Here is a 139,098-nt window from a genome sequence, read left to right on the forward strand (position 1 = left end):
CCAAACACCTCCTCTCAGATGCTCACCTTTACCTGCTGGCAAGGGGACACCAACTCAGAGGAGAGCTTCAGAAGCAGGACATGGTGCTTGGGCAGCCTTGGGATAGGAAAAGTGATTGCTGAGCCTGCTCTCATCCCACCTGAGGCATTTAGGGGTCAGAACCAGTACTAGAAGCGTGTCTAGGAGCAATTTGGTACGAGTGAATCTGGATAGGTGCAGTATCTATTTTCTTGGCAACTGCTTTCTGAAACAGTTGAAGCTTCCATACTGTTGGGTTTGTAGGAAGTCCTAGGTCATTGTTGGTTCAGAGGGTCTCAGAAGGCACGGCCTTTACTGAGAGGCTCTGCCAGACCTGAACTGGTTACGGTTGGGCAGTGAGGTAGAGACCAGCATAGAGAAATGCTTACTGGTGGGAAGTCAGGATTCTGGTTCTCTTTTTTGGTCTGAGACATAGGAAGATTCTCTGTTTTCTCTGCCACCCAGGGAATATCCTTCTGACCAACGCGGCAACAGGAAGTGGCACCATTTTCACGGGGATGGCATTGCAGCAGGGCAAGCTCATCCTGACGGCGACTTTCCCAGCTGGTATGCTAATGACGCCCATTCTCTCTGCCCCGGCTGCCCCAACCTTGGCCGTCCCCATCAAGCAGGAAGTGGCAGTGACTACAGCAGCAACTCCGGGGAACAGTGGAGGCGGCAGTGTGTTTGCACCTGGGGCTTCCTCTGTCCTGTCTCCTGGAATCTCCCCACTTTCTGCCTCCGAAAGCAGTGGGCCAACTGACTTGGCATTTGGCACGGACTCTGGACAGGGCAACCTCCTTTCAAACTTCTCTCCGCAAGAAAGCCTGACCATATCCCAGCAACCAGTGGTGTGGTCCAGTCCAGTCAGCATGGACCTCCAAGGGACTGGCTCTGAGGGACTGTTTGGGATGGACAGGAGCCCCATGGAGGAGCAGAGTGGCCTGCTCCAGCTCCCTGAAGGTGAAGGCCTTTTGCTGGATGCCTCTGGCAACGACCCCATGGATCCCGAAGCTCTTGATTCGGATGAGAAGGTGCTGACACAGCTGCAGTCCGTACCGGTGGAAGAGTCTCTGGACTTGTAAAAACAGGCAGTCTTGGGCTGAAGGAGGTGGGCCTTCCTTTCACCTGCAGGCTGCCTGCAGAATTGCCTTCTAAACTAACTTTTCACCCCTGCTCCTTCCGTCTCCCAAACCAGCTCCTGATTTGGGAATTTTAGAAGTGCCTTTGATAAGGGAAACCCTTTCCCACCTGTGTGTGTGAACTTGAATGTCCTGCAGTCCAAGCTGTGGCTGCATCTTTTTTTAGGGGTGGACAAACACCACTGTCCCAAAAAAACCCCCACAAAGGGTAATTCCCATCCACACCACCCCATCCCTTTACTTTTTTAACACAGCATGTAACCTCTTGTCCGGCACATGAGTGTCACCTTCTGGCTACCAGCACCGTGGCAAGCACTCTTTCAGTTGTTTCACTTGGAGGCCAAGGGCTGCTTTTATCTTCCTATCCCAGCTTGAGAACAGGGTGGGGTGTTCCCCCCCCCAATTCCTGCCTATTTAGAAACTTTGTCTAGTAGTTTTCCATTCATGACACAACCTGGAAAGTTAAATGTATTCCCTTGATTGGGAGAGCGTTCCAGCCACAAGCAGGACTTTCCGTTCCCCTCCATGGTGCTAGGGATGGGGTTCAGCCACTGGTCTGATACCCCAAATCCCACTTTTGAGGGGCAGGGAAAATACCCAGTTTCCCAGCGCTTGGCTCCTGTTCCAGTTATGGAGTGGCTGAACTGGTCCTCTGAGCTGGGGAGAGAGGAGGCTTAATGCATTGCTCCTGATTGGCTTTTAGACCATGATGTACAGTGCAGTCCTGGAGAGCTGCTGTATATTTTCTACAACTGAACATAACAGAGCACCCTAGCACTACAAAACAATACTGACAGTCCTACAGTAGGGAGCAGTTAGTCCCAGGGCAGACGATCCTGGATAGAGTCTCTTTGTTGTTGTCTTTACAGTCTGATGGCTTTGTCTATGAGCTTTCCAGCATATAGTGCAGGTGAAAGAGCAAAGGAAAGTCAGGACAAATAGTTTCTATGGTATGTGAATGATATGGAAATGTGCTTGTTTGTATGGGATTGGATTCAGCATAAGAGAACCTACAGTTTCAGGTGGGGAAGGGCAGAAAGTAGAAACAGGTAAGCTAGTGGATTTCTGGTTGACTTGGCAGTAGCTCTGCAAGGGTTTCTGATTCCAACAACAGACAGGCTCTCTTCCCTACTCTGGTCCACTGATACTAGGCTGCTGAAACATATCTTCCAATGGGAGGGGCAGGAACAAGGCGTGAGGGTTTTTTTTTAATGCAAAGGGACTGGGAGCTTAGTTCTGGTACTGAAAACAAATTTCTGGCCTGAGCATATGCGTATGTTCCTTAATTCTACAGGTGCATGTGTCTGCTGCAGACAAACCTCGTGGTATTTTGCACCTGACTGATTGATGAACCTTAAGGTCCTAGTAAAAAAAAAAACAGTTTAGGTCCCATAACCCTAAAGTCTGCACATGCCTTATTTAATAGTAGGCTTTGGTTATGGATTTACAGTCTCTAGAGCAAAATGAGTTCTAGCCACACCATAAATGCCGCCTATATTTGGGGTCAGAGGCAAAAGTCATGCATTAGTCATGGACGCTTTGGGATGGTGGGGGTGAAGGAGGTTGTCTGCATGACATTTTTGCCTTTCATAACTGTATCATTCCCTTAAAAAACAGCTGCAAATTTGAGTTCATCTCAAATTTTCCCCAGGGCTAAAGTTTCCTTTGTAACTTCCAAACACTAAAACTAGCAAACAGTCGGTCTTGTTTTTGTTTGTTTCTTTTCTAGACACAGAAGAAATTCTATATATATATTTAATATGTGAAATATTCTATTTTTAGAAGAAGAGTCATTTACCATCCATTTTTCCCCCCAAAGTTCCTGTAACGCAGTGGCAACTCTTCTTCCTTTTATATATTTAACGGTCTTTTTATCATGAGGATAAAAGAAAAATAATGAAGTTTTTATATTAAAAAAAAAAATTGTGTATAGCATTTTCTCACACTACATCCAAGTGATTGCGGGAGAATCTGAAGCTCTTCAGCAATACCTGATGTCAACATGAATGTCTTTGGGACGCTGGTGCCAGGTTGCAGGAATGAAAAATCTTGGGCCTGTTGCAGTCGTGAACTGAACGTGGAACCTTCCATCAATAAATGGACCTCCATAGAGACAGTTTGGGAATGGGAGATCCTCAGCTATCACAGAGCAACTATAGTTCTTGAAAATACACATGGTTGCATCCAGCTATTTCTCTGTTGTCTTCCAGACACACTACCCCTGCGATCTTTTTGCTTTCACTATGACCGCAATTTGCTTGTATTTCTGTATCCGACCATTTCACAAAGCTTTTTGTCCAGGTCAAATGGTACACCTTATTCAAAAGTCTTTGTCCTGGGGGGACCCAAATAGTATTTCAGTTGCTGGAATGAGCTCTCCCCACCCCCCACCCCAACCAGGTACTTAATAGCATCAAACATTTTTCCAGAGTTTGTGAGGAACAATCATTTCTACAAGATATTTTTTATATCTTTTCAATTTTTAATGTGTATTTTGTGTCTTTTATATATTTTATATATATAAACATATTTTATCCTAAAGCTCTGTAGGTGTCTGTATTCATGCTATTACTGTATCAAGCTCTGTTGGAATTTCACATGAGATACCAATTTTAAGAGTTAGGAATGAGGGAAAACTAAGGCTGCAAGCCTAACCTCACTTTCCTGGGAGTAAGTCCCATTGAACACAATAGGACTTACTTCTGAGTAGACCTGCTTAGGCTTGTGCCCTAAACCCTTGTCTTGAAGGGGTCTCTAAATAGTTCATGCACAGTGGCTTATGGTTCCAGTGTGTTTTGTTCTCAATCAAGTGTGTGTTTACTTTACACCGCAGAGGTGCAGAAACGAGCAAATTAGAGTTTCAAGTTTCTAGTCCTTAAGGTGAACAGAGATTGGTTTGAATGTGGTAGTTGGCATATGAATGGATGCTGTCTCTGGCTTGTGCTATTGCCCTTGCTAATTAAGCACCCTCATTCCTCACAGAACCTTAATTAGCAATATTAGGGCCCAATCCTATCCAATTTTCCAGCTGCAATTTAGCCCTGATGTTAGGAAACAAACATCCCATTACCTTGAGGGGGCCTCTGACTGCCCCTCTGCTGTAGGATGCAGTGCACGCCCCATTGACACGGCTGCTAGAAAGGTGGATAGGACTGGGTCCTTAGTCCTTAGTGAGGTATGAATTTAGGGAAACACAAACAACGGGATGAGCCAAATGATTCCTGTTGCACTATCCCAAATACCATCTTCTGTTGTGCTTATAGCTCTGCAGTACCAGCCCTCCCTAGCACTGCAAGAACATTAGAGCTTTGCTGAAACAGAGCAGTGTCAGAAAGTTCACCATTTCCAACAGCAGCCATCCAGATAGCTCTGGAAGTTCTCAACCTAGGCATGAAATCTGACAGCTGCTTCCAGCTGTCCATCCCTAGCACTGAATACCCGTAAACTAACCCCTGAAGGAGGTTTTGCTGCCCCTAACCAAGTCATCTTCCCTAACTTTTCTAACTTGGCAGAAAGCTATCTACAACAGGGGCTGTTGCCACAACTGTTAAAAGTTTTCTTTCTTACAATGCTATATATCCCCTGACTACCAGGGATCAAGTTGGCAGGGCCAGGGATTCAAGTGATCAGTGAGAGCAACGAGAAAGTTTGAGGGCTACTGTGGAGGTTTTGCCATGAACAAGCCTTTTGGGGATGGAGTGGGTGGTGTGCTGATGAAGTTTCTGCATAGACCTGGTTTGCTGCTGTATCCGCTGCTGTCTCAGCTCTAATACAAAGCTTTTCCCTGAGAGACTGCTGGGACATGGTAAGGCGATCCAGGTTGGATAATATTACTCAGATGGCTGTGTAAGCAACACCAGCTGGAGTGGGAGGGTGTAGGGGGCTTTTCTTGTCTTCTGAATGAGCTGGGAAGGTGTGTGGAGGGGAGAGACCTCTCAAGCAAGATTAACCCTTTGCGATAGCCTGGGGGGGAGACGAATTCAGCATCTGTTGTAGGAAGGGTGAATTGAAAGTTACTATAGAGTGTAATGGGGGTAGAGCCAGATAGTGAGGAAACAAGAAGACTCACTATTACTAGTGGGATAGCGGGAGGCCCAAAGAAGCTGCAATGCCAGATCTGAGAGTATTCCACAAGTGGCAAAATTCATAATTTAGTAGCTAAGAACCCAGCACAGGACCAGTGATGCTAAATGCCCACTGTTCTATACTAGTGCTAGTGAAAAGCAAACCGGACGTCTCCTCTGCAGAGGCGTTCACCCCCCTACCCTAAATAAAGCCCTAGCCTGCGTGAAAGGGGTTTCTTGAGTGGGTCCCACCTCCCTCCCTCCTGGGTCAGTCCCTCCTCCCTATTCTGCCCCCCCTCCGCCCAGGAATGCTTGCCCTTCCTGCCCGCCCCCCTGGTGGCCAGGGCTTTAACTGTGCAGGCCTCCCGGTGGCAGTGCTTACTCTCAGGGTGGCCAATTTGCAACGTCTAGCTGAAGCACCAAAGGATCGGGCTGCCCAAGCGGTTTGTTTCAGATCTGAGTTCAAATGTTGATCGCCTGGGAAGCATCTTGGGCCAGAATCACCCATTCAGCCAACCTCACCTTACAGGGTTATGAGCATACGGAATAGGGTAGGAATCTGGTACATGTCCCTGATCTCTTCAGTAAAAAATAATATAATAATAATAAAGGCATGCTTCGCTTAATGACCTTCTGCTTAACCATGACCATGATCGAAGTACAACAAAGAGACTCTTAATGCAGTAGTCAGGTCTCCCATAGTCTGCAGCAGAGCATCTGTTTAAACCAGGGATCTCCAAACTTTTTGGCTAGAGGGCCACATCAAATATCTGGTGTCGTGTTGAGGGCCGGAAAAAAAAATTAAATATGAAGTTTTAATAAATAAAAGATGGAACTTAAAAGACTGAATAAATGAATGGGCTCATTCATTCAACCTCTCTGGCCCTCAGAGCACCCTCCCGATGCAACCAGAGCACAGTTCTGGTCATGTTCAGTCGCTTTCAGGGGATGAGAGGCTGACTGCAGGCTGGATAGAGGCTTGCCGCGGGCCACATCTGGCCCCCGGGCCGAGGTTTGGGGACCGCTGGTTTAAACAACAGAGGGGCCCTTAATGCAAAGAGGCAAACTATCTCCAGTAGCCTGTGCAGCTAGCTAGTGTCTGGCAGGGAGTGTCTGCTTACACAACAAAGGCACTTGATTGGGCTGAATGATCACTTAACAACCTAACTGCATAACAATGGGGATGGGAATCGGGATACCCTTCATTAAGTGAGTCACACTTGTATACCGAAAAACTTAAAAGAGTGAACAAGTTTCTAGTCCTTGAGGTTTTGAAGGTAGGTGGTGTGAAATCTCCAAAGAGAGGGTAGCTCAGTGGGAAGGATTGTGTCTTACCCACTCCCTTGCTGGTGCCCACCAAGAATCCAGGATCCGGCTTTTTCCTGGGAGCATTCTAAAGCAAAGCCTCTCTTTTCAACCTTTCCTGGTTCAGGAGGAGCACTGCTTTCTCCCTGCTACCACATAAGGCCTCTTGTTATTTTGTCTTGCAACAGGTTATTTGTCTGCCAGCTTGGTGGGAAACTTGATCTCCGCCTGGGAAGAGTAAGGGGGCAAGGCGAGGAGACAGCAGAGGCAGGAGCTCTGGTTAAGGGGGGAGCTGATTTGTCACCTGGCAAGGCCAAGAACAAAGAAAGGAAAGCATTCTCTTCGTGCAAGCCAATTTGCCACCTGGTGAAAGGCACTGAACTCCTTTTTCCTAACAATCAAGAATATTTAAAAAGGAACCAAAGAACATATTGTGACCCCCTGCCCCCCAGTCTGATAGCTGGAAAATAAAAAGATTAGTTTGAGAAAGTTCTGCACTAAATGAGTGGAGAAGAAGTCAACATTTTACTACTGAGTCTTGTTTTGTAAAAAAAAAAGAAGAAGAAGAAGTAGTTTCTAGTCCTTACGGATGTTAAAATAAGTTTGAAAGTGTGTGGCTGAGTGGCTGGTGAAAGCTCAGGAACCTGGCAGTGGTGGTGGAGACATGCTCAGTAAGATTTTTAGCAGTCTACATCTTTGTTGCTTGCCCAAAATAACAGTATGGAAATAGCACACTGCGTTGATATAAGGTGCAGAACTACAAGGTCTGGATAGCACACAGCCTGGGTCATGCAGATATGGGGAAGAAAAAGAAAAAGCAGATATGGGTGGAAAGCTGGGCCTTTCCTCTTGCCTCCTTGTGCACCCCTCCGTAAGGGGCATCTCACGTTTCTGCATCCCAACGACCCCTCCGCAGACAGCTTTACCATCCAAGGGTAACGGTGGTAAAAAGTCTCCCTTTTTTCTTGCTGTTCTTGTGGAGTTGGCCAATGGCTGGTCACAATTGCAGCCTGCGTGGGCTGGCCTGTAACCGATACCCCCTAGACATCTTACCCTAAGCGACCGTCTCTAGAGCCTGAAAAGATCATAAAGCAGGCAGAGAGAGCAAGAGTGAGGGAGAAAGAGAGAGAAAGTCCTTACCAGCAGAGAGGAGTGAAGAAGAAAAGGGGGGATATGGCCATCCCAGAGAGAAACTTGCCGGGCCTCAGACTTGCCTCCGACTCATCTTGTGTTCCCCTGCTTTAGTGGGGAAAGGTCCGGGTTCCTCTTCCAAAAAGGCAGGACCACCTCCTGTTGCCTGCAGTAAGGGAATCTGGAAAAAGGACTATCCCTTACCGCCTACACTGTCTTTCAGGTGGGACTTCGTGTGAAAGTATCTCATGGTTGTGGACCTTCCGAAGCAGGTTTTGAAAGTCACAGCAGAGTTTCGGAGCTCCCCCAAAGGGAGCCATCTTTTTCCTTCCCGGCCATGAATTTCGGTTTCACCCAGGAGCAAGTGGCGTGCGTGTGTGAGGTCCTACAGCAAGGGGGCAACATTGAACGTTTGGGCTGCTTTCTGTGGTCGCTGCCAGCCTGCGACCACCTGCACAAGAACGAGAGCGTCCTGAAGGCCAAAGCTGTGGTGGCATTCCACCGAGGCAACTTCCGGGAGCTCTACAAAATCTTAGAAAGCTACCAGTTCTCACCGCACAACCACCCCAAGCTGCAGCAGCTGTGGCTCAAAGCCCACTACATCGAAGCAGAAAAGCTGCGCGGAAGGCCACTGGGGGCTGTGGGAAAATACAGGGTGCGGCGTAAATTCCCCCTGCCTCGAACCATCTGGGATGGAGAGGAGACCAGCTACTGTTTCAAGGTAAGACTGTCGAGATGGAGGCTTCCCTGGAAGGGTCTTTGAGCTCTCACGGAAACCATCACAGTGACCATCTCCCACGTACGCGATACTTTGCAGGCACAAAGCCCACAATTTGTTTTTGCAAAGCTTTATGACTTCGATTAGCAAATTAGGAGCGCTACTGAGTTTTTCTTCTGGATTATTATGCCTCCTACCTATTCTTTTCTATCACACATCCTTTTCAGTCAATTCAGAACAGGCTTGCTGAAATAGCGTCTGTTTCTTTATTGGCACTAGTTATGTGTCCTGAAGTCTCTGCACCAACTCCCTGATGTTCCTGTATCAGAACAGAGCTCCTACTCCTTACCCTGAATACTCTTTTCCACTCTCTCAAACACACACACAAACACACATGTGTGAAGTTGCCTTAAGCGGTCCAGCCAGGTCCTTGGTCCTGCACACAAACAAGCAATGAGCGGCTCATCAAGGTGTCAGGCAGAGAAAGAAAATGCCAGAGATTGAACCTTGGACCACTGCATGCAAAACAGGGGCTCCACCACCACCCCCCAGCCATCAACCAGCTGCTCACACAAGCCTATCTGCTACCCCTACCCTTTGTCTTGTTCTCCCACTTCCATCCCACCTTCCTCCCCCTAGAGCTCCCAGACCACTTAGGCTGTGCTACCCCCCCCTCCCTTTCCTTCAAACCACTCTGGAACACCAACCTTTCCACAAAATGTATACAAGAAATGTTTGTCTCCCATTTTAAGAATAGTGCTGGGGGGGGGGGTGTGCCTGAAACAGAGCAAATCTGCAGCAAGCGGGTAAGGGGGGGTTCAGCACTCTGACTTTGCTATGGTTCCATGTGGTCAAAACTTGGAGTGTAATTTCCTTGGGGCAGAGTCTGCTCTGGTTTGTTTCCAGTGCACTGACAAGCAACAAACAGCCTTCTTCCTCTCTGTCTTCCATACCATTTTCCCTACACAACTAGCAGTACCCAATTTAGTAGTAATACCCAACTACACAAGTAGTACCCAATGTAATGGGAGGATGAGAACCAGAATCACATAAAAAAAAAACATCAAGTTCTGTTAGAGGCTCGAACGAACAGGGAGGACTCATGGTGTTTAATAGAGAATGCATTCTTAGGGGGGAATCCTAGAAATTCAGGGCCACCACTCAAGTCCCTCTTCCTGGTAGCCACTCACCTAATGTCAGAAGGCAAGGACATTCAGAAAAGAGCCCCTGGTGATGATCTTAACTAGAGGGCAGGCATGTTTACACAGGAGGAAGCTGTCATTCTTGTTTGGTTCTGGACTTAGTTCAATGTCCTCTGTTCTCATACAGGAGAAATCCCGCAGTGTGCTACGAGAGTGGTACATCCACAACCCCTACCCCTCCCCTCGTGAAAAGAGGGAACTGGCAGAGGCCACCGGTTTGACTACTACCCAGGTCAGCAACTGGTTCAAGAACCGGCGTCAGAGGGACCGTGCAGCCGAGACCAAGGAGAGGTGAGGGGGTCTCCCTGCCAACATGTCCCCCAGGCCTTTGCGATGAAACAAAAGGGCTTTGGGGCACAGTTTTCCATTGTTCACCAGTACAGCAGGGGGAAAAGGGAGGAAGGAGGTTGCAATGCTGTAAGCAAGAGGAGGAGAGTAAGGTGAACAATGTCCAACAGACTCAAGCCCGAAGTATGAGTGAATGAGAACAGTGGCTCCCTGGGACTCTTGAAGGAGGGGGGCAGTGCCCACAAAAAGACCGTTAGGATGGACCACCTCCTTGTTGGCTTTTCCACCTGCTCTCGCTCTGTGTGAGGCTTCCCATCTCCCCTGCACAGGCAACTTGCTCACTCTCTACATTGAACATCAACTTCCTAATTATTATAGTTAAGGCACAGATACAGTGACTAGGAATGATCTCCTGGGCCCCCTTCGCACTGGCTTCTCTGATATCAGCCATTCCTGTGTCCTCCTCTCCCAGCCCCTACCCTGCAAGGAAGAGCCTCTTCCTCTCCATTTCACGCCACCAGCCCCTTCTCCACGAAGCTTTACCTGGACCAGGGGTGCCCAAACTCCGGCCCTGGGCCACTTGCGGCCCTCGAGGCCTCTCTATGTGGCCCTCAGGGAGCCCCCAGTCTCCAATGAGCCTCTGGCCCTCCGGAGATTTGTTGGAGCCCACACTGGCCCGACGCAAATGCTCTCAGCGTGAGGGCAACTGTTTGGCCTCTCGAGTGAGCTATGGGATGAGGGATCCCTCCACTGCTTGTTGTTTCATGTCTGTGATGCAGTAGCAGCAGCAAAGGAAAGGCCAGCCTTGCTTTGTGCAAGGCCTTTTATAGGCCTTGAGCTATTGCAAGACCTTCATTCATTCATATAAGTTCATCTTTAATATATTCATTTATGCAAACTTATGTAAATTTGAAATGTAAATTAATTTGGCCCCGATACAGTGTCAGAGAGATGATGTGGCCCTCCTGCCAAAAACTTTGGACACCCCTGACCTGGACTATTGCAGCAACCTCTGTTTCAGTGAATTTTACAGCTTGCTCCTTCCGTTGTCAGATCCTCTCCAAGTTTAGTGCTTGTCTTACAGAGAGTTCATGGGCCCTGGCTCTTTGGTTTTTTATTCTAGCCTGCTGACTATTTTTACAGGGGGCGAATAAGATGGCTAAATCGGGGAGAGTTGGGAGCGAGACTTGTAGATTTCATTAAGCCCCCACCCCATTCTCTCACTTTTGAGCACTGCTCCTCTTCCTCTCTTTGTCTTGTCTGGCTTAAAACCTCTAGAAAGCAAAAACGCCCATTTAGGTAGCCTTCCAGGTACAGAATGCAGGTACAATCATGTGACCTGCATCTGGGTCACAGCTACATCCCAACCTGAGTGGGTTTTACTAGCAGCAGTAATGTAATTTTCTTATTTTTTGTTTTAAGTATTTTTAATAGAAGTAGAAAGAGAGGGGATGTGAGTGAATGAGTGAGCGAGTGAAAGGAAAGAGAGGGGAGAACAAAAGAAAGACAAAAGGGCCAAGATCTATAAGTGGATCTCCCAACTTTTTCATTTTTACCTAAAAACAGGGGTAGGTAGCAGAAGGGAGTGGCTCTCAATTTGATCAGTGGTGCTGGACTAATGTTCTGCACTATTTCATCGAAGTGGCTATTTAGGCGCCCAGCAGATAAGATGGGTCTCCTCCATCCTGCCTGATCTGGTACCAGCAGAAAAGCAGAAACATGGGGGGGGGGGAGGGCAAGGAGTAGGGAGACAGAGAAAGTCATGCAGAAATACCTGGACATATACATTTTAAAAGAAAAAAAAAGTACATCCCAAACTCAAATTGCCTCATTTTGTAGTCTAGTTTTAAAAGCAAACCCAAGTCTGAAAAAGATGAGGACGACTTACAAAAGGTATTGGTGCTCATTACCCAGCCTGTACCACCCCAGGACCCATTGCTCTACTTGCAGGACTGACTGCTTAACAACCTGGCACCTGGGAGCAATGTTTTCTTCTTCTTCTTTCTGCAGGGAGAACAGCGAGGGTGGCACTCTGAAGGAAGGAAGGGTCCTGCCAGGAGACAGACACGTCATCCCTAGCTCAGATGATGAGAGCTCTCCCATTGACAGTCCTGCAGCTCATGTATCCAGCCCCTCGTTGCTCTACCCTGGTTTGCCTCTCTCAGCTCCCCCAGGAAACTCTACAGCCTGTGCCCAAAGAGTGGATTTTCTGCAGCATCAACCACTCCACCACAGCCTCTTGGGGCCCCTCACTTCCACTCTGGTAGACCTGGGGTCCTGAAAAAACACCTCTTCCTTAGGGTATTGGTCCTTTGTCATAGCCCTTCTACCCTCTTTTCCACCCCAGCACAAATTTCTCATCTTGACCCAGGGGAGAGAGGACAGTGGTGAGAAAGAAAGGCCTATACATACATTGGCATTTGAAGCCTCTACAATCTAAAATTTGGTCTTAACTTTGCACATTCCCCAATTCTCTACCCTGCCACAGTGGCCCCACCCTTATACACTTACACTAGTTAACTGCTACAGATCATGAGGCTCACTCTCCTTATCTTGTTCATGAAATATTCATGGGGCAAAACAAAGGTAGTTCTACTGCAATGGAGCAATGTAGAAGTGGTTACCACTGAAGTTGCTAAAGGTGTTGAACATAGGCGTAAGTGTAAGAGACATAGGCGTATACCTCTGGTAAGCATGGAGAGCATCCAATTAAGGATAATTAGAACCTTAGTGTGGACAGCTGAGCAGGTGCAAACACCCATCCTCTGGAGGGAGCAAGAGTGCAATTAAAGTGCCTTTTAAAGGTGCCAAGAACCTTAATGACTTTAATGGAGTGCTTGGTAAGAGATGGTTTGGGGGGATATTAGAATGAACTCAGGAAGGTAGGTGTAAAATGATCACCTGCTCCAGTCTAGTTTCCATTCTGGCTGGCTAAGGTGATGAAACAAAACAGGGCTCCTTTGGCAAACATGCTCCACAAGAAGAAACGTCACTGGATTTGGGATAGGATTCCAAAATGCGTTCCATGAAGAGTGTGGGAAGGGCCATCCATAGGCATCAAGGCCTAGTTTGGTTGCTTCTTTCTACTCAGCCCTTTTATTCTAGCTCAAGAAGCCAAGTTACTCTGTATTGCCAATTTTCTAATAAATGAAAAACTGCACAGAGTGGGGTCCTCTTGTATAACAACACAAAGATATCATGTTCTTCCAGGGGCAAATTCACAATTCGCAGAGCCACTCCAGCATCTGAACAGCAAGGAACTACTGACTGTGTACCTCTTTTCTGTGTAAATCTCTGGGACGGAGTCTACTCTCCATTTCATGACAATTCTATAAGCAGCCATGATTAGCTTACAAAGAGGAGTGCTGAAGCTCCAACACGCATGGAAGTCATTCCTTTTGACGCAGTGCCTTGCCTTAGGTGCGAAAAGGCACTCTGCACATGCATAGCACCTGGAAATGCCGATCTTGAGACCTCTGCATGCACAGCAGAGGCTTTATCACTGAGCTATGCTCCCAGCACATGCTCTTCTACTAAGCTTGAGCTCCTCCTCTCGGCTCCCAGCTCAGATTTACAATACGGACTTGAGCAGCTGCAAGAAGTAATTGTTTTACATTTATGGAATCTTGAATGAGTGAAGGGGCTCAGTTTAGGTGGGGGCAGTGAGCCAGATTATGGGTGGATTATATGATAGAATATGGTTTAAGTAGCTCAAGCACAACTGTTTTGAAGAGGACAGATGGCAGCTCTGCTGACTGCCAGAACTGACAATCAATTTGATATCAGACTGATGCTCTGATTCCTGGTCCCAATTAAGGCATATTTCAACAGAAGGTTGTACCTCCTCCTCTAAGCAACTGTTTGCACTTCCCAGAGGTAGGTGGGCAGGGGAAAGCATCTGCCTCGCTTTCGGCGCAACTGATTGTCAATCATAAAGTGTAGTGGGGAGGAGAGGCACAGAGGCACAAACTGTTATACTTTAAAATTAGCTTTTATTTTAAAAATAAATAGAGGCAATGAAGAAAACGACCAATAAATATATAAATACAGCATGAATTAAATACAACAGTCAAGTCTCTAACAGAATTTCAAAATGCAAATTGAACATCGAGGAGAAAAAATTTAAGAGGGTAATTAGTGGCTGGCTGAGGACCTCCCCTATCAGGATATAAACCAACCAGAAATGTCATACAGAAAGCCTCTGGGGTTTCCTCTTTCACAGGAACAATCCTGATATTCTACCTTCCCAGTGTGAGAATAGTGTTCACTTGTGTCACCTCAAAATCAAGTGAACCTTTGAAGCCTCGGTTTTTGCCTCCAGACTGTCCCTGAACCACAGGTCAAAACTACAGGCTCATTCTTTCTTCAGGACCACATATAATGAACAAGGAAGACAAAATGCTACCCCAAGCAAACTCTGAACTCATTAATGTGCACCAGGTAAAAACAAAGGAACACATGCCTTAACACAGTATGAAACAAAGCATCAAATTTGTCAAGGGGGGATTGAGTCTATGTGGACATTAAAAACTGCACTTTAGGGCACAGTGAAATGTCCCATGAAGCTGAGGCACCAATAACGAGGTCAACTGGGCTGGATACAATAAAATGAGTTCCTGAGTTCTGGAAGGGGGAAGAGGAGCTTTGGCAATAAATAGACATTTGGAATTTTTAAAAATGGGCATCTAGCTTACTGCCCATTAGATATTTTGGGAAAGGCACAGTTTAAAATGAGGGGAATCCTTTTTAAAAAGTCACACAGATCCATTTCCCTTCTCTAAACTGCATTCACTCATTTCAAATGGAGTAGCATCCAAGATCAGGGCTATGGCCCATGTAAACACCCAAACTTTCATGCTGTCAAATGGTCTGCCGTAGTGCTTTCTACCAAATTATGAATTAACCTCCCCTTTACCTGGAATGCCTCCACAGGGACTACCAGTATGCCCCAGACCACCAGAGGCCTGCTTTGGGATACAGGTTGGAAGCAGTATCAAGCATGTGGCTGCATGCAAACCCAGAAGTTCCAAAGGAGCACATCCTCCTGAGGCACAGCAGCTGATGACACACTGATGGCATCAGGATATTTACAAGGAGGAGCAAATGGACATGGGTTTCTGCATTAGTGGTGGCAACAAAGCAAGCATGGCCCCCTCCTCTTTGGCTATTTCCCCTTAATAGAGACCCGTCAATGGGGCCCACGGAGCTTCCATTGCCTGGTGTGTTGCAACAGAAGGGGATGGTGAGTGCTACATCGCAGATTCATTCAAGTGGGAACTCCTAAACCGTTAACAACAGCCCAGACAGAGGCACCCTCTTTTCAGCAGATGGATAAACATTCCCATTATGGCGTAATGAGTCAGGGAATAAGCAAAGAGAGGTCATTAAAGTTCTGGGAGCCAGGAAGTGACTTCTCAGCCAGCAGCAGGTGGAAAGGTTTAGGCGGCTCGGGGTCCTCTTCGCCACTGGAGAAGTCATCCCTTACAATGCGATTATTCAGGCGGCTAAATCGACGAGCTTTCATGCTGAAAGAGAAAAAAAGGTAGAATACTATATATGCGATAAGATTATTGCTTAAGGGGTTATTTCCTGCTGACAGTTACCAGTAACAGCCAAACAGAGAGAATCAGCCTGGCTTCTGTAAGGGTAAGTCTTTCCTCACAAACCTTATAGAATTCTTTGAAAAGGTCAACAGGCATGTGGATGCGGGAGAACCCGTGGACGTTATATATCTGGACTTCGACACGGTCCCTCACCAAAGGCTACTGAAAAAACTCCACAGTCAAGGAATTAGAGGGGAGGTCCTCTCATGGATTGAGAACTCGTTGAAGACCAGGAAACAGAGTGGGTGTCAATGGGCAATTTTCACAATGGAGAGAGGTGAAAAGCGGTGCCCCAAGGATCTGTCCTGGGAACGATGCTCTTCAACCTCTTCATAAATGACCTGGAGACAGGGGTGAGTAGTGAGGTGGCTAAGTTCGCAGACGACACCAAACTTTTCCAAGTGGTGACCAGAAGTGATTGTGAGGAGCTCCAGAAGGATCTTTCCAAACTGGCAGAATGGGCAGCAAAATGGAAGATGCGTTTCAATGTAAGTAAGTGTAAAGTCATGCACATTGGGGCAAAAAATCAAAACTTCACACATAGGCTGATGGGTTCTGAGCTGTCTGTGACAGATCAGGAGAGGGATCTTGGGTGTGGTGGTGGATAGGTTGATGAAAGTGTCAACCCAATGTGTGGCAGCAGTAAAGAAGGCCAATTCTATGCTTGGGATCATTAGAAAAGGTATTGAGAACAAAACAGCTAATATTATACTGCCGTTGTACAAATCAATGGTAAGGCCACACCTGGAGTATTGCGTCCAGTTCTGGTCACCATATCTCAAAAAGGACATAGTGGAAATGGAAAAGGTGCAAAAGAGAGCGACTAAGATAATTACTGGGCTAGGGCACCTTCCTTATGAGGAAAGGCTACGGCGTTTGGGCCTCTTCAGCCTAGAAAAGAGACGCTTGAGGGGGGACATGATTGAGACATACAAAATTATGCATGGGAAGGATAAAGTGGATAGAGAGATGCTCTTTACACTCTCACATAACACCAGAACCAGGGGACATCCACTAACACTGAGTATTGGGAGAGTTAGGACAGACAAAAGAAAATATTTCTTTACCCAGCCTGTAATTAGTCTGTGGAACTCCTTGCCACACGATGTGGTGATGGCATCTGGCCTGGACGCCTTTAAAAGGGGATTGGACAAGTTTAGGAAATATCCATTATGGGTTACAAGCCATGAAGTGTATGTGCAAGCTCCTGATTTTAGAAATGAGCTATGTCAGAATGCCAGATGCAAGAGAGGGCACCAGGATGCAGGTCTCTTGTTATCTGATGTGCTCCCTGGAGCATTTGGTGGGCCGCTGTGAGATACAGGAAACTGGACTAGATGGGCCTATGGCCTGATCCAGTGGGGCTGTTCTTATGTTCTTAAACTGCCATAGACACATCACACAACCAAGCTAGCATCAGACAGTTAAATGAGGTTGCAAGAATTGGCTTGAAGGGAAATTCACATATTAAATTTAATAACTTTCCATGAAATTACAGGGGAAGACAGACTAGTCATAAGTTGATTCCTATTGTAGATTAGTGAGTAAATATTTTCAGAGGCAGGGTATAAACAGAATTAATAAATAATATTAGCTACACTGTGTGATTGTGAAATGATACATGACATCTGCTTATTACAGCTGGATGCATTCAGGTTATCAAGACAGATGTAATTTTGATATGAAATTCACCCACAGAGGAGCACTGGCATTGGGGTGAGGGAGAATGAAAAATGGAATTCATTTTCTTATTTGGTTAGGAACCTGGGAACTCGAAGCCAAGAGCATCCCAATGTCCTAGGAGGTACAGCGACATATTAATCATTGGGCTGTCCTAACCACTGTCCTACAGGACCAGCCAGATCTTGCAGGTACCAACAGCAGACGTACCAATATGGCTTCCGCTCCTGCTTTGTCATCATGCGCCATAGCTGGGCTAGCTCTCTTGTGGCAGCTGTGGAAGCCATACCTGGGCAAGCACTACCAAGAGAAAGAAACAGCAATTTGGTCATTCAGACTTGTGAGAAGTACATACAAGAGGCACTGCCAATGACTCCATGTCCCCTCCATGATAGAGTGAACAAGGTTGCCATGGCAACCCTCCCCCTCCCAGGTTGGCCTTTTTCAGTACATAAAAATGGATAGCAAAAACACACACCTGAATGAAACCTAACCCACCATCCTCCCACCTCCCCAATACATGCTGTCTCCGTCTGTAGCTACAAGGATGTTTTGCAAAAGAAGACGGTCAGTCTTAGAGGCACCTAGAATTTTATCGCAGAAACAGTAGGCAAGTATTTGGTTGCACTTCTTCCAGGCCCATGTTTGCCTAAGCACTGGGCAGAGTTGTCCAGGCACTACTTGTGACGTCATGCTATGCTTTCCTGCTCCCTGGCTACAGGTTCTTTGATAAAATCATCAGAATCTCAACTTTCATAAATAGGACAATTAATTTTGTTTTAAAGCATCACCTTGCAAAGTTGCTGAGAAATAATAGCATAAGTACAGTCTGAGACAGAACGATAAAGTCCTAGAATTAGGGGGCTTCAAAACAAATCTCAAACTTTTCAAACTGGTAAAACATCATCAAACTTTAATTGCAATAAAGAGCAATGCAGCTGTCACATGCGAGAATGATTGGGATGAATTGTCTCAGTGGATGCCTCTCCACCTGCCCCCACTACTGGTTCATCAAAGCCCACATCATTGCCTGGGTATTTTTCAGAAACACTGCAAGTTCTACCTCTTTGGCCTGGCCTTTAGGCTCGTGGTTAAGTCAGAAAAGTGTGGGAATTTTTCAGTGATATAGGGCCTAATCCGATCCAACTTCCCCACACTGATGCAGCAATGTCTACAGGGCATGCACTGCATCCTGTACTGGGAGGGGCCTTGTGACCTGGGCCGGGCCCGGGCGAGGGGCCCAGGAGAGGGGTGGGACTGACAAAGCCCTGCCGAATCTTATCCTCTGTGTCTGGTTACAAAGCCCGACCCACAAGTTCTCCCACAAAACAGCTGGCACAGACTGGAGTAGCCCCATTGTGGGGACTGCACCCGTATTTGGGGCAAGGGGACAAATATTCTCTTCCCCTGAGGAGACCTCCGGCAACCTCCGCAGGGCCGCAGGATACAGCAGTCACTATTTTGGCACCGCTGCACCCAGCAGCTCCATCAGGAACAGGACTGGGCTGCCCACCACCCTGAGCCTTCAGAATGGGGCAGGCTAAAACTCAGACCAAACCAATGAACTTGTGCTTAAAGGCAGATAGAATCCCAAACAATGTTTTGAACCTGCTGCATGGTGACACAGAGTAGCAGGCTTCTATAGGCAGTCCTAACCCCTTATGTCAGTGCTTTCCAGCACTGACATAAGGGCAATGCAGCTCTGAGATAAGGAAAGAAACATTCCCTAACTTTGAGGAGGCCTCTGTGAGTGCCACCGAACTGCAGGATGCAGCACACGTCCCACTAGCACCACTATGGTTAGGACTGCACCCTAAGTCACACAGAACCATTCTTCCTGCCTACTTACGGAAGAGTTCTGTGTATTTTGAAAGCCTGTATCCTACTAACACAGTTGGACCAACTGACCGAATTCAGCAGAATTTTTAGGTCAGTCAGACAGATGTGCAGGATTTGAAAAGCAGGTGTATCATCATTATCATCAACACCACCAACATTCTCTGGCAGAGTTAGGGTACTGGGGTGTTAGCTGTGTAAAGAGTTACTCAGGCTGAGGCTCAGAACAACTGAAACCATTGCTGTTCCTCAATTTTATTTTAAATTTTTAAAACTTTGTACATGGCCTCAAGTACTTCTTCGTATTTAGAATAGTAAAAAAAAACAAAAAACCTGCAAGCTGTGAACCAGGAAGTCCCTGGTTCAAATCTCAACTTAGCCATGAACACTCTAGGTGGCCTTGAGCAAGCCCCTGTTGAGGATAAAAATAAGGAATAATGTTAAAGGATTACGGAGGCAATTGAAGTATTTGGGCACTCTGCTGTACGTACACTTGTTATTACATCCACCAAAAAATCAAAATAGGGAGGGATCTGTGTTGCGTGAAGAACTAATACGCTGGTCAACGGTACTGCCTGAACAGAGTTTGGTCCCTCCAAAAGCTATATTGGTTCTCACCGGATATAGTGCTTGCGGTTCAGGCGGCAGAACATGATGAAGCCATTGACACATTTCTTCTTCAGCTGCAGAGGAGAAGAGATGCTGTGTTTCTCACAAACTACTGGCCGACGCTTGTGCTTCGGCCTCCGGCCCACTTTCTTCTTCTTTTGACAGGCCACCTGGGACAGCTTCACCCTCTTGCACGGTGTCCAGGTACTGTCACTATTCTCATCGCTGGAGGACACGGGGCATTCTGCCCTGGTGGTGGTAGCCTCCTGACAGGACCAAGTGGAAGCAGTCAGATTCATCCAGGTTTAGAAATCTCTTCAGATAACCACCAAAGTCTTATTATTCCTGAGACTTTTTAAAGAAAGTTGATCTAACTGAACTAATTTAACCTCACCCTTTTAAGTAAAACCCTCAATTATTTTAATTTTCATTTTTTTTTTGTAATACTGAGCTGTGTGTATTTGTAACACCACAGAACAATTAAACCCCTTCTTTTCAGAGAATTCATGACATTGCACAAGTTAGCGGGGAAAGCTTTACATATATTTTTAATGTCATTTGGTGGTCAGTTGTAAACCCCTCCTCAAAAAGGTGTAGGAAGATTAAAACGAATCAAGCAAACAGACCCTCTTCAGGGTCTTGCCCCTCTGACACACAGATAACACACAGAGTCCCCTGCCCAATCCCCACCTCCTTAAGGAACTGCTTGTTCCATGAAGATGTGATCGCATTCACTCTCGACAGGGGGCTGGAATCACTTTTTCCCGTTTCGCTGTAGGAAAGGTAGCAATGATCCAGCGTGAATGCTGACTGGAAGAGATGAAGAAAGAGGTCAGAGGTTGGGGCCTTCAGCAAGTGGAAGAAAAGGGGAGGAGGCAATGCACCAAAAAAGAAGTAAAAAGAAACGTGACATTTCAAAGGTTTTACTTCCCCAGCAAACTGCATCTGAATGTTAGCTGGCTATCAGTATGCCAAGGTACAATCGGCAGTTACACTGTGCCTGCTTGAAATTTGGCACCAGGCACAGATATAGGAGGCTGTCTCATACTGAGCCACACCATTGGTCCATCTAGGTCAGTACTGTTCATAAGGATTTCCATCTCCTGAAGTTTTCAGCAAAACATGGAGTCTATCAACAGCATTAGCCATGGTAGAGAACTACTCCCTCCATGCTCAGAATCAATCCATTTTTTTCATATCAGATGCTAGAGACAGAAAGGAGTGGGTGGCCATCAGCTTCATGCCCTGCTTGTGTGCCAAAAGCATAATGCAGGACTAGCTGGATCCAATGTTAAGATGTATGCACATTTTTCAACGTGCAGAATTTTGCAAGCCATGTAATTCAGCCTGTCTTGGCACAGAATCTTTACACACGGACACACTCATACAAAATACTTGCCTTCCTCAACAGGGTTCCTGAAAGTGTCTGAGAAAAATTACTAGACTGAGGAGAAAGATACATATCTTCAAACAACACTGCAAAGAAACAAAAAAGATTATCTAAATTGTAAACCTCTTTCAAAATAAGCCATCCACTTCTCCTCAATTCAGTCTGATAATACCGATAAATTTTAGTCCTTGACTACAGGACTTTAAGAACACTTAACCTAAATACAGTGGGTCCTCCACAGACACCAAGCCCATAGCTGGAGGGCCTCAGAGACCTCCTGGACGCAACCAGAAGTGACTGCATCTCAGTCACATCCAGGAGGTCTTCTGAGATGTGGAGAGGCTGCGTGCCTATGCCTCAGAAGGCGTTCTGGAAGCTTCTGAAAGGCATTTCCAGAGGCACCATTCAGAAGCCTCCAAAAGGCCTTCTGAGGTGCAAGAAGACCGCATGCAACCTCTTCACACCTCAGAATGCGACTTCTGATTTGCCAAGTGCCTCTCCCCAGTGGATTTCACTGTCCACTGAATTCAGTAGCCACAGGGTGACCTGGAACAGATCCCTTGTGGATACCGAGGGCCTACCGTACTAGTTTCCTTGCTAGATATTACAGGTTTCACTGTCCTTGGCTCTTTCAAATATCACATATGTTCTACCACCTCAAACTGGTCTAATTCTAAGGATATATGAAGGGTGTACCAGGTTTGGGCTTCTATGGCCTTCCACACACAAAGCAGTGAGGTGGCTAGTGCCACGACAACCACATTAAACCCAGTGGAGCTTTTCTCTGTTTGTATCACAAAGACACAAAGTGAATCCGGAACCAACAAGCTTCATGAATTATCTAATTCAATGGTTTTCAAGATTTCAGGCTTAGAGAATACTTTCTAAATCAACTGTTTGTTGGGTACTGCATGATGTTGGGTTTTTCTCATTTCACTTCACATGGTGATGTCAGTGGGCATATTGGTATTACTATTATTTATTCAGTTTATACACGGCTTTAATTTCCAAAAAGCCTTATTTGTATAAAGATTTTTAAAATCTACAGTTAAAACAGTAAGGCAGCAGCATCAGACTACTATAATCTTAAAACATCAAAACTCTAAACATGAAAAGCCTTCCTAGACAACTAAATTTTAAGGGTTCACCTAAATCTGATTCTCTGGGCAACCCTGTAATGCTTGGGGCTCAGTGCACAGCAATGGCAAGATGGAAGGAAGTTAGTACAGCAATACCTAGAGACTGGGAGTAGGAAGGCAAAAGAAGGTGCAGCAGATGAGGTGGGAGAGAGCAATGAGAGACACAGATTGTGCCTTGGAGCAGCAAACACAGCTGGGTCCCTCCTCCCTATCACTTTACCTGGGGAAAGTTCTTCCTGGCTGCTTTGCAAGATATGGCTGGGGAGCAGCCGAGCAGGAGAGGAGAACAGCGAAGGGCTCAACCCCAAGTCTGAGTAAGTATTGACTTCAGCTCCAATCCCAGGAGAACACAGTTGCATGCTTCCTGTTTTAACGAGAGAGAATGCTATTTAGATAAATGTTTTAACTTTTACTTTTTAGCAGGATACTAAATGGTAGCCTCAATGGACCACAACCATCAACTGCCCCTCAAAGGCAACTCAGCTTGAACTCTGTCCCTTCTGAACTTTCAGCCTCCCGGCAGCCTTGCTGCCATCAGTGATGCCTTCCCTAGATTTGCTTGTGACTTACCAGGGGAAATGCCCACAGAGGACTGAGTTGAGAGCCAAGGGCTGGTGCCAGTTCCTTCTTCCTCTCCATCTTCACAGGAGGAATAGTAATGTACCAGTTCTTGCCTGAAAGCACAACAGAAACAGTCACCAAGCTAGGCATCACCTCCAAAGACAGCTACTGGATAAGTTTAAGGTGTCAGCAACAAAAAGAATGGCACAGATTGATTAGTGAGAGACTTAGGACGCAATCCTAACCAACTTTTCAGCACTGGCACAGTGGGGCATGTGCTGCATCCTACAGTTGGGGGGCAGTCACAGAGGCCTTCTCAAGGTAAGGCAATGTTTGTTCCCTTAACCCTGAGTTGCACTGTCCTTACCTTGGTGCTGGAAAGTAGGTTAGGATGCACCCTCTGTGAACTAAGGTCCTAATTTGGGCTTATAGCATAGTCTTCATGCATCTCACAGTACTGGACAAGTTGGCTGCTGTTGGTCTACATTAGGGATAAGTAACTGGTGGCCCCCCAAATCTCCCTGTAGTCCCACTTATAATGAACTTAGGCAAAGACAAAGAGTAAAGGGCTCTTTAACGTTGCCACCCTTTATACACATCATCCGCTGACTCCTGTGAATAAACTTCCTGGGGAAATGAGAATGAACAGCTGAGAAGCATAAGGTGTTTAAAAGCCCTTCACCTGTGCCTCAGTTTCCCCAGGAATGCTTCTGTAGACACAGCCAATGCTGCTGCCATTCAGCTCGGGCCCCAAATAAAATGTGACTCCTGTTAAACACGAGTTACAGACTGGAGACCTAGTCCAAAACTCATAACCACACGGCAACGTGTCTTTTTACACTCTTCCAACGCACCAATTATCCACTCTCTGTTCTTACTTTATCAGTGAATGTCCAGGCTCTTCAGTGTACTGCCACAGCTTGTCGTAAGCTACTTGTGCCACACAGGCAGAAAACACACTTTTGTTCTTGCTTCCCCCTTGGTCGCTACTGAAGTTCCAGTCTGCTGACAAAAATTACAGTGGAAGGAGATGTCAACACTTTTTGGAACTTCACAACCTGTGAGCTATGGAGAGCATGTTTTTGTTGCGATAAACAGAACCAGATACAGAAGAGGGTTTTGAGGTCTCAGCTGTCTCAGCTGTCCACACCTGAATTTCTCTTAGAAGTAAGCATCAAAGGACTGGTATGACCCTCTGGGTCAGCTCATATCTCTGAGCAGACCAGCCAAGGATTGTGGATTTAACAGAAATCCATTTCCTTCCTGTCAAAGTGCAATAGGACTGATGAGAAAATATATTTCACATGACAAAAGCATTTCTATTTGTAATCCATCTTGCTCTCTCTATGCAGTCAACTAGCTACAATTCTATCCTAATGAAATTTCTGTGTAACTTGAAAGCTTTGTTGGTTTCAAGAGATTAAAATGAGTTGGCTGAATGTTAAGGACAGACAAAATAATGCATCTTTTCATGTAATGCACAGTTAACTTACAGAATTCACCACCACAAGCTATGGGTTTGGCCACAGGCTTAAGTGATTTGTTTTTTTAAAGGAGCTTGTGGAAAAATTCATGGAAGACAGGTCAGTTGACATCTGCTCCCAATGGGAGCAAAATGAAGCTTTCACCTTCATGGTAGTGTACTCACTAGAAGCCAGAGATAAGCATCACAGAATTGCCAACGCTCTGAGGCTTCTGGCTGACCAGTGCTTGCAACAAGAAGTTGGATAAGATAGACGTTTGTCTATCCAGCAAGGCTCATCTGATGCACTCATCCCAAGAGATACATGGTCCAACAAATTATGCAATAGTTCTGATGGAACCAGTCTTGAAAACAAGACTCAGACTCCTTTGACCTGACCCATATTTCACATGACAAGCTCAAATGGCCAGGAAGGAAGAAATCTCACTCGGCTAGTCATTTTGCCCTCACTCTTCATAGGGAGTTATACACAAAACAATGAATAAACCACAGTTGCAGTGTGGAATGAGACTTCACCTTCACCAACATCCAGGAAGGTAGCACCTCCAGGCTGGTAAGATTCTGGCACTGGAACTTGGAAGCTGGAAAAGCAAGGCAGTTGCTTCTGGGAGGTCAAAAGGACTGAGGACGCATCTCCTGTCATGGTCAGGGTCTCCTTCCTGTATGTGTCAGTTTGGGAAAGACCCTTGCTAGTCTCCAGAGAAAGATGTTTACATGCTTTCTTGCTTGCTCCTCGCCGCTCTGCAAAATAAAGGGATACTGAAATTACTGAAGACGCTGATGGCAGGTATCACAGCTCAGCTGCTACTTCCAGCAAGAGAACAGTGCCCTAAGCAAAGGCCACTCTTATCCCTGTATAGCACTGACACAAAAACCACTCTCAGCATCCACATACGTCCCTCGGCTGCCCGATCTTCCTTGGTTAACTTTCTTCACCCTTCTTTCCTCTGTGCCTAGCCTCCCCAAGGACACATACATCCGGTAACTCGTTTTCCCCCTTTGCTGAATGTTGCAGGCACCTCTTCTCCAGCACGCCTCTTGCACCAGAAGTGCAGCAATGCAAGTAGCACATAATCTACAGCCAGCCCATTTTGGCCCCTGCCCTCAGTCATGCTGGTTTGGGGTAAGTGTGAATTGTACAGGCTGAAGATTCCCATTAGTGTGGGATGTGAATTATGGAAATCAGAGACACTTGCAGTGACTATCATGAGAAGGTAGGCAGAAGGAAGGGACCACAGACAGGAATGCCTTTACAGAATCCAAAACTTAACCTGCTTTACGGGCACGCCTTTTCTTCCTGGGTTTCCTGCAGATGCCCATTGGCTTGGATTTCTTTGCCCGTGGAGTAGCTTCTCTTTGCCCTCTCTTCAGGGCAGATGTCACTGCCTGCTCAGATCCTTCTGTTTTTACACAAAAAAGAGCAAACTGGATCATAAACATTTTTCTATTAGATTGCTCGATACTGAGCATCAAGAGCTATTCTGTGCAGCCGACACCATTTGCTCCCCTCTCCATCTGCACATCCCAGTCAGTTTTGGGAAGCTGGCTTCTTTCTTTTATCATCTGCAGTGCCTGCAGGCTCGCAGAGCATTCTCCCTTGCGAGATGCAATGCATTTCCATCAGCTCTGCTAGCAGGCAGGTTTAGTGGCATTCCCTACTCAGAAAGAAGATGTACCTGTGACAGGAATTATGTGGAGACATTACATAATATATTTTTTTATTGCCCACTGCATGACACCCTTCGTAAGAACTATCTGGCTCCACTGCTGAACAAAATGCAGGGTTGGGAGGATTCATTTAAATTACAAACTCTTCTTTCTATAGGGGAAACTGACTCTCTTGCCAACTTTGTTTCTGGGATACTGGCAGGACGGAATTCTGGATCTTCTGCTATATTATGGTAAATGGGGGAGTGGGTATTGGATGATTATTATTGTTTTATTTTATTGTTTCTGTGTGTGTGTTCTGGATGTTTGTTTGTTGTTCTGTATTTCCTTTATCTATGCCAATAAAGGTCTTATGTATGTATGTATTTTTCTATTGTATGCCTTGGTCTGTTCTCTGCATTGCTTCCCTATTTTTCCTTTAAAAAAAAAAGATTTTTTACATAGCTCACACATATACAAATACCAGCTTCAACTTCAACTAACTAACATAGATAGAAAAAGCACACACTGTGTTTTACATCCATATCAAAACTCTAAATATACAGTTAGAAAATCACAAATCACTTTGAATCACATCAAAGCTATTATCAATATCATTTCTATACAAAGTTTTGAACAATCTAAAACTACTTCTACCCATAACTAATCTCGTCCATTTGAACATACAGAACATTTTACTAATCATTACCCTATAATTATATTGCTGCCTGACCTATAATTCAATGCCTCATGGCATCCTTCATCAGTGACCTAAATCAGATTGCATTCACTACTCCTATCCACAGCCCCTTAAATGTTTAATTTATTTTTCAAATACTCCACTATCTTCTTCCATATTTCTAGCCTACTGACCTACTTTCCCGCTCAATGACGTGCTGTCATTTTCAACAGAGAGGTAATTCCCCTTAATTTTCTTAGATATTCATCTTTCCATTTCTTAGCCCATTCACAGTATCGTTCTTTACTGTTTTCTTCTAAATTAAGTTCCACATAATTCAACAATCAAAGCAAGGGATTTGCTGCTATCTACAAAACTTGCATCACCTTCATTTTGCTATATAAACCATTTTGTGAAATTTTTTTGTTGGAAAACAATATATAATATCTTTTCATTAGTATTATTATTCCAGTAATCTACGGCCCTTAGGCAGTCATGGCCAAGTTACTTCCCACCATGCCTGAACACAGATCTCTTTGGCAGATTAATTAACTCTTTAGTAGCTGCATCTCTTTGTTTTTACTCCATAACACTCACAGCATTAAGTCATTACGGCTTCTCTGCCTTCCTTGGGCACTGCATTACCTTTCTGTTCCCTGCAACGGACCCAGAGAAGTGATCTGGCTGTGTTAATGCTTGCCTGCAGATGTTCAATGTAGCTGAGGACTCCAAGGAGAATTTCTTTCTGCTTTGCCAAGAATGTAAAGCCAAAAAAAGGGGACAGATAGAGGGTCACTCACAGGTGTGAAATTTTGCATGAATAAGGACAGTAGTACTGTAGAGTCAGATACAGCACTTGATCAACTTACTATGCACCAAGGACAATTTTCAGCTGTGCAAAGAGCCATCCAATTCTAAGCTACACTGGCTCAGCAGGGCCACATGATCTCCGCTGTTTCCAGCGCAGCTTTGGGATAAGGCGATATTTTTCCTCTTACACTAACACCCCAGCATGCCCTATGGGGCTATTCAGATATGTGCCTGCTAAATAACAGGCGTCTGAGCAGCCCTGTGTAAAGATGGTAGGCCTGGGATGGGGATTAGGATACAGCGGAGGCCTGATCTACTAATCCTACCCCCTCCCAAGTCTGTCCCACCCCCGTTCCACCCTCCCCCCACCCAGAAATGCCCCCTTCCTGGATCGCCCTCCCACCGCATTCTCCCATTGCTTGGTGCTTGACTTACCTCCGCAGGTGGCCAGGGGCTTAGATGCCACCGCGGCAGGCTGCCACAGGCCTCCCCAATGGAGCTACATATAGAGTTGTCACAAATGTTCTTTATGGTACGTTTGCAACACTCTAGACTGGCACAGGGTCTGCTGCGCCGGTGGAACATCAGTATGGGATTATGCTCTGAGACATTTAAGGAACATGCTTTGAATGCAAATGGTTTATCATGTGGTACAATACCTTTGTCAGCCTCTTGCAATTGGTACGCAGAGGAATGGGCAACATCTGAGCCAGTTCTTTAAGTGTACTAGTATAGTTATTGTGTTTTTTTCTGTTGAGAACAAAGAGGGGGAGAGTGAGTTGAAAAACTTCCTCCCAAAGTCAGTTGCTAAAAAGTTAAAAAGGGAACGTTCGTACGTTTGCATCCAGGCTGCATTGCAGCTGCACTGGCGCTGGAAAGTTGGATAGGACTGGGCCCTAACACCAAAATCCTACATATGTCTGCTAAAAAGTAGGTCCCATTGTGTTTGATGGAGCTTACACCCAGGAAAGTATGCATAGGATTCCAGCCCAAGTTAAATTCATGTAACTAAAACAATCACATATGCTTCCCCTGTTTACCTCTGCCTCCATTTGCCATCCCTTCCTGTGCTTGTACATTATTATTATTGTCATCTAGGAGTAATTCGATGACAACAAGGAAGACTGCATGAATTCTGCCGTTCTGTTTCTCGAGCACAGAATTCAACATCCTAGGAGTTTCAGGGTTTTGTTTTTAAATTTTAAAAAAGCAAGTTTCTAACACTTAGGCACAGCACTGAAAGTATTTCCAATGCTTTGCATTGCTCTCTATCCTTCCTCAGAACTGTCAAAAGCAGAAAAAAGTCTCCTTCATTAAGGGGATAGTTCTGTATATACACACAGGCTCTAGATCAGGGATGTCGAACTCGTTTCATACAGAGGGCCAAAGTTAGCATTCATGGTGCCTGCTGAGGGCCATAAATGACATCATTAAGATAATGGCCAGAAATATGCACTTTGTTCTTCCATAGAAACTCATTAGTAACAAACGACAGAAGAGAAAATGTGCAAATCTTGTTCATATTTTCAAGATATAAGAGAGTTCAATTATCAAGCTGGGAGAGCCCAATTATAATGGGCACTAGATAAACTGCTTCCAGGGGCGCATTCAGCCTGCGGGTCTTATGTTTGACATTCCTGCTCTCAATGAAGTTGACAGACATATCAGCATAGTAACAGTATAGTAAACCCCTGGGGGCTGGAAGATAAGAATAGGCTCTCAGTTTGGCTGTACTTGTCGTAAGAGGCGACTAAACAGCCACCGGGTAGATGGGAAAACTCTGATCCCAAACCTCCACTGCCTTGTGGTTACATCCAGTTAGGGAAAAGGCTTCAGGAGTCAACCTCGAGGCAAAATCCGGAGCCAGAGTCCCTGAGGTAGTTCATGGCTGAACACAGTCACATTCTGGCAACTCCTGCGACGCCGCTGGAACCAACCGTATTGGCTTCTGCCTTTCCATTGGACCATTTCAGCGACGTGGAGTGGGGGGATTTGCTGCATGGCTAACAGTCTATCCTCCATATCTACTTTACCCAGGAGAGGTACTGGAGAGGACATTCTGTTCTAGAACCACCTTTCAGAGTGTGATACCATAGTCTTCCGAGACTGAAGGATGCCAACAACAGTATAGTAACCGGCCTGTCCCAGTAGTTGTTTTAAAAGGATGTTGGGTTTCAAGTTGTTAGCTTTTTCCTCTCACCTGTCACCAGAATTTTTGCTATGTGACTGCAGTTCCTCAGGGTAAACATGTCCAATTTGGTTCCACATCTACAATGGAGAAAGGGAAGGGTGCAGGGGGAGAGAGAGAGAAATTCAGTTCATAAGATAATAAAAGGATGGGGGAGTAAAGAGAATCTGGGGGGAGTTAAGCTACAGGAAAATTAAACAACCGAGAACAGGAATGGCAAGGCAGATCTTCCCCCTGATGTGAGGGAGCAATTAAGCATTGCTCGAAAAGCTGGCACAGGACTTGTACGTCCCCCTCCCTGAGGGACGGATCAAGAGCAGTTGCTGAACCCAACACAGGCCTATACAATGTGTAACCTCTGTTTTCCCTGCTTGAAGCTGTAATCACTGTGTTTGGCAGCTGGCAGCCCACAATAAATGGTGGATGGTTTATTTGGCCTAGTTATTTGCAAGCTATGCATGCATTTTTTAAAAATACCCTCATCAATGGCAGTTCACTGCTTCCATTGGAGGCAAGATGGTGGTAGGAGCTTTCCTGAGAATTAAGAAGTGCTTGATCAAACAAACGCTTGATTAAAGAAGTGCTTGATTAAACAAACGCATCAGTAAAGCAGCTACCACGTTTTCCAGACTCACAAAGAGAGTCTGGTCCAACAAGAAGCTGACAGAACATACCAAGATCCAGGTCTACAGAGCTTGCGTCCTGAGTACACTTCTGTACTGCAGCGAGTCATGGACTCTCCTCTCACAACAGGAGAGGAAACTGAATGCTTTCCACATGCGCTGCCTCCGGCGCATTCTCGGCATCACCTGGCAGGACAAAGTTCCTAACAACACAGTCCTGGAACGTGCTGGAATCCCTAGCATGTATGCACTGTAGAAACAGAGACGCATGCGTTGGCTCGGTCATGTCGTGAGAATGGATGATGGCCGGATTTCAAAGGATCTCCTCTATGGAGACCTCGTGCAAGGAAAGCGCCCTACAGGTAGACCACAGCTGCAATACAAGGACATCTGCAAGAGGGATCTGAAGGCCTTAGGAATGGACCTCAACAAGTGGGAAACCCTGGCCTCTGAGCGGCCCGCTTGGAGGCAGGCTGTGCAGCATGGCCTTTCCCAGTTTGAAGAGACACTTGGCCAACAGTCTGAGGCTAAGAGGCAAAGAAGGAAGGCCCATAGCCAGGGAGACAAACCAGGGACAGACTGCACTTGCTCCCGGTGTGGAAGGGATTGTCACTCCCGGATTGGCCTTTTCAGCCACACTAGACGCTGTGCCAGAACCACCTTTCAGAGCGCGATACCATAGTCTTTCGAGACTGAAGGTTGCCAATACAAGAAGTGCTTGAGAAATGGGGCAGACCTTTGGAGGAGGAGGTATTGCGGGGGGAAAATGGCAACTGGGTTTTCTTCTGGGGGTCCCCCACGAGAGACTTTGCACAAGCTGACCCATCCACAAGGATGGGTCAACTGAAAGGTTGGGTCCTGAGGTTTGTTCTCAAAGCATGGCAGTCACCCCACAGGGTATGGTAGGTGGTGGGCATCATTCTTTCTTGGGACTTACAGGTGGGGTTCTTATTGATTTGAGGTATTGCATTATGAGGCTGAATGAGAATTATTCCCAGAGGTATTTGCCAATATTCATTTCTGGGAGTTGTCCACAGTTCAGTCAACACTGACTGAAGCTATTACTAGAGATACCCCCCCCCCCCCCCCCACACACACACACATGGTGTCAAACTGGAAATTCCTGGAGGCCCTGCTGAAATCTCCAGGATCACTTTCAGTAGTCACCTGGACAGCCATGCCAATTCCTGGAAACTAGTCCAATCTTGGGCCGTTGGCAATCCTAAGTGTTTCAGGAAAGGGATCTTTACCAGGATTATTTATTTATTGGATTTATATCCCGCACTACCCCCGAAGGGCACCCAAAGTGGCTAATAGTAAAATACATAAAATATACATTGCTTTGAGAGGTTTTCTGTAAGGAAAAAGGTGCTGGGCTTTGCACACCGACTATGCTACATCAGTATACAATGTTATTAGTACTATATTACTATATGAGTATACTACACTACATAACTATACTGTAAAGACCCTTATTGGGTCTAGAAGATTCTTACCTACGTAAACCGCAATCCTAACCCCCTTTCCAGCACTGACATAAGGGCAATGCAGCTCTGAGGTAAGGGAACAAACATTCCCTTACTTTGAGGAGGCCTCTGTGAGTGCCACCCAACTGCAGGATGCAGCACATTGGAACTGCTATGCCAGTGCTGGAAAGCGCTGACATAAGGGGTTAGGATTGTGCCTCTCTCTCTCTCTCTCTCTCTCTCTCTATATATATATATATATATAGAGAGAGAGAGAGAGAGAGATGGCTACAGAAAGATGGATATATGAAAAAGGATATGAATATCCTCCTATATATATATAGGAGGATGTATATATGTATATATACATACACATATGTATATATCTATATACATGTATGTGTGTGTGTATATATATATATATATATATATATATATATATATATATGCATGTATATATATTTATATATAGATATGGATATAGAAAGATGGCTATAAGAGCAAGGATATATATATATATCATATATTTTATATATATCCTTATATATATCCTTTATATATCTAAAATGCGTATGTATAGCTGTGGCTGTGGGTCCGCAAACGGCCTTGTGTCTCGCAAGTGCCTTTGCAGCGCGGAGGGCCGCTCCTTCCCCTCAGGTGGGTCTCTGGGGGCTGCAGGTACGAGGCTCTCGCCTGAGGCGAGGCGGGGCGCCTGTGCCTTGCGGGGTCGTCGTCGTCGTCGGCAGCGGCGCGGCGGCGGCGGGCGGGGCTCCCTCAGGGCTCCCTCTGCGCTCGCGCGGGGCGGGAGGGGAGCAGCGCGCGCCGCCTCAGCCGGGCCCGCGGAACCCAGAGGCGCGCAAGGCGGCTGCGGCCCTGGCAACGAGGGGGCGGGGCCAACTCATTGGCTACAGGCGAAAGGGGGCGGGGCGGGGCGGTGGCACGAAACATCGATCAAAGGAATAAAGAGCCGCTCCTCCAGGTTTTTCTCTCCTCCCCCTCCCCCCGGCAAACGAGTGCCAGCGCGCGTGCGCCGACTCTCCGCGCGCGTGCGCAGGAGCGTCCGCTGAAGCCGCCGGGAAGCCTTTCCGCTTGCCCTCACTTGCTCACGGGGGGGGGGGTAGGCAGGACAGCAAGCTGAGGTTGCCAACTGACCCTCTGCGCTGCTGTCACTGGGCCTGTTTGCTCCCACAAACACTCCGAAACCCTGAAACGATTGAATTTCTTAACTGTTTATTAATTAATTTCCTAATTTTATTAATTCACTAATAATTATTCTTACTTGCTTACTTTTTATGAATTATTATTAATTTCTTTTAACTTTCTTAATTAATTTCTTAATGTTTATTAATTCATTAATTATTAGCCGTATTAATAACTAAACAATTTCTTAATTAATTTAATTAATTATTAATTAATAAATTTCTTAATTAATTCATTAATAACTATTCTTACTTCCTTACTTTTTATGAATTATTATTAATTTCTTTTAACTTTCTTAATTGATTTCTTAATGTTTATTAATTCATTAATAACTAAACCATTTCTTAATTTAATTATTTTGTATTGTATTGGCAACCTTCAGTCTCGAAAGACTCTGGTATCGCGCTCTGAATGGTGGTTCTGGAACAGCGTCTAGTGTGGCTGAAAAGGCCAATCCGGGAGTGACAATCCCTTCCACACTGGGAGCAAGTGCAGTCTGTCCCTGGTCTGTCTCCCTGGCTATGGGCCTTCCTTCTTTGCCTCTTAGCCTCAGACTGTTGGCCAAGTGTCTCTTCAAACTGGGAAAGGCCATGCTGCACAGCCTTAAATAATTAATTTAATTATTAATACATTAATTACTTAATTCATTCATTAATAACTAAAAAACTTTTTAAACATACAAGAAATCTGGTTATTTCCTTCTTTCCAATTTATTTATTTAACAAATCAAAGCAGTGTATACACTGCTGAAACAGAGACGCCTGCTTTGGCTTGGTCATGTCATGAGAATGGGTGATGGTCGGATCCTAAAGGATCTCCTCTATGGAGAACTTGTGCAGGGAAAGTGCCCTACGGGTAGACCACAGCTGTGATACAAAGATATCTGCAAGAGGGATCTGAAAGGCTTAGGAATGAACATCCACAGATGGGAAACCCTGGCCTCTGAGCGGCCCACTTGGAGGCAGGCTGTGCAGCATGGTCTTTCCCAGTTTGAGGAGACACTTGGCCAACAGACTGAGGCAAAGAGGCAAAGAAGGAAGGCCCATAGCCAGGGAGACAGACCAGGGACAGACTGCACTTGCTCCCAGTGTGGAAGGGATTGTCACTCCCGAATCGGCCTTTTCAGCCACACTAGATGCTGTGCCAGAACCACCATTCAGAGCATGATACCAGAGTCTTTCGAGACTGAAGGTTGCCAACACGATGATTTAACAAATCACAAATTTCATAACAAATAATAACAAATTTAATAATAAATTGTTAATAAATAACAAATAACAACAAACACATAATAAACATAAATTATGAACTTAAAAAATATATCTTAAACATACAAGAAATCTGGTGGTTTCCTTGGCGGGGAGACTTTGAGATCAAAGATTGGACAATGAAAATATCATAAGTAAATGGGGACATAGCTTATTTTTACTATTCTATATTTTAATATTCTTATAGTGTGTCCTTTACAATTTTTATTAGCTGCTTTAAATGCCCACTAGGGAGATAAAGAAAGATATAAATTTGTAAATTAAGTATAAATAAACAAATATTTGGGGCGGGGGAACCTCTGAGACCAGATTGATGAGTTGGAGATGTGGCCAGGATAGAGCAAGTTTGCCCAGCCTTCACTAAGGGTGCAATCCTAACCCCTTATGTCAGCGCTTTCCAGCACTGACATAAGGACAATGCAGCTCTGATAAGGGAACAAACTTTCCCTTACTTTGAGGAGGCCTCCTTGAGTGACACCCAACTGCATGATGCAGCACATGTCCCATTGGCACTGCTATGCCAGTGCTGGAAAGCACTGACATAAGGGGTTAGGATTGTGCCCTTAGTGTCAAAAACTTTGCCCCTTCCCCTTTTGCCCTGGCAAAAAGAAAAAAAAAAATCAACCACCCCAAAACACCATGATGGGCAAGCCAAGTGGGTGATTCCATTGCAGTATGAAAAAGTCCTTGTGATTTTGACCCAACAGTAGACTAAAGGCCTGGGTGGCAAATCTGCCTCCTTTCTGAGAAGTGCCAATTGTTCTGTGGTTCCTACTGCTCAGTGGCAGCCTAGAGGTTTGAAAATAAAGTGGACTTTGGAAATGGGAGGTGTTGCCATCAAGTTCCACTTCCTCAGTGCCTCCACCTTCTAGTTTTCCACAGCCTGAACCCCTTGAATTCCTCCTTAAATGCCCTGCCCCATCAACAGGCTGCCCCCATGAGTCTGTGTTAATGTGCAGTTGAATTGTAGTGGTTTGGGTCTTTCTTTCTTTCTTTCTTTCTTTCTTTCTTTCTTTCTTTCTTTCTTTCTTTCTTTCTAATAGAAAGACAGACAACACACAAGCATGACAGGCTTGGAGACTGCATGTTGCAGTATGGGAAAGCAAGCAGATGCCAGGCTCCTCTTATCTGGAGAGTGTAGAGCGTTTAGCTGCTCCCTTAATCTGGGCCAAAGCGTTGGGATCAAATGCTCCTGAGCCAGACAATATATCTCAGGACTGCATGTTACCTTGATATTTTCTGCCCCCCAGGGAAAACCGTTCGTGTGAGCTTGACAACATCCCCAGCCTCTTCGCCACTGATGGAGCCTGTGATCACATTCAATGTTCCAAATGCTGGAAATGTAGAAATCACTTCTGAATACCAGTTGTTGGGGTGCAGCAGCCTGCGGGGGCATTGCCTTTGTGTCCACCCTGTGCAGATTTCCCATAGTCATGTGGTTGATCCCTTTGGGAAACCGGGTGCTGGGCTTGATGGGCCTTGAATCAGATCCACAGGGCTCTTCTAATGGAAAATAAAGTGTCACAAAGATAGAGCTTTGTTTTGTTCTTCAGCCTTTCAAACTCCCTGCCTCCATCCCCCATGTTATGTATTCTCTTTATTGAATCAATATTGATTTAGCTCTCCAAGGCAATAGAACAAATTGCCTGGGTTTTTCTTGGGAACCAGAATAGCGGGCAGTATGGCAAACAGAAACCCACTTCTGAACTTCCTTGCACGGGAATAAAAGAACGAAGGCCATTGATGCTCTTTTGTGGATGTGAAACTGGGCTGCCGCCCTGGGACTTTTCAACCGAGCGTACACACCCCACAGGCTGGTTCTCCTGTTCCCCTCCAAGGAATGTGTATTTATTCAATCTGTCCCCACAGCTGTGCTTGCCTCTCTCCATCGTTTTTAGCCTTTAACAGGTTTAATGAGCCATCCATTTGATAAAAGCTTTTCACAAGAGCTTTGATTTATTTTTTTGTCAGCCACATGCCCCGATATGAGATTTATAGATTCATGACATAAAAGAACTGTAAATAACTTTGTTGGGGGTGGGGGGATGGGCAGAGAAAGATCTTTATTAATGACCTTTCCAGTGCTTAGAACTTCAACTCTCTGCAGGCACACTGTTCCAAGATTGCCAACTTTTTCCCTAGCAAGGCTCCTCTGCTTTTAAAGCCTGCACAAGAAGCAAATGGACAGTCAGTGGGCAAAGCTTTTCCTGTCACTGTGCTATTAAATAGAAGAATGGTTGACCTGTTGAATTTCTATACATTACATTGCACACCTATTAAAGACCCAGTAGTCCAAATGGGAAGACAGCTGGCCATTCTTCCTTGCAGTGGCTCCTGTGAGGCTTAAGAACAAGAACATAAGAACAGCCCCACTGGATCAGGCCATAGGCCCATCTAGTCCAGCTTCCTGGATCTCACAGCGGCCCACCAAATGCCGCAGGGAGCACACCAGATAACAAGAGACCTCATCCTGGTGCCCTCCCTTGCATCTGGCATTCTGACATAACCTATCTCTAAAATCAGGAGGTTGCGCATACGCATCATGGCTTGTACCCCATAATGGATTTTTCCTCCAGAAACTTGTCCAATCCCCTTTTAAAGGCGTCTAGGCTAGACGCCAGCACCACATCCTGTGGCAAGGAGTTCCACAGACCGACCACACGCTGAGTAAAGAAATATTTTATTTTGTCTGTCTTAACCCGCCCAACACTCAATTTTAGTGGATGTCCCCTGTCCTGGTATTATGTGAGAGTGTAAAGAGCATCTCCCTATCCACTCTGTCCATCCCCTGCATAATTTTGTATGTCTCAATCATGTCCCTCCTCAGGCGTCTCTTTTCTAGGCTGAAGAGGCCCAAACGCCTTAGCCTTTCCTCATAAGGAAGGTGCCCCAGCCCCGATTGAGGAAAGTATTCTTTCCTCAAGCCCCAGCTTGAGGAAAGTATTAGTCCAATGGACAGAGGAAGAGAGGTGGATCTGTGGCTGCATGGAGCCTCCATGTTCAGATGCAGTGTGTGCTACTTGCTGCAGAAGCAAGGGAAAGTAGGGGCTGTGGCTCTTGTGCCCTGCTTGTGGGGTTCATAAGGAGCTTGGGGGTGCACATATGATTATCCTTTCACAATGCTATCCTCACAACCAGGAGTGTAGTAGAGGGGAAGGCGGGGAAGAAAGCTCTAGGATTTCTCTTATTGCAGGAACAGTGAAGTCATCAGCAGGAATGCTCAGGTGCTGCTTTTGAAACTTTTTTTTTCAAAGGACCTGAGCTGAGAAGAAGCATCAGGCTTGACAGAAGGCAAACTGAGAAATTTGCTTAAGGGCACGTGCTAATGTCTAGGGCTAGACCGCTAGCCACCATTCACCCTTGTGGGTGCACTCTGTCAATGTTAACGTACTCAGTCCACATGGCTTTTAGAACCTGGGTGTACTCAAGACTGATCCCAAAATCTCACCCCAAGAAAGAAAATTCAATAGATGGCTATTCTTTAAAACTTATTTTTTTTCATTTATTTTTATTTCATTTATTTTTCATTTGTTTTTGGGTGTGAAATAAATGCATTTACTGCAAAGGGAGGTATTTCCCCTCTTGACTGGCTGCACTAGTTTGCGAAATGGTTCTGATCTAATCTAGGGCCTCTTGCCTGATCCCACAGGTTCTCCCTAGTTCTTATGTCAGCAGCTTAGGAGAACCCCTAAAATGCAAAAGGCATGCCCACTTGGCTACCTCAGCTCTCAAATTCACAGCCAGGGGACAGGATTCTAGCTGCTGTTTTTGTCACACCACTCTGAGAGCGGCATCCAGTCAAGTCTTCTTCCCCTTTTGGGTAACCAAAAAATACACCTGTTGGTGGCTTCCATGATTTTTCTTTCTCCACCCTTGACCCACACTCCTGTTGCAGACAAACATCCTTTGTCCATCCACCCATCTCCCTGGAAAATGCAGGTGCTGTTGTATGCCAACTGCCACTTATCAGATCTTATTTTTATAAACATCCAGGGGCGGAAGAGGCAAGGAGTGAGTCACAGATGGACCGAGAGGCTTTGATTGCACAAGGCACTGCTTCGGGGGCCTTTGAGCTCGCTTTGGGGTGCCCTGATGAGATGGCACCCCTTTGGAGCTAGCAAGCAGGTGGAGAGAGCGATATCTGTGGGTGAGTCATAGATACCTTTTTATTGCTCCTCTATAGAAGATACCCCTGGCGGCTTCTTTGTCAATGAGGACAACTTCCTAAATCCAAGGAAGACTGTCATCTCTCTGCCCCCCCCCCCCTGTGCTAAATCTCTTCTACTGCAAGCTTGGACTGAAATTGGTCTTGCAGAACCACATTCCCTTGGGACTGTGCACCAAAACATGAGAAGGGGGGTTAGCAAAAATGGTCAGGTCAGTTGTTCGTTAAAATGGGAGACTGTCCCTCCACCAAATGAACCCGCCCCCCCCACTCCCAGGCAGGGAGCATCTTCAGCTACTCTTTTAGCTGTTCGGCTTTTGAACACCACATGTTTTTAAATTCACCCATAACCATTTTCACAGCAAGGATGTGGGGTCCTCAGGCATATGCAGGAAATGTGCTTTCTCTAATCATGCAGAAGCATTTACATTTTAAGAGTAGCTGAAACATCTGGCATGTTGCCCCCCCCCCCTCAGACAGTGGCCTAGGTTCCCTGCCTCTAAATCTGCTGCCTGGGAAAAGTGGGACTAAAGGGAAGGGAGGGTTGGAAAAGGTCTTTAAATGTATATTATTTACACATGTGCAATATTTACCACTGCTTGGGTGATCTCACCCTGTCTCTCTTACTGAACATGTTCCTCCGTCCATAAGTGTTAGAAAAAAATCCCAACTACCATACTTCTCTCAGGGCCCAATCCTATCCAACTTTCCAGCAGTGGTGCAGCCACAATGCAGGGAACAAATGTTCGCTTACCTTGAGGAGGCCTCCATGATTGCCTCCCCACCACAGGATGCAGCACATGCCTGATTGGCACAGCTGCATCAGCACATGAAAGTTGGACTGGACCCTAAAAGGAGCTATATCCCCAATGTTGGGGAAATTCATAATGCTCATTCATTTCCGTTTAGGTGACTCTTTTCTTCTGCATTTCTGAGCAGCCAATATCAGTACATACAATTGTACATCAGAGAGCACACAACCTCCCCCCCCTCTCTCTCTCTCTCACACACACACACACACACACACACACACACACACACACACACACACACACACACACACACACACACACACACACACACGGGAAATTGTAGATTGTTGTGTGGCTTCCTTTGAAAAATATCCAAAAGCCACGGGAGGGTCATCCCTTCATTAGGACAACTAAATAGGCATGAAGGGGAGCATGGGAAATGTTCTGGGGTATATCCAGTTTGTGAAGGGAAATGGGGAGGTCTGTGTATTGATTCCATCTTCTTTGAGAGCCTGTTGAATGCAATAGTTAAGAAGAGCCCCACTGGATCACGCCAAAAGCCCATCTAGTCCAGATTCCTGTATTGCACAACGACCCACCAGGTGCCTCAGGGAGTACACAAGACCACAAGACACCTGCATCCTGGTGCTACTCCCTTGCACCTGACATTCTGAGGCAGCCTACTTCTAAAACCAGGAGGGTGCAGGTAACCATCATAGCTTTTCTTCTAAAAATCTGTCCAATCGCCTTCTAAAGGCATTTGGGCCAGGCGCCGTCGCCACATCCTGTGGTAAGAGTTCCACAGATCAATTCCTTGCTGAGTAAATAGATAATTTCTTTTGTTTGTTCTAACTCTCCCAACACTCAATTTTAGTGGATATCCCCTGGTCATTAGTGGATTTACCCTGGTTAATAGTTGGAGCACTGGGTGGATTTTAGGGAGAGTCATGTTCAAATGCCCACTTAGCCGTGAAGTTACCTGCGTGACTTGGAACCAGCCATCCTTATCAAAACCTCCTTGGGTTGTTGTGAGAACAACAGGGAGGAAGTGAGAAGCTGGTGTGCCACCCTGAGCTCTTTGGAGGAAGGGTAGGATTCCTACCCTTTGGAGGAAGGGTAGGATTCCTCCAAGCGAGACTATGAGGAACGCATGGCCAGCAACATTAAGGGGAATAATAAAAGCTTCTTCAAATATGTTAGAAGCAGGAAACCCGCCAGAGAAGCGGTTGGCCCTCTGGATGGTGAGGGAGGGAAAGGGGAGATAAAAGGAGACTTAGAGATGGCAGAGAAATTAAATGAGTTCTTTGCATCTGTCTTCACGGCAGAAGACCTCGGGCAGATACCGCTGCCCGAACGGCCCCTCCTAACCGAGGAGTTAAGTCAGATAGAGGTTAAAAGAGAAGATGTTTCAGACCTCATTGATAAATTAAAGATCAATAAGTCACCGGGCCCTGATGGCATCCACCCAAGGGTTATTAAGGAATTGAAGAATGAAGTTGCAGATCTCTTGGCTAAGGTATGCAACTTGTCCCTCAAAACGGCCACGGTGCCAGAAGATTGGAGGATAGCAAATGTCACGCCTATTTTTAAAAAGGGAAAGAGGGGGGACCCGGGAAACTATAGGCCGGTCAGCCTAACATCCATACCGGGTAAGATGGTGGAATGCCTCATCAAAGATAGGATCTCAAAACACATAGACGAACAGGCCTTGCTGAGGGAGAGTCAGCATGGCTTCTGTAAGGGTAAGTCTTGCCTCACGAACCTTATAGAATTCTTTGAAAAGGTCAACAGGCATGTGGATGCGGGAGAACCCGTGGACATTATATATCTGGACTTTCAGAAGGCGTTTGACACGGTCCCTCACCAAAGGCTACTGAAAAAACTCCACAGTCAGGGAATTAGAGGACAGGTCCTCTCGTGGATTGAGAACTGGTTGGAGGCCAGGAAGCAGAGAGTGGGTGTCAATGGGCAATTTTCACAATGGAGAGAGGTGAAAAGCGGTGTCCCCCAAGGATCTGTCCTGGGACCGGTGCTTTTCAACCTCTTCATAAATGACCTGGAGACAGGGTTGAGCAGTGAAGTGGCTAAGTTTGCAGACGACACCAAACTTTTCCGAGTGGTAAAGACCAGAAGTGATTGTGAGGAGCTCCAGAAGGATCTCTCCAGACTGGCAGAATGGGCAGCAAAATGGCAGATGCGCTTCAATGTCAGTAAGTGTAAAGTCATGCACATTGGGGCAAAAAATCAAAACTTCACATATAGGCTGATGGGTTCTGAGCTGTCTGTGACAGATCAGGAGAGAGATCTTGGGGTGGTGGTGGACAGGTCGATGAAAGTGTCGACCCAATGTGCGGCGGCAGTGAAGAAGGCCAATTCTATGCTTGGGATCATTAGGAAGGGTATTGAGAACAAAACGGTTAGTATTATAATGCCATTGTACAAATCAATGGTAAGGCCACACCTGGAGTATTGTGTCCAGTTCTGGTCGCCGCATCTCAAAAAAAGACATAGTGGAAATGGAAAAGGTGCAAAAGAGTGCGACTAAGATGATTACGGGGCTGGGGCACCTTCCTTATGAGGAAAGGCTATGGCGTTTGGGCCTCTTCAGCCTAGAAAAGAGACGCTTGAGGAGGGACATGATTGAGACATACAAAATTATGCAGGGGATGGACAGAGTGGATAGGGAGATGCTCTTTACACTCTCACATAATACCAGAACCAGGGGACATCCACTAAAATTGAGTGTTGGGCGGGTTAGGACAGACAAAAGAAAATATTTCTTTACTCAGCGAGTGGTCGGTCTGTGGAACTCCTTGCCACAGGATGTGGTGCTGGCGTCTAGCCTAGACGCCTTTAAAAGGGGATTGGACGAGTTTCTGGAGGAAAAATCCATTATGGGGTACAAGCCATGATGTGTATGCGCAACCTCCTGATTTTAGGAATGGGTTAAGTCAGAATGCCAGATGTAGGGGAGAGCACCAGGATGAGGTCTCTTGTTATCTGGTGTGCTCCCTGGGGCATTTGGGGGGCCGCTGTGAGATACAGGAAGCTGGACTAGATGGGCCTATGGCCTGATCCAGTGGGGCTGTTCTTATGTTCTTATGATTCAAATGTAATACAGTACACATAATCTGGCAGCATTATCAAGTCTGTAAAGCATCAATGCTTAGAGAGGTTACTGAATCCTTGGGGGGGGGGGCCTTGCTCCATTTCACAGCTTCCTGGAGTCCCCTAGGATTTGGGCTAATGGGCCAGCAACCTGCAGAGACCGGAAAGGAAGTCAACATGGCTGACATCCCATAATGGAAGCTTTGCAGAATGTGTCCTCTGGGCAGCAGCACCTCCGAGCAGCAAACGCCACGTGGCCCTCAGCTTTAGACATCCCCTACTTCTTGAGCGAGAGCCTGATAGCTTTATTCTCCATCGTGGGCAACCTTTTCATCTGCACTGTCATCTTGCGGAGCAGGAAATTGCGCGCCATCATCACCAACTACTTCCTGGTCTCGCTGGCTGTGGCAGACATCCTGGTAGGGGCAGTGGCCATCCCTTGTGCTCAGTTTGCTGACGTGGGGTTGCCCCGTGACAAACCCCAGCTGTGTCTCTTGATGCTCTGCATGTTGCTGGTGTTAACACAAGCCTCGATCTTTGGGCTGTTGGCCATCGCTGTGGAGAGGTACGTCTCCATTCTCAAGCCTTTCCAGTACAAGTCTTTGATGTCTCCCCGCAACTCCCTGTTGGTGATCTTAGCCTGCTGGGTGCTGGCCATTGCAATTGGTGTTTTGCCTCTACTGGGGTGGCACAAGCCCTTGCCAGCCAGTGGGGAGTGTCTGTTCAACAGCATCATCCGAAGCACATACATGGTCTTCTTCAACTTCATGCTCTGCATGCTACTGCCGCTCTCGGTCATGATGGTGCTGTACGGGCGCATCTTCCTGGAGGTCAAATCCCAAATCCGCAAAGTGGCAGAGGGCGAGGTCGACGTCAGCGCTCAGGAGAGGCGCCGGATCATTGCCCGCAAGGAGCTGCAGACAGCCACCTCCCTCTTCATCATCCTCTTCTTCTTCACTGTCTGCTGGCTCCCGGTCCATATCCTCAACACCATCATGCTTCTTTGTCCCACCTGCCACATCCCAAATCAGCTCACTCTGGCTACCATTATCCTGTCCCACGCCAACTCCACCATCAACCCAGTGGTGTACGTTTTTCGTGTCAAGTCTTTCCGGAAGGCCTTAATCAGGGCTTTTTCCTGTATCTGTTACTCCACCACAGTGGACATGTTCTCCAGGTCTGGGGTTGTGCCATCCAATGAATCAGAGTTGGCTTTCAGGAACACCTCTCTGCCTGGGAAGTGAATGTAATGAAACAGCTTCCTGGTATAACCAAGTGAGGGGGAGATTTCAGACTCAACAAATCCACTGCGAAGACTTATCCTTCCCTCCGTTCCTGTTTTGCGGAATCCACTTCAAACTGTCATTTAGGATTTGTTTTAGGACACAGTCTACGACTTTCAGGGACCATAGTCAACCCAATTCGGACACAACTGAAATAATCATATATTCTTTTCCTCTTTACTTCAGCCTTTACTCCCCTTCATTGGCCCTACTAATTCATTTTTTAAAATTGTTATAGCCTTGGGGCAGGGGTCTGTCTTCTCATATTCTGCAAAGTGACAAATAAAATCCTACGATCTGAACAATTAAAATGGTTTGAAGAGCAACAATTCAAATTGCTGACATTGGAGCAAAGGTGCATTTTTTTCTTATTTTGCACAATTTATGCTGTTCCGTGCTAGTCATGGGGAGGGGCAAAGAACTAGAGCACAAGCCCTTTTCCCTAACAGGAGAAATAATGGAAATTGTTTTACTTAAATCCGTCTATTCTCCACCAGAGGGTGCTCTGAGACGTCACATACATTTCAGGAAGGTTTTTTTGTGGCTTGAATATTTTTATTTCCCAGTTCCAATGAGAGAGAGGAGAGCAGAGGACACCATCTAGACTGAGTGGCCAGTCAATCTAGAGCAGTTCACAGGGACAAGAAGCCAAGTTGCTTTCACGTACTCGTGGCTGAGACACCAATAAAACATTCGTGACTTGGCTGGCAGGTGTGAAAGGAACTTTTGCAGGGTTCAGTTTATTCCTTGTGCCTGGGGCAAAACTGCCAATAGCCCCAGAACCTAGTGTCAGGACCAATGCTCCACTTAACTTACGTACCTAACGATGTTGAAAATATGAATGCCTCTGGGCATGTGCAGAGGGCACTGATTTCACTTAAGGAGGACTTGGCCTTGATACTCTTGGGTTTCACCAAGGGTCATACTGATTGCCAGCTCCAGTGGACCAGAAGCAGGTGCACATTGCAAAACAGGCAGGGGTCAAATTCCAGAGCAGCAAGCAGAAGACAAGCCACCATCTTCCGGGGGCCTTATGGCATCGGATGGAACAGGACTGGTCCTTGGAATCGTGGATCCCTTTCCAACTGGAGCAAGCCCAGCTGTATGTTGCCCTTCTCCTTCCCACCACATTCTGCTTACCTGCACAGGACTTCTAGGCACACTGGGAAATAAGCAAAAAAGACAAGGATATTCTCCTTCCTCCCATGAACACCTAATCCCGTTTTCAAATGTGACCAGCCAGATGCAGTGCATGAAGGCATCCGCTCTTCTGCTGGTGCACCTCAGTTATCAGTATTTTTGAGGTACAGTGCCTTGGATGCTGGAGGTTCTGTCAGCCATCATGACTAATAGCCAGAGAGGAGCCCCTCCTCTTAAGAGCTTGCAATTCACAGGCAACTTTAGACCCGTTGAAATGAACAAGGCTGGTGGAGAGGGTGGGCCACTGTTCCATCTCAATAGGAACTGCCAGAGTCCAGCAAGAGAGACTGGCATCTCCCTGCAATCCATGCCCTTTCTTCCACCTCCATGCTTTGGTTTTTGAGATCCCAGCTGGCGCTGCATTAAGGTATTGATGAGTCCAGTCGCCTCCCAACCCAAGCTTGGGAGTTATCCTGCTTCCCCCATATCAGCCGCAGCCAGCGCCCTCTCCTTTTCTTCCTGAATTAATCATCAGGGCTCTGCTGTCGCCCGTTTCCTGAACAGAAGTTGTTGCCTCTGCAAAAACCTCTGACGGGCTGAAATGCGAGCCTGGGGTGCGCTAAACCTGAGCTGCAGTATCGAGCTGGATCTTCTCGCCTGGCTGTGTGACTGGGGCTCTGGGGAGAGCAAAGGAGCTAGGTCTTCAAGGCCTCTCACTACCCCCCTGCCTAACAACAGAAAGTCTAGGCTCCCGAGGGGTGCTTCACACCTTACGCACCTAAGAGTTCAGGTGGCCTTAAGCAGAGCAATACACGTCATGCATGATAAGCAGTAGAAAGAATGTGCGTGGATTAGATGCCACTAGCCATGGATCTTCAGACGTGAATGCAAATGACACTTACCCCATACCTCTTTGGGTGTGGTCTAAGGGCATGTGACAAAGCCCCTTTAATGACAATGTAGAGATGGTCAGTGCACGGATAGGAGATCGCCCAGGAGCTCCATCATGTCAGTTGACCAACAGGAGAGGACAATACGGTGCTGGGACTGGAACTTGCATTGATCCCTTCTCAGACAAATCTCACACAATGAACCACTTTCCATGTAGGATTTCGGAGACCAGCTAAGCAGCCCTCATCACAGACAGCTGTACCTAAGCCCGTTTGAAACCTGTAGTAACTCTTGCCTCCCTGCATTCAGGCGCACCCACTGACAGGCAGCAGCCCCAGGGGAGAAGGGCACATCAGAACACAGCAGCACAGATCTTGTGATACAGCCTCAATGCTGTTGTTCACTTCGAAGGATGGGCAGAAACAAATTCCTTTTTTTACTTTTAGTTTCGAATGATGGAACTGTAGACTCCTGATGCGAAGCTGGAACCTGAGATTTAGCTCTATTTATTCAACTCAATGCTTTAAAAATTAAATGTTTTTCCTTATCCCTACTTCTTGCCCTTCCCACATCCACCATGATGAAGACACCTTAGAGGACACCCAGAAGCCAAGTTTGCGAGAAATCTTCCAACAAGTCACCCATCTGTTCCTGTATAAAATTTCCTCCAGCATGGCAGCAGGTTTTGTTGCACCCAGTCAATTGATTGCCCCCTTGGGGGTAATTGATACTTTAAGTAAATTTGTTTTTAAGTGATGCTGCAGCTCCATAAGACATGGCTGTTAGGACGCGCGAGGCGGTAAAAGGTTTGTCCTGCATCAAAGCAACACAAAGTCACTTTCAGAGACTGGGGAGGGCTTGAGTTTCAATGGGGAGGGGAGGGAGAGGAAGACAGCTGGCCATGAGCTCATCCTGTCAGAGAGAGAGACACGAAGCAGGGTGGAACAGATACCACGCATAGCAGTCAGCACTGCACAGGAGACAGAAACAACAGCAGGCAAGCAACTGCCAGGGGGTTTAGGGACTACAAGGGGGATGTATGGCTGCTTCTGTTCCAGACGAGGTCAGTCAGTACAGTTTTCCAGTTAACCAATGAGGTGTCAGCCATGCCAAAAGAGGCCATGTTTTTCGCTCAGTTACAGAATTTAAAACATGCTGGGTGAATGGGGGGGGGGAATTATTCCAATCCAGATTTGTTTGTAGACATTTGATGTCTCTTGATCTGAATGGAATTACAGCATAGGATGCTGGTGCCTAGTGAGTCAGACCCCTGGGCCAACAGGTCAGTATGATCACCATGGACTGGCAGGGGCTCTCCAGGATTTCAGACGGCAGGATCTCCTAGTAGGGCAGAGAAATTCCCAAAGACAGAACATGTGAATTTCTGCGTGAGTGGGAGGGGCTTCTCCGCTGTACTATGACCCCATCTGAAAGTCCTCGTCATGGCTGGAAAAAGAGAGTGTAAAATACTGAATTTGGTAAACTGATGCTTAAAATGTTTCTTTAATGTATTCTGAGCACAGTGGGGAGGCACCGTAACAGAGTGAAAGACCACACTGGGCAAAGGGGGCTCCCCCCAGTTGCAACTCTCCCACCCCCTATCATGCCATCAGAAACCTCAGCTGGCAGAAGAGGCCGTGCCAGATCACATAACAGACCAAGAACTTGAACAAAATGTTTATTACAAAAAAAAATAAAACCAACACAAATGTCAACAGGCCACATACAATAACATATCCAGGAGTTTGGAAGAATGGAATATCCATCAGCCAGTACTGGGAGGAAGGAGGTGTTTCTCCTTCCTCGGGACTTGATACGCAAGATGCAAGAATCATTTGAAGAAAGGGCGGTTGATGGGGAGATGCCAACAGTGACAACCATCGGCGGCCTCAGTCTCTTGGAGTGACCCCAAAGACAGCATTCTGTGGGCCAGACTCTGAAGCATCCCTGGCCTCCAACAGCCCATTACTTGCCTGCGATGAGGGGATTCCTCAGCACCACAATGACTGAATCCCCACGCAAGAACATCTTGGAGATGTAGCGATCCTTGTTGACAGGCTTCGACTTCTTCTTGCCTTTCCCGCTCTTGGGCACTTCTGTCCACATCTCCTTGACATTCTCCAACACCATGTTGCAGTGCCTAGTGGGAAGAGGACACTGTCACAGGGTGCTGAAGGCTTGCCACAGACCAGAATGAGGCTTGTTGTGGACAGCACCAGTCCCCTGGGCAGGGTTTGGAGACCTCTGATCTAGGACCAGCTGTATTAACTGACTCCTGTATTGTTACCTTCATCAGCTACCTGTTTGTTTCCAAGCAGGTTCAAAAGACTGACAAAGCCACAACAGCTGTGTTGGATCAGGTAGCCTTAAAAACCATCTCCTCCCATAGTAGCCAGTTCAAACGTTTAAGATCAGTATCAAAGCTCGTATTGATCAGTATCATCAGTATCAATCAGCTCATCAGCATCAATCAGCTCATCAGTATCAAAGCCTTAAAAACCATCTCCTCCCATAGTAGCCAGTTCAAAGTTTAAGATCAGTATCAAAGCTCATATTGCTACATATTGCAGGTGCAGGTACATATTGCAGGTACAGATACTCATATTGCAGGTGAGTATCAAAGCTCACCTGCTACATATTCTTCCACCACCAGATAAGGAAGAACAAAATGGGCAGGAGAACATGTGCTCTGCCCTGACTGGAGGAAGGGTGGGATAAAAACGAAATCAATTAGAAAGATCAGATATCTCAGAGCCCAATCCTGAACTTTTCAGTGCATTACAACTGTAATGTCAGCACTGGGTGTCCATCAGGCACTCCTGCGACACTCTGCGCTGAGAGCATCAGCCTAGCACTAGCTAGATGCCACCTGGAGCTAAGTAAGAGCTCCAAGTGGGGAGGGCCTCAGGGATAGAGGTGTGCTGGGGCAGGGGGAGGATCCTTCCACTGGATCCTAAACTGCTCCGGCAGATCCTAAACTCTGTGTCAGGCTGGAAGGCCCAACATGGAGTCTCTCAAGTCTGTGCTGGCACAGGGCTTGGGGCTTCCCCCAGAGGAAGGGGACAAAAGTCACCTTCCCCCAAGCCACTGTAGAGCTGCAGAATGCAACAGTAGCCGCTTTGGTGCCCCTGCACCTGGCGGCAGTGCCGACTTTAGGACTGGGCTGCCCATGAGCTGGAAAGCTGTAACTTCCTCACAAGTCTCAGCCTCATCCAGCAAGACTCATTTTGTGGACACAACCTATGCAGACTTCCACAGGCAAAAATCACGAGCCTACCTGTCAAAGGCCTTGACACGCCCCAGAAGCTTCTTGTTGTTGCGACAATTGATCAGCACTTGAGTATTGTTTTTGACGGACTGCGTGAGGACTGAAAGGGGTCCTGTGTTGAACTCTTCCTCCTCCCGTTTCTGCAGCTCCTCAGGGGTCATCTCACTCTTGGGCTTGTTTAAGAGACTCCTAAGAACAGAGAGAAGAAACTGTACTTGCTAAGTCTGAAGAGTTGTTCTGGATCTGACAGTATCTGCTTCCTCCCCAAGACCTTTCTGAAAAGCAAGACATCCCAGGACAAGCACATCACCACAGTAGTGGGAGGCAGAGAGAAGAGGAGCTATTAAAAGACCAACACTGTTCAGTGGAGAACGATGCTGCAGAACCCCTCTTCCTTAGGGACCTGTAAAGAGGGTACACAAGTCCTAAATGCTAGAGCTGCCTAGCTTGTGGACTTCACTTGCCTCAAGATGTGGAGATGGCCACTGGCCTGCACAGCTTTAAAAGGGAACTGGACAAAGATGAGAGTTCTCCTATCAGGGGTCACTAGCCACAATGGCCATGTGCTGCTCCATCAGGCCAGAGGCCCATCTAGTTCAGCATCCTGTATCTCACAGTGGCCCACCAGATGCCCCAGGGAGCACACAAAACAACCAGAGACCTGCACCCTGGTGCCCTCCTTTGAGGCAGCATACTTTTAAACAAGGAGTTTGCACATACCCATCAGGGCTTGTAACCTGTGATGGACTTTCCCACCATCAATCTGTCCAGTCCCCTTTTCAAGGCATCCAGGCCAGGTGCCATCACCCCATCCTGTGGCAAGGAGTTCCACAGACCAGATGGCATCCTGGCGCAAAGAAGTGCCGCCACCCCACCCTGTGGCAAGGAGTTCCACAGGCCAATGACATGCTGGATGATGCCCCCAGCTGCCCCCCGAGTGGGGGCTAGGTGCAGGACTCCTCTGCCCCCCCCATTCACTCTGGGGCTGCTGTCCATAAAAGGCCCTAGAATCAAGCCCCCCAACGAAGAAACAGCCTCTCCCCCCCAACTCCCCTCCCTGCTCACATGACGACGCCGCGGTCCTCTCGGTCACCGTCTACTCGCGTGTGCCGTTCACTGCGTCGCCTCTGCTCACAATGGGACTTCCGCTTCCGGGGGAACGGGTTGGTCGAATCGCGCACGCGCATCTTCGAGGCGCTTCAGAGTGGACTCCATAGACGTATGAAAGCATAGAGTCACAACAAGACTGGGATTGGGATTTAATAGATTAAAAGACTTTTTTCCCCCACCATAAGGCTGGAATTAGAAAGAGATTCTTACTTTGGTGGGGAGAGGGCGATTACGTCAATCTGAGGCAAAAAAAGTGTACCGGGAGTTACGCGTACACGTCACTCTAGGGCTTTCTTGGGTCTATGGCTCCCTGGCAGAGCCAAAGCGGGAACGGCTGTGGGTACGGTGTGCGGGAGGAGGCAAAATTGGTCAGAATGAAGAGGGCTGTTTCTCCTTGCACTGGAAGCCTGCACGGACTGATGAGTTCTGTGGGCAAAGCTGGAGAGAGAGAGATGCAGGTTCAGGCGCCTGCAGAGGGGCTCAGAGTTCAGTGAATATTCAAAATACAACATGTTCAGGCTGCAGTCCTAGTCACACTTACCTGGGAGTAAGCCCCATTGACTATAATGGCTCTTACTTCTGAGTAGATATGCATATGCTTGAACCCTTGGTTTTCCTTCTGCACTCCCACCAAGTAACTCAGCAAATGGCTCATCTTTGATCAGATGACCACAGTGGGGGAAGGCTCATATCTCCAAAGGCTCTACTAATAAATTACCCTCCCCCAAACTCCTGTGGCACACCTGTGGCCCATTTGTGGCATACCAATGTGCTGTGGCACACTGTTTGAAAACTGCTGTGTTAAGGTGCCAAAAGAGATATTACTGTCTACTGGACATCATGCTCCTGGCTCGTCCCACCCTTCCTTCAAGGAGATCACGGCAGTGTACATGGAAGCATGCGTGTGCAGTTCCACAGTTGTGGGAATCTCTTGGAGGCGGATCAAACTGAACAATGGTGAATGCCCAGGGTCACCCAGTGTGTGGTTCGTGGTGAAAGGGTGTTGTCGCTGCTGATGCACCACTCTGGTTCTCCAAGAACTGCTACTCCCCCAAACGTGTGAGATTTTTGCATTGGGAGACAGGTTGACTGCTACGAATTCTTCATTGCCGTTCACAAAATTCTTGTCTTCAGTGCAGGTTCGGTCGATGCAGCAAGCCCTGAAACAGGTTTAAGCTGTTTGTCACCTTCTCAGCTCCCATTTCAGCACATGGCTGGCCGTTTTGTCTGACAGGCAGGGAAGTGGAAAAGATATTGAGGGCCATAGAAGTCACAGCCAGAGGGAGGGATACATAGTAGGGCTTGTGTTTAATCAACAGAAACTTGCTGAGCCACCATCAGCTGCTGACCCACCTCCCAACTTGTCTCCTTGTCCAGACAGCTCTCTCGAAGGACAAGTGCCCGCTTTGTTTGTATCTCTTGCGTGCCAACTGGGTGAGGAGTGAGTGGCATGCTCCAATTTGATGCTATAATAAGAGGGCCAGAATTACTCTCATCCTGCTGAGTCTTGTAGGGCTGGTGTGATGGGCCAGCCAATTAGACTGACCATTTGTCTAAAATGCTGCATATAAAATTGTTTCAACAGTGACTCCTTTTTAGGGTTTATGCGAGGATGTCTGTGTCTTCAAAATCCTAGGTTCCAGTATGATAATCTTTATCAGGGCTGAGCCAAAAATAGTGAGATATCAAAGGAGCATTTGAATTGTACAGGACTCATCATCAGGCAGTTGGTAAGCAAAGGGATGGGGGCATAGGACTGTAGGAGGCCCCCCCCCATCTGCAGCTTTTCAAAATCTAAATGTTAACATTAAGCGTATTGTTGCAGGCCTGAATCACATAGTAAGATGGTTTCAGTAGACCCACAGGGCTGCTTAGGCAAAGGCAGGGAAAAAGAAAAAGTTCAGCCCCTCCCAACTGGAAATACAAAGTGTATAAGTTAACTCAGTCCAGACTCCATCAATTGCTTGAAAAGCAGCACAAGAAAGTGGACTTTATATTCTCCAGGTAAATTCAGATAAATTCAAAGGGTTATACTAGGCTGAAAGTCAGGTGAATTGTTTTTAACCATTTCAGACAAGATATTTATTTGGTTGTGTTTTTTGTTTTTTGTTTTTGCAAACTTAGGGGGTTTGGGATGCTCAGAGTTCTTGGTTCTTGAACCCTAAATCCCTCAAGGCCCCTCTGTTCAGTAGTACTGCCACCACCCTGTATGTGCCAGTACCTCGGTCCAGGGACACTGAGACCCTCTAGGCTTAATTCTATCCCTTGCAGGCACTGAGCTCTTTCTCCAATTAGAGCTTCAGTCCCCAAGTTACTAGACCTCAATGAGCACTTGGTAGCTTGCTGAACGGCTAGGCAGGATTCTGAACCTTTGTCCCCAACAGACAATGAAACAGCTTAGTAAAACGTATTTTAGTTTATTAAGTACAGTAAGGCAGCAAATGCTAGAGGCATAAACATCTAGGAAACATATCAGCAATAAAATAATAAAGTTAGCTGGCTATCTCTATTAATCCCTATCTCTCACCTGGGTCAGTTACTCTTGTAGATCTTTTAGCTCCAGGGCTACCTATGAGGCCAGGTGCCCATGTTGGACAATGGAGCTCAAAGCGCATCTAGGATGTTGCACCCAAAACTCTGCCCAAGAAAAGAGCACCACACCCCTTGGGCACTCATTATTATACGTCTCATGCTAATAGTACTGAGGTGACTTCATACTTATTTAGACTGTCCAATCAGAAACTTCTGAGGACAGAACCTTCTTAAAGTTGACCTGGTTGCTAGCCCTCCTAGTTCTTACCCCTCCCAACTGGAGATCCATAGCTGCACTCCATCACGTTTGATCAGGTGCCTCTCTGTCTACTAAGGTGTTAAACATTCCAATGGGTTGTAATTCTTGTTATCTGTCCTTTCTGGCCAGCAAAGGAGAGACAACAATCTTTTTGTTTATTTACTCTCATTCTTGCAGCTAGGAACTGCTAGCAACTTCTCCGTTACTGACTTAGTTTGGTTCAGGCTTCACATGCTAACCTAGGCCTAACATGTACATATTCATGACAGTTTTATGCTGTTGGCTGCCTTGAAATGTCCAATAGGCAAGACATTTATAAATTCAATATATGAATCAATAAATTATTTTATTAGTTAATTAATGAATGAATAATAGTATTCTAAACCCATTAATAAATAATAACTAAGAAAACCAGTGTTGTGACACTACGGAGTGACTTACGCTTGCTGCAGCCGCCGTCTCGTACTCTTGGTCTGTTCGGATATCTTCCACCACCCTCCCCTGAAAGAGAATTTGGTTGCCCTGTCTTGGAAAGCTGATCTATGACAAATGGGGCAAACCCTTATTCTGGCCTGAGTACGTACTTGCATCCATAATGACAGAAACATTAAACTCCAAATAAACCACCACCATGTTTGGGAAACACATTATTAGGTATCTTTATTGAGTCCTGTGGGGTTGATTCACATTTGGAAAAAATAGTTCACACTTTGCAGTATCAGTAGTTTAAGGTGCATTCCGTACAGCTTCTCCCTCTCTCATGCAAACACACATAAATTGCAATTAAGCTTGCTGTCCAGTCTATCAATCGCACCATTCCTGCACAACATGCATTCGTGTTTATGGGGTTGATGTGGGAGAGGCTTGATGGGGTTTTTCGGTCATTTTTGCAATCCACACCAGCAGTTTGGAAATCACACAATTAAGCAAACCAGTAAAAACATGTGTTTCACCCTCTTTTCAGCGTATCATTCCTCCCTTGGCTCCCCAGCTTATTGTCACTTCTTCAATAGAAATGCCTGCAAAACTAGAAATCAGACTTCTTGAGTAATATAAATTGCACTTTGTTCCCTCAAGGTGTAACTTATGCATGCTGAGGCTGGGGAAGCCAGTTAAGTGCTTGTTCTTGCTTTGAATGAAGGAAAAGTAACACCCAGGCACAGACACCATAGCAATTCATTAATAATAAATCTACGACAATCACAGCAAAAGTTAGGAATAAATACACCAGAAGCTTCTTATTGCAAAATTTGCTTTTGTAAACGAGACTTGAACATGTGAATGTGTTCTTCAGGACTGGCACATCACCCTATGCACATTCAAAGCATGCAACTCCAAATGTAGTTCAAGACAAAGCCGTAGATGCCAGGGCCTGATCCACCAACCCTATAAACTGGATACAAGATAATTCTGCACCTTCCCAAACACCTTTATTTTGACACTCATCCCATTCAGCCATTGAATGGCACTTGTATTTGGATGCCACTGACGGCAACTTGAACACAGCCAGATCACTCTAGCAGGGATGTGCGCAGAGAGCGATCTTTCCCTCCCTCCCTCTCCACACTTGTTTTCAGGGTCATCCAATTAAGCTGATCAGCAGGTTCTAGACAAATGCAAGGGAATGCTTCACCTAATTAGCAGGCTGAGACAGAAATTCTGACAGTGGCCCATAAGCCTTGAGAGTTCAACACTCAAGCCCTACCCTCAGCACCGATCTACCTCCAGTTGCAGGTTGCTGCAAGAAGAAAACCGTCCCCGTCAGACCCTGTTCAGAGTTGTGGTGACTGCCAGCTGCTGGAGGCAGAGAGTGCTTGGTCTCCAGGCAGACTTTTGACCTGATCCAGAAGGGGAATTTGTCTCTCCGCTGCGTCTCTCCCCAGTCCAGAAAGGCAGGGTGCTTCATCCAGATGCAATCCATGCAAGCTCCCAGGTTTGATGCAACTACACAGATTGCCCACCCAAGAATGCTCTGGGGGGAAAGAGAGCTGCCTTTCCCTCTACTTTCTTGCTGCTCCAGAGGAGACCAGGCTTGAAACAAAGCAGAACACAGCAGCATTTGCTCACAGTCACCCCATGTTAACCTCTCCCTTCTATTCCCTTCCTCTGTTGCCCCCCTACACTGCTGAAATGTATACTGTAAGCTCCTAAGGGCAGAGATCTGCCCTTTTCTTTTCCTGACAAATCAATTATATTTGCTGCTGCTGTATCAATTAATAGGAACAAAAGATAATACAGGAAGCTGACATCAGAACATGCCCAAATTGTATTTCGGTCTTCGGTGTGAAATGGATTTACCTGCGCGTATTTCTTGCTGATTTCTGTGGCCCTTCACACTAGTGCACAGGATCACAGCCCAAATCACGCCAATCTCATTGCAAGAAGAGAGCCCATCTCAGCTGAATCACAGCCCATCTAGGTTAGAGCTTCCCTAGGTGGAGGTGCAAACATTTGGCATCTTTTTTATTCTATTCTATTTTAAACAAACATCCCCAATTAGAAAAAGCATCCAGAAATCCACAAATGGCAACAAATCAGACCGTCTGCAGTGAAGCAGGGGGAGTCATTGTTTACTGGTGCTTTTTCAAGAGCTGGTCCTTGGATTCAAATTGTTGATCGAAAGGCAGAGCTGCAGGTGGTGCAGGTGGAAAAGAATGTGCCAGGTTCATGGAAACGGCACTGACTGGCACCTGCTGAGGCCGTTCAGTCCAGGTGGGTCCAAATGCAACAGCAAACCAGAGTTGGCCTGGAAGCAGCCGATGCAGACTCGGGTCCCCCAAAGGCAGCCTCTTCCCGTTCAAAACATCAAGAGATAATAGAAGGAATTAATTTGTTTGAGTTGGAACATGCAGACAGGTCCCCTCAGCTCTTGCACAAGCAAAAACAGCAAAGACATGCTCAGTGTGAGGTGGAGAAACATTTTCACCAGAGTTTCTCACGGGCAGTGGTTGGAAACCAATGCCGTGCATCCGATCGTATTGATCCTTAGCGCAAAGAGGCTGTTGGGGTTTCAGTATCGGCAGGCAAGATGTTTCTCTTGGGAAGAGGCTGGAAGAGTGTCTACAGTGGGGTATCATCAAGGCAGGGTGGGATGAAGTGGAATTCCTGGGTTCTGAAAAGCAAAGTAGCCCGAGAACTCTGGAGAGAGGCGTCCCATGAAAGTTGGCGGAGCTCCACTGAGCAGATCTCCGGCGCATTTGGATGGGAGTGCAGCTGGAGGGCTTGCCGGCAAGTCGTGATGGTGTCTCTGGGAAAAGAGGTAACTCGCCTGGCCGGCCAGGAAATTGACCGAGCAAGAATTCAGAAGGTCGGGCATGGGGAAGCTGCAGGGAAAGGCCGAAGCCAACATGGTTGTTGCCGTGTGTGGGTGGCTGCTGCCTGGAGGGGCCTCTCCTTCTGTCTGCCTGTGTGTCCCTGGTGGGGTCATAGTCTGATGAGAGAAAATGGAAGAGAAGGAACTGGGGTGATGATGGCCCAGGTAGGCTGAAGAAGCACCGTAGGGAGGAGGCAGGGGCCAGCAGAGGGATCCGGCAAGGGCCACCCTGGCCGAGGTGAGCCTTGCTCCTCTCCTGAAGGCTAGCTTGGCCTGGGATGCCGGGGACCTCCTCCTGAGCTTGCCGGTGGCCCCTCCGATGAAGACGTCCTCACTGGAAGGATCCAACATCCAGTAGTTGCCCTTGCCAGGGTCGTCGTAGTGCCGGGGCACCTTGACGAAGCACTTGTTGAGGCTGAGGTTGTGCCGGATGGAGTTCTGCCAGCCCTGCTTGTTCTCCTTGTAGTAGGGGAAGTTCCCCATGATGAACTCGTAGATGCCATTGAGGGTCAGTCGTTTGCCAGGGCTTTGGCGGATGGCCATCATGATCAGGGCATTGTAGCTGAAGGGCGGCTTCTCGTGTTTCCCTCTCTGTTCCCCAGGAAAAACCTCTTTCTTTGACCTCTCGCGCTCTGCCCCAGCTGCCACTGCTACACTCCCCTCTTCCTTGGACAGCGGTGGTGATGGAGATCTCTCGGGAGCTTCACTTGAGGCCGCGTCTTGGAGGAGGTTGGTGATGCTGAAGGGGGATTTCAGGACCCAGCTGTTTGCATTTAACCCTTCCATTGCTGATGAGAGAAGGTGGGCGTCGCTAGTTCTTCTTAGACCCATGCAACAGTCCACACTCCCGGCCAACTTGTCCAACAAATGGCTTGGATGTCTTGCTGAGCACCAGGCTGAACTGGCCACTCCCAGACCTCTTACTGCCATTGCCACCAGCAAGTTCCCTCTCTTTTCAGCCAATCATGGCGGAAAGCCGCCTCATTCTCCAGCCAATCCTGTCTTGCCCACTTTCCTGGCCATGCCCTCTCCTCCCTCATTCACTTGCAAACAGTGGAATGGTCTACACGATGCCAGCAGTGCTTGCCAAGATGGGCACCGCACTGGTGGACTTGCTGGCTTGATCCATCCTTACTTAGCCACATCAGGAAAAACACCAGGAGAGCCAAATGGCCCAAACCTTGGGGTGATAGAAATTAGCATTCCTCAGTCCTTCACTGGAGCGCCCACATCCTGTGGCTGCTAATTGCCTTTTAACCCATCATTGATTTCCTAGATCCACCCTAAGTTTCTCCGGGTTTCTGCACCCACCCTAATTTTAAATAGTGCATCTTGCCCAGACTTTTAAAAGTATTATGCATTAAAAAAGTATTACGTGTTTATCTCACTTCGAACATGAAGCTGATTAAAGTGGTAGCCCCAGGAGGTGGACTGATGGGGGGAAAGCATCTACCTCTGCCTTCCCACCTACCTTGGCCACTCCTCCTTCTCCCAGTCTCCGGATAAGGAGGGCATTTGGCTCAGGCACCCGGAGGCCTTGGGCAGCCCCTGCTTCACTTTTCCTTGAGAGTGATCAACATCACTCACACATACCCATGGTTGGCAACCTTCAGTCTCGAAAGACTATGGTATAAGCCTACAGCACCCAGTATTCCTAGGCGGTCTCCCATCCAAGTTCTGACCAGGCCTGACCCTGCTTAGCTTCCGAGATCAGACGAGATCTGGCATGTCCCATATTCTCACAACAACCCTATGAAGTAGATCAGACTGAGAAACAGCGAATGGGGTTTGAACCCATTTCCCCAATTCAACACTGCCCCTTCTCTTAACTAGAGCTAACATTTCTCATGCTTAAGGGTAATGAATGGAAGGATCAACCAATTGACTATATTATTGACTATATCATGATATAACAATAAAACAATGACAAACCACAAAATCTGTTGTATTATATACCACTGGTTTTGGGGAAAAAACACTCAGTTATAGTGACATTACTGCTGTTCCTTTGGTTCAGTCCTAATATAATTACGGTAGTTATAAATCCCTGCAAACAGACCACCAGGATTTTATGAGACAGCTTAGGGAGAAAAATTAACTTCTCAGATATGCAAACATATTTTTAATCTACACACAAGCCGGTGTGTGACAGCCTTTGCTTCCCGACACCCAGGGGAGAGATTGAATCCATTTAGCGAAATAATCCCCCTCGCTTTAAAATATAGTGAATAATTAATTGCATGAAATCCAGCTGAGGTCTTGGGGATACTTTTACACTTTCCTGAGAAATGTGAATGTGTATATTGAAAAGTATGCCCCTAAAATATTATTATTTGTGCTTTTCGTTTTTACATGTTTGGCTCTGGTTGGGATTCAGCCTTCCCTCCTGATGTGGCTAACAAGAAATCTACATAAAGATAAAATACGCAATTAAGAATAGAAAATTAAAACCCCATATTTTGTTACAGACCTCAGTACTGATTGACCTCGTTACTGATTTTTAACTGAAGACGTTTCAAGTTTGAAAACAAACTTTCCTTACATCCTAGCTTCAAAGCAGGGTCCCAGAGTCTAAGATTATTTAAAAAACAAATTATAACCCCAGGAAAACAATTCCCCCCTTTCCATACTACAAAATACTGTTAAGATACCCAATGATTTTAAACAGTGAAAAATACAGCAACAGTTGCAAAAGCATCTTTTAGGAAGGCAGGTTGGTTTTTATTTATTTCGACCACTTTGAAAGGGACACTGTTAAGGGCTCCCTGAAATGAGATGAGTAGAACCCTTCAGCATCTTCTGATCTTTATGACTTCCTTGTAAGTTAGTCCAGTACTGTACCTTTATCCTCATATTGCAGAAGGTTGAAAGAGGACAATGAACTTAGGACCACCTCATTAATTCATTGCTGAGGCAAGAGCTGAATCAAGGGCTTCCTGAATTTTTACACTGTGAAACAAAATTGGAACAATTTTGTGTTAGTTTGAATATTTCAATGTTTATTAATTTTAGTTGAGGATTTAAAAAATGCTGCTATTTTTGGCTTAGCATCAATAGTTTAGCCACAGTTTATTGTATAATTACCACCGGAATCTGCACCTCTGTATAAGAAACATCACAAATTTAACATAAACAATTTTTGTGTTACATAGAGCCAGTGGTTCTCAAACTTTTAGCATCGGGACTCACTTTTTAAAATGAGAATCTTTCAGGACCCACTGGAAGTGATGTCATGACCAGAAGTGACATAATCAAGCAGGAAAAAATTTTGAACAATCCTAGGCTGCAATCCTACCCACACTTATCCAGGAGTAAGTTCCATTTACTAAAAGTGTTAAAAGCTTATACATAGTAGCCTGTTAAAAGTACAGATCTGAAACATTTTTCCAAAGGCAGTCACAGACCAGGTCACATCAAGTCTAATATAATAAAAATAAAATATTGAAATGAATGGGGACCCACCTGAAATTGCTTTGCGACCCACCTAGTGGGTCCTGACTCACAGTTTGAGAAACACTGGATGCTTGTTTGGGAATAAGGCACGCTGAGACTGCTGAGTGAGCATATGTAGGGCTAGTGTCATTCTCTCTTAGCTCGTGTGCATTAGCTTCCCGCGTTGTGTATTTTGACAACTACTTATGTGAGGTTTCCCATTTTCACATCACACCAGGCTGAAAAAAACACAGCAAACAACCAAAACTCCATGCAATGGACTTTGTGTCATTTTACTTATTTTTCCAAAGTGAATTTCCATTCATTCACTTTGATGTTCATTCAGGCAACTTTGAGCAAGAGTGTTAGAATCATGGAAAGTAGAAATGAACCACCTCCCTTATTGCACTTAATTTTTATTTCTGCTGTTTGGGAGATTGTTGCTTGCATTCCATTCTTTCCTTCATTTCTTTGGGAAATCACCTTGCGTATTTCGAAACAAGTGATGGAACTTTTGAAAAGATTGCACCCCAAATTCCAGTGAACGGACAAGGAGCCATCAATCCAGTGAATTAAATCTAAATGAATAAAGATCTTGTTTTAATTAATTAAATTTTAGACATTTGTCTCAGTTCTGGGGAAGATAATCCAAATTTTTAAATCTGAATTATCTTCCCCAGGATTAAGACAAATGTACCTTATTCTTGATCATTTCTCCTCAAGTAAATTAAAATCTCTGTTGTCTTCAAAGGTCCCCCCTTTTAGTCTGACTTTTCTCGTACTAGTTTAACTGGTACTATTCAGTTTGCCTTTCCTCCATTTTACAAGGGTTCTTGAGCTGTCCTTGGGGCTTTTCTATCAGGGCTCCCTATGGAAAAAAGGCAGAGTTAAAATTTTGTTGTTGTTGTTGTTTTTGTTGTTGTTGTTGATGATAATTCAGCAAGTCCTAATTGATAGTCATTTTGTTATAAGTCAGTCTTATAATTTATTTCAATGATTAATATTAGAAGTGTTTTGGGTCTTTATTTAGAGTTTTGGTAGTTTATTAGTTTGGTGCTAGAAGTTTATTTAGAAGATTGTGACCAGAATATGCTGTAGGAACCTAATCTTTGTTTATTTACATAAATTAGCCTTTGGTAATATTAACTTCCTTATAATTTGTTTTGCTTAAAGTTGCATTTTCCAAGAACCTATCAACAATTTTAAGGGAGAACTTGCTGTAATAGTTCATAACACAATTGGGTGCTCCTGTATTTGAGTGGAGCTTACATATGAGAACTGATTTCAGGAGGTCCTTTTACAATGTTTTTTGTTATTTCTTTTTTTTAGATTCCACTAAATTTTGGATTTGTTTTACAATCCTACTTTAGAAACCCTTTACATTTCTGTTGAAGCACAATTTTTTCCTGCTTGTCTTAATTTTTTTTTAAAGAGAAATGTTTTTCAGAGAGGAGATAAAAAGCATATTAACACACCAAATGGCATATAAACCTTAGATGACTCAAACGATCCTTTTATAGGCTTAAAAGCAACCGAATCAACCACAAACAAAATATCAGGGCACAATTTTGCAATCTTAAACCTGTTAAGTGGTTTCCAGGTTTGCTTGAAGATGGCCAAAACAGAAAAAAAAACCAAGCAGCCCCTAATTAAAACTAAAAGACAATTTGCATTCAGTTCTCAGTTACACATATCTCAGTTTTGATAGCTGAGGGGCTTGCAGATGTTTGTACAATGTTAAAAGGGAAAAACCAACCAACCAAAAGCTCTGTATGAAATGAACAAAATCAGCAGGTGGACAGAAAGAAAATGCAATTGGAATGACCCTGCAAACTATCAGTTATTTGTCCGCAAAGACAATATTCTCATTCCCTTGTTTTGTGTTTCCCGGCCTGGGTCTCGCGGGTGATCTCCAAAAACCTTCTGCCGCTCTGTAAACCAAGATCAGCAAAATAAGAAGTGTCCGTCAGCTCCCTTTCTTTTTTCCAGCACTAAAAACCTGACAGTCTGTCAGCATCATCAACTTTTTTTTTGAATCCCAAAAAGCATTTAATTACAGCTGGAGACGATGAGCAGCCCTTGTTTGGGGCTGGGGGAGGGTCCTCCATTTTGTTCTCCCTGTTGGGTCTTTTTCAGTTGACGTGGATGTGCCAGAGGGGAGGTCAAGGGGGCTGTGTGAAAGAGGAGGCGTGTCCATCAATGTGCCAGCATTTCAGCACTGATGGTGGCACAACCCATTTGTTCCAATTAAATGTGCGGAGGGAGAACTTCCTGGAGGATTGTGTGCCCCATATCATCGGTGTGTGTGATGATGGCAGTGGGAGTCATCTAGATTTTTCACCTCAGACCTCTAAGAATGACTTGGGCCAATGCTGTGTACTCATTGGGTGTACAGAACTGGCCTAAGCCATTTTGAGGTCTGAGATGGGAAGTGACCATAGGAGGGCCTGCAGTCCCACCGTCTCTCCCCCTGCTCCCTGCCTTCCAGGATGTGTTGTTCTTTTCACTCCCATTAAAGTCTCTCGCTTGTCAAGTGCTCGCCGAGGCTTGTCAAGACCTTTTTCCCATCCCCTGCGCTCCGTCGCCCGCCAGGCCATCCCCATCTCTCCACGCTTGGCAGCCTCCCCTTTGCCCCTTTGTTCCCATCTCTCAGCATCTGGGCAGCTGGAGGAGCTCCCCTTTGGCCTGGATTAGTTTTCTGACGTGCAAGGTTTGCAAATGCCCCTTGCCCCTCCTTGTGACTGCTTCCCCCCGCTCCCCACCACTCCCATCTCAGAAGCACCCCCAAAATTGTTTATCTTCACTGGTGGTGCAATCGCAAAAAGAAAAGAGAAAATAGGGACAACATGGTCACAATTCTATTTATTATTTTTCTCCATTTTCAAACATTGAAATGTTTAATCACTAATGCCAAGACAGTCTTGTGCCCGTATTGCAGGTTGGGTGAAACTGTGCTTAGGGGTGAGTCAAGACAGCCCTGCAATGTAGTTTACCATTGCAGGTGAGAGGTGTGTTCAAGGCTGATTTGGATTCTCAGCCCCAAACCCCCTGTCAAAAAACACCTCTTGGGTGCAAAAATGTCAAGCCCTGTAGGTTGGGCAAATCAGTGATGAGACCATTGCATCCTGGACAACTGTGACCTGGTCCAATGTGCCCCTGTACCAGGTTCTGCAGGGCATTCCGTTCTGTGAATCTGTGGATACTGCTAGACGCCTCGCCTTCGGGGGGTCTTCTGTGCCTGGCAGGGGCCGTGCGTGTTCGCCTGCAGCCTCTGCTGGGCTCAGAATGACTTTAAACAGCAAACAAAGCTTCTTCAGGTTTCTCCATGGAAACTGGAAGTGATGTTCTTAATGCCTATAAGGCATAGGGAGGCCCTCATGCATCTGGATACAGATTCCGTATCTGCGGATTCACTTATTCACGGATATGCCCCCCCCGTATAATTTACATTAGATGTACTTTTTATTTTTAAAATTCAAAGGTAGGGTGAGGGCTGGGATAAGAGGCTTAGCACATATAATATGAGGTCTGTTGCCCAGTTATAGTTATATATAATGCAATTATTATTATATATATTATGCATTATGCATTATATATATATATATATATAATATAATATATATATATAATATATATATATTTATATATAATATTATATATATTATGCAATTATATATAGTTATATATAATGTAAATGAACTGGGATGCAAAAAAAAAAAAATGCAAATGTCTAGGGACAGCAATGACTGGGACACTTTGACCAGGATACAATTATCCCGAATGCAAATACCCTACAGCTGGCCAAATCCACTGCTCAGGTGCATGCAGGCACTTCCACAATGCCTGCTTCTCTGTCTCCCCCAAATACTGTCTGTCTGTCTGTCTGTAACAGATTCTCTACTGAATAGAGAGGTTGGGTTTCTGATATATGAACCATCCCTCGGAATTATCGACAGGTGCCTGACTGTCCAAGTCTGGGCCACCTAGACGGTGCCTCTCCTTCCAAAACTGTGTCTGTGATTGTGTGGCAAGGCTGATGACAGGCCTGACTCTGTCTATCCTTCCATGCTAAAGCTTTATTAACCCTGGAGAAACGTCCAGGGGTGGGTGGGGCATTCATTCATGGAGTGCCAGCGCCTGTGTGCCCAGACAAGAGAGACACAATGGAATCATCCATTCCACAGAGGCAAGGTTGATGACAAGTAGATACAAGCACATATTTCATTGCTCATGTTTGTTATTTTGAAATGATGATCAGGGTAACCAGCTGTGCGAGAACCCTCAAACACAGGGTTGAGGCAGCTTCCCCATGAGGTGCCCCAATAAATGCCCACACTGCAATCCTATATTCAATGGGCCTTACTCCCAGGTAAAGTCTGAGGCTATGGCAGCAACCCTATGAAACTTACCTGCAAGTAAGTCTTGCAGCGTTGAACTCATTGGGGCGTACTTCTGAGTAGCCATGGATAGGATTGCACTGTAAATCTAGAAGCGCCCCTGGAACTTCCTGCCATCTGGGGAAGTGGGGAGTGCCTAACAATAAGCTTGGAAATTCTGGGCTGCTAAGCAGTCCCTGGCCACCCATCTCTCCATCCTTGTCCCAGAGGGCAGGAAGATTTCCCTTTGCCGGGATGCCCTCTCACCCCGCTATTAACCTCCAAGGAACAATCACTGAATGCCACCACTCCTGCTGTGCCCGTCGGGTTCTTGCTTGCTGCTAAAGAGCAGTCTTTCAGCAGTCTCATTAGCACAGTGAGAAGGACAAGGACAAGGGGACTGATGGCTGGTGGGAATGGATGGGATATATCTGTCAGTGAGAGAGTCCCATAAACCTGGCACCTGATTTACAGTGGATGCAGGGAGATGAAACTGCAGCAGGGCCAAGGGACAGATTAGGGTGATGTTTTTCTTGCCAGATTCACCGACCAACCAAAAAGAGGACTTGTGAGGAGCTTTTCCCCAGATCTGTCCTCTGGGTTTCTGTTTGGGCTCCCTGTACTTGAAAAGAAAGAGGGGAACAGGATGGTCCTCTCCTCGTCTCCACACGTCCTCTTCCACTCTGTCCCATTCTTTCTTTCAAATACAGGAAGCTGGAGAAGCAGTGGAGTGGGACACTTCTGGTCATGGCCGGGAAGTCTTCTGAGGCCCTCCAGCCATGGGCTTCAATACCTGGAACACTGTTAGGATTTGAATTTGGGCTCTATCATTGAGCCATAGTCCTCAATTTAGGCTAGACTGAACAAACACGTTGAAAATCTCATTTGTTTTTATTATTAGGGAAACATGATTATTAAGAAAATGTGTTAAAATCACTTAAAACATTGTTAAATCACAAACACATTATATATTTATTCTTGCTTGATTTGACACAAAATGAAATGTGCAGACATGTGACAGCACTGATATCTTCCTCCCGGTGCGTGGCAAGAATCAAGAGGAGGGGACGTTTTAAAATAAATAAATGTTTGCTCTACATGTCAATCTAGAACCCTTTTTCTCTGGGTCCAGCAAAATACTGTTAATAAGATAATAAAACTTCTTTTTTTTAAGGCACCACATGATGGATCAGCACCACCCTCTGGTGGAGAGTGGTGGTATGTCAGTATTTGGACCATTCAGCTCAAAGCAAGAGAGTTTGGGACCAATTTGAACCATCTGCAACAAATGAATTTGCAGCTCCCCTGCTCAGGAGCAGAGAGTGGAGAGCTCCAGGACTTCTCTTAAAGCAGGAGAGATGTCATCTGCAGGAGTACTTTGGTCTTGCTTTGAAACATTTTTCCAGAAGGACCTTAACTACAAAAGATCCGGCTCAGAGGAGGCAAAATGAGAAATTTATATAGGGGCAAATACCAAAGTCTAGGCCATTGTCATTTGCAATGGCTACCTGGGAGACAGTATATAGAACATGTTACATTAAGGCTACAATCCTAGGCAGATTTACCTGTGAGTAAGTCCTATTGAAAACTCTTCAGGAGCTGGCACTCTAGTAGACCATTTTATATTTATTTGGGATTTTTTTTAAGGTGGAGTGGGAGAACCACCCATGAGATTGGAGATCTCATGGGTCTCCAATATGGATTGATCCTGCACCCTAAGAAGTTACCTTGTGTAGGAAAATGGCTGAGTCAATCAGGCTTTATTCTGCAGTGTTATTGAGGTGCAAAGTGAGTTTGTTGTGTGCCCCAGCAAAACCTATGGTGGAGAGGCACTGAACACCTGCCAGTCACAAACCAATCGCTATGTGGCCAATAAATTGGGGGAGGTCTGGCAGCTAGAGCTACATTGTAGGATCTTTGCACAAAATGTCCACCTTCGCAGAATCTGGGCTGAAACACAGATTCAGAGTTGGGTCCACTGACATATCAGAGCTGAAGACCCATGTTAAAAAGGGGAAAAAAAGACACTAAAAAGCCCATCCAGCAAATGAGAATGTTTTGGAAATCTTCACTGGTGACTGGTTTAATAAAATATAACATTTGCCCCCATGTGGTAGATCCACTGGAACTGCTGAAATGCAAAACAAAACCATGTATGGATGTACCTTTCTCTCCCCGCATGGGGGCGCATTTATACAACCATTGCAAGCTCCAGGGGACACTGTTTTAACCTCAGTTAGAAGCAATCATGTCAACTGCACCCAGTGGCATAGCTAGAGGGGGTGCAAAGCATTAAGTTTGACTCAGAAGGGGAGGGGGCCACTTGCACGCTGTGGTGAGGCTCGCTGCAAAATGTAGTGCTTTGAACCCTCTCTAGCTATGCCACTGCTGCACTCACCCTAACTCTGAACAGCACACCGCTTTCCCCAGGATATGGTGTGGAGAGGAGAAATACAGATTTATTTCAAGAGAATCCTGATAAAAGGAAGTGAGTAGCTTCAGATTAGGCCCCCTAAAAGCAACAATCCATATTGTTACCCAATAGGAAAATCAGGAGTAATTCATCTTTTGACCAGGGCTTGATTTCCAATTCTCTGTCTCTGTTTCTCTGGAGACTCAGGGCACAATCCTAACCAGGTCTACTCAGAAGCAAGTCCTATTTTGTTCAATGGGGCTTACTCTCAGGAAAGTGTGGTTAGGATTGCAGCCTAAATCAGGATCTTACACTGTTTGCCGCAAAGGGTCACAGCTAGTATCTCATGTACAGGGAGTTAGGGCCCCATCCTATCCAACTTTCGAGTGCTGATGCATCTGCAAGGCAGGCCTGAGGCAAGGGAATAAATGTTCCCTTACCTTGAGGAGGCCTCTACTTCCATAACTACCCTCCCACCACGGGATGCAGTGCACACCCCAATGGCACGCCTACATCAGGGCTGGAAAGTGGGATAGGGTTTGACCCTTAATCTGAAGTAACTTTCTTCTGTACCAAGGAATGTCTATTCAAAATTAGGTTCAACTGGCTTAAACAGGATTTACTCCTAAGTGCAGTATGGGTGTACTATGAAAATGTTCTTCCAATCCAGGGTTAATCAGGAATCTCACAGGTTCCCCCCCAGCATGGTGTAATGGTTGGAATGCTGGACTAGAACCATGGAGATTTGGCTTCCCAGGTTTGAATCCTTCCCTTGGTACAAAGGTCCCTGGGAATCTTTGGCCAGTAATTTGCTTTTGCTAGTGTAAAATTAAATTACATTTAAAATTAAACTAATGATTTTGAAATTAATTTAAAATTAAATCAATTAATTAAATTAATTAAATTAATTTTAAAACAATTAAACAATTTTAAAAATTAAACAATTTTAAAAATTGTTACCGTAGATACTTGCCTACAGGGCAATAAATTTTTGTCAATAAATCAAGCTCAGATAATCACCTCGCCTTATCTCTGAGTTCACCTTTAAGAGATAATTAGAAGCTGTTAGTTTCCAAAGCAAGCAAGGCTGGAAAGCGCCAGCCAAAGTTAACCTTTTCACTGTTTTTGAGACTTCCCCTGAATTCCATGCAATTGAAGCCAGCCTCCTTCCCTACATTTACAGAACCCGCTGCAGCCGTTTTGCATTTTGCAGAGGTCTGTTTTTGGAAACCCAGGATGTCATCCTCGTTTCCATTTGAAACAAAGTCCCAGGCTATGATTCAGTGCACCATTCCTTCAGAATAACACCCATGGAAAGCAATGGGTCTGCTTCTGAGTAAATAGGATTGCCACAATGTGCAGCTGCACTTGCTCACTGTCATTCCTTGTGGCTTGTCTCTCTGCTGTGAATTGAATTGCACACTCCCAGTTATGCGTTCTAAGTTGCATGTTATATGTTGCGCATCAGGCACCTTGAAGAAGGATTTGATTCATGCTTCTCCTGCAGTGGTTCCCAACCTTTTTCACTTGCATACCCCTTGGCAGCCCATTTCCATAGATTGTACCCCTCATTTTAGCTCAGTGTTTGTCATTAATATTAATATAAGCCCTAATCTCCTCCATATGAAAACCCTCACTTCATGTATTCATCACAGTATTTTCTCTTTTCATCTGTTTGAAGAATTGAAGACTCTGCCTTTGCACCAGAAATGTCTGGTGAGAAATTCTGTTTTGCACCAGAAGACTGTTTTGCACCAGAAATGTCCTGAGAAATTCTGGGTGATTGATCACTTTCCATATTATGTTTCAGCTTTTTTACTCTGCTGGTTTTCAATCACTGGTTCATACATGAATTGATGACCAAAAATGACCAAAAATCACTGGTTCATACATGAATTGATGACCTATTGGTGGGGCTTTCACAGCCAACTAGCTGCCTCCCTTCCTGGCCCTGCAAGGCATTCTGGGCACGACCAGCCTTTTTCGGCCATTATTCAATTTTTTTCCCAAGTATCCCTAAAGGTCCTGTTGAGTGCTCCTGGGGGTACATGTACCCCAGGCTGGGAACCACTGTTCTAATGGTATGTTGTTAACAGTGCACTTACTCTGATAGTGCTTCCAAACAGGTGGTGAAGACAGAATATAAAAAGTTAAAGAATAAAAATGATCTTTTACTGTTTTTAACAAATTAGAGACTGTACAGTTCTTAGGTAACAATTACTGGTAGGTTATTTGTTAGGATCTGGCCTCTGGTAAAATCAGATAAAACTATAGTCAAGCACCCCCCCTAAGTTTAACCCCTGACGTATCCAGGGCTCATAGAAAATTCCATGATTTGGGATCCAAAACCTGCCCTCGACTTATCAGTGAGATTGACTTATGGCCGAGTGTCTGCAGTGATCTGAAAGGTGTGCAGCACACATGAGTTTAAAAATCCATTTGAAATCAAGAAGTGATCTGCACTTTTGCGGAGCTGGTGACTTTCAGCCCAGTCTGAATATATACATGTCCATGGAGAAGTAAATTCCATCAGAGCCAATGGGGCTTACTCCCAGGAAAGTGTGGCTAGAATTGGGCTGTGAAATTCTTGTCCATTTCTTCTCTGAACCTTCAGTCTTAATTAAGAATTAATGAACGAATCTTAATTAATTGAACGTGATTTCGTGGTGGGGGTAGCAGAGAGATACCTGAGCTAAGCCACTGCCCTGCCCTCCCCCCCCCCGCCCCACTTGATCCGGGTTCCGAGAATGCGGACTGAAGGTGTGACTGGGAGGGCAGGTTTTGCCGGGGGGCGGGGCGGGGGGAGCCGGGCGCAGTCTGCAGAAGAGAACCGGATTGACTCCGGCTTGCCCCAGCCCGCAGCCTCCCCCTTGGCCCCCTCGCCCAGCGGTGCGGGCGGGGGTCCCTTGGCCAGGAGGCGTGCCGGAGCGCCCGGCTCTGGGGCTGGGGGTGGGCGGGGAGCCGGGGGCGGGCGGGGGAGGGGCGGTGGGAGTGCCCGCTGCAGGGGAGGGGGCTTCGCGGTGGGCAGGGGGCGGGCGCGCGCAGGCGGAGCGGGGAGCGCGCGCTCGCGCTGCAGGGAGGCAGCAGCCAGCCAGGCAGCCAGGCAGCAGCCGGAGCGCCCGCGCCCAGCCCGGCCCGGCCATGGAGAGCGCGCTGCGGGGTCCCAGGTACCGGAGATGCTCTCGCACGGCCCTCGCGGGCGCCACCCGTGGGAAACTCGCGCGCCTGCGGGGGGGGGTCGCGCCTGCCTAGTGGTCTCCCTGCAGGGGTCTCTCCTTGCACTGGGGGGGTCTCTTGGGGGGGGACGTGCAGGGTCAGCAGAACCCCAAGGGGGGGGCCAGCGCGCGCCCACCTGCCCCGCCGCAGCCTCTTGCAGCCCCCTGCTGCCCCCCTGCAGGGGCGACCCCCCACTCCTGCGCCCCCCGCCTCCAGGTGCCTCCATCTCAGGGTGCATCTCAGGGGATTGCACGCTCGCAGGGCGCCCTTGGGCGACAGCTGGTGGGGGGGGGCCGCTCTGTGCCCGCTGGTGCAGCCGCCCGGTGAAATGCCCCATGTCAGGGCACGCCTGGGGCCCCTGTGGCAGCGCCCCCCCCCGGGCGCATCCTCCCTGCCTGGAGTGCCTCCGCAGAGCTGGAAGGACAGTGGGGCAGTGCCCTCTTGGTGGCAGCAGTGGGATCTGGCAGATCTTGGGCAGGATGGGTGCCAACTGTAAGTCAGCAGTGAGGGAGCTGATCCCGGCCTCCGTGGCCAGGGGACGTGCCCCGGGCTGGTGGCCAAGCCGGAGAGCCAGGTGTCCCGGAGATGGCCAGAGGCCTGGCCTGAACCTCCCTGCATGCCTTGTTTACACTGCTGCATTTTGCTATCATGGCCTCTCCGCTTGCTGCATTTCGAGGTAATCGCATCAGATGGATCAGATCTGGGGGGCACCCTGAGCAAGTGAGCCAGGCAGGCGGAAAGGGGCACCAGCACTGGTTCTCATCTTCCCAGGTGCTTCTTGGCAACAGGCCGCCTGCGGTCACCTCTGAGCTTTCTGAGTGCGTTTAGTTTAGTTGTGAGCAGGGACAGATCAGCGAGGTGCACGTCTGAGATCTTTGGCAGAAGTGGATTGGCGGTGATCCTGGCCGAGTAGCACAGGGGGAAGCCAGGAGGGTGAAGCGGGCTCTGCCAGGAAAGAAGTCTGTTTTACAAACACACTAAAGGGTTTTCCTTCCAAGGGTGTTGGAGTCCGTTCCGTCCCTGCAGCAAAACTGCTCACCCGTTTAGGACGCTCACAAAACGGGGGCCAGGAAGGGGCTTCGCAGACCGAAATCCGCCAGGAAGCAGTTTTGTTCCAAAAGGCTTTTTAAAAACTGAGATGGCCCTCGGAATTCCTGGTCAGAACCTGCTTGCTAGGAAGCAGCCGAGCTTCCTTTCAGATGTAGGTCAAATCCACAGAGATCAGCTCAGAATTGGGTCACTGCGAGCAGGAACGGGGCCCAGGTGGGGAAGGCGGCTTCCTGTAAGGCTGCGTGGGGTGTGCTTTTTAATGAGGGCTCCTTTGCGGTGTGGAAGGCAGTTCTGGGGACTTGGTGGGCAGAGGGGGGACGCCTGAGTGTGGAGCTGGGCCCTTGGCTGCTCCCATTGGACCGCGCAGGGCCTGCAGCCCCTCTGGGTCCTGGTGGGTGTGTCACCTCCTCACTCCACTTGGGTTCTGGGCTGGCGTATTCAGTGCACTGGACATCCCATGGAAAAGCTTGGCCTCTGCTGCTGGGTAGCCCAGAACTGGCACCGTTCCACTTGCTCCAAGGGCACCAGAGACTAGCAGAGACTAGAGCTGCTGCATTTCCCCCCCCCCCCCCGTTTTTTGCCTTGCAGGACACCGATTCCTGATTAACTGTTGCTAAACCAAGATGCAAGTGTAGGTAGTCCTCCTAAAAGCAAGAGCGTCATTTGGAGGGTGCTCAGTCATTGCGTCATGAGCAAGGAAGCGTCACTCCAAAATGAGAGAACGTTCTTCGGCGCTGAGTTCTGGAGTGAGGAAAAGCCTTTTAAACAAAAGGATATTACTCTGTCAGCCCCATTAAAATTCCTCCTTTCCCCTTGTTGGAGCATTAGTTGTTCTGGGAAAGGCAGGGAAAGAACCCAGGCACCCTGAAGACCCCTTGATTCCATTTCCTTTTGCCAAATGGCCATCTGTATGACCTCCGAACCCCCCCCAGCTGTTTCTACTGCTGTCTCTGGCCTGTACCTATTGCAGCACTGCCCCCCACTGGCTGGGGTAGGGATTGCTCTTGTCTGTTTTTTAAGGCAATATGTTGCAGGCAAAGAGCAGTGGCAAACCCTGTGGGGCCTCAGCTGTTTGCGAAGAGAATCCACCCACAGAATCTCCCACCCTTTCTTAAGCTTCTCCCTGTCCCTCTGGATGGCTGAGCTGGGAGAGCAGCTCTGGCAGGCTTGGTGCCCCGGTACTTGCAGTGCCCACAGCTCGCTACCCCAGCCCCTAATCCTGTGTTTGGGAAGGCCGCTTGGGCTGGGATTAGGGGATTGCGTTAATCCCCTCTCTTTCCATTCCTGGCTGGTAAGAAGTTCCTGCCTAGAATAAATCTTGGCTAATGTTTCCTGGATGCCCAGCCGTTCTGCCCAGCACTGGGTCTGCACACCCTTCCCCTGGCACAGATGGGTCCTTGTGCCACCCCACCAGCACCCCCTAGTGGCACTCCCAGAACCCGCTCTGTGTTCCTTTTGCTCCAGCATTCCTCCACTCACCGCCAAGCGGACTGGCACCAGTCCCAACCCAGCCTCCTCCTTCCACATGTCCGTCCTCCTCTGCCCGTGTTGTTGACTGTTTTCCTTCACGCAGAGATGCCGGTGGCCCTCGTGTGCCGGAGACGAACACATGACGGCTCTTGTGTACATCACGTGTTCCCAGCCCTGTGCCAGGCCGTGACGCAGTGGGCGGAGGCAGGGGGGCGTTCCTAGATGGAGAGGAGCCCTCTCGGTTTGGGGGTTGGCAGCGACTCGGTGGTCGGCAGACGACGAGGGTGGGCAGACGGCAGGCCTGGTGGGCACAGCACCTGGTTGGTTGGTGAGTGCGGGCACTGCCCGGGGCAGCAGGCAGCTGGAGCAGCTGTGCTGTTAGCCTGGCTACCTTCCCTGCCTGGTGCTTTCCGTTTCTGTCCTGAGTCTTCTCTGTTGTGCCGATTAGTCCGTGTTGCTCCTCTTGGTTCTCACTGTCCCCTTTCTAGGTCTTCTCTTCTTGCCCTCTTCTCGGCTGCTGTGCTGCTTTGCCATTAATGTGGTTTTCCCCTCCTGTTCCATGTGCTACCTGCCTACACGGTATCCTGCTATTGTCTGTTTGGTGCCTTTCTCCTTCCTCTGTTCTGCTATGTTCCCCTCTTCGTCTGCTGGCTGTTCTCATCCACACGTCCTTCCACGCAGTCCATCTCCCCCTGGCCCTCACGTTCTTGTGGTTTGCTCGCTCTTGGGTTCCTTTCGCTCTCATTCTCCTCCCTGGCTTCTAACGACCATGTTCGCTTTGCCCTCAGTCACTTTCCCATCCCTTCTCCTGCCTTGTCCCGGTCCAGGCTGATGGGGCCATTGCTGTTGGCAGCTGGTATACAGGGCTTCTGGGCCTTGCCAACCCAAACCATATTGGGGGTTCCGAGCCAGATCTTGCTTGAGATTGGGATGGGCGACGGCAGTGCAGGGGTGGTGTTAGTGTGGCTCTGGCTTCCAAGACCTTGGCGGCTTGGGCTGGTGTCTGCGAACCCAGGACTTGTGGTGAGTGGGGTTTTTGTCTTGCCTTGTGATGTTTGGACCATCAGAAATTGTACCATGTAACATTTTGTGGCATTGGCAGTTTTTCCCGTCTTCTGTCGAAGGAGGAACCTATGACATGGAGGCTTTTTCCTGGTTGGCAAGAGTGGGAGAGGGTCGGGTGAGTGGGAGCAAAGGTCTGTCTTCTCTGCTCCCATTTCAGGGAAGGAAAGGCTGTGTTCGGAGCTGGGGCTGCAAACTTTCTGGCTTACTGGCCTTGTGAGAGGGTCGTGCCAGGACTCTTCGTTCTTTCCCCAGCACCGCACTGCAAGTTCAGTCTCTCGCTTCAGCTCGGAGAGTCCTCCGTGCCTCAGTTTCCTCCTCCTGTGCATTGCATAATGGGTGCCTGCTGGAACAGACTTTATTACGATTTCCCCTTTGCGTTCTGGGATGAGCAATGGAAGGTATGAAACTGGCGTTCCAGCCCCACGGCAGGGAAGAGATGGCAACTGAACAACCTGCAGGAAGTGCTGGGAAGGGGGCAGGGGTGGGTGAGTGGGTGAATTTCTCCTTGAACTTTGAAATAGGCTGCAATCCTGTACACACTTACACACTTTCCTATACACTCAATGGGACTTACTTTTGAATAGACATACTTAGGATTGTGCTGTTAAATGAGCAAGGGCTGCACTGATTCTGTTGGCGCCAAACAAGCCTTTTAGTTGGCAGGTCTTATCAGGGTGTGTCGTGGATTTAGAGAGGCTCTTCCTCAGGCAATTTGTGCCTGCCCTGAACTTCTTTCAGGAGTAATAACTTGGTGGTTAATGTTCTAAAATGCCAAGGAACATCTCACCTTGAAAAGCTGTGCCCCTTCCAACCCACACGCTCTAATTTTAGTTTTGTGGTGGCTGGCTGTGAATACTCACTGGGGAGGCAAATGCACTCTGTGCATGCTCACGTATAGCCTTTTGAGTACTTGCCTGTTACAGATTTGCTTCTGGGGTTGAGAAGGTAAGTGCCTGAAGGCGCTGAAGCACAGGGAGGGAGGCTCGCAAGTGGGGTGCAAAGATGATATCCAGGGTGGGAGTGCAGGATGGTCATGTGAGGATCACATAAAGGAACTGTTGAAGCACTTCCGTTGTGCTAATGTGTTAAGGGTACTAAACTTTGCAAGGTTTGTCTTTAAACATGCATTGGCCTTGTGTCCTCCACCCCCATACCCTGCCCTGTGAATGATTCCAGCTTTGTTTTCTGTCCCACCTTTCCTCTCAGCATGCAGGGCAATCTCATTTCATCTTCTTCACAACCCTGCAAGGTAGGCAAGGCTGCGAGAGCGACTGGCTGACGCTGTCGGCAGTGGGCACAGCTGGGCCCAGGGCCCACCATTGGTCCCTGCTGCCATCTTCCCAGTGAGGTGTGATCTCCTGTATGCTCTAACAGCAGGAATATTCGGTGTGATTTGCAGGTGCAGAGTTCATAAATACATGAAACAGGAGGTTAGCGGTTGGAAGGTAGAAGCTTTTGCTCTGGCATCTCCTCTCCTTAAGGCTGAATGTTTTAAGGCTGGCTGTACTTATGCAGTAGTAAGATAAAGCACTTTGTACATTCTCAGAGGCACTGTTTTAATATCTTTTTTATTATTTGCATGTTTTGCTGTGAACTGGGGTTAGGAGGACTCATGCTTGAGGGCCTTCAAGTGTCAACCAGTGGGCTTTAGGGCTGCAAGAAGACTGGAATCTACTTTCTCAGTGTAATAGTAGCAATTAGGAGTTATGAATGCAATATGGCAAGGTTGGTACCCACATCAGTGACCCTGGTTAATTTAGACTGCCCATCTTTGCCACAGATTTGATAAGAGCTATGGGCAAGTCACACATTTTTTGCCTCAGTTTTTTTCACCTGTGAAATGGAGACTCTGCCATGACTTACCACAGAGGGTGATTGTGAGAATGAATGAGATTGTGTGTGTGTGTGTGTGTGTGTGTGTGTGTGTGTAGCAGTTAATGGCCCAATCCTATCCAACATTCCAATGCCGATGCAGCCTCATTACAGCCCCGAGGTAAGCGAACAAACATTCCTGCACCTTGAGGAGGTCTCTGTGACTCCATGACCCCACAGCAGAATGCAGCACCCATCCCATTGGCACAGCTGCATCAGTGCTGGAAAGCTGAATAGGATATGGCCCTAAGTCAGTCAGGATCCCTATAATGATGATGATGAATCTGCTTGATCCCTCTCCCATTCCCTCCAAGACCTGGGTATCCATCTCAAGAGCCCTAGATATGCAACTTCACATAACACCCACGAGGACGCTCTTAACACTGGTCATCTTTTGTTACTTGCAGGTGGGTAGTGCAAGAGTAAACACTAGCTCTACCTCTCTGTTGCATGCTTTTAAATCAAGCAGAGGTTCTAGTCCTCATTAAGTTTACATTTCCACCTGGCCTTTCTGCAGCTCAAAGCAATTGGACAAATTCAGAGGCTGGCGGGTGGGCTGGCAAACAGAGGCCAACAGTTGTTCCGAATTGCTTGGTGATGGTGGAAAGGAGCCGCGTGCGTGGTTGGTACTAGTTGCTGACCAGCAGACCTGCCCTCCAGAACTTGGGGTTCTGTTTTCTGTCCCTGTTGTTGCAAGGAGCGGCATAGCTACAATGGAAGGGGGCCACTTACAAGGTGCATTGTGGTGCCGTCGTCCCCTTGTAGCCATTGGTTGTAACTCTCTAGACCAGTGGCGTAGCCGGAGGGGGGGCGGTACACTCAGGCTGGCAGGGAGCCTCAGCGAGGCGGGCAAGCGGCCCCTCCCTTTGGTGCCATTCCCGGCGGGGGGAGCAAAACGGAGCCGTACGGCTCCGTTTTGCTCCCCCCGCCGGGAATGGCACCAAAGGGAGGGGCCGCTTGCCCGCCTCGCTGAGGCTCCCTGCCAGCCTGAATGTTCTGCCCCCCCCCCTCCGGCTACGCCACCGCTCTAGACTCTGCTTCAGAAACAAGTGCAAGACTCTGTGCTGGCAGGTCTGCTGCTCTCCCTGAAACTGATACGCCTGCTTTCATTGCTCCTGGTGAACTGCCCTTCCCTCCCATTATAGATAACCGAACTCTGCGGCTTCCTTAAAGGGGAACAGCCTTCTCTGTCTGCACAGCCTGTTTTGTTGGTGGGTCAAGGGCGTTGTGATTACCTGCCTGTACTTTGATCCCAGGCGTTGATTCCCTGGGCACGCTTGATCAACGTTGATCCTGGGCGGGATGCAGGATTGATTACCTGCCTGTACTTTGATCCCAAGCGTTGGTTCCCTGGGCACGCTTGATCCAACGTTCAGCGTTGATCCAGCGTTGATTCCCTGGGCACGGCGGGATGCCAGGATTCCTTTCAGGTGACAGGAGATGGAGTTGCCATGCTCCTTTCCCTGCACCCATCTCATGCGCCTGCATCCTTTGGAAATGTTTCACTTGTTGGGAGGCTGGCTTCTGAGCTCTTTCTTGGCTGTGTCCTGCCTGCTGTATCTGAACGTTCTGTCTGTTCAAACTTGTGTCCGTTTTGTGTGCAGTGTGACCCAGGGAAGGGTGTGACAGTTGGGGGTCCCTGTGCCACATTGTGTCCCCAGGTGATCTCCCCTTGCTCCAATCAGTGGCATAGCTAAGGAATCTGGCACCCGGGGGGCAGAGGCACCCTCCAACACCCCCCCAAGGTGTGGCGCCAGGGACAATTCACCTCCTACCCACCCCCTTAGCTACTTCACTGGCTCCAGTGGTTTTTGCTTCAGGAGTTGCGAATGAACTGAGCCTGGAAAGCTGAGAGTTGTAAGTGATTCAGGAGATGTTTTGCTTCTGGGGGAGCATGCCCGCACCTCTCTCTTGTCCCAGGGTCACCTCTGCTGAAGGAGGCTTTTGAAAAGTTTTGAAACTTTTCCTGACCTGTTGGACCAGAGGCAAAAGTGGGGTGTGTAGCCCCACTGCAAGCCACGCTCCTTTCAAACCAGCTTCTGTTCTTCAAAGTCTGTCTCCCCCACCCCCCCAAATCTTTACCCCCAATCCTGCCAGATTGAAAAGTTGTCTCCTGAGGTGTCAGATTAGTGGGGGGACGACGACCCACCTCTATCTGTCTGCCCCCGTCACCTTCACTCTTCTCTTCCCACTCCCTGTATTGAAAAAGGGAGAACAACAGTGTGGAAGAGGAAGTGAGGAGAGGAGAGTGGTGAGCTAGAGTGTCTCTCACGCTCTGGACTGCTAGTTTCCTCCCCTCTGCACTTCCGCTCCGTTCTCTTTTTCCTTTTCCAATTTAGGAAGCAGGAGGAGAACTGAGGCTCCACCTGTGGGTCTGGGGATGGTCTTGCTCTGGAGAATTTAATATTCCAGTGATATTAAAGCTCCTAGCCCCCTTCCCACAGATAGACTCAGGCATGCAGAGGGTTTCCAATTTGTGATTTTAAAAATACTTGCTAAGTGGGTGGGGACAGAGGTGGGTTTGGGCCCATGAAGGGGCAGAGCCCTGGATTTGTTTGGCTGGTCAAGAGTGGAGCTTTGCAAGTTTTGGCTTTTCCATCTACTCAAAGGCTCTATTTCTCCCTCCCCCCCGCCTTGCATTGCACGCTTACTGGCAAAGTGGGCACTCTTCAGGGTTGGGGTTTGTTTATTATCATTCCAATCAGCGGTTCCCATATTTTTTCACTTGCGTACCCCTTGGCAGCCCATTTCCGTAAATTGCACCTTTCATATTAGCCCTGCAAGGCATTTTAATACAGACCTGCCTTTTCCCACTTGAATTCTTTTTCAAGTACCCCTAAAGATCTTGGCAAGTTCCCCTGGGGTTACACGTGCTCCAGGTTGGGAACCACTGGTCTTGATGAAACTGGTGCAGAATACCAGGTTGCAGACTGGCAGAAGGGACAAGACAAATGGATCCAAGGCAGTGATGGGGTGTAACATGCTTGCCCCTTAGTGTTGTCAAAATAGCTGCATATTTGGGAGTGTATTTCAGTGTATAAATTGAAAATAATATCTCGGCTCCCCTGCCTTTTTCTACCCCTCTCCAGATTTAATATAAAAACAGCTGGGAGGGGTTAGATTTTGCTCAAGTCGTATAATGACCTGCAGCTGATTCGCTACTGAGAATTATGTACTACTATTATTTGCTACTGAGAATCCCCCCAGATTAGTCTCATGTGCCCTTTAAAAAGAGGAGGGGGGAATATTTTTTATATGGGGGGCAGGGGCTTCAACCTGCATGTCTTGTATTTAACCGTGGCTAGACCACTGGCTTCGATTTCCCCCCAAAAAGAAGGGCAAGGTATATTTTTGGCATCCCTGAAAATGTTGTCTGCAACTTGGAGCATGTTTAAACTCTTGCCGGGGGGGGGGGGAGGGGGTGCCTGCGCATGGCCAGCGCAATTGTTTCTCCTGGATGGTTTGGGAATGATCTGGACTTTTAAAAATGAAGTTCAGTCATTGCTGTTTTTGCTTCCCCCTTGTGAAGCCCACCCTGGCCAGCCCCCCGTCCCAAGAAGCGGCAGCGGAAGGTGGACGAGGGCGCCAAGGCCAGCCCATCTGGTAAAGTGCCTGGGCTGTGCTTGCTGTCGCCCAATGGCAGCACAGTGTTCCCAGCCGAAATTAGCAGGCAAGCAGGGAGAAAGGCCGGGCGCTGGTTGGCTGCTCCTGGCCTACCCTGGCCCCCTCCCGTCGCTCGTCTCACGTAGGCCCGGCCTGAGCAAGGGGCCTCTGGGCTGCCTTCCAAGCGACAGTGGGGCCGGGCGGCTGGGAAGGGCTGCTGCTCTGTGAGCTGGAAGCGCTGGGCCTGGCTGAGGAGGCAGGCAGGCAGGCAGGCCCCAGAGGCCTTGGTGGAGCTCGCAGCAAGCCCAGGCCTGCCCTACGTCGGGGCCTGGGCATGCTGTGGAGCAGGGGCACCGGGCCTGCTTTGCCGTCACCAGGCCTTGCCCTTGGCTGGCTCCCACCCAGGCGGGCAACACTGGTCCAGCCTCAGGCCTTGCTTTGCTGCCACCCCCCCCCCAAATAAGCTCATGTCAGACAGAGAGGGGGACCTGCTGGAAGGGGCTCCCCCAGGGCCCTGCCACCCTTCACTCTCGCTCCAGACTTGTGGGTGTCCGCACTGCCCCTCCCTGCCCACTGGGCACCGCTTCCTATGTGCTCAGTGACTTGCGACTGGATGAGAGCAAACTGTGCAGTATGGAGCAGGGGGGCAAACCCCACGCGTTCAGGGGCAGAACTGGGCTCGGAAGGTGGGTGTGAGAGAGTGTGGAGGAGCCCAGGTAGCCTCTCTCTGCAACCCTTCACTCTCGCTCCAGACGTGGGTGTTTGTGTGTGCCCCTCCCTAACCACTAGGCATCGCTTCCTATGCGCTCAGTGACTTGTGACTGCATGAGGCATTTGGAGCGGCATTTGGTGGGCCACTGGGTGATAAAGGAAGCTGGACTAGATGGGCCTTTGGCCTGATCCAGCGGGGCTCTTCGTATGTTCTTAGGAGTGGGGTTGAGATTCTTCAATTCCTTCCCCAGATTTGGTGCACGGCATGGAATAAGTAGGGGCTCCCCCCCTCCGGATTCCACTCTCAACTTTGGGGTGGCCTTGGGGTCTAGTGGTCAGAGCATCAGGTTGTGGAGTGAGGAATTGGGGGGGGGGTTCTGTTCTCAGGGAAGCATGTGGTAAGCTTTGAGAACTGTGCTTGAACCGACTATGTTAGAAGGAAGGGTACCCTAGTTGCAGCCAAGTGCCGGGTTGCCTGGGTCCTCTTCTCAGAGGTGTGTGGTGGTTTTCTCAATAGGGCAGCGGTTGACTCAGGAGTCCTGGGTGTCCCAGCCTTGGCTCCACCAGCAGGGAAAGTCTCTGGCTTTGATTCTTGGCTTTGGCTGCAAGCGGGCCCGGCTCCGTGTCTCTCTGTTTGTCCACACGCAGCGTATGTTCTTGGCTTCCTCTGCTGGCTCAGCCAAAGAACAGGCCACAGAACTTCACCGAGGCAAGGCTGCGCTCTGCTTCCTCCCTTACCTCCCTAGGAATGCTGTGGGAGCCCTGGTCTTTCCCAGTTTGTGCTGGGAGCTGGGGGTCCTTTGCTGAAGCAGGGGGCAGGCTGAGCATCCGGCCCCTCATGTTATGGGGTGTGGGTGATTCAGCAGGGGGTGCTTGTCATTTGGCCCTGTGCTCTCTGTTGTACCCAGTTTTTGGTGTGGAGTGAAATGCATTTTTGTGCTGTGGGATGGTGGCTGGGGGAAATGATGATACAGCGTAGCTCCACACCAGAAGTAGCTGCATTTAGCTTTCGACAGGGATCCTTGTACAAGGACGGTTATTATATCGGCTTCCAGAGGCAGCTGCATCCCAGTGGGCACAGTGTAGTAGTGGGGAGGGGGTAGAATTGCATGTCTTTGTATAAATAGTGTCTGCCCTCCCACGTACCCCAAAAGTAATTCCACTTAAGTGCGGAGTGAGTGTCCTTTTTGTCGAGACCAGGGGTGCCCAAACCCTGGCCCTGGGGCCACTTGTGGCCCTCGAGGACTCCTAATCAGGCCCTCAGGGAGCCTCCAGTCTCCAATGAGCCTCTGGCCCTCCGGAGACTTGCTGGAGCCCATGCTGGCCTGATGCAACTGCTCTCAGCATGACAGCCAACTGTTTGACCCCTTGCTTGAGCTGTGGGATGAGGGCTCCCTCCACTGCTTGCTGTTTCACATCTATGATGCAGCAGCAGCAGCAGCAAAGGAAAGGCTGGCCTTGCTTTGTGCAAGGCCTTTTGTAGGCATTCAGCCATTGCAAGACCTTCAATCATTAAGATAAATTCCATCTTATAATAAAATCTTTATGATTTTAAATAAAATAATTATGATATCTTATCATAAAATTAAGATATTATTCCATCTCTAATATATTCATTTATGTAAATTTATTCAAATTTTAAATGTAAATTAATTCTTTTTCCTGCCCCCCCCCTGACACAGTATCAGAGAGATGATGTGGCCCTCCTGCCAAAAAGTTTGGACACACCTGGTCTAGACCACTGTTGTTCCTCTACCCTGGTAGGCAGGTGGGGAGATACTGGATTTGCTTCTCTAAAGATGCACCTGAAATTTAGTGGGATGAGTGAGGTGAGGGAAAGGCAATATTCACTGTCCAAATTTTCTGCAGATACATCTCTTGCGGTGTACGTAGACGTAAAATAACTGTTGCCAAGGAAATTTTCTTTGGGTCTGTTTTCCTTTGACGTGGCAGAGGGGATTGGTATCTCCTGTTTACCTGCTAATGAGGGAAGACAGTTGGAGTCACAGGTTCACCTGTAGAAAATGTTGCCTTCTGTCCTCTGCGCTAGTTATGGGAATAAAGTCTGGGAATAAAGACCGCCCACTTCTTCTGTATTCTGCCTCCAGGGACACAGTGTGAAGGGAAGCACAATCAGTGCACTCTCTGTGGGTCTTGGTGTCCAGAGCCTTGACCCCTTCTGGTGCCAGCTCTGCTGATGGGGTGTTAAGGGGTGACTGATCCATGTGCGTGAGTCACCAATATGCACCCTGAGAGTGGATGAGATCCATGGGGGGGGGGGAGGAGGAGTGGTGGAATCAAAATGTTTCTGGCTTGGAAACCTGGGTGCAAGTTCATGTGCTATTGGCCTCAGTTCTCAACTGTAAAATGGACATAATGGTGGGCTACCTCAGGTTATCCAAGGATGATCAAGGTCATGAAACCATTTTGCAAGCATAAAAGGGGTTTTAGAAACGGCAGGAGACGGCTCTGGAGGCAGAGCGTGGTGTTCTGAACCTCTACTAACCTGACCCTACCTTACCTTCTGGAGTTAGTTCAGGTGAAAGATGGCCCGTCCCTCCCTTATGTACACAAATGCTCTTGCTCTCCAGATGTAAGGCGTTGGGGTGGGGAAGTCTGGTTCTCTGTCAGGAACATTGCGTTCCTGCCCAACCCAGTGGGAAGAGGCCCTTGTCTGTGTGTTAGGAGTGGGGATTAGGGGAGGGCTTGGCACTCGTCATCTGTGGTGGGGGGAGAGGAAATGGCCTGATTGCCAAGTGCTTCCTGAAAACCCCCAAGCAAAAAAAACACAAAGTTTGTGTAGCACCAGCGTAGCGGACATGGACAGGGAAGGAAGGAGTGTTTGAAAACGAGGGGTGCTTGTGAAAGGGGGACCCCCCCAAATCTGCTCTCCTGGAAATACAGGAAGAAATGAGGCAGTTATTTCTGGGAGAGGATATTCTGCTTTTTGGAGGGGAGATTCTGGAGAGCCACAGGGGTGCACCCCCCCTTTCAGGGGGTGATGCCAAAGGTTTCAGGGGAGGCCAGTGACAGTGACTGGGCTTTCTTCGTTCTCCTCCCCGGCCTCCAGCCATAGCACCTTTCCCTCCGCCCAGTCCCCCCTCCCCTGATGAGTACTTGGCATCAGTCCCCGTCTGCAGTACACTGAGTCCTGGACGGATGGGGACAGAACAGCTGAAGGCACTGCCAAGAGCACGTGCAACAGGGCTCCTGCCTGGGGGGGCAGCTGGGGGGGCGAACAGAGACATGCAAACACATGCAGGGTGGAGATTAGAAAGAGGCTTGGATCTGTGGAGGGGGCAGGAGCTGCATGCCAATAGGGGGAGGAGGAGGAAGCTGACTCCAGAAGGCAGAGGAACCCAGCCCTTTGGTGCCCTGCAGGGCTAAATGAAGGGGATTAGGTAGTGTTGGGTGGGTGGCATGTTGCAACGGGGTGGGGGGTGAGCACAGGGAGGTGGGCCAGTGTCCTAAGGAAGAAATGTGTGGTGATACAAGGGCTTGATTTTTCGGGGGGGGGGGGAGGATTCTCAGTTCTGGGACCTGTTTCCATGGCAGACACTGGAAAGGGGAAGAGGGTCTTTGAGCACGTGCAGAGTTCCTTCCTCTGGCCGCAGTAAGCTTGCACAGCTAGCTGGGCTTGTCCCGCAATGTCAGATGAAAGCTTTTAAGGCAAAGAGGTTTTAAGGGGGAAAAGCGTGGGCTGCGAGCAGGATTGAGCCCCCCTTCCAGCTCCCATGTTAGAAATGGAGGGGCTCGGCCCTCCTGCTGCCCCCAAGGAGGTGTGGGGAGAACGCTTCAGTCCTTGAATCTCAGTGCTCTTCAAGACCCACTTCAGAGGCTCAAAGCCTTCCCCTGCTCGAGTCCTTGGTTGCTTCCCAGGTGTATGTTTTCAGTGATGCATCTGTGCAACGGATACAACATTGATGGATGAAAAGTTTTGTCGTGGGCTGCCGACCCTCATTGGGGGGGGTGCCTGCTCTGCGATGGACCCCCTTAGCTGGGTGCCTCTGGGAGGAGGGGTTGGATGCAGGAGGGAGCTGTGCTGTGCCTGCTCTCCTGACACTCCCCTACCTCTTCCAGTTTTCTGTTAATAAGATGGTTTGTTCACAACAGGCTGTTGGCAACAAGCTGCATGTGCCGAGCTGAGATAGTCTCAGTGGAGGAAGGAAGCTGACGTCAGAAGCGCTCCGTTCGAGCAGAAGGCTCTGGCGGTGCTTGTGTGAGCTTTGCGTCGGTGCCCTTATCAAGCAGCATTGTGCTGCAGTAGCAGGAGGGCCTGCTGGAGCAGCACTCTGGTCCCGGGGCTGCGAGCAATGGTATAGCTAGAGGGGGTGCAAAGCACTGAGTTTTGCAGGGCAACTCACCAAGGCGTGCAAGCGGCCGCTCCCCTTTGGAGCCAGGCGTTCGTCTCTGTTTTGCGCCTACCCCCCGGAATGGCTCTGAAGGGGAGGGGGAGGAGCCACTTGCACACCTCGGTGAGGTACCCTGCAAATCATAGTGCTTTTCGCCCCCTCTAGCTACACCACTGGCTGTGAGCTTCCTTAGAGACAGTGCCGTGACAAGAGGGACTCTGTTTTCATATTTTGGGGTGGGCAGTCAAGGGAGGGGCAAAATGCTATGCAGGCTGCTGATGTCCAATAAATTGCGATCAGTCATCATAGCTGAATAGAACCTCCATGGTCTGGGGCGGTCTGCCTCTGCATTTTAGAGGCTGGGGACAAATGGCAAGGTTTGACTGAGCTTTGATCTCTGAACCAGTGGGAATGGATCTTATACCCTCCTATCGTGTCTGTTCTTTATATAGAGTTGGACACAAGAGTTGGCTCCCCCCTACAGAGGAATATCTGTGGAAAATATGTTTGGAAAATGAAACACAACACATAGGATTTGCAGCAAAGATCTGTGAGCAAAATGGGTGAGAAATCTGGGCTGCGGCTCGGTAGAGGTGTTTGAAAACAGTGTTATTTATCTTACTCAAAAGTAAACCCATTGTGTTCAGTAAAACCGTAACAGCCAAGGCCAGCACCTGCCCTCCACGGCGAGAACTTGGGCGCAACCCAAGACCATGCAAAGACCGGGCCCATCTTCTGCCACCCCAATTATGCTGCCTCTGCAGTGATCCTTAATGGAGAAGGTATATCTTTCCCAGCCTGATTATTGCCAGCTGTGAGCTTTGGCAGTAGCCTGGGAATGCAGACAACTGCCATATCTTGGCCAATTAGCACCCCACACCCCCAATATAACCTCCCTACTGTAACCCAACATTGGCTTGACCCTTGACGTCCTTCATACCCCTGCACCTTTCCATGAAGCTCATAAATCTCATTTAACTCTGTCTGTCTGTCTGTCTGTCTGTCTGTCTGTCTGTCTGTCTGTCTGTCTGTCTGTCTGTCTGTCTATTATATTCTGCCTACTGTCTATTTTACTTGTGCACTTTATGCCTTCTTAGCTTGCACTGGGAATTAAAAGGTCTCCGCACCTGGCATGGCCTACTCCTTTCCCCCAATCTTTAATCTCGGGCTGGCCCGAGGCAAAGACTTAGGCTGTAAACCTATCATACTCACTGGAAACACTCTATTAATAGGTCAGGGTTCTACCCTGGAAGGCGTGTAGAAAGCCAGGAATCAGCTTTGCCTTGTATGACACTAACCAAGAGTGCCCCTGATCTCATGCAGAGTGCATTTACAGTAGGACAAACATGCACATACAACCCCACAGGAGAAAAAGATCATGTGAGGGAGCAGTTTGGAGCAGGGGAGAAGAGGGATTCAGCACCCAGGAAACTGCTGCCTGCTCAAGTCTCTTATGGGTTTTATATTCTGTCTCATGATGAGCCCTTGGACTGGCTCAGCAGGGTTGCTCTCCCGCTCTTATCTTGCAAAGGGGATTAGACAAATGTAGAGAGGAAAGTTCCAGTGACGGTTTATTAACCATGGTAGCTAAATGGAGCCTCCAGGTTAAAGGACACTCTACCTCTGAATACCAGTTTCTGGGGGAGAAGAACTGTGGAGGAAGCCTGTTGACTTCACACCTTGTTTGTGGGCTCCCAGAAAAGTTCTGGTTGGCCACTGCTGGAACTGGGATCCTGAGCTGGACAGATCTGTGATTTTACAACATGTTGCATGGGTGCTCCTCCTCCAAGGAAAAAAGTTGCATCAGAATCGGCCCACCCGCCGCTCGGCCAGCTAGCCAGCGTTTTTCATCATTGCTGTTTTTAATGCCTGTGTGCTTACGTGTTGCCTCCCGCGCATGAGTGTGCCGTTGGGATCCCCCTGCTCTGCTGCTGGCCACGCCTACGGACCTGTGGTCATCTGGCCAGGGGCCATGGCTCCTTGGTGAACTCTCTTCCTGTGAGTAGATCGAGATCAGCTGAGACGCTCTGCTACCTTGCAGCAAACTCGCAGCCTGTTCTCAGCAGCAGCCTGGAGTCCCAGAGAGATGGGCACCAGGCCAAGGGACAGAAATGGAACAGCCTGTACCCTGACCAGGCCCAGGGAGGAGGGCTGGTGGAACTGGGCTGTGGGAGGACCAGGAGGTAGAGATGCAGCTCACTTGGCTTGGGGAGTGAACCAAGGGAGAGCGAGCCCTGGGCATGCGGCGACGGAGGAAGCGGCTGAGAAGGTGGCGGCGGCACAGGTGCGTGCTTTGGGAGCCTGGGAGATGGAGCTGTCTGGAAGGGGCATGATAGCCTCCACGCAGTGCCTTTGCCAGGTGCTCTGGAGCTCCGTGGAGCTGGTTCTGTGGGGTTCAAAGCTTTGCGGCGCTGCGTGGTGCCTCCTTGGCAGGACGGCGAGGCTCTTGTCAGGCACTGCAAAAAGTCTCTTGGGTCTCGGGGCAACTTACCTGTCGGAGGAATCTGTAGGGTTGTACCGGTTCCTCTCTCCATGATACCCTGCAGATTGGCATGGTTGCCTCTCGGGCAGGGTGTCTCCAGAGTCCTGGCAAGTGACACGGCTCCCCTGGGGTTAGGTGGGTACATTCTTGTGGAAAACTCTGAGCTGTGAAGGGGGGAGGGGGTCTGGTATATTGGTAGAGTCTATCTTTTGCTCAGTGATGTTTGCAAGCCTGGGAAGTGTGGTTCCACTGGACTTTCTGGGCTCCCTGTGCCCTGAGGAGCTTTCTCAGCTTGTAAGGTGGAGGTTAGGGGGGTGGGATCTTTTGTTTCTGGTTGAGAGGCTCTGATCCTAGAAAGTGATCAGAACTGGTGGATTGATTTGTGGGGCATTGCAGGAGAGAAGGTAGTTTTACCCTACATGAATCCTATAGGATGAGACAGAATATTGGGGTGCAAGTAAAACAGGACTCAAGGATGCGCAAGGGGTAGGCCTTGATTTAGGCAGCAGATGAAAGGAGGGTCAGCTCTGGGATTTGCCTCCAGATATTAAGGTATATGCTGTCTTGGGGGAGTCCTTCCACCCTGCCCTGCTTTACTGCATCCAATCTGTGCGCACCTCTTTCTTGTCCTGTATGTAGTATCTTTCCTCTTAGTAGGATTCCTCCCAGACGCACAACCTTTCCTCTTTATAGACCTGACATATTGACAGTCTTCAGGGGACGTCCCTCCTTCACTTTGTAAAACTCCACAGATAGATGTACATTCTAGCTTTCCTCTAGGGCAGGGGTGCTCAATAGGTGGATCACGATCTACCGGTAGATCGCGAGGCAAAATGAGTAGATCGCGGAGTGCCGACCCCCCCCTTCAGGTGCCTCTGGGAGGAAATGCCGGGAGTAAGTCCCATTGTACTCAATGGGGCTTACTCCCAGGTAAGTGTGGCTAGGATTGCAGCCTCACAGCCTAATCCTAGGCATGTCTACTCAGGAGTAAGTCCTGTTATACTCAGTGGGGCTCAAGGTACACCAACATACATTGTACACATAAATGTTATATGTTATGATGGCGCAGACATTGTAAAAAAAACTCTGGTAGATCTCCGGGCCTTGCTGGGTTTCAAAGTAGCTCTCGAGCCAAAAAAGTGTGAGCACCCCTGGGCTAGGGCAACCACTGTGCCGTGGCATACTGGTGTGCTGTGGATGGTCTGCAAGTGTGCTGCGGGAGTTTGGGGGAGGATAATTTGTTAGTAGGGCCACTGGGGGATGTGAGCCCCTGCTGTCAGTGCGGTGTGCCTTGTCAGTTGTCAAAAAACTGATGGTGTGCCTTGACCATTTTAGTGCCTTGTCGGTATGCCATGAGATGAAAAAGGTTGAAAATCCCTGCTTGAGGGCACTTCAGGTGGGTGTGGGAAGGGTGTGTTTGTTGTGTTGTGGTTGTGGGATGGGTGAGGAGAGAAAGCCGGGTTTGTAAAAGGAAGTGGTAGCTGGGTTTTTCCTGTGGAAATCAAGATCTTGGGGTGTGTGTGTGTGAGTGAGTGCACACATAGAGTTTCTGTACAGTGCTAGGTGTGGATCTGGGGCTGCCTCCAGAGGATGGGTAAAACTGGGCATTTGCTGGGGCCTTGCTTCAGCCAGGGACCCCCACCTCAACAGCACATGGACGCAGGTGATTCCATGTCAGGGGAGAAGATTGCAAGTAGGATGCACGTAAGGCAGCAGGCGCTTTTTAAAAAACACATAAGCATCCCAGTGGCGGGGAGTTCCATGGGTGTTGCCCGAGGAGTGTATTCTGTGTTGTATTTGAAACTGGTGCTTTTGTCAGGGCCAGCCCAAGATCGCCTGGTGCCTGGAGCTGGGTCCTGCCCCCTCCTTGCCCAACCCTGTGCCAGCCACGGCCTCTGTCGCTTCTCCTCCTGCTCTCTGGCTTTGAAAAGGAAGAGAGGTGCCCTGCCAACCGCCCTGCTGCCTGAGACAAGCACCTTAGGCAGCCTCACGGATGTGTCAGCTGTGCATTTGGAGGAAACGCACACAAGAGCCCTTGGCTTTCTATCGGCAGCTACCAGCAAGAACTTCTTAACGGGGGGGGGGGGAGAAGAGCCTATGGAAAGAGTACTATTCTGTGCCTAAATGCTCAGGCTGTAGACCTGGCCCAAGCCCAGGGTCCCAGAAGGGCAGCTTCGGAAAAGAGGTTTCTTGGGGCTGGCCTGAGAGGCTCCGGAGGGGCTCCACTTGCCTGCCCAGCCCGGGGCCTGGTGTTGACATTCTCCCCCTCTCTACACCACAGGTCTACCACAGAAATCCGGAAGGAGAAATCGCGTGATGCGGCGCGATGTCGGCGCAGCAAAGAGACGGAGGTGTTCTATCAACTGGCACACACCCTGCCCTTTGCCCGGGGGGTCAGTGCACACCTGGACAAGGCCTCGATCATGCGCCTGACCATCAGCTACCTGCGGATGCACAAGCTGCTGACCTCTGGTGAGGACATCCGTGCGTTTGTGGGAGGTCGGCCCCCTTCCTCCCCAGCGGGGCCACGTAAGAGGGTTGTTAAGGTGCTAAGGACCAAGACTGTGGTCCTGAGTCACAGGTTTCTCCCTGTAGCACCAGATCGCCGTTGATCTGGTCTCTGTACCCCAAGTGGCTTTCCTGCAGGCACCTAAGTGATAACCCCAGGCGCAGTCGATGGGAAGGGACAGGAGGGAGCAGAGAAGCCCCGGGTTGTTGCTCAGAAAACCTCTTGGAACTCCTGGCTTGCCCCCCATACTCAGCAACGATCCGACACTTCTCCCCCATCCCGCCCCCACTGACTGATTGCACCGTATTGAATGGACAGGCGATAGTGGTTGGCAAGGAATACATGCTCCCAGATGCCCGTGCAGAGGAGGGTGTTGTGCCAACTTGGTTGTTCAGTGGATTGTCAACCTGAGCATCTCCCCCTTCATTAAAGCTTTTTAAGAAAAGACAAGTTTCTAGACCTCATGACTGGTGACAAACCTGAAAATGCACAGGCAGTTCTAGTAGCAGAATTTGGGTAGCAGAATCTGAGTTGTCGTGGCACTGTGACCTTGTATCTCTGCCGTCAGCTGACCTTTTAAATCATAGAACCGGAGAATCTCCATCCCTAGGATGCACAAAGAAAACCTTGTATCTGAGCCATGGGACAGCAGGGTTAGAATGACTTATCCTGTCTGCACCTGGTTTTGGGATACCTGGGTTTGCCCCCCAGTGTCAGTGTTCAAGATGAAACTACAGATGTAGACTTGAGAGACCCAGCCCTTTCCGTGGCCCTATAATCTCTACCTTAGGCCTCCTGTGCTGGAGCACACCTGAATCACTTGGTTCCAGCTACCAGGCATGGTCGTTAAGTCTCAGAACTCCTTTTCAGCTGGAACTGTGATCCCTGAGTTCATGCCTGTGGGGACAAAGTCAGAGCGGTAGGTCTTAGGCATGCTAGTATATCGGGGTGAAGAGTGATTCAGCTTGGATTATACTTTTTTTTAATGAGACCCCCAAAGTCCACCAAGCAGCGCCAGTGCAAATAGGGGCTCACAGGGGTAGAGGTGAACTCAGAATGAAGGACCAGTGCGCCTATGAGCTCAACCTAGGGACTTGCCTTCGGTACAAGATTGGACCTCACAGTTCTTCAGCACAAGGATGCCTGGTTGTACCCTGAGTCTTTCATTGGTTCATCTGATTAGTTTAGAAAGAAAAAAATCACATTTAGTGCTGCTCTGAAACCAATCTTGAAGCAGATGGACAGGTCACCCAGAGGAATGCCAGTACATATATATTTTCCCCCTATCTCTGATGTAGATTAGTTGATGGGGATAACGAACATGGGCAGGAGGTCTGGTCTAGAGGGTTGAGCCTCCGTTTGCCTGAAGATAACATCCGAAGTTTGCCAGTTCGAGGCCACCGGCACCGTGCGATCTTGAAGCAGCTGACAAGCTGAGCCGAAGTTATTCCATCTGCTCTGAGCATGGGAGGATGGAGGCCAGAATGTGCGGCCAGATCAAGAAAGAAACATCTGAATGTTGTGGTTTCTTGAAAGATAGAACCTTTCAAATTGTAAAAATCTCTACGGGATTTAAATTGCCTGCCCATGTAAACCGCCTTGAATAAAGTCCGAGGAGAAATCTGAGGACCTAGAAAGGCGGTATAGAAATACCTGTATTATTACTATTATTATTATTATCTTCGTCAACCTGCGAATCTCGGTCTTCCACGAGAACAAGTTTTTGGTCCTCATGCTTATACCAAAAAGACTGAAAATTCATGCTTGGTATTGTCATCACAGAAACTGGGGCTCCTCCATGCAGGCTCTGAGAAGCCTTCCCCCTGCCCCACAGGAGCTCAGTCCTAGGCAAGTACAGGAGAGTTTGGTGATCCACACAAAAGAGCCTTGCAATGGTGGCATTCCTTGGATTTGAGGTCTTAGACCCTGTGTTTTGGCATGCCTAGGCCAGCTGCTGCTGGAGCCTTGACTCTAAGCCACTCCTTCCTGCTTCTCTGTCACAGGAGAATGGAAAGACAAGGTAGAAGCGGAGGAGCATGTGGACTCGTATTACCTGAAAGCCCTGGATGGCTTCCTGATGGTGCTGACCGAGGAGGGCGACATGATTTACCTGTCAGAGAATGTCAACAAACACCTAGGGCTCAGTCAGGTGAGGCAGGTGGCACCTGCACAGAGTGGAAATGTGGGGAAAAATATGCAAAAGGCCAAGATGAAAGTGTGAGAGACAGTCCAGCTTTCTTGCACTTGCATGAAACTGGTGAGAGGTTCACGGCCAGGACAGGGAGTTGGTGTGGGAATCCATGTCCATCCAAAGTGAAGAACAGGAAGTGCAGAAGAATGTTGGGGACAGTGGAAAGCCTGGAGGACAGCTAGCGCCCCCACTGCACAGGTGGAACTTGCAGGTTCAGGAGCGACCCTGACCAGGGCCAGAGTGGCAGGTGGCTCTCATGGCCTAGGAGTGCACCAAACAGCTGCAAGGTGACTTTGCATCTCTCTTCCTGCTTTACCAATGGCTGTGAATGCTGGCTGGAGGTGAGACAAAGTGGGAGGGAACATGACACATGGCAAGGCTGGTCAGAATCTAAATTGTAGGCTACTTGGGACAGGGACCTGTTGTCTTGGCGGGGGGGTGGGGAATGAGGTGCCTCCTAACCTCTCTGTTGCCCAACAGAGAGTGGTGCTCCTATCAACAGACAGAACTTCTCTGAAGCTTATTTGTTGGGGAGAGGGTGTCCCTCGACCCTGGGGTGCAGCTGAATTGGCACCATGGGTGGGCAAAGTGCTGCCTTCCAGTTGCCACATGTTGGTTTGTAGCAGCTCTAGGTAGAAAAAGAGACTTGTAGGAGACCTGAAGTAGGACATGGCAAATTAATTTTTTTAATGTATTTTTGGGAACTCTTCTTGGAAGCAGCCAATGCTAGGAGGGGAAAACAGTAAAAAACTGAAAGTTTGATCCAGCAGCCTCAGTCGTTCCTTCCGGCAGGAGTTTCCTGGGAAAGGCCCTGAGGCTGAGGGAGTGAGGGTGGGTGTGTGGTTGGGAGAGCTGCAGTGCAGGCTGGCTTTGGTTCCTTGGGATGAGATATCCCACGGGAGCAAGAATTAACTTCTTTAATACAAAAGAACATTGAACACAAAATTAGCTCATGTGTGCCTTTGAGAATGGCTTGCGCAGCTTCTCAGCCCAGAAGAAAATCTTCACATTGTCGCTATTTTTGTGTTCTGGAAAAATGTTCCAGACTGGAGGGAACAAAACAGAAACTGGCAACAATAATTCCTTCCTCTCGCTGAATCTGGCACTCAGTGTGGACATTTTCTGTGGGTGTTTCAAAGAGAATTTTAAATATTTCCCCCCACCCCCGATGCCAAGTGAATTTCTAAATGGATCTTCTTGTTTTACTGGCGGTATTTCAAAATCTAATGACGTGTGTGACTTGGTTGATCCCCGTGATTTTGGAATCCCTCTGCCCTTGGGAAAAATGAACTGAAGAGAGCAATGCAAAGGCTGCAGTCCTAAACATGCCTCTTAGGGAATAGATCCCACTGAATACTGTGGAACTTGCTTCCGAATGAGCATGTGCAGAGTGCTCTGTCAGTGTTCTAATTTACCTATGAAATGCAGCTCCTCCCAAAACCTGACGGGAATGAAATAATCAATGTTTCCTCTGAACGTGCACCTAAAGAAAAATATTTTGCTGTTCCTGTAATGCAGTGGCATAGCTAGAGGGGGTGCAAAGCACTAAGTTTTGCAGGGAGCCTCCCTGCAGCTTGCAAGCAACCCCTCCCTCTCCCCTTTGGAGCCATTCTGGGTGGTGGGAGCAAAACGGAGGCACCGAAGGGGAGAGTGAGGGGCCGCTTGCACGCTGCAAAGAGGCTCCCTACAAAACTTAGTGCTTTGCACCCCCTCTAGCTATGCCACTGCCGTAATGTGCCCTTTTTTTTGGTAGCAGATGTGCATTTGTGGTGTTGCTGAATAGTCATTTAAATTTATTTTATTACGGAATAACCTTAAAAACAAAAACTCCTTCCATGCATGCTGTCTGAATGTGCCTGTTGTGCTGAGAGAGAAGGGCTTGAGGAGCTTCTGCTAATCACCTCTTCTTAAGCCCTTGCGAAACTTTGCCTGGAGATGAAAGCCACCCCAAAGACACTGGTCGAGTGCTGTGTTCCCGATGTGCAATCCGCTCTCAGGTTCTTAATGGCATACGTGGGAGGCTGAATGGGAACATGGGGAGGGCGAGGGGTTTCTGATTGGCTGGCTTCAGGGAGCCCCAGCCATTGGCTTCCTCCTTGCAGACTTTCACTGCTTTGCACATGTCCTTGCATATGGTGTCACGTTTATGTGCTCCTTGCGCCGCCTCTGGCCATTTCCCTCCCCCGCTCCGCTCCGCTGGCTGACGTTCTGATTCTCTTTCCCTCTGGATTCCGCTAGCTGGAGCTCATTGGTCACAGTGTGTTTGACTTCATTCATCCCTGCGATCAAGAAGAGCTCCAGGATGTACTGAGCCCCAGGCAGGGTGAGTCCTCATCTGCCCCTCCCCAAGAAGACCCATCTGCAGTGCTCCCCATTTGACCTTTCCATCACAGTCCCCCTCCTCTCGTAATCCTTATAAACAAGCTGGGGGCTAATTATGCCCAGGTGTTTTCCATCTTCTCTTCCATCTTGCTTTGCCATGTGGAAGAAGCCCAGAACCGGCTGAACTCAAGCAGTGGCCCCCCCACTGCCTCTGTCTGCCCTCCTGCCTCCACCTGTTACCCTCCTCCTTCCTGGATGTTGAAGAGGAAGAGGAGGAAGGAGCAGAAGAGGTGGAGGGCAGGGTGGAGTATCAGATGCCTCTCTGGCAGTCCAGTTCGCCCACCACTCCTCAGTGTTTGATCTGTTCCCCATCTTCATTTTCAGTTGTGGGAACTTGGAGGAGGAGTGGGTGAGGGGGTGGGCCGTCTGCTACTGAGGAAGGGGAGTGGCAGCATTTGGTGCAGCCAGGTGCCATTCAAGGGGGTGGCAGCTGGGTTGGACTATCCCCTTGGCACCCTGCATTCCTGCCCTCCCCGGAGGTGGGAGGGATGGAGCGTGGAACCTTCTTCAGCGTGTCAAGCCAGTGCTCTAGCCCTGAACTACATCCCCAGGTGTTGCCAATTCCCCTCCCACATCCCCCCCTTTCTGCCCCCTCCTGTGGGCTCCTGACCCCCACATCCTGATGGGCCTTCTACTCTCTGGTCTCCAGGTTTCTCCAAGAAGAAGGAGGTGAAGACCGAGCGCAGCTTTTCCTTGCGCATGAAAAGCACCCTCACCACCAGGGGGCGCACAGTCAACCTCAAGTCTGCCACCTGGAAAGTGAGTGGGGCCCAGTGTGCACCCCAGGAGATGCGTGGAAGAGGAAAAGGTGGGAGGGGGTGTCTGGAAGCCTCTTGGCTGGGGCTAAATGGAAATAGGGCTGTGCTGCAAAGGAGAGCAGGGCACATGCTTCCTGTAGGAACACAAAAGGCTGGCCTAGGGGGGGCCTTTGGCCTGATTCAGCAGAGCTGTGATGTTGCTTTGTCCCTGTAGGTGTTGCATTGTGCTGGGCACATGAGATCTTATGTGCCTGCCAAGCCGGCCGGAGGGAAGGAGGCTGAGGGGGGCTTTGTGGAGCCCCCCTTGCGTTGCCTGGTGCTGATCTGCGAGGCCATTCCACACCCCGCCAACATTGAGACGCCCCTGGACAGCAGCACCTTCCTGAGCCGCCACACCATGGACATGAAGTTCACCTACTGTGATGACCGGTGAGCCCAGCCCCTAGGAGGAGCCTCCCTATTGTATGACTGCCCTCACCCCAGCTTGCTCCCTTCTTGGCCACTCCAACTGCCAGGACCACTGCAAGGCCCCTGTTGCAGGGAGGGATCATTCCCAGCCTTGGTCCTGAGATCCCTTTGGCTGGGGACTGAGCCTGCCAGTCTCTGCACTCCCAGCCTGTGAGCAATGAGTCATTCTCTGCCCTCAAGGGGACCGTTTGGGGGTGCCCGAGCCCCTTGGTAGGGGCAAGGTGGGTTGTGCCTGTTTGTGTCCTATCTGAAGTCACAGCTCTAGTCCCAGGTGGCCTCTCTTGCGCTCTCACTCTGGGTTTTCCATTTGCTCCCTGTCTGTCGGAGCAGGATTGCAGAGGTGGCTGGTTATACACCCGAAGACCTGCTGGGCTGCTCCATCTATGAGTACATTCATGCCCTGGACTCGGATCCTGTCAGCAAGAGTATCAACACCTGTAAGTTCCACCTGCCCTGAGCCTGGCTTGCTGTCTCTTCCCCCAAGTTTAAATCATAAGAACATAAGAACAGCCCCACTGGATCAGGCCATAGGCCCATCTAGTCCAGCTTCCTGTATCTCACAGCGGCCCACCAAATGCCCCAGGGAGCACACCAGATAACAAGAGACCTGCAAGGCTTCCTGGGAATTGTAGTTAAGAACATAAGAACAGCCCCGCTGGATCAGGCCATAGGCCCATCTAGTCCAGCTTCCTGTATCCCACCAAATGCCCCAGGGAGCACACCAGATAACAAGAGACCTCATCCTGGTGCCGTCCCTTGCATCTGGCATTCTGACATAGCCCATTTCTAAAATCAGGAGGTTGCGCATACACATCATGGCTTGTACCCTGTAATGGATTTTTCCTCCAGAAACTTGTCCAATCCCCTTTTAAAGGCATCCAGGCCAGATGCCGTCACCACATCCTGTGGCAAGGAGTTCCACAGACCAACCACACGCAGAGTAAAGAAATATTTTGTCTGTTCTAACTCACCCAACACTCAATTTTAGTGGATGTCCCCTGGTTCTGGTGTTATGTCAGAGTGTAAAGAGCATCTCCCTATTCACTCTGTCCATTCCCTGCATAATTTTGTACGTCTCAATCATGTCCCCCCTCAGGCGTCTCTTTTCTAGGCTGAAGAGGCCCAAACGCCGTAGCCTTTCCTCATAAGGAAGGTGCCCCAGCCCCGTAATCATCTTAGTCGCTCTCTTTTGCACCTTTTCCATTTCCACTATGTCTTTTTTGAGATGCAGCGACCAGAACTGGACACAATACTCCAGGTGTGGCCTTACCATAGATTTGTACAACGGCATTATAATATTAGCCGTTTTGTTCTCTTTGTTTTTAGTACTGGGTCTCTCTTTTTAGAATGACAATCTGTCGGAACCCACCAGAAGTGAGGTCATTAACCTGAAAGTGATGTCATGGCCTGAAGCGACATCGTCAATTTAGTATTCAAACCTAAACCATGATCAGACAAAGGTCCCACGACACAGACCACTGGGGCTGTTATTTGGAATAGCTTAGACTCCAAACATTCCAGCTCAGAAATGAAAGCAGAACACAGACTTTGATCCTATTCCAACCACACAGCCCTCCCCCCATTCCAGTGTCCCATCTTCCTGCCTATTCAGGGCAAAGCACCCTACCTCTCTGGTGTCTGCCCTGCCCAGCAGCTCTGTACCCTGTATTTTCAATGGCAGCTGAGCTAGGTGCTACACAACGCACCTGAAATTGACTTGCAACCCACCTGGTGTGTCCCGACCCACAGCTTGAGAAATGCTGCTGTAGTCACTTTGAAGTAGCCTTAGCCCAGTGCAACATGAAAGGAGAAATCAACATGAGATCCTGACAATCTCAGCTCTTTCTTAGTTTGAACTAAGTTTCTAGCCCTTAAGATGGTTAAAAGGAGCTTGGAAGGGTGCGCAGTGGGTGACTGAGGTGATCTGAGGAGACACAGAGGAGGTGAACAGCCGGAGGACGAGGCCACATGGCTCTGTCAGCAGATGCAAAGTACATTGTGCAATATTAACCTGGGCTCATTTGCTTGTTCTGCGCAATGGCACATGGGTCCTGAGAGGCAGCTTTTCTTGTTGCAAAATTTGCAAGTATAATTTTTCTAAGTAATAGGGTTGTATTGTGGCTTGTCCCGTTGAAATTGATGGACTTAAGTGAAGCCCGTTTAGACCAGAACTACCACTGTGGGCATAAGCAAGAGTGCTTTGGCAAGCTACCTGGGCTGCCCTTCACCTGTCCTCTATGGGGAGAAAAGTACTGCGTGATCTGGGGTGCTGGCAGTCACAGTGCCACTTGGGGTGTGCCCTGCCTGCTTATTGCACAAACTGCACTGTAAGACAGCTGGCTTCTGCAGGACACAGGTGCGCTTCAAGGACAAATTTCAAATCATTGCTTTGGAGGGGAAAAATGGGAAACAAGGGCTTGGAAAAGAGCAAGAGGTTGACTGGCATCTTCTACACAGCGTCCCCTTTCTCCTTCTCCCCTACAAACCTGACCTTTCACAGGCATCTTCCTCCAAATCCCCCACACTTTCTCTACTCGTCAATTCTCTCCACCGTTACAGATGCTGAACTTGGAGTTGGTTTCCGGGGTGTCTGAGCTTCCATGGGTTGGAGATTCAAGGCAGGGTGACTCTCTATATGAATGCTTTCAGCGCACTGCAGACAAGTGGCAAGATCTCTGTAGAATTCCTTGGGAAGCTTGGAGAAGGTGGGAAGGGAATGAGGTGCAACCCCCCCCCCATTTGTCTGCAGTGTTGTGGAGCATTTTGTACGACCAGTCCAAACACCTCTCCCTGGTGAGACTTGACCACTTTATAATGCATCTGAATTCACCCCTAGGAAAATTAACGTAGAGCTCTTCGGCAGAATTCAGCTCTTGTGCGAGTGCTCTTGCAAAGCAATCGTACAGTGCAATGCTGTGCATGTCGACTTGGAAGTAAATTCCATCATGTTCAGTGGGGCTTCCTCTGAGGAAAGTGTGCATAGGCCTGCATCGGATTGCAGCCATAGTCAACAGAATGCTACAGAAAACGACATTAGCCTATAGCTTAATGTTTAGAATAAGGTGTAAAGATGAGCATTTAAACCAACTCAAAGCAGCAATCTGATGCACATTTAATTTGGGAGTAAATCCCATTAAGCTCTGTGAGACTGCTACATAAATGTGCTTAGGGTGACTTAGAAAGGGTGGGGTGGACTGGCTTGGAAAGGGAAGTCCACATTTAACTCCCTGGGAATGTCAGAGGTTGGCAAGCAATTTCTTAACAGTGGGAGAGAGACAAAGAATCCTGCTCCGCTGGCCTGTCTCCTCCCACTATCTCCCAGCTTACCCATCTGTCTGTCTGTCCTAGACTGTCTGTATTTCACTTCCTTCCGGTAGTGCTGAGCAAAGGACAGGCAGTGACCACACAGTACCGTTTCCTGGCCAGGAATGGAGGCTACCTGTGGACCCAGACCCAAGCCACGGTCATCTCCAGCAGCAAAAATTCTCAGCCTGAAAGCATCGTCTGTGTTCACTACATCCTGAGGTTGTATTCTGTGAAGTGCTGGTGTGGCCACGATGGCGAGGAGGGGTGGTGTCAGGGACGGGAATGGCTGAAAAGGGACACTCCTGAATAGGGATTGTAAGGATAGTGAATTTTTTTTTGGGGGGGAGGGGGAGCTGAGCAACCCCCCTTTAACTTACATTAGCTTGTAAAATAGCTTCAAGTTGACGTTCTCCAAATATAGATACATGTTTACCCCACCCCACTGTGGACGTTTCCAGATTTGTTTGTTTATATCCACATGTTCCACTTTTCTGGACAGACTTTCACTGCGACTCGCAATTTAGATAATTAAAACAAAATATGTTAGGTGGAAGTTTAGAGTAAGAGGGAGTGATTAAGCCATGATGGCCTCATGAAACCTGCATGTGCAAGGGCAGCCTGCCTCCCTGTATGAGATTCTGGAGACAAGCAACAGAGGGCAGCTGACCTTTTTGTGTCCTGCATGGGAGTCCCCAGGGGCTTCTGGCTGGGCTGCTGTTGACTTCCCTGGTTTAAATCTTGTCTCTGCCTCAGTGGCCTTGGGCAAGCCAATCCTTCTTGGCCTTAGTCTTATCCCCAGTTGCAGTATGGGGATAATAGCACTTACTTAAATGGCTGTTGTAAGGACAACATCAAAAAAAACTTGTGCAAAGTGTTGTGCAACCGCAAAATGTTATTACCTGAGCTAAGTTTCTGTTTTGTCAACGTACCAAGGCAGTTCCGATCCCTGGCGCTGTTGCCCATTCGTGGCAGTGCTGTGTTAATGGTACCCTTGCTTCACAGCCAGGTGGAAGAGGTGGGCTTGGTGCTATCCCTGGAGCAGACAGACCGACAAGGCGAGCACCGCCGGCTTCTCCCACCTGCTCTCGAGGGGCTGGACTCTGACGGCACCCTGGATGAGTTGGATCCCAATGGGGGAGACACCATTATCAACCTCAGCTTCGGTATGGAGTGATGGTGGTGGGGAGGGAGCCCTCGGGGGGAGGACAGCTGGCAAGCCTGTCCCTGCATCCCACCCTGGTCAACAAGGTTCTACTGTTTTTTTCCTCCCCCAGAGCTGCGCGGCCCCAAGATCCTGGCCTTCTTGCGTCCTGCCAACATCAGTGAGGAGGAGCTGCAGCTGGACCCCAAGCGCTTTTGTAGCCCTGACCTCCAGAAACTGCTGGGCCCAATCTTTGACCCGCCTGGAGCCCAGAGCCAGGCAGGGGAGGCTTTGCGGGCAAGGCCTCCAGCCCCCCCACCCAAGCTCGCACCGGTCGCCAAGAGCACTTCCGAAAACAACAACCAGGTGAGGAGATTGCTGGGGGGGGAGGGGAGACAGCTGCAGACAGAAGAGTGGATTTAGTGGGCCTGTGCTAGAGGATGATGTATGCGTGGCAGTAGGTGGGCTCATTGTGAGGGCAGTGCCGCATGAGGTGTGTTGAGGGGAAGCTTGTACAGGGATGGAACTGGGGTGTTCCATTGGACATACACGGTAGCGCAAGGGCACAAATATGTGTATCTCACCTTGCGGTGAGGTTTCCCTCCCAGAAACGGATGAGAGAGCTTCCCCTGGAGATCCAGTTGGGAGAGGAGGAAAGAGTTTGATGTTGCCTTTCTGTAGGGCAGTGGGGGTCCCCTCATGTGTGTGCTGCTTCCCTTTCTTACCCCCAGACCGAGCTACCAGAAGAGCTGCTTGTTGACATGGAGAATGTCCAGAAGCTCTTTGCTGCCAACAAGGAGGAAGAGTCAATGGAGACAGAACTGCAGGTACTGCTGCTTCCAGGTGGAAAAGGGGATTCTGCATCAGACCAAAATTCTCAGCTCATTTTCCTGACCCTGAGTGTGTTTACATTTGAAGTGCACTTTGTAGTCCCCGAAGCTCTTGCCACAATCAGGCCACAATCCTATTCAGCCTCCGCACCAACCTGTGCAGACCAGTGGTGTAGCTAAGGGCGGGCAGAGGATTACATCGCTTCGGGTACCACACCTTGAGGGGGTGCCAACCCACACCCTTGACGGCAGGAATGTTGTGCAAAACGAAGCTAGAAATTTTAATTGATTCTGCGGATCAAGTAAAGGCAGAGGCAGATCTGCTACGGAACTCTCCTCGCCCTGCCCCACCCCTTCCCACCCACCACATGTAGTCTGGCTCTCGCTGTGTACCTGTTGCTTCCGATAACTCTGTGCTGCCCCCTGCAGGATTACGAAGGACTGGACCTGGAAATGCTGGCTCCGTACATCTCCATGGACGATGACTTCCAGCTCAGCAGCACCGAGCACCCACTGTGGCTGGCCGAGAAACGTGGGGACGCAGGAGCAGGGGCCCGGCCAACGTCACCACCTCCGCGGCCTCGCTCCAGAAGTTTCCACGGGGTGTCCCCCCGCCTGCCCGAGCCGGCCACCCTTCCTCGCTGGGGCAGCGACACCAGCCTGAGCCAGCCCCGCCCCGTCCAGCCCCCAGGGAGTGACCAGTGCGATGCAGGGCAGGTGGTGGAGATGGTGGCCTCTGTCAAGATCCAGGCCGTCCAGGAGGGGACCATTCAGAATGGTCAGGGGGCCCCCTTGGGAGGCAGAAAAAGGTGAGAAAATGGGCGGGCGTTGGAGGGAGGGGGAGTCTCCACTCACCCACCTCAACTGCCAGCTGAACCCAGGGGATCTCTCCTGAGCGGCTGCCCTCATTTCTAGCTCCTCTTTTTTGCATTCACCATTGGAGTCATGCTGGGCAGCGACAGCAACACAGTGGCGGGGGTGGGGGGGGGTCCTGCATGGCAGGACTTTCCTTGCTTCAGCTGCCCTTCCTTTTTCCCCCACTGTGGGGAAAGTGGGGGGTTGTGGGGCTGCTTGGGCACCCCAGGAATGCGAGAGAACAACTTCCAGGCATGCAGCGAGTGCCACGGAAAGAGGCAAGTGGGGTTGGGATGTCCTGTCCAGCCCTCGGAGGAGAGGCTGCTGCGGCCATGTGGGTCTGTCTCTGCTCCTTCCCCAGTTCCCTCTGCTCCTTCCTTCCAGAATGAAAGCCCTTCCCCTCTCCCCCCAGTTTTGCAAGGACAGAAAAAAAAAGCCAGCCTTGTCATCAGAGGAACCCTGTTGCTGGCGCCCTGTTGCGTTTACCTGCTAAGCCAGCCTCTCCTTTGCCCCTCTGCCCCTTGTCTCGCAGAGCCCGGGAACTGAGCACGGAAGAGGAGAGGGACGTCTTCCTGGAGACAGGGCCCCCCAAGCGTGCCCGCAGCCACGAGACCGATGGCTTCCTGGTGCCTTCCTTTAGCCTGGTAGGTGCCGCAATTATCCATTAGTGGAGGGGGGAGGGAAGCATCCCTGAGCAGGGCCGTTGGAACCCACCTCCCATGGCCCATACCCAAGGGGCCCAGCATGTCTAATGAGGCTCCCTCATTAGGACCCCCTTACAAAGAGCCTAAGAACAGCCCGGCTGGACCAGGCTGAAGGGGGCTCATCTGGTCCAGCTTCCTGTAACCCACAGTGGCCTACCGGATGCCTCAGGGAGCACACAAGACAGCAAGATCCCTTCATCCTGCAGTCTCTTGCACTTGGCATTCTTAGGTAGCTTACTTCTAAAACCAAGAGGCGGCACATACCCACCATGGCTTGTAACCTGTGATGGAATTTTCCTCCCATCAATCTCTCCATCCCCTTTTAAAAGCATCTAAGCCAGATGCCATTACCAAATCCTGTGGCAAGGAGTTCCACAGTTTAATTGCCCTCTGGGTAAAAGAAGTATTTTCTTTTGTCTGTTCACCAGGGTTTCCTGTTCAGTGTCGAGGAGTGTCTGGATGCCAGATCGGAGCGGGGCTACGGTGGCTCTGTGGCTGTGGGCAAAAAGCTTCTGTCTCTGGAGGAGCCAATGGGTGAGTGCCAGCCGTGGGTGGGTTGCCTTGCTGCCAGCACATCGAGCCTGGCCTCCTTCAGCCAAGACTTTTGGTCTGAGGGTCGCATAAGAGGGAGGCAGCCTCTCAGGCCCCCCTTGGTTGTGGCTGGTTGTAGTCCTTGCCTCTGGTGCTGGAAGTTCTCACACTGCAGCTGCTTCTGAGCTGTGAACGTTGGGATCAGGAACCTCTGAAGGCAGCCAGGCCCTGCTCAGTGAGCTCAGAGCAATCAGATGAGGGCTTCTTCTCCTCCTGGTCTCTGGCCTGTGTGCACAGAGGAACGAGCCTTTAACTCCATAAATCGGTGCTGGGGAAATTTTGTAACTTTGGGGCCAGGAAGCAGGTGATGATTTTAAGGTATGATTGTAGGGTAGCATCCTTTGAGATTGCTACGCACAGGCTAGGTGGCACAGGCTAGGTGGCACATTCTGTACATGCAGCCTGTGCCACTATTCATGTGGTCTCCAAGCCTGTTTTGTGTTTATCCCTTGCCCAAGAAACTCCTTTAAGGAGGGTTAGATTTTTACTGAGATGGTTTGGAAAAAAGAGCTCTGGTACTGTGTTCAGATCCTCTCTCTCCTTAGCTTGCACTGAAGGTCACTTCTGACACTACGTGCTGTATGTGCTACCATCAGAACCAGTTGATGGCCCTCAATTGGTTCCCTGCTGACTTCTTCCCTCCTTTGGGGTCCACTTCAGGTCAGGTGTGGGGCTTTGTTACACCGTCCCAAGCAGCTTAACACAAGGATGGTGTTAACATGAGCTCTTCAAAAATGTTTAGCCTGAGTCTGTGGAACCCCTTGCCACTTGGTGCTGCTTTCCAAAGACCCCTTTCATAATGCACACCAAGATTCCCTCTCCTCATATTTTTCTTTCCCTCTTCCCTGTATCCAGGCCTCTTGGGAGACATGTTTCCTTTTGTGGTGGATGGCCCGGCCCTCTCTCAACTGGCCCTGTATGATGGCGAGGAAGAGGCTTCTGTGCGTGGTGGCGAGCACTTCCAGCTCGGGGAGGAGCTCCTTGTGGAACTGGACCAAGCCACCTGAGATGGCAGCCATGGCCGCCACACCTTCATCCCACACTCCTGCTCCGCTGACAGGACAAATGGAACCAAATCCAACCCCACATAATCCATGACAGGCAGAGTGGGAGGAGTCCTCCTCTTCCTCCCCCTCCCCCTCCCCCTCCCCCTGCTCCTTGCCTTGCCCCCACCTCACCTTTGCTGGCATCCTTGGAATTCTTCCTACCTCACTCCTCTCCCTGCCCCGGGCCGCCTCCCCCCACTGGGGATGGCGAGGGAGGAAGGCCTAGCCGAATTTAAGGAGCCTATGTCGGGAGACATTGTTCCCTGCCCAGCCCCAATGATCTCATATCCTCTCAGTATCCCTGTGATTAGAAATGGGGTGACAGCAGTGGGATTATTCGCTATACCCAGCCCAGCCTTTGTCTGGGAACAGCCAGTTTAAGGTCCCAAGCAAGAGGCAGAACCATAGCTCAGCGTATGGAGATGTCTGTCCAGGGACAGGCAGGGCCAGATAGAGACAAACGGCTCGCTCCTTCCACAGGAGGAATGCAGAGTCCTTTATGCCGTCCTCTTTCCTCGGCTCTCGCTGCCATCCCAGAAGGAGTTGGCCGTGAGGCTAGATGGGGCAGTTCCTTCTCCACCTTCCCAGCTTATAACACGAAGTCACCCATTCCTGACGTAACTGGGACCACCCAATCATGGGATGTCAAAACTGTATGGGGCGGGGGGGGGAGAACTGGCTTGAATCACCCATGACCCTGGGGAAGAGGGTCAGTGCCACCTCTGGGCCTTCCCCACAACCACCAGGTATCTTTTTGGCAGTAGCGCCATACTCATTTACCTCAGTGGTGCCCGTCCTCTTATAAAAAGGGTGCGGCGGGTGTCACCAGCGCCTCAGTTAAAGGGAGAGACACCATTTTGAGGGCCGTGGCAGAATTCTGCTCCAGCCGTAGTCCAGCCACTGATTTTTTCTGAGGTGGTAAAAAACTTGATAAACACAATTTCTCCTAGCGAGAGGAAGGCAATCTTGGTGCTCTGGCCGTATTTTTGACCCGATTTAAGGCCTGTTTACACTTACAAAAGGGGCCTGCATGTGTCTGAGGGTCAAGGCCACAAGTTTTTAAAATGTAGAGAAATAGAATGTATTGTAGAGATGAGAAGAGCTGAGGTCATCTTAAGAGAAGTTCAAGCATTGGCTTGAAAAAGAGGGTGGTTACAGCCCTGATCCTCATATTACTGGAAATACTGTTGTCTTGAGGAAATCTTCCTCTTCCCCCACCGTTTTTGTTTTTTTTCCAACGCTGGGCGGTGGTTTTTCTGTGATTTCTAGAATCCTAAAAATTGAGATTTGAGGCAATATTCTCACAAGTTTGGTTTTTCAGTTGGAAAGACCCAATGCCTCCCCCAAATGTGGAAGTATGGCTGCGGTCAGTGGCGTAGCTAGAGGGGGTGCAAAGATGAAGTTTTGCAGGGAGCCTCGCTGCAGCGTGCAAGCAGCCCCTCTGCCCAGAAAGGTCCTGAGGGGGAGGGTCCACTTGCACACTGCAGTGAAGCTCCCTGCAAAACGTAGTGCTTTGCACCCCCTCTAGCTATGCCACTGTCCATGGTTGTCACAAAAAGCTAGAGCACAGCAGTGCTCAGGATGTGAAAAAAAGGAAAATAAGGAGTCAGATGTTTTAACAGATAATTTGGAAAGACGAAAAGGCCAGTGGGCTCCTGTATTGGAAGGGCCAGGCTGCCCTATTTTTCAAGATGAAATATTGGCAACTCTGCACTAAATATGGGAAGTTGTATCCCATTTACCCCATGAATGGGATATTGTACCCCAGGCTTTCCTTCCTTCCTTCTACAGAAGGAAGGAACCTTCAGATTGCTAAACCAACATCATTTCCTAGATTACTAGGAAGTTTCATTATTTGCTAGGAAATAAGTATTTTTCCCAGTATTTCCTTCTAATATTTTCAGTTATCAGTCAGTGGGGGGGGGAGGGGGGGCAAAGAGAGTGACAGTCTGAACAATCAGTCATTCTCTTTCTCGTGTTTTTGCAGCCGAATCCTGAACATCTTTACTTGGAACCAAGTTCCACTGAGGTCAGCAGAACTGATTTCAGAGTATAGTGGACCCCCCCCCCTTACGTGCATATTCGAATTTCAGTATTTGGGGATGCCGAGCCTGCACCTGGAGGGTCTCAGAGGATCTGGACGTGGCCCAGAAGGCACTGCCAGTCGTGTTCAGGAGGTCCTCCGAGGCCCTCCAGCTGCAGGTTTCTTCAGCTGTGGAATCTTGTTATCCACAAGAGGTCCTGGGACGGGTCACCCGTGGATACTGAGGGCCCACTGTAGCTATGTATCAAGGACCGAAGATTTTGTCCCACCTTCCCCTTTTCACAGTCCAATCCTCTGCTTGTTTACTCAGAAGTAAGTTCCAGGGTGTTGTATGGGGCTTTCTTCCAGATTTGCAGGCATTGGTTTGCAGTCTTAGCTGCTGCATGTGAGAACAGGCACGGGAAGGTAACTTGTTTGTAGCTATCGCAGGGAAATGGGAAGCTTTGTGATGGCGTTACCTTGAAGGGACTCAGGGCCCAATCCTATCCAATTTCCCAGCACTGGTGCAGCTTCAATGCAGCCCCAAGGTAAGGGAACAAATTTTCCCATACCTAAAGGAGGCCTCTGTGACTGCTACTCCACAAGACGTAGTGCAGGTCCCATTGGCACAGCTGCACCAGCGCAGGAAAATTGGATAGGATTGGGCCCTAAAACAGCAGTAACTGGTAACAGTTTTGTTTGCTTAGAAACGAGGTACCTTCCCATCCACCCAAGGAAGAAGAGTTCTGTGTAACTCAATCCTTTGGATACTTATCCCCCAGCAGAAGCTGCTGGAAGATTTAAATGGCCTTACCTCCTTTGAGGTCCTTTTGATACAAAGGGACCGTGATAGTCTTAGTCAATGCTCTTAGGATGGTTGCCCCTCATTTTATGCAGGACAGGCTTCCTCTGCCTTTAGTCGTTAGCCGGAAGAGAGAATGTGTGCCCGTGCCGCTTCTCCTGACATGTCAGGTCGCCCACCTGGCACTGGTGGGTGAAGCAGCACTGGCTGAAATTTCTCCCTGCTATACGACTCTTAAAAATCACAGGAACCCTTTCCCATGGGAATGCCGGCAACCCAAGTTGTAAGCCTGTTTAGTGGAAAGATTTCCCCAGCAGTCTCCATTTAAAAGCAAAAAAAATCAAACCCTACTCTTTTTCTAACTTTTAAAAGAATCTCAGATGTTTAACCCTTGATATTTCTTTTTAATCCAAATATTTTTGTTTTTAAGATTGGATTTGAAACCTGTGCCCCAAGCCAGGCTCAACTACTCACAGCTTTCCCTCCCGTCCCAAGCCCTTGGATGAAAACGGAGCATAGAAGTAGGCAGTTTGTAAGCTAAGCCAGGTTCCTTGCACCTTCCTTGCAGAGGCATGTGTGAGAGATCCTCTGTGCGTTTGTGTATGTAAGTAGGATTGCCAGCCTGGCCATCATGGGCTGGGCAGGTCCAGTTTTCCTCAGCTGAAGAGGCTAGCTTGGGGCAAGCTTGCCTCTTCAACTGGGTAGCAACAGGGAGAGGCACAATACCCTCTTCCAAGCCTTCCTGTTCCTTGCTGCTGCCTTTCCGCCACCCCCACCCCACCCCCCAATGCTTAAGCAAACAGTGGCAGCTCAGTGGGGGACCCCTTCAGAGGCAGGAGTGGGTCTGCAGAGGAAAGGAAGCCTTGATGTGTGGGTGGAGCTCTGCAGGCAAACCTTTGGATCCTGCCCTGGATTGGGACCCCCCCGAAAGCAGAGTACGTTCAGCCCGGAGGCTGCTGTTCCAAAAGTTCAAGCAACCTTGACCGTGATTTAGTTTGGCCCCCGCTTTTCAACCTAGCTGGGACGCCCATCTTGCAAAAACTTCACTATGCCAGGATTGCCCCTCTCACCCCCCCTGCCATGAGTGGGGTGTTGGGGGCAGGGAGGGGAAGCCAGGCAGCTCTCTCCCTCTCTGTCTTTTGTTGTTTGTTTGTTTTTCCAGCAAGCCGCATTGAGAATTGCAGTCTACAGAGAGAACCAACGAACCCTCTTTACACCACTTTTGCCTGAGTCACCATTCACCTGTGCCTTCATGTTGACAATTTTCACCAGCACCAAAAAAAAAGCAGCAGAAAAAGACCCAAGCAAGCAAGCAGGCAGCCAGCCAGCCAGCCAGCCAGCCAGCCAACCCCCTGCGATCTCTTCCGGGTTGGTGAGATCAACTGTCAGTGGCACGGGGGAATGGGAGAGAAATGGGCTGCAGACTTTCCTGGGGCCCCCGTTTCCTGCCTCCAGTGGGGGCCCCCTTCCCCAACAAGTCAGGAAAAAGAGGGGCGGAACACAAGCCCTGCAAAGACCTCCCTCTCCCCACATTTCTTCTGCCTTCCGTCAACTTCCAAGCAGTTCAGTCTGAAAAGCGAGGAGGTTGGGGAAGGGAGGGTGGGGGGGGATAAGGGAGGCCGCCCCAGGTTGGGCACCGAGATCTCTCTGGACACAGGCCGTTCAATTTCATTGCGCGCAGAACACAGACACACATGCACCTTGCACAAAAACAAAGCGCACCAGTCTCCATGCATGCACATGCACAGTCTCACAACGATGGGCCTCCGCGTGGCCCAGGCAGCTGTTTTCTTTCTCAAAAGCCGCACTTGACAACACGCACAGAACAATAGAATTTCCAAACCGGGTGAAGAACGCAAGATGTTGCGTCTCTCTCTCTTTTTATTTTGAATTGTTGTTATTTTATTATGAAGAGTTGTTGTTGGGTTTTTTCCCCGGCCCCTTCCTCGCCCGCCCACTGTCGGTTTCCTTTTTTACGTGGTTTGCTTTCCTTTCTTTTCCAGAGACTGTGGTGAAATGATCATGGCTCCCTTCTAATACGGCTGACTGTTGTTTATTGTAGGGTTGTAGCTTTCTGATTTCTTGTCTGCCCTGGAGCCGGCACTGTGACCACTGCCCTCCCTTGCCTTTTAACCTGCTCCTTTTGTGAATGGAGGGTTGTGTCTCCTTGACCCCCGCTGTCCCCCGCTCCTGTGACCAGCACTGGCCTTCCCAACCCTCCTCCCTTTTTCCAAGGGGCAATCCCGGCAGCCACCATGCCTGCCACACCTACAGCTGGGGATGTGTCATGCAGACTGAGCATGAGGTGCTAAAGCTTCCCACCAGTTGTGGCGTTTGTCCCTAGATGTAGTTTTTTCAGCCACACTGTGGCCATGGTGCTCTTACTCCCCACCTTACACCTGTGGTGGTTGCCAGCCAATCAACTCACCCCCTTCCCCTTGGCAATGGGCAGCCCTGCCCCACGTGCCATGGTGCTCAGCCCATCCTCCACCCACCCCCAATGGTTGCACAGAGATGCTCAGCCATGCACTGGCTGGCCACTTCTTTCTCTCACTGGGCTCTTGGAAGGTGGGAGTTCAGCAGGTCTCCAGTGACTGAGCCGGAGAGACCCAGCGTCACTGAACTGGCGGCATGAATAAGGAAATGCCATCCAGTGCGGCAGTCTCCTCCTGTGATGTGTGGAGAAGCTGCACCTGGTGCATTTCTGCCTGTCTGTTCAGCTGCTCAACACTCTCAGAATGAGTGCCACTGTTTGGGGTCTTCCCAGCAGTTGGCAATGATGTCATCATGTCTTTGTTGACTCGGGTCATCCGAGCTCCACCAGAGCTCAGCTGAGAGGTGAGCAGCCATGCACCTTGAGGGGAGCGCCGACCGCAGGGGTCCTTTTGGGTTCTAGGTCTGGCCCCTCTGTTACAGGCAGAAGAGTCATTCAGGGAGTGGAGGGAGGGAAATTGGCAACCCTGTATGTAGGACCCGCCTCTCTGCCACAACTGGCAGCCCTGGACATAGGACCCGCCTCTCTGCCACTAGTGGCAGTTGCTAAGTCGCTCGTGAGGCCCTGGTGCTCCGCCCCTCCATGTTAGTGGTGGGGGTGGTCGGGCCACACAGAGGATGCAGCCATCTCCCCCCCCCCCCCGATGGTGGTTGCCAGCCCTCACACCAAAGGCAGTGGTGGACTGGCTCCTTTGCGGGGGCCAGTGCTGGCACGTGGAGCCGCCTTGTTCTCAGACCATTGAAGGAGAGCATATCTCACTGCAACAACGGACGTACGATGGAGACACAACCCCCCACGTGCCAGGCTTACACACGCACATAGTCCCTTTACCCCAAACTTTTGTCATACCAGCCAGCGCCAAACAGCTAGAGTGGTGGCCTCGGAAGTAGCCTCTGTTTGTTGTTATTATTGGGGGTTCCTCAGTAGCGGCCAGGGCGGCGTTCCACATTCGCTGTAGGGCAGCTTGCTCACCTCACAAGGGTGTTGTGGGGCACCATCTTTGTGTCCCCCCCCCCTTTGGTTTGAGGCCCAATGGTGTGAGCCGGGTGTGTGCTGGGAACGCGGCTCCAGAACCGTCCGCACAAGCAAGGAGTCCCTGGTTGACAAATCAGCAAGGAAACAATTTCCTGAAGGTGGAGAGTTTGGTGCCCGCCAAGCACAATGGTCTCTGGTGAGACAAGGCCTTTCAGAACGGAGGCCTCCTGCCCCTCAAAGCACATCGACCTGAGTCCCAGGTTGGAGCGTGTCTCTGCTTGTACCGACTCTGGAGAACTGCAGCAACCAAACCCAATCTGCTGCTGTCCGTCCCGTCCCGTCCCCCCACCAAGGATTTGTGAGATGCAAGACATTACCGGAGGTAGGGGGGTAACACTGGGCTTTAGAGACTGTAGGTCTACTCTAGGAGCAGGATATGACAATCACTGATATAAAAATGGGGTGGAATGTGAGTCCCGCTCAGTCTGCGCAGAGAACCAGGAGTCCAGGTCACTCCGGATGTCAAATTGGTGTATGTATTTGGCGGGGGGGGGGGGGTCTAAACTCTTCAGAATCCAAAAGATTTAGTGGGTAATGATGCCAAGTGGAATAAGCCCAGAGTGACTTCTGGTAGTAACACCACCAGATAAGGGTACACGAGGAGTGGGCTGCACTCTTCAACCAAGGTGATTGAGTGAGTGCAGCTCCTTGTGTGTAACAAGATGGACACTGCTTGACCAGGTGACGGCACCAAGAGCAGGGCACTGTGGATCTGAAGCGATTTCTCCCAGCTGCCCACTCCTCTCTTGCCTCTGAAGGCAAGGACGACCTCATGGGCGCTAGCCACATGGGCAGTGGGATGGATGTGCTGTTGGGATAGGAGGCGGCACCTCTGGGCTCCAGTGCTCTTGAGCGCATGCCGCCTTCAGATCAGAAAGCAGCAGAATGTGGCATTTTCTGGGCGTGGTATTCCAGCATGAACCTGCTGGCACTGTCTGAGGAGCCCCAGGCTCAGAACCGGGCCCACCAGAAGCAGGCTGGCTGGATGGCAAAAGATTGTGGGAAGGGCTCCTCCAAGGGAGGGCAGGTTGTAGGAAGGTCCAGTGTTCTTTAAGGCTTTGGGCACCTGTTTATATATAGTTTTTAATATATTGTTTCCTCTACCCTTGTGTATGGTTAATTTTTTTTTCTCTCTGTGGTGGGACTGGGTTTACCCCCTGCTGTGTCTATCTATCGCTGTTGTAAAACATAAAATATGTCTGGTAAACTGCCATTGTCTCCATGTTCTCATTCAGAAAAGAAAATTATTAAAATAATAATAATAATAATTAAGAATTTTCTGCTCAGCAAGCAGCTTCTGTAAGGCTTGTGGTATGCCCTAGCCAAGTATTTCACAAGTACATCAAAACTTTCCTCCAGCCACCCAGAACAAAACAAATTCTTCCCTTTTTGGATGTCATAATTTGAGACGCATTTTGGTTCTCGAGACAGCCTCTCTCCTTTGCAGTTTGAGCATGCGCGGCATTCCAAAACACATTTTCCTTGACGAATAAGTGCGGTCTCTTTGGAAAATAAATTATTATTATTAACAGTATATACCGCTTTTCAGTGGAAAGTTCACAAAGCGGTTTACAGAGAAAAATCAAACAACGAATGGCTCCGTCCCAAAAGGGCTCACAATCTAAAAGGATGCGAAAGAACACCAGCAGAAGAGACATTGCTGGGGTGAGGAGGGCCAGTTACTCTCCCCCCGCTAAATAAAATAAGAGCACCCACTTAAAAAGTGCTTCTCACCCAGTTAGCAGGGGTTTGCAGACTGAGAAAACAAATACCAGGCCTGATTTCTCTGTTGTTTCCACCAGCTTGCAAGGAGAAATCACAGAAAGAAATACCCTCACTTTTCTGTGAAAAAGAATCACGCGTTAAGGTTTTGTCTTCACCAAGCCCCCCCCCCCATGACCCAGTTGCTTTTGTTACCAATACAGCGACCAGTCTTGCTTGCTGAAAATATCACCGGGGGGGGGGGGCAGAGCAGAATTCATCTGCCACTGTGTGGTTTCCTATTTTGTGATGCCATGCCAGCACTGTTCCTACTGAATGGGTGTCCAGAATTTCTGACTCAAGGGCCCACTAGTCGGGGCACAGTGATTTCCGAGTATAGAGGGTGGCACAGCGGATGGGCACAGGTGCAGGAAGCATCAGCCGCCGTGGAGCAGCAAAGCCAGCCAGCCAGCCAAGCGCATGGAACTGGATGGGAGCCTGTTTGACATTCCCCGTTACTGTACACTGGGCATCTGGCCCAAATCTAAATCCAGCACTGAGATGGCAGCAACAAGGGAAATGAGTCACTGGGTCATCGGAAAATGTGCCAAAGAAAATCCAGGCAGCGGCACAAGGCAGAGAGATGTTTGTTCCTCGCTCTGCGTCTTCTGCGTGTCAGGCTGGCGGGTGCAACCCAATTGCGGTGCTTGGCGCTTGGCCACTGGAAACGGGCTTTTCTGGGGATTAAGCTCCTTCATTCAGTATAGATAACTCTGAGAGGTGGAGTTTCACTCCGGCCTCCCCACCTTGACCTCGAGGGCTGTTGAGACAAGCACTTCTATACATGCTCCACCCAAGGGGAAACAAGGTTGTGCCAACAGGTATGTCCTGCTGTGACTTGACCTCCCAGCCCCTGCCCTACACATGCACAGCAGCCCCTGGTCTGTACATCCTGCGCCTGTTGGTGAGGAATTGCACAGGGTTCCTAACAGGAGAGAGAGCTTGTGTGCTAAATGCACCTCAAGCAGAAGAATGTCCCACTTCCTCTGCACATGTTTGGTATCAATGCAGAGAGGAAGAATAATCATTTTGCCCAAGGAGACACATGTAATAGCCATGATGTGCACATGATGTGCAAGGCACATAAAGTCGCATGATGTGCAAGGCAGAAGCAAATCAGGCAGAGTGAGAAATCCAAATATACGCATTACAATATTTCTTTCACGCCTTTCTTCCTTTATGGAGATCAACAGAGCATATGTGTGGGCTCCCATTCAGGCACTAACAAAACCTGATGAGGTTCAGACCCAAACAGAAGCTCTCTCAACTAATTAACGTGGGCCACAGCGCATCAGGTGCTCTCTTTTCAAAATGAACAGGAGCTGCACAAGAGCATGGGAGACGGACGTAGTTGTGCAGCCTGCTCCTGTGGTGTTCATGCAGAAGTGAGGGCAGCCGGAACTGTGCATTGCACCATGGCCTGGCCTGCCATTAGTCTCTAGGGCAGTAATTTTCAACCACAATTCTATGACACATGGGTGTGCTGCAGGAGTTGGGGGGGGGGTGTTAAATCAGTAGGGCCATTGGAGGTGTGTGTGAGCCCCTGGCCAGCAGTGTGGTGTGCTTTGCAATGCTAAAAAAAAAAAACCAATGGTGTGCCTTGACAATGTTAGCGCCTTCTCAGTGCGCCAGGAAATTAAAAAGAACTGCTAGTGCAAGCTGTGTGGAGCCGAAATGTCTTTTCTGGATCTTTAGCACCACCTAGTGGGAGAGAAAGATACAAGCATCGCATGACAAGAGATGTAGTGGGAGTCCAGTGCTTCTCAAACTGTGGGTTGGGACCCACTAGGTGGGTTGAGATCCATCCATCCTCCTCCCCTCCCTCTGTTATCTCTCTTGTGGTAGCGTCTAGACCAGTGTTGCTCAAATTGTGGGTTGGGACCCACTAGGTGGGTTGCGAGCCTATTTCAGGTGGGTCCCCATTCATTTCAATATTTTACTTTTAATATATTAGGCTTGGTGGCGTAGCTGGAGTGGGGCGGAGCACCCAGCGTGGTGGGGGCAAGCGGCTCCTCCCGAGCCATTCCTGGCAGGGGGAGCAAAACAGAGACGAAGGGAGGGACTGCTTGCCCCCACCCCCCTCCAGCTATGCCACTGATTAGGCTTGATGCTGCCATGGGATGTTCTTTTCACAATGAGAGTCAATGGGACTCTCCTGGGTCAGTGTGGGTAGGACTGAAGCCTACGACTGTAAAAAGTAGTCCTGCTTGATGACGTCACTCCTGGTTATGACATCACTCCTGGTCATGACGTCACTTCTGGTGAGTCCTGACAGGTCCTCCTTCTCAAAAGTGGGTCCTGGTGCTAAAGGAGTGAGACCCACTGGATGCAGTGCTGGAAGGCCACCTGGACTGGATGACAGCTCTGGACCTCCTGCACTGCAGGGCCCCACGGCTGCAACCCAGCAGGCTGCTTAAGGCTGCTTAAAACAACAGTAATAGAGGCCCAGTGGAAGTGTATAGCGCAAAGGAAGAAGGGCTCGACTAAGTCCAGGAGGGTGCCTGCATGGCTAACGAGCCAAGCTAGAGAGGCCATAAAGGGCAAGGAAGCTTCCTTCCGTAAATGGAAGTCTTGCCCTAATGAGGAGAATAAAAAGGAACATAAACTGTGGCAAAAGAAATGTAAGAAGGTGATACTGGAGACCAAGTGAGACTATGAGGAACGCATGGCCAACAACATTAAGGGGAATAATAAAAGCTTCTTCAAATATGTTAGCAGCAGGAAACCCACTGGAGAAGCGGTTGGCCCTCTGCATGGAGAGGGAGGGAAAGGGGAGATAAAAGGAGACTTAGAGATGGCAGAGAAATTAAATGACTTTTTTGCATCTGTCTTCATGGCAGAAGACCTCGGGCAAATACCACTGCCTGAACGGCCCCTCCTGACCAAGGAATTAAGTCAGATAGAGGTTGAAAGAGAAGATGTTTCAGACCTCATTGATAAATTAAAGATCAATAAGTCACCGGGCCCTGATGGCATCCACCCAAGAGTTATTAAGCAATTGAAGAATGAAGTTGCTGATCTCTTGACTAAGATATGCAACTTGTCCCTCAAAACGGCCATGGTGCCAGAAGATTGGAGGATAGCAAATATCATACCAATCTTTAAAAAGGGAAAGGGGGGGACCCGGGAAACTATAGGCCGGTCAGCCTAACATCTATACCGGGTAAGATGGTGGAATGCCTCATCAAAGATAGAATCTCAAAACACATAGACGAACAGGCCTTGCTGAGGGAGAATCAGCCTGGCTTCTGTAAGGGTAAGTCTTGCCTCACGAACCTTATAGAATTCTTTGAAAAGGTCAACAGGCATATGGATGCGGGAGAACCCATGGACATTATATATCTGGACTTTCAGAAGGCATTCAACATGGTCCCTCACCAAAGGCTACTGAAAAGACTCCACAGTCAGGGAATTAGAGGGCAGGTCCTCTCCTGGAATGAGACCTGGTTGAAGACCAAGAAACAGAGTGGGTGTCAATGGGCAATTTTCACAATGGAGAGAGGTGAAAAGCGGTGTGCCCCAAGGATCTGTCCTGGCACCGGTGCTTTTCAACCTCTTCATAAATGACCTGGAGACAGGGGTGAGCAGTAAAGTGGCTAAGTTTGCAGAGGACACCAAACCTTTCCGAGTAGTGAAGACCAGAAGTGATTGTGAGGAGCTCCAGAAGGATCTCTCCAGACTGGCAGAATGGGCAGCAAAATGGCAGATGCACTTCAATGTCAGTAAGTGTAAAGTCATGCACATTGGGGCAAAATATCAAAACTTCACATATAGGCTGATGGGTTCTGAGCTGTCTGTGACAGTGGTGGTGGACAGGTCGATGAAAGTGTCGACCCAATGTGCGGCGGCAGTGAAGAAGGACAATTCTATGCTTGGGATCATTAGGAAAGGTATTGAGAACAAAACGGCTAATATTATAATGCTGTTGTACAAATCGATAGTAAGGCCACACCTGGAGTATTGCGTCCAGTTCTGGTCGCCGCATCTCAAAAAGGATATAGTGGAAATGGAAAAGATGCAAAAGAGAGCGACTAAGATTATTACTGGGCTGGGGCACCTTCCTTATGAGGAAAGGCTACGGCGTTTGGGCCTCTTCAGCCTAGAAAAGAGGCGCCTGAGAGGGGACATGATTGAGACATACAAAATTATGCAAGGGATGGACAGAGTGGATAGAGAGATGCTCTTTACGTACGTTGGCAACCTTCAGTCTCGAAAGACTCTGGTATCGTGCTCTGTCAGGAGGCCACATCATCTCTCTGACACTGTATCGGGGGCCGGGGGGGAAAAAAGAATTAATTTACATTTGAAATTTGAATAAATTTACATTGTTGGCAACCTTCAGTCTCGAGAGACTATGGTATCGCGCTCTGAAAGGTGGTTTTGGAACATCGTCTAGTGTGGCTGAAAATGCCAATTCGGGAGTGACAATCCCTTCCACACCGGGAGCAAGTGCAGTCTGTCCCTGGTCTGTCTCCCTGGCTGTGGGCCTTCCTTCTTTGCCTCTTTGCCTCAGACTGTTGGCCAAGTGTCTCTTCCAACTGGGAGAGGCCATGCTGCACAGCCTGCCTCCAAGCGGGCCACTCAGAGGCCAGGATGCTCTTTATACTCTCACATAACACCAGAACCAGGGGACATCCACTAAAATTGAGTGTTGGGAGAGTTAGAACAGACAAAAGAAAATATTTCTTTACTCAGTGTATGGTTGGTCTGTGGAACTCCTTGCCACAGGATGTGGTGACGGCGTCTAGCCTGGACGCCTTTATAAGGGGATTGGACAAATTTCTGTAGGAAAAATCCATTACAGGGTACAAGCCATGATGTGTATGCGCAACCTCCTGATTTTAGAAATGGGCTCTGTCAGAATGCCAGTGCAAGGGAGGGCACCAGGATGCAGGTCTCTTGTTATCTGGTGTGCTCCCTGGGGCATTTGGTGGGATACAGGAAGCTGGACTAGATGGGCCTATGGCCTGATCCAGTGGGGCTGTTCTTATGTTCTTAACTACAATTCCCAGGAAGCCTTGCAGGTCTCTTGTTATCTGGTGTGCTCCCTGGGGCATTTGGTGGGCCGCTGTGAGATACAGGAAGCTGGACTAGATGGGCCTATGGCCTGTTCCAGTGGGGCTGTTCTTATGTAACCCCTTCCCACATGTGCCACGACACGTGTGCAGCCTCTAAAGCCGTCTGAGGTCTGACAGACTCTCTCCACCCCCAGCCCAGGCTCCGGAAATGAAGAGGAGAGCGGGGCGGCAGCATAGAGAGGAGTGGGCTAGAGCGCCCCCGCCTCTACGCATAGCTATGGGCCAATCAGCTCCTGCCGTAACGTGACAGCCAATCACAGCTCTTCCTGTGGTGGCCAAGCGCGCGACGTTCTGCTCGCCTGGACTCCAGCCCCGCCTCCAACGCTCCCGACGGGGGACGCTCTAGCCCTCGCGCTCTCTATGATCACGCTCCTCTCCTCAGTCCCGCCCCCCGCGGTCCTGGGCTTGACGGGACCCTCATCCTGCCGGCTCCGGCCCCGCGCATGCGCAAAAGCAGCGCCCGCGTGACGTCCTCGCCGGCTCCGCCCCCTCCGCTGGTTCCCGCTAGGTGGAGTTTTGCGACGTCCGCGCTTGACGGCTTTCGTGTCCCCCCTTCTCGGCTCCCCCGCTCGCTGGTTGTCAAGGCGGTGCACTTTACGGCCCGGCGGCGATGGCGGAGGGAGAGCGGTCGGAGAGCGGAGGAAGCGGAGGAGGCGGTGGCGGCTCCGGGCGGCCGCCTCAGGAGGGCGAGCTGGGGGAGGCGGAGCGGGCGGAGGCCTTCAAGACCCAGGCGAACGACTACTTCAAAGGTAGCGCCCGTGAGGGGAGAAGGGGCGGGGCCGCCTCAGGTGGGCCAAGGGGGCGGGGCCAGCTGGGAAGTGGGCGGGGCTTGTGGAGGGAGGAGCCAGGGGGCGGGGCTTTCTGGTGGAGGAGGCGGGAGTGGGTCTGCCTCGGGGGAGGAGCCATTGGAAAGTGGGAGGGCCTTTTAAGGGGAGGAGCCAATGGGGAGGCGGGGCTTCTCTGGAGGAGAAGTAAAGTGTTTGCTGAGAAAGGAGGGGGCAGGGATCCAGTGGGGCGGGGCCAGCTGGGAAGTGGGTGGGGCTTTCTGGAGGGAGGAGCCAATGGGGAGGCAGGGCTTTCTTGGAGGGAGCCTGCTGGGAGGCACCAACCACTCTATGGGGTGGCTGAAGAAGTGCCTGTCTGAAGGAGCAGCCCCTGAGTGGGGGGCAGCTTGAAGTGATGGGGAGCCAGTGAGGAGAGCTTCATTTTGGGGGGGGGCAGGAAGAGTCATAGGTGCTTCCCATGGCGGCGGTGCTTTTCGAAGGATTCTGGCGGGGAGGTTCTGCCTCACCTGACTCCCCCCCCCAACGTCCCTGCGTGCTCTGGGACCTTGTGGGTAGGGGGATGTCCTTTTCCCCCTCACTCAACACAGAACCAGGGAATAGCCACTCAGTGTTGGGAGACATAGGACAGCTCAAAGAAAACATTTCTTTGCCCAGCGTGCAATTAATCTGCAGAACTCCTTGCCACAGGATGTGCTGATGGCATCCAGCCTCGGTCCCTTGAAAAGGACACTGGACAGGTTGGTGGAGGAAAGTCCATCGCAGGCGACAAGCCATGATGGGTATGTGCTGCCTCCTGGTTCTGGAAGTAGCTACCTGAGAATGCTAAATGTGAGGGAGGGCACCAGGATGCAGGCCTCTGCTGTGCTCCCTGAGGTATCTTTTGGGCTGCTGTGAGATGCAGGAAGCTGGACTGGATGGGCCTGTGGCCTGATCCAGTGAGGCTCTTTTTATGTTCTCACAGCTGAGGGTGTCCTCACCTGGGGAACAGCCAAGCTCATTTTACACCTAGGGCACTTGTCATTTTCAGTGCTTGACTGCTCTGTGGCCTAGCCTGGGGGGGTGGGGGGAGAACTGTTTGTCTTGTGACAAAACAGGGGTCACTTTCTTGTCCCGATGTTGTTAAATCTGCCCATTCAGGCCGCCCTCTCGTGACCTGTGTCCAGCAAGCCTGCAGTGCTAGTGTAACCAATTGTCCACAATGCTTTGGTCTGGAATGATCTCTCTGGGAAAGGGGCATTGTGATCCATCTGCAGAATTAGCAGAATCGTTGGGCTGTGCTGCAGGCTGCTGAGCTTCTGAGCTCTGAGGAGCCTCACTGAGCAGCAAGTCGGGTCTAGTGCAGGCTCTTGGAGCTGGTGGTGGATATGGATTAGGCTTCAGTAGCTTTCTTTGGAGGGCCAAGAAGATTTGGAAGCAGCCTGGCATGAATCATCTGTGTGCTTTCCCAATGATGAATTAGGAAATGGAGCTATCTTGCTCTGCTTCAGTTTTTCATAACAGGGTTCAGCCCCTAAGTGGCTTCGCCTGTGTAAACCTAGGCTGCAGTCCTATCACAGTTTCCTGGGAGGAAGCCCTAGTGAACACAGTGGGATATACTTCTGAGTAGATATGTCTAGGATGACACTGTAATATAATGAAAGAAAGAACCCTTTTGAATCCTAGCCTGAAGTCTCCAACATCTTCCTTGATAATTTGCTCTTCCCAGTGGATTTTGGAGACTGCCTCCTCCCAGTCATGATACTAACCTTTAGTGGTGCCCGGAGGCTGTGTCATGATGAAGCCTGTAATTAACGCATGTAGTCCTCCCGGAGTCTCCCTTGCTTTGGGTATCACCTTTGCTAACTCTCTAAGCCTGACTTTCCTTTTAATCCCTGGCAACTGTTGGTTTGTGCCCTGAAGCAAGAAGAGGCTTAAGAGCCACCTAGAAGGTTACTCTTCATTCTGGCTTGTATGGATCTGTGTAGGCAAGAGAGAGGAGATTTCACATATGCACAAATTGTGTGTACGCATTTCTGTTTAATTGATGAAGTCATGACATTGGTTTCTACTTTGTAATAATTAGTTGTGACTTCATGTTCACAAGAAGAGTGGTTTCATTTCAATAGAAAGACACTGTGTTTTTTAGTTTCTGCCCTTGCTGACATTAGGTACATAAACTTGCACTTTGCACTTTGGGCAATTAAATCTTTTCACACAATCGATGTAGAATTGTCACCCTTTCCTTGCTTAGAATTAGGAGGGTTGGGAAAATTCATGGAGGATGGGTTTGTTAATGACTTTTAATCATGGTGGCTCTGTGCTACGCTCAGCTTCAAGCAACTGTATACCGTGGAATACCAGTTGCAAGGGAGCCTTGGTGAGAGAGAAGGATGCCTTTCTCTTCTGCATTTCCAGAGGCAGCTGGTGGGCTGCTGTGGGCAACTTGGTCCCAGACTAGGTGGGCCCCCTTCAATCTGATCCAGCAGGGCTTTTCTTATGTTGCACTGAAACCTGTCCAAGAAGCTTAGGAACATAGGTAATGCTCTCATGTTGCCGCTCATCTTGTTACCTTGATTGAAATTTCAAAAACAATGGTTGAAATGTGTGTGTGGTGTCAACTACCGGTAACCTACATTATGTGATTTTGAACATGTGCCCTAAGAGAGTTTAAAACAAGGAAGAAGCAGAGGTTTATACTGCCCCTTAAAGAAGAGCGTCCCTGGCTGGGGAAAAAACTGCTTGGCTTGCAGGATAGGGGTTACTTCTTTATCCTGATGTTGTTAAATCTATCCATTTAAGGCAGGTTAGGTGGCCTCTTTCCTCTCTCTTGACATGTGTCCAGCAAGCCTGCAGTGTTAGTGTCTCCTGCTAGTTCAGTATACATCTATTGAACTGTTTGTTGGTTCACTCATCCCTGAGTGCCTGAAGAGAAGCCAGTTTCTCAGGGTGAAAGTCAATGAGGCTGCAAACACCCTCTGGAAATGCAGTCGAATTCCTTTAGCCGCTGTATTCTGTGACTTACTGTAGACTTTATTTCACAGCTGGGATTTGGTGATGAAACACACTGAAATTTCACCAGGCATAGTGTAAGGCAGCCTTTGTGTGTATATTTACATGTAGAGTCCTGAGATGTGTCGCTACAAAGAAACGACAAACTGGGACTTTCTTGGATATGCACTTGCATTTCTGGTCCCCTGACAACAAGGGCTAGAACCTTTCTGTAGTGGAAGTAGAATTCTTTAACTTTCACCTAGAACTTGCAGGCTGCCCAGTAATGTCCCTAGGACAATGCTGACCCATCCAGTGATGATTGTTCTTCTCTCAGCTGTTAGCATGTGGTCTGGAGGCAATCGCAGGTCACGTTCATGTGTGTGATGAATCCGAAACATCCTTCAGATCTTTTACCGACCAAGGGGATAACACAGGACAGCTACTGGAGTATGGATACCTAAGATTTTGTATTTGTATGCTTACATTCTTTGTACCAAGTGAAGGTTACCTGTGTAGGTCTATCCCCAACCAGTATGAAGGAGAGTTATTTTCTCTTTTGAAAGCAAGAGGACAAGACAAGAACCTGAGGATATCCTGACCTGATTGCATTCCTTGTTCTTGTGTAAAATAGATTATTGTGTGTAAAGTGTAAATGGCACGGAATGACCTCTGTAGAGTGTGTGGCCTTACTTTTGCTTGAACGGAGCTTCCATTAAGGCCCTGAGCTTTGCCGCTGTGTTGACTCCCTGCTAACAGCTCTGTCTGTGGTTTTTCCTCTCTCCCCACTCAGCAAAGGACTACGAAAACGCAGTGAAGTATTACACGCAGGCCATTGAACTGAACCCCACCAACGCCATATATTATGGCAACCGGAGTCTGGCCTACCTGCGGACGGAATGCTATGGTTATGCCCTGGCCGATGCAACCAAGTCCATCGAGCTGGACAAAAAGTACATCAAAGGCTATTATCGGCGAGCCACCAGCAACATGGCCCTGGGCAAGTTCAAGGCAGCCTTGCGGGACTATGAAACGGTACGTGGGGAGAGCTGTGGGATGGTCAGAAAGTGGACTTGGCTTAACCTGCTAGCCAGCTGCTATTTGTGATCATCACAAGCCCCTTCCAATCAGTGGCATAGCTAAGGAGGGGTGGGGGCTGTCAACTGCTGCAGGTGCCATGCCTGAGGGGGTGTCAGGGGTGCCTTTCTGAGACCTTCCGAGGCCCGGAGCAGCTGTGCATCCCTCCCAGCCTTGGAAGGCCCCAGAAGGCCTGCCAGAGTCCTTCTGGGGGGGGGGGGGTGTTAAAAGATTTTGTGCCCCAGCTGCCAGATGGCATAGTTATGCCACTCCTTCCAAGCCCTCTTTCTTATACAGAGGACTTACGGGAAAATGGAGTCTTCTGTTGTTTGCACCGGGGTATGGAAAGATAAGAAAAAAACAAAAGCAGTGTGAGACACTCCTGGTGTTCTGTATGTTCTTCAAACCCTAGTGCAAAATGAGAGTTGTCCTCTCCCCAGGTTGCCTTCAGCTCACCAGGAACTCAAGGGAGGGAACTCTTGTGTTGGATTTGAGGTGGGGAAGGGGCATTTGTTGTTGGTGATCAGGGTTGTGGTGACAGGAATAATTCAGTCTGAGGACAAAACATGTTGTTTTTAAAAACAAAGTAATGTACTTTGCCGGTTAATCCTGCAAATCAAATAAGCATGCTATAATGGGTCTGTGCGTGTCAGACAGAGAAATCTTGGTAATTGCAGGCTGCAGTGTTTGAAATCTCTGTAGCCATTGACTTCAATGGATACCACCCATCCAATGGCTGAGTTGCTGGGGTGGTGTGGAACATTTATGGATATTCCAGTTTCTCAGAAGTTTTTTAAAATGCCAGCATGCGAAACCTAGGGATAGATGGACCTTTGTGGTACTGGTTGGAGAGGGTTTGTCAGAGAAGGATGTACTTGGCCCCTGTGGGACTTGGTGTGTGTGTGAGAGAGAGTGGAATGTGAGTGACATGTGTGAGCCATTCACTCACTCTCACACCATATGCAAACACGTGTGCAAGAGCGAAGCGGGAAGGACATGGAGAAGGTGTTACGTGCACTCCCAAACGTATGAGGGTCTCAACTCGCAAATCCATGTTGCCCCTTCTCCTCTGCTCAGGTTGTCAAGGTGAAGCCAAACGACAAGGATGCCAAGATGAAGTATCAGGAGTGCAACAAGATTGTGAAGCAGAAGGCCTTTGAGCGGGCCATCGCCAGCGACGAGCACAAGCGGTCTGTGGTTGACTCCTTAGACATAGAGAACATGAGTGAGTGCAGGGGGGAGCTGTGAGGTGGGGCTGGAGCAGCTGCGGGAGGGTTGCAGGGGGCCAGAGTTGGGAATCACTGCTGGAGGGGCAGCATCTGCCGCCCTCCATGTCCTTCCTTTTCTGAGGGAGCCCCATCACCCTTGTTCCTGCGACTGCTGCTGTCTGCGCCAAGGTTTCCTACAGTTGCCCAAAATAGAGCGAGATCTCGGATCATAAATAGATCCCGGCACGGAGAGGCTTAATCAGTAAAAATAAACAGATGGGTGTCCACAACGGGCCAGCTGCTGGCACGAGCCGGGCCCTTAATCCCAGTGTCCTGGCTGCTGAGCTGTGACTCGGTGGCAACGTGGACACCAGGGAATTTGTTTTTTCCAGATTTCTGGAAGCAGTTGCCCTGCTCCCCCCCCCCGTCTGTTGAAAGCAAACTATAGAGGGATGCAGGGAAACAGTCGCAGAGCCCCAAAGCTGGCAGTTCAGTGTAATTAACAGAGAGGCAGTTGCCAGCGTTTTAATTGCAGGAAGGGCATCCTGGCAATGCCTTGAAATGCTTCAGGAGCAATGCTGTCCTGCCGTTCATATAATCTGTAATTCCCCCATCCCTGCCCAGGGCAGAGTTCTGCACATACAGTTCTTGGAGCGAGTCACCCTGCCCACACCCTGGAAGTCTGCTAATTGCTTTAACTGCAGTGGATTTCTGACTCTTCCAGGGGTCCTTGGTGCTCCTTGGAAGATTCTTGGGGGTTTCTCCTGAGAAGATCAGTAATTGTAGATGAGCTTTCCCAAAAGACAGCTTGCCTGTCTGTGACTGATGCTCCCTGGCTAGGTGCAGGAAAGCCTGGAGTGTGTTCCAGAGTGCATTCGCAAGTCAGGCAAACCGGTGCTGAAGGCCAGCAGTGCAGGCTGAGGTCATGAAGCAGGGCAGAGTTCCTCGTCCAACAGTGGACATGGAAAGTCTCAGGAGGGAAAAAGCTTTTGGGAACCACTGGATGGAGACTCCTGTTTTTCCCTTGGGTTGGCATTATGACTATGTAAAATCTCCGGGTACAGGCTCAACATGCCCCTGAACGTTAGTTACTGGGGAGCAGTGGTGGGAGAAACCTTCCTCCTTGCTTGCAGATGTCCTGGGATCATTGGGTTGGCCACAAGGGGGAGCAAGATGCTGGATTTTTTCTTCAGGTGCCAAGCTTCCTTCCAGATGAGGCCACTTGTGATCCTTGAAGGCAAGGACTGGTGAAGGGGAGAATCTCTGGGGAAGGGGGGATTGCCAGGGCAGTCATTTTGCATGTCAGGGGACAGGACCAACATTCCAGCCTGGATTGGCTTAGCCTCTGGCAAGCACCTCCCGCCCCACTTAATCCTTCTGCTCTCCTTCCCCCCCTCCCTTTTTCCCCAGCCATTGAGGATGAGTACAGTGGTCCAAAGCTGGACGACGGGAAGGTGACGCTCTCGTTCATGAAGGAGCTGATGCAGTGGTACAAGGATCAAAAGAAACTTCACAGGAAATGTGCCTATCAGGTAACCCTCCCCCTCCCTTGAGAGCTGTTGTCAGGGCTGCAGAAGTGTTAGATTGGGAGAGGACGCAGGATCCCTGGCGCCTGGTTTTAGGGCAGACCTAGTGGCACAGGCAGAGAGGAGACACCGCACCTGCTGCAAGGCTATGCTGGGCAGTTGCCAGAGGCTCTTGGAGCCGCCTGCAACCACGTAAGTCAAAGGGAACCATTGCATTTGGTCCGTAATTGAAGGCGAGTCCCACAGAGATTCCACACCTCACAGGCCACTGAAGTGCACATTGGCACTTGAGGTCTTTGTTCCCTGCTGTTGTCTAGCACCCCTGCTTTGTGACTTTTCTTCTGTGAAAAAGGGCAGGTGAGACCGGGCAGGTGCTTCCTCATGGACACTTGACTTGCCGCTGTCTGAGCTGCGGACGGCTGTGTCTGTGCCTCTGTGCAAGTCCTTGCGAAAGCCACAAGAACTGGCTGTTCTGATCTACATCAGTGTGGGGTTACAAATGGATCTCCAAAATCTAACCCCTCCATAAGCAGGAGTTCTAGTGTATGTGATGGCAGCAGGTACTCTTTTCCAGATCTGGCAGTCAGAAGAATTGATGCAGGCAGCTTGGTGGAGTCCTATGATTAGATGCCTTTGCAGCAAGGGCAGAAAGATCAGAGCAGGAGGAACAGGAATGGGGAGAGAAGGAACTTGAGAAGAGAATGTGGCTTGTTAGGATCCTCACCCACGTCCCCAACCCTTCAGCATTTTTCTCTCTTTATTGATTGTGGTCACAAAGGCCAGAAGCCCATTTTAAAGCGTTATTAAAAGAGCGATTTGTAATGCTTCTCGAATTCCAAGCTGATTCAAGCCGTTTCTGTTCGGAGCATATGTGACATCTCTGCATTAACTGCACATGTACACAAGGCACACCAGCTGCGTTCTTGCTGACGTCTCTCTTTCCTCTCTTGCAGATCTTGGTGCAAGTGAAAGAGGTGCTATCGAAACTCCCCACCTTAGTAGAAACCACGTTAAAAGAGGTGGGTGTGCCTTCCCATGTCTAAAAAGTGCATCAAAAGAGTGTGGTGCCTCCACCCCACCCCCACTCCTTCTAAGGCGTTTCTTAGCATTTCGGAACATTTGGGATGGCCTTTTTATCTGTGGTTTTTTTTAAAGGCTTCTGTGTCTACCTGCACCATGTCACGTAACCTTAAGAGCTTGGGCCTTCCTCCGGTGCCTGAAGCTGCCATCCCTATTCTGTCTGGTCCCAAGTAATCCATCCCACCCCGTCCCCCAATTGCTCCTTGTAGTTGGACCCCCCTGTGTGATGGTGTTGCACTACTGTTCCCCAGCAGCAGCATGAAGCTATATGAGTAATTCCCTTGCTTGGGTCCACCCTACAGAGAGTGCTCCTTCCAAGGCGTTCTGGAGTCCTAATTCAGTGAGCTGGCCAGAGCTCTTCTGGGGAAAGTTCACCCCTCTTACAAAATGGTGGTTCTGTGGGGGAAACCAGGACAGTTAAACCGATTTCGGTTGTTTGTGTCTCCTGGTGTACCAAGTAAAGTCCCCCCCCCAACACTTCACCCCCAGTACAGAGCCTGCTGGGGAAGAGGGACTTCTGAGGCTGCCCCTCATTTCCTGAGATGCTTGATGTGGCTCTTGTTGCCTGCCTGCCCCCCTCCTGCAGTGCATTTTGGGCAGGGCTCCCCCAAGCTGCACAGCCCCGATGGCAGCACTGGCTCCTTCACCGGTCGGCATGGGGCGTGTACTTTCCTGGGCTTGCTTTACTGAGTCCTTTACATCTCTGCTGTTTTTTTCCCCTCTCTCCTGTCCTGCTGTTGCTTCTTTGTTCCAGACAGAGAAAATTACTGTCTGTGGAGACACTCACGGACAGTACTACGACCTCCTGAATATATTTGAGTTGAATGGGTTGCCATCGGAAACAAATCCATACGTATCCTTTCTTGGTGCTCCCTTCTTGGGCCGCTGTATGCCCCACCGGTCCCTCTCTCTGCCTGGGTCACTTCATTAGGGACCAGGCGCCGGGGCTCAGGGAACGGGGGAGCTGCAGGAGATGCCTGGTGCTTGGGTTCTGTAACTCGTTTTTTCCAGCCCCTCCCTTTTCTCCTTGCACGGAGGCCAGAAGGGCAGGCCAGCGGCAGCTTCTTACCTGCTAGAGGGGTGGCAGCTGTCAGCTTGGGTGGAGTGACATTTTGCTTCTCCTCTAATTCAGGAGGAGGAGGGCAGCATCAAAAAATTCTGTTCCCTAAGGACTGGCTTTATTTGGATTTATTTGTCAGGATGTGCTCAGTTTTTTTTTTTCCTGTCACTATGAGGTACAGAAACTCAGATTTTTTTTCTTAATGAAAGCTGAGGTTCCCATGTATTCCTGACAGGTTTTTGGATTCCACTTTACACCTTATGTGTGGAGTCCCCACAGAAAGGTTGGGACAGGAATGTTCCAGGTGATGAATTAAGCTTATCCTCCTTGTGCTGAGCGCAGGATCCTCTTGTTTGTGTAGCAATATCTGGTTGCTTTTGTAAGTGCCCCTTGAGTGTCACTAAAGCAGCTGGAGTGACCCAAGTTCTGACCTCTGGTTGGCCATCAGTCTCCGCCTAGTTGGTTTTGCGGTGTGTTAAAACATGGCTTCCTTCTTGAGAGCTCTGAGTGGGTCTCAGTGGGTCTTGATTGCTCTGAATGAGCTCTGAGTGGGTCTCGGTGCATCTGTAGCAGGAGGACAGCTGTCGGTTTGCGTCTTTTCCTGAGCAAGCCCCTCTCCTGCTGCAGATATTCAACGGGGATTTTGTGGACCGTGGCTCTTTCTCCGTGGAGGTGATATTAACTCTCTTTGGTTTCAAGCTGCTATATCCGGATCATTTCCACCTCCTGCGAGGTAGGGGCCTCCTTCTTCCAAAGGGTTTGGTAGGCAAAATGAAGGGATGGGTGACTTTCTTCTGTCTGCCCTTCACTCACCTCCATTGCCTCTCTTTTAACTTTGCTTTTAGCCAGAGATGTTAATATCTCTGGCTGCAGCCTCTGCCTTGCCTCTTTTTCTCAGCCCTCCATGTATGGCTGATGTACATGGAACTCCCATTCCCCGTTTCATCCTGCATTGTGTGCAGGCTAGATGTGCATTTGCAACTCCAGCATTCTCTGTGACGTTACCTGGGGAGCCTGGTATGGCGCTATGGGCTCCCCTAAAGAGTGCTCTGCAGGAAGCAGCCACTAGAGTTGCTTGTGCAAATGTACTAACTGCTGCCCTCCCAATGCCTGACTCTGGAAGCCTTCCCAGGAGGCAGCCCTTGCCTGAAGGGCGCCTTGTGTTCACCATGGCTGGCTGTCTTTGCCTGACCTTCAGCTGCTCTCCATGTTGGTCTTTAATCCTCCCCACCCCCACCCCCATTCCTGTTGTCCTCCAGGGAACCATGAGACGGACAATATGAATCAGATCTACGGGTTTGAGGGGGAGGTCAAAGCCAAATACACGGCTCAGATGTTTGAGCTCTTCAGTGAGGTCTTTGAGTGGCTCCCGCTGGCACAGTGCATCAATGGCAAAGTCCTGGTAAGAGCAGCACTTGGGGTGGGCTGGCTGGGGGCTGCTCAGGTGTGTGACCCTCTTGTCCTTGCTGACCCCTGCTGTGCTCTTCCTCCTCTTCCGTTGGTCCCCTTGCCCATAGATAATGCATGGTGGGCTCTTCAGTGAAGATGGCGTGACATTAGACGATATCAGGAAGATTGAGAGGAATCGGCAACCCCCAGATTCAGGTAGGTGTGTGTAGGTTGGGCATGTGTGTGTAGATAGATCTAGTAGCAGGTGTGCTGCGTTGATCCAGGATGGCTTGTCACGGAATACAAAACATAAAAGAAGAGACGGTGTATAGACATACAGTGGACCCCCCCTTATCCACAGGTTCGGGACCTGAAGATTTGACTCAGTGAGAATCCCAACCCACGTCAGAAGGGTCTCACTGTACCTCCTGGAGGTGCTTTTGGTCACCTCTGGGAGGTCCTTCTTGCAGATTCCATTATCTATGGGTTTTGGTTTCTGTGCAGAGGGGTTCCAGGAACAGATCCCCCGCAGATACCGAGGGCCAACTATAATGTAAAACAGCAGCTAATGCCAGTCATAGTTGAGCACTCGCCTCTGGTCTGACCTCCAGGTTTGAAGCAGGCAAAGAGTGGCATGTCTGCTTTGGTTGCTCCCTGCACAGGGCTCGGCTTTGTGAATTCATTCCTGCCTTTGTGGTGTAGCGATCCTGTCTGGAGGCAGGGCAGTAGCTCCAACTGTGGCTTATCAGTGACTTGTGAATGCAGGTAGGATGGGGAGCCACAGGTCGTTCTGTCTCTTCCCTCCATGCCTTTCCACTATGGTTTGACATGCAGAAATTGGACAGGTGAAGCTTTTCTTGGCATGGTGAAGTGGCGGGGATAGCATCATTTGTTAAAACTGCCCTCCAGACTGCTGCTGCGGTGTGGCCACCTGCCAGGGTGCACCAGGCAGGAGGCCTGAGATGGTCACAAGTCTGGTTAGGCCTTTTAGGGTCTGGCTGGGGCTGTGGGTGCTCGAGATCCCTCCCTCCTCCTCTTTATCTGATCTTTCATCTTCTCATTGGCAGGTCCTATGTGCGACTTGCTGTGGTCAGACCCTCAACCCCAGGTAAGGCTTGTTTAGGTGAGGGTAGTGACTCTCTGGCTTCCTATTCCCCTGGTCGGGGGAACAATTGGACCTTGTTTGTGGGGAGGGGGCACAGCAGAGACAGACACGTGCAAGAGGAGGGCAGTCCTCCTCTCCTATGTGCCTCTTCTCTCACTCTTGGACTGCTTCAAGCAGCATTTGGAATTGGGCTTGGGGAAGGCTCCACACCCTCCTGAAATTCCACCAGACCGGTTGTTCAGGACGGGGTGGTGTGCTGGCCCCAATGACCCTTGACCCGACGGTGCCTGCTCTTCCCATTTCCTCCCTCCCAGAACGGCCGGTCGATCAGCAAGCGTGGAGTCAGCTGCCAATTCGGGCCTGATGTCACCAAGAGCTTTCTGGAGCGCAACCATCTAGACTACATCATTCGCAGCCACGAGGTCAAGCCTGAGGGGTATGAGGTGGCCCACGACGGCAAGTGTGTCACCGTCTTTTCTGCCCCCAATTACTGGTGAGCAAACAGAGCCGACCCAGCACCTCCCGCACCAAGACCTATTCTCCCCGCCCCATCCACCAGCCACTGTCTCTGCTTCTTTCCTCCTCTTCTTCCCCCTCCCTAGTTTCAAGGAGGAGGGGGGGATGGAGTGGAAGAGGAGGCGTGGAGGATGGCAGAATGGTAGGCTAGAGAAGCGTTTCTCATACTATGGGTTGGGACAAACTAGGTGGGTCACAAGGCAATTTCAGATGGGTCGCACAGCACCTAGCTCAGCTGCCGTTGAAAATACAGAGCTGCTGGGCAGGGCAGACTCGCAGTAGGAGAGAGGCCTTATGCTTTGCCCTGAATAGGTGGAAAGATGGGGTGCTGGAAAGGGGGAAGGGCTGTTTGGCTGGAGAAGGATCCATGTCTGCATTCTGCTTTGACCTCCAAGCGGGAATGTTTGAATTCCGAGCTATGCAAAATGACAGTAATGGGACCTTTTGGCTGACTGCAGCTTAGGTTTAATGTCACTTCCGGCCATGACCTCACTTCCAGGTTAATGACCTCACTTCCAGTGGGTCCCAACAGATTATCAGTCTAAAACGTGAGTCCCGGTGCCAAAACGTTTGAGAACCACCAGGCTAGAGCATCTCAAATTGCTGTTCGTGACGTGGAGCCTCCATGTTCAGAGCAGTCCACCTCAGAATACCGGTGCGGGGTGGGGTGGGGTGGCAGCAGTGGGAGGTCTGATGCCTTCAGGCCCTGCAGGTGAGCTTCTGGAAGCAATCCATCAGGGCTGTTCTTGGCTTCTTCAGTCTGTGAAATGCTGTGCTGTGACCTCTTCCCCACTGCCCTTCGTATCTCTCTCCAGTGACCAGATGGGCAATAAGGCTTCCTACATCCACTTGCAAGGCTCCGACTTGCGGCCTCAATTCCACCAGTTCACAGCAGTGGTGAGTGCTCCATTAGTCACAGACCCCCCTCCGACGTGCCCAGCCACGTTCCGGGCACGTCTCTCTGCCCCCCTCTCGTGGAGACGGGTGTGTGCTTCCTGACCAGGCCTCTTTTTCCGCTTTCCCAGCCTCATCCGAATGTCAAACCAATGATGTATGCCAATTCGCTGCTGCAGCTGGGGATGATGTAAGCCCCCCCTTCGCCTCCATTCAGCACGGACCACCGGCTCGCGCCCCCTGCCCGGAGACCCATGTGCTACGCAAACGACAGTGATTTTCCGTCTTTTTTTTTTTAATTCTTGTAAATGGTTATTTCCAACATCAGCCTTCACTGCAAAGCAGGGTTTAATTTTAATTTTTTGGCAGGGGGGTGGAGAGCGGGGTGGGGGAAGCCTGAACACCAGCTGCGGGGGAAGGTTTGTTGAGGATTGTGTGTGTCGCAGCCCCCGGCTCAAAAGGCAAATACCGACTTGGGTTGGTCCTCTCCCTCGCCCGCTCAAGTTGGTGCACAGCCATGCGCCTGAGAAAACGGCAGCCAGAGTGTTCCAGACAACGGATTTTTTTTAATATATTGGAAAATGGTATTTATTCTCTCTCTTCTCTCCCCCCTCCCCCCGGTCTCTTTCCAGCCTGGTCAGACTCTGCCCTCCAGTATACAGTCATGGGGAAAGGGCTGGGGGTGGGTGGGCAGAGCCTGTTGGCCAACACTGGTTCCTGCAGCTGGTACCCTTGTCTTGTCAGACAGAGTGTGAGAGTGCTGGCGATGCCGCCACAGCTCTCTTCCCAGTGCTGCTTTCAGTTCTGCAGGAGCAAAGAAACAGTTCACTCAGCACGCTGTGGGCCCAAATGGAGCCTTGGGGTCAAAAATTGGGGGGGGGGTCCCGAGTGGGAGCGGAATGTCTCACAAAGGGCTGTCACATCTTGTCCGAATACTCATTGCCCACCCAAGGCAAACTTTCCAGGGGCTTTCCATCTCTCTGCACCCTCTGGCGGGTGGAGAAGGAAAGGCCATCTGTGCTGGTCAATCACTAGCTGGCCTGTCACCTCCCCCCCCAGCTGTGGCTGATGCTACGGGCATATTCAGAGCTGGTTGCACCTGAATGCATCCTGTTACACCCTAGTTTCTGGCAGGGGTAACAGTATGTCCTGGGATAAGTAGAGGGAACTGATAGGAAGCATTCAGGGGCTAGTGGTGGTAAGGAGTGTGACCTTCTCTCCCCATCTTGAATTCAGCTGTGGAGGAGGGGGGCCAGAGGGACCTGGATGTCACCTGGTGATTTGACCAGGGGCTCAGCCCAGCTGGCAGTTCTCCTGACTCCTTCATCACCTCCATTTCATTAGTATCATGTGGAGCAAGGTGGTTCGCCAGGAATGGTTCTGACTGGGGAGGAATCATCAGATTGGCCTTGAGTGTTCTGCCTCCATTGGTCTGTCTGGGGATTTCTTACCTGGGGCAGTGGACAGACTCACTCAGGCTCTCTTATGCCTCTCTGGGCCTGGGACTTTGGTTCCCAGGCCTTGCGAGTCTCCTGGGCTTCTCTGTATTTCTTTCCTGTGACTATTCTGGAGGGTGCCCTCCTGCAGTTGTCCTGGGAAGACCTGGCTCCTGCATCTCCAGCTTGCACTGCTTTCTTGGGGGTTCCTCTTCAATCTCCCAGGACCTTGTCTCCTGAGAGAGTGAGAAATCCCCATTTCATCTCAGCCTGGCAGTCAAATCCCTCTGAGAGATTACTGGGGTCTGACTTACACAAGGCCTCTGACTTGCACCTGGGTGATGGTCCTTCCTTGCCTTGGCCAGCTTCTAACTTTTCCCCATCATAGAAAACACAGGTGGAGGCGAGGAAAAGACTCTGGCCAGTGGGTCTACTTTTTCTGGAAAAGGAAAGAAACATCACAGATTTGGGTTTTTTTGGGGGGGGGGTCGCTTCACTTTTTCCCCTCATTCCTCCTCCCTGCAAACCTGGGAGGGGGCTCCCCATTTTTGCTCCCGCTCAGGGAACAAGGCATCTTGCCAGCTTTCCCCAGACTGAAACGAGGCTGCTTTTTCCTTCTGTGGCCGAAAAAGAGAAACCAGCAAGTACTCCAAAAGCACTTTGGATGTTTTGTTTTTTTCCATGCAGACCACGGAGGGTTTTTATACATCCAGGATTCTCTTTCCACTCACCCTCCTACCTATTGAGCTATTTTACCGTCTGTAATTAAAAGAGAAAAAAAAGATGTTAAAATAAAGTAACTATTGAAAGACTTTCAGGCTGAAACAGAGCCTCCTTTTTCTGCCTTCCCCAAAGTTACGTCTTCTCTGAACCCTACAGAGTCAGCAGGTTAGTCGTTTAGTCATATTTGTGCAGACCTTTTCTGCTCTGTGACCTTGTTAGTGGCCCCTGTTGAGATGATGAACCCAACAGACATTCATGGGGGGACATTCAGTCTCTCCCCTTCTGGGTCATTTGTCTCCAGGGTTCGCCTGAGGAATCCCCATTTTCAACAGCTCCTCCTAGTGGTGAAAGTCTGATGATGATGATACTGCTGCTGTGTCCAGATTTCAGAGTCTGGGAAAGTGAGGGGCCCTTGTCAACCCTGTAAGAGCAAAAGCTTTCAGGAGGGAAATCTTAAGGAGGGGGGGAGACAGCTGGGTTCCCCCTTAGTCTGGCTCTGGACATTTTCCAGACTGAAAGATGGAGTCACAGGAAACTCCTTTGTTCCTGCCTCACCACAGCAGTTTGGTCTGCAGAGGTCAGGAGGCAAAGTTCTTCTGCTGGGCACCTTCCTGCTGCCCACGTCTCTAGATCCAGCTGATGTTGAAGTCACAAGAAATACCCGGGCTGGGTGACTGTTTTGCTTGCTTCCCTGGGGATAACTCTAGGAAGAGCAGCATGACTCCCACAGGATCTCACCACTGTTCTTTCTGTGGATGTGCTTGGAGTGGCAAACAGAAACCTTCCTTCTGCACCGCAGTCCCTGACCTGGATGAATTGGCTTCCCCAACGGAGTGGCTGTTGAAATATTGGAAATGTCTGTAATATGCCTGCGTAAAGACCACACGCAGGCACCACTCTCTGTTTATGAGCAGAGTCAGATAATTGCGCTTTTCCTGGATTGCACCACTTCAGGCTATAGGTGTAAATGCAACCCTTTGAGAACGAGGGTGTCAAAGAGAGAAGGCCAAGCTTATTTCTTCTCTCTGGCATAATAGTTTTTGTGGGTTCAGACATGTGCATATCCTGAAGCGGTACCATCTGGGAGAAGCATTATCCCTCAGTTCAGCTATCCGTATCAGTAGAGTCCTCTGGTTGGAACTTTGACTGGGATAGGCTAAAAGACCAACTACTCAATGCTAAGTATCCCAAGAGAGCCAAAAATGCAGGAGTTTGGCATTTGGGGACTCCTTTCTGCCTGTGGGAAGTGGTCCAGGGTTCATCCTTCAATACAATAGCCATGGGGAACAAGCTTCCCTAGAAGATACCTTGATCACCACTGCTGATCTCCCCTTGTAATGTTCTCAGAAGAGCAGGGGACATTTCCCAGGGCCTGCACCCCGCTGAAGTGGTGCATCCCACCCAGTCTGCAGCTTTGGCTTGTGCATGGAGTGTATATCAGAATGCTACCCAGAACCCTTTGCAATCTGGTTTCATGATGGTGGGCAGGCAAGACTTTCTTGGCAAAGCAAATTGTATGGAAAGGATTCCTTCCGAAGAAAGTAAGTTTTGGAAACCACTGAAATAAAAGATCAAGGGGAATGTTACAGGATTTCCCCTCCTTTACCTCCCTGGAAGAAGCCTATAAACAGAAAAAATTAAAGAAAAAAAAAACTACATAAGGAATAACAAGAAGAAACAAGTTTGGATTATAGCAAATGCCAGGCCAACGGCCTGGAATAACTTGCCTCAACAAACTGGAACATCCTTCCCTGGAGGACATCAGATGGATCTTTGCACAGAAGCTGCCAGGGATGGCAGAAGCTCAATGATTTTCGCATTGGAGGGAGCTGGATTCAAAGATGGAGAGAGCGAGGACACCTGGATTCTGTTCTCAGTCCGTGGTGACAGGAGAGGGAAGATTGGTCCTACTACTAGTAGGTGACTTCTAGTCCTACTAGTCAGTGACTTCAAATGCTGACTTTCAGAGAGATCAGGCAGTTTCCCCACCCCACACATAGTGTGTACAACAGTAGGAATTAGCTCCCCCTTTTCCCAGGAGTCACTGATACAGGCTCTCCTTCCAAACACCCTCTTCCAGGACCAGATGATTCTGGTTGTATCTTTCCTGCAATGTTTTATTTTTTTAAGCTTTCTGTTCTAGTTTTTTTTTTTAGATACCAACAAGAAAATAAAAACCTTGAACTTCTCCCAACCCCCATTGCTGTTTGAAAGCTAAAATTCCCAGTGGTGTTGCACACAACAGGTGAATGAAGACACTTCATCTAAACATTAATTTTGCATTTGTTGAGCTTATCCCAGTTCACAGGTTTTGGTTCCAAAAAATTCCCTGCTGGCCACTAGTTTTCCATGAAGTGATAAACTTCTGTCTCTCTGGCCAGGTTCAGATTTTCTGAGTTAACTTGCCCCTATCAGCAGGTACCAAATGTTTGTATTCAGCCCTTTTCTGTTTGGTGGGTCAGTAGATTTCAGCTGGTGTTAGCCAGGCTTGCTGTTGGTAAGGGTTTGTGGCCTCCTTTTGTACAAAAACACCTTGTATCCTCGCCCTTGCTATACCCCCAGGGAGCGGCATTAATGGATTAAGGTGTAGCCCGTACTTTGTGAGCTGTGATCATTTTCCAAAACTGTTGCAATTTGGCACAGTGCCATTGAAGAGGTAAGTAGCGCCCCTTCTCAGGAGCTCCCTTCCCAGGAAGTCCATTTCCCAAACTATGTATCACATTGGCAGTGATTTAAGCAAATTGCACCTGATGCTGAGATGGAACAGAGTGACCCAGTAGAGGCCGGCCATGTGGGGAGAGTGGTGCATCATGCAGGAGGACGACAGCCAGACTCCCCCTTGGAATGGAGACTTCGGTTCCAAGTGTGTGTCTTGCTAATGTCTTCCTTGCAGCGCCGGGTGTTCTCTCGGGGCATGTAGTTGGAGAATAACTGGGAGTTGCCTATTTGGAGAAGGAAAACTTGGCTCCCTACTTGGGAGGCATCCCTCCCTTACTTGGACAGATCTGCCTACAGAAGTCTTTGGATGGGACCATATTGTCACCTCTGGGCTTAATGTCCTTCTCAGGTAAAAGGAGATGACCCAAGTCATGCCCCCTTGAGCAGGGCTGGCCTCAGAAGCTGCACCGCCCCTATTCACCAGAACAAGCAGCAGCATCACTGCCTACTGCTGGGGGGGGGGGCAGATTTCAAATCAATCAGACCCAGGGGAGGGAAGGAGGGACATCCAGTGCTCGGCTCACTCTTCTTTCCTTGCATTGCGTTGGCATGGAAGATTACAGAGCGAGGTGCCAGCTGCAGGAAGGAAGGGCCCCCAGTGTGAGGCGGGTCCCCTGGGCACAAGGCCAATTTGCCAAATTGTTCAAATTGCCCTAAGGCTGGCCCTCCCCTCCCCCCAAGCTCTGTGGAAGAAGAAAGGGATACAAATGGGTGGAGAGATGAATAAAGTTCTGACTAGAGCTGGGGGGTCATCCCCCCCCCCACTGCCCTTCTCAAAGTTTCTGCCTGGAGATTTCTGGTTCCTTGCAAGGGGCAGGCCTGGTTCCTTGCGAGGACAGAGTCTCAGACTTGTCTGGTGTGCTTTCTTGCAAGGGTTTAGGTGGAGCTAAGTGGCGTGGGCAGGCACCCAGCACAGTTTGCTTCCTTCCCCCAGAAGAAAGGGTCCCCAGGAGCCTCCTCTCCTCTGACAGGTGCAAAACCTCTGAGTGCTGCCTCCTTTGCTGGCTACATCTCAGCCCCAAATCCCTTTCCTTCCAGCCCCTTTCCAAAGGTGGTGGTGGGCTCTTCCACCAGCAGGCCCTGAAAAAACACCTTCCTGCCCAGGCTCCCCACTAGAGCTGGAGCTTTTCATATGCTAAGCAGGTGATGACCCAGAGTTTGGGACCCTTCCTGCCCCACCCTCGCCATCTTGCATGTTCGGCTTTGGCTGGGGAAGTGGAAGGTTCCACCTTTCTCCCCATCACCCTTCTCTGCCTCACCCCCACAGATGTCTCATGTTTTTAGTGCTCAGGCTCCTCTTTCTAATAAGCTGTGTTTCTGAGCAAGTACAGGGTGCCTTTCCCCGCAGTCATGTCTGCCTGCAGTGTGTCCCTGGGCCTGAAGCCCAGTTTGTATAGGTGGGATGCCTGACTTCCAAGCAACCTTAAAACTATTGCCTGGGATCCTGGTGTGTGTGATTTAAATTTGAAAGACATGTGCCCTGTTCCCCACTGGGGAGCTGAGGGTTAATTCCACCTTGGGATTGGGCAGGCTTGAGAAAGGCTTGACCCTTTGGCTCCTGGCTGGCTTTTCTTTTCCCAGCCTCAAAGTCTATTCACTCCTGCTGTCCCCCCTTCTCTGAGAGGACAAAGGAAGCTTTATGAAGCCCCAGTGAGGCAGGAGAAGGGATGTCAGGAAGAGGTGGCTGCTGTTTATGCTTTAAACAAACAGAAGGAGAAGGGGGATGGAGGGAGACAGTGCAGCGGGGGTGGAGGTCAGATCGGGACAAGGGTCTATACAGCCAAGATAAGCAACCCCCTCCCTTTGGGCTGACAAGCAGCATTTCATCCTCCTGGCTTAAATGGATGAATTAAAGGATGCAAAGTTGTGACCCCCCCCCCCTCCAAAAGGCATATATGTTGTTTCCATAACTTTTTCTTGGGTTGATTTGTTTCAAAATATAACAAGATGGCATTGCTTGCGTGTGGGGACTAAGTCCTTTCATCAATTTCCTGAAACAACTGTTCTGTGTCTGAAGGCGAAAAAAAATCACTCTGCACGTACCCAGAGACTGTTTGCCTTTACCTTCATAATGTTTTGAATTTCCTCAAGAGAAAAGTGCTTTTGCTCAGAGAAAATTTGCCTGTCTGTGTGTTAGGCTATTTTCTTTTGGGGAGGCACTCTGCATGTGCTCAAGAGCATCCAGGGCAGTGTCTGAATGTCTGAACAGACTTCAGGCTTGCAAGATCTAGAGGCTAGTGGGGTGGGCCAGATGCAAAATTCTGGCAGAAGGGGTGGAGCCAATTGCCAGTTGCACCCCCTATGAACCATAGATGGGAAGACCTGCTTATAGGACACTGCTAATAATTTTTGTTCCCTTGCAGTTTTAAGGATCAGTGAGTTGTCTCAGTATCCTTAAGCACCATTTTACAGCTGAGGCAAACTGAGGATCAGAGATACACAACTTACCCATGGAGCAGGCAAGTAAGTGGGGCAGAGGGCTGATTCTTTTTGAGGCTGCTATTGTTAAAACAACTGGGAGTTGGGACTCCTTGCCTGATCCACTGCAAGTCACCAAGGAATCTGCCATGCCAGAGATCTGCCAGTCAATCCCAGTTTCCCATCTGCCCATGCCCAGTTTAAAGGGTCAGAGATGGAATAATACTAGCCCATGGATGCTTGACGCTTTGACCGCAAACAGATCATTGCCTTTTGAAGAGCCACAAAAACCTTCACTTTTTAAAATAAACTTCCAAAACACAGGCACTTGGGGGGGGGGGGAAATGGGACACTGTGAGCTGTGATGGCCAGCAGGGGGAGACTGTACCCTGTCTCTGGGGTGATGCTAACCTACAAGCGAAGAACATGTTGGGATGCCAAGAGGAAGGGTGAGAAGAATTCACAAGGAACGCAAACAAGAGTTACGAAGATGCTTTTTGGGTCCAGCTTCTACAGTCAGAGCAGAAGTGCACCAGTTTTAGAGCAGCACAGAACTCTTCATCAGGAGGAACTGAAGGCAGAAACCTGGGGGGTCAGAGTTGCAAAGCGCGGGGGGGGGGGGAGGATGCCTCTTATCATTGGACCAAATGCAATTGGGCGCAGAGGTGGGTAGACCTTGGCATTTCACAGAACTGTTCACCCACCTGAACGGAAATCTGCCTCTCTCTCTCTCCTTGGTTTTCTGTTTCGAAATGTGTAGATTGCAAACTCTTTTGGGCTTGTGTTGCCTCACGAAGTTCCAGGCTCTGGATGACAACAGATAAATAACCAGGAAGAACAGTCCTCTCCCTCCCTCTGGATTGATTTGTTTATGTAGACGGATATAGATTGATAGATATCGGGGAGTCAAAGAGGCCTCGTTTAGCTGATTAGATTTTTAGATTAGATGCAATCAAGAATTAAAATTTAAATGGTATTCAAAGTGCGTAGAAGTAAACTGAGGACAGGCAGGGCCAGCTGCCAGCTCTGACTAAAGCTATTCCTGGAGATTTTTCCCCCAACAATCATATGTTGGCAATTCCTCTTAGTCTCCTGGAGCCTGACACTGATTCTTGAAGAGTTGGCAACCTGCCGTCCATCTTCACGCATGTTTCCTGTTTGGAAATGGCTGCAGCTAACTGTGCGGCTAGGGTGAGTCTTGCTCACCTTTTCTCTAGGGATTAGACAAGACGGGAGCTATTTTTCTAACCCCCTCAGCTGCATCACCCAATTGGGGATTCAGCAAATGTCCTCCTGGGTCCAGTTGATATACAGCAGCATCACAGTTTTTTAGGTGACACGGGATTCTCCTGGCCGTGTTTGCTGCAGTGGGCAAAGGCCCCTGCTAGCTGGGCAAAGAGGCACTCTGTAAACTGGTGACTCTCTTTAGCAATGGGAGAGCAATTGTTCCCATTCAGCCAGGAGAAGGGGGGGAGAAACAGTGTTTGGGGACAGGGAATCAGCTTCTTTTTGCTATCACATAAACCACTTTTGAAAACATTTCATTGGAAAGAGGTATATAAATATTTAAATAATAATAATTCAAAAGCACAGCTCTGCCTCCCACTGTGATTTCCTAAATCAAACGCCCTGTTTCTTTCCAATCTGTTCAGTTGCTGGTGGACTTCTTGGGTCTCTTGACCAATGAGGATGCCCAAGACCCCAGTTCCTCAGCACTGTTTTTCTGCACTGTGCCCCTTTTCGCAGGCTTGAAGCTGCCTCCTTTTGGTAGGGGAGGGCCTGCTAGTGGCAGAGAGCCCCAACTTCGCCCACAGAAGGTTCCCAGCAGTGGTGTTGCTAAGGGGGTGTGGACCACACTGGGACACGCACTGGGGTGTGTGTGTGTGACACCACTATTGGCCAAAACTGTGAAAATCTTTGGTATTTTCAAATGGTACCATCATGTTATATGTCATTCGATGTGTACTTTCACACAAAGCACAATGAAACAAACCACGCTGAAAGATCTGTATTCTATGAAAAGTTATAGCCAAAAAACTATAAAGGGAAAACACAACTGCCTTTTCACAAAAAGTGGGTTTTCTTAACTCAAAACTGACCAATGAGACTGATTGTTCTGACAGCCAATGAGGTGTTGTTATGACACAGCTGGGGGCCAATCAGGTGTTAGTATGAGTCAGTTCTCATTTCCATGGATCAGAACTTGTACTGGGACTCATTCACTTGTGTGAGTGACATCAAGTTGGCTACCAGTTTTTAGTTGGTTACTGATTTGTTGGGTGACCGATACTGATAGATAAATAAATAAA

At 49.1% G+C, this 139,098-nt stretch overlaps 7 protein-coding genes and 1 pseudogene across 8 annotated transcripts in view; 5 read left to right on the forward strand and 3 right to left on the reverse strand.

Moving 5' to 3' along the window:
• SIX5 (SIX homeobox 5) overlaps nucleotides 1-3,647 on the forward strand; it is a 10,707-nt gene extending 7,060 nt beyond the window's left edge. Inside the window, exon 3 of the mRNA XM_066638296.1 lies at nucleotides 484-3,647. Within this exon, the coding sequence (XP_066494393.1) occupies nucleotides 484-1,103 (620 nt within the window). The 3' untranslated portion in view covers nucleotides 1,104-3,647. The remainder of the gene's footprint in view (nucleotides 1-483) is intronic.
• A 4,350-nt stretch (nucleotides 3,648-7,997) lies between these two features.
• LOC136661225 (homeobox protein six1b-like) lies at nucleotides 7,998-12,904 on the forward strand. Its single transcript, XM_066638297.1, has 3 exons — nucleotides 7,998-8,381; nucleotides 9,708-9,871; nucleotides 11,879-12,904. The coding sequence occupies exons 1-3, from the start codon at nucleotides 7,998-8,000 to the stop codon at nucleotides 12,147-12,149; spliced, it is 819 nt and encodes a 272-aa protein (XP_066494394.1). The 3' UTR covers nucleotides 12,150-12,904.
• Nucleotides 12,905-15,227: 2,323 nt separating this feature from the next.
• On the reverse strand, nucleotides 15,228-29,573 carry MEIOSIN (meiosis initiator). Its single transcript, XM_066638128.1, has 12 exons — nucleotides 29,506-29,573; nucleotides 27,965-28,055; nucleotides 27,141-27,240; nucleotides 25,441-25,569; nucleotides 23,565-23,688; nucleotides 22,692-22,799; nucleotides 22,346-22,485; nucleotides 20,996-21,072; nucleotides 20,287-20,406; nucleotides 19,606-19,859; nucleotides 17,362-17,451; nucleotides 15,228-15,393 (listed from the first exon to the last, which is right to left on the reverse strand). Exons 1-12 carry the CDS (start codon nucleotides 29,571-29,573, stop codon nucleotides 15,228-15,230), a joined length of 1,467 nt encoding a protein of 488 aa, XP_066494225.1.
• Nucleotides 29,574-42,269: 12,696 nt separating this feature from the next.
• Nucleotides 42,270-43,319, forward strand: LOC136661109 (adenosine receptor A1 pseudogene; annotated as a pseudogene).
• A 3,732-nt stretch (nucleotides 43,320-47,051) lies between these two features.
• On the reverse strand, nucleotides 47,052-49,806 carry SNRPD2 (small nuclear ribonucleoprotein D2 polypeptide). The gene is made up of 3 exons (XM_066638891.1): nucleotides 49,723-49,806; nucleotides 48,667-48,846; nucleotides 47,052-47,529 (listed from the first exon to the last, which is right to left on the reverse strand). Coding segments are annotated over exons 1-3 (357 nt in total). The 5' UTR covers nucleotides 49,725-49,806; the 3' UTR covers nucleotides 47,052-47,354.
• A 5,828-nt stretch (nucleotides 49,807-55,634) lies between these two features.
• Nucleotides 55,635-56,657, reverse strand: LOC136661110 (forkhead box protein G1-like). The gene has a single exon (XM_066638130.1). It carries the CDS (start codon nucleotides 56,655-56,657, stop codon nucleotides 55,635-55,637), a length of 1,023 nt encoding a protein of 340 aa, XP_066494227.1.
• Nucleotides 56,658-72,087: 15,430 nt separating this feature from the next.
• Nucleotides 72,088-104,102, forward strand: HIF3A (hypoxia inducible factor 3 subunit alpha). 2 transcript variants are annotated; one of them, XM_066638243.1, is made up of 15 exons: nucleotides 72,088-72,156; nucleotides 88,195-88,385; nucleotides 90,426-90,571; nucleotides 92,852-92,936; nucleotides 93,645-93,754; nucleotides 93,968-94,182; nucleotides 94,552-94,658; nucleotides 97,599-97,746; nucleotides 98,530-98,690; nucleotides 98,802-99,034; nucleotides 99,400-99,495; nucleotides 99,928-100,307; nucleotides 100,886-100,997; nucleotides 101,486-101,591; nucleotides 102,504-104,102. In XM_066638243.1, the coding sequence occupies exons 2-15, from the start codon at nucleotides 88,337-88,339 to the stop codon at nucleotides 102,653-102,655; spliced, it is 2,100 nt and encodes a 699-aa protein (XP_066494340.1). In that variant the 5' UTR covers nucleotides 72,088-72,156; nucleotides 88,195-88,336; the 3' UTR covers nucleotides 102,656-104,102. The 2 variants fall into 2 exon arrangements, with proteins under 2 accessions (XP_066494340.1, XP_066494339.1); XM_066638242.1 differs by lacking the exon at nucleotides 72,088-72,156 and adding an exon at nucleotides 85,607-85,715.
• A 12,335-nt stretch (nucleotides 104,103-116,437) lies between these two features.
• On the forward strand, nucleotides 116,438-131,742 carry PPP5C (protein phosphatase 5 catalytic subunit). Its single transcript, XM_066638881.1, has 13 exons — nucleotides 116,438-116,636; nucleotides 120,433-120,674; nucleotides 121,794-121,941; nucleotides 123,335-123,456; nucleotides 124,404-124,469; nucleotides 125,285-125,383; nucleotides 126,218-126,323; nucleotides 126,850-126,992; nucleotides 127,108-127,195; nucleotides 128,047-128,087; nucleotides 128,399-128,577; nucleotides 129,416-129,497; nucleotides 129,626-131,742. The coding sequence occupies exons 1-13, from the start codon at nucleotides 116,498-116,500 to the stop codon at nucleotides 129,686-129,688; spliced, it is 1,518 nt and encodes a 505-aa protein (XP_066494978.1). The 5' UTR covers nucleotides 116,438-116,497; the 3' UTR covers nucleotides 129,689-131,742.
• Nucleotides 131,743-139,098: the final 7,356 nt, after the last annotated feature.

The sequence above is a fragment of the Tiliqua scincoides genome, chromosome 10, assembly GCF_035046505.1.
Source record: "Tiliqua scincoides isolate rTilSci1 chromosome 10, rTilSci1.hap2, whole genome shotgun sequence".
Lineage (NCBI taxonomy): Eukaryota > Metazoa > Chordata > Lepidosauria > Squamata > Scincidae > Tiliqua > Tiliqua scincoides.

Bases quoted from the DNA above. Each gene is read 5' to 3' on its own strand.
- LOC136661225 (XM_066638297.1), top strand. From the start codon at position 7,998: ATGAATTTCGGTTTCACCCAGGAGCAAGTGGCGTGCGTGTGTGAGGTC. The intron at 8,382-9,707 runs GTAAGACTGTCG...GTTCTCATACAG, and splicing joins AGACCAGCTACTGTTTCAAG to GAGAAATCCCGCAGTGTGCT. The intron at 9,872-11,878 runs GTGAGGGGGTCT...TTCTTTCTGCAG, and splicing joins GCAGCCGAGACCAAGGAGAG to GGAGAACAGCGAGGGTGGCA.
- HIF3A (XM_066638242.1), top strand. From the start codon at position 85,672: ATGCGGCGACGGAGGAAGCGGCTGAGAAGGTGGCGGCGGCACAG. The intron at 92,937-93,644 runs GTGAGTCCTCAT...TCTGGTCTCCAG, and splicing joins TGTACTGAGCCCCAGGCAGG to GTTTCTCCAAGAAGAAGGAG. The intron at 94,659-97,598 runs GTAAGTTCCACC...TCCTTCCGGTAG, and splicing joins CAGCAAGAGTATCAACACCT to TGCTGAGCAAAGGACAGGCA.
- LOC136661110 (XM_066638130.1), bottom strand. From the start codon at position 56,657: ATGGAAGGGTTAAATGCAAACAGCTGGGTCCTGAAATCCCCCTTCAGC.
- SNRPD2 (XM_066638891.1), bottom strand. The intron at 47,530-48,666 runs GTAGGCTCGTGA...TCTTCCCACTAG, and splicing joins CGTGTCAAGGCCTTTGACAG to GCACTGCAACATGGTGTTGG.
- MEIOSIN (XM_066638128.1), bottom strand. From the start codon at position 29,573: ATGTGGAACCAAATTGGACATGTTTACCCTGAGGAACTGCAGTCACAT. The intron at 21,073-22,345 runs GTAAAGTGATAG...GTTTCTTTGCAG, and splicing joins CCAGGAAGAACTTTCCCCAG to TGTTGTTTGAAGATATGTAT. The intron at 17,452-19,605 runs GTGAGAACCAAT...TTCTCTTGGTAG, and splicing joins AACCGCAAGCACTATATCCG to TGCTTGCCCAGGTATGGCTT.
- PPP5C (XM_066638881.1), top strand. From the start codon at position 116,498: ATGGCGGAGGGAGAGCGGTCGGAGAGCGGAGGAAGCGGAGGAGGCGGT. The intron at 124,470-125,284 runs GTGGGTGTGCCT...TCTTTGTTCCAG, and splicing joins TAGAAACCACGTTAAAAGAG to ACAGAGAAAATTACTGTCTG. The intron at 125,384-126,217 runs GTATCCTTTCTT...CTCCTGCTGCAG, and splicing joins CATCGGAAACAAATCCATAC to ATATTCAACGGGGATTTTGT.